Source organism: Ictidomys tridecemlineatus, chromosome 2, assembly GCF_052094955.1.
Source record: "Ictidomys tridecemlineatus isolate mIctTri1 chromosome 2, mIctTri1.hap1, whole genome shotgun sequence".
NCBI lineage: Eukaryota > Metazoa > Chordata > Mammalia > Rodentia > Sciuridae > Ictidomys > Ictidomys tridecemlineatus.
This window is the reverse complement of record NC_135478.1, coordinates 154,335,807-154,479,985: the sequence shown is the minus strand read 5'-3', so window position 1 is coordinate 154,479,985 and position 144,179 is coordinate 154,335,807. Positions and strand designations below refer to the sequence as shown.

Here is a 144,179-nt window from a genome sequence, read left to right as displayed (position 1 = left end):
GAAAAACTGTTCACTTTATGGTGAGGAATGGAAAAGAAAGAGGAAGAGACCAGGGTTGAAAAATCCACTAAAAGGGCATACCACCAATGAGCTAAGGTCTCCCACTAGGCTCCACCTTTTAAAATTTTCACTACCTCTAAATAGCACCAAGGTGGGAACCAAGCCTTTATTTAATTCATGGGGTTCTTGAAAACATTTAAGATCCAAACTATCGCAGATAGTTTTATAATAATTCATCTACTTAACTTCATCAATTACTGATATATATATATATATATATAAATTAAATCAACAAGGTGATTTTTCTACTTAACTTCCTTCACCAATTGATTTAAAGACAGAATAAAAAAGGGAAATCATAACCTAGAAAAATGTGAAACATTCATGACAAAGTTTTATTTTTACAGATAAGTAGCTCTTTCGAATTCAACCTGATAGAAAAGCTCACAATATAATGAATAGGCAATTTTCTTACCCTAATTAAATTTTACAAGGAGCTAGCTAACATGTTTTTAAAAAGTTAGACTCAGTAGTAAACAAAAAGTATAAATTAGGCACCAGAAATGCAATCAGTCACTACTTCTCCTATTGGAGCAGAAAATGTTTACTTGAAAATGATAATCAGCATCATTAGGAGGAAGTAAGATAGTTATTCTCACAAATGATGTTGGAAATGTAAATGCATAGGATACTTACAATGTGTATTTAGTAATAATTATCAATAATATAAAAATTCTTATTCCTTTTTAATCAGAAATTTAGCTTCTGTATTTTTACTGTAATAAAATGTTTATTAATAACCAAAAAATTTACATAAAGTAATCTTTATAAGGGAATTATTTTTAGAAAAAAAATTAAATCTGCCCAGTATTCTAGTTAAATGCTAATGGTGAAACGCAGAATGCTAAAACTAAAAATACAACAATTTATGGTCATTAAAATTATACTTCAAAATCCTGTATTATTTATGTATAAATACAATTTGAAATTCTACTTTAAAATCATGCAAATAACAAAAAACAGATTTTCTTTAAAAATATGAATGCAAAAAATACTGTAAAGTATTCATAGTCATTAGTGTTTAGGTAGTGATTATGGGTTATTTTTCTCTTTCATACTTTCTGTATTTTTCAATTTGTGACAAAAATGTATATTAACTTGTAATTAGAAAAGTCATACGAAAAAAAGTAACTAAAAACACAGCAGTATGGGATCATTTAATGTTGATGGAATAATGCCTATGAATCTCAATACCTCCAGAAGACATCATTAAGTCAAAATTTAATTTACAAATATAAGTTAGGAATAATAATGCTTGAAAATTTAAGTTATATTATCTTTAATACCCCTGTTTAAGAAGCCAGGGAAATAAATCACAAGTTTTAAAATGTAGTTTGTTAATCAACAATCTTGAAGATTTCTTTTAACATGTATTCTTCAGTTCTTAAGAAATGATAAGGGAATGTAGTAAATCCAGTAATGTGAAAGGTTCATTCTTATACTAATAGGCTACAATGGTATTATATCATGTGCTGTCATGATTGAATAAAGATAAAGTTTCTGTAGATTTCAAAGAAAGAATTTTGGGTCAGCCAGTTGTACATTCTCCTAGGAAATATACAAATTGCTATGTAAAAAGAAACACCAGAAGTTCTGTTAACTTTCTTTAGGCCATTGGGATATGAATAAAATTTGAATTTATTTCACTTCCTACATCTTCAAAAATATCAAACTAAAGTTTGATTAAAATCATTTTTCTTCTGAGCTATTCTAATTAGTTTGCCCCTACCCACACACTGATCTTAATGGGATGCTGTGTGTGAGCTCAGATCTTGAAAAGATATTCTGAGCAGGAGTACAAGGAAAGAATGAATCATGAGATAATATTGAACATGAATAATACTGAATATTTATGGAGTGCTTACATGTAGCAGACACTATTCTAGCCATGAAGGATAACATAAATAAGATGGAATATTTGCCCTAATGTAGTTTATCATGTGGGGGATGTTTATAGAAAACAAATAAAGAAAAAAATTTATAATATATTTTTAGATAGCATACTAGATTAAATCAAGATGTGAGAATAAAAAAATGATAGATGAATATTTTAGATAGAGCTTCAATAGGTGACACAATATCAGAAAAACCTAAATGAGTATGAGTGTATAAATCTCAGGAAGAACTGTGGAAAGAGGATATCCAGCAAAGGATAGAAAGGACCACACTGAGTATGTCCAAAATACTGACATTGCAATGAGCTAGGAGTTATTTGAAAATGAGATTGAATAAGTAGCTGTGGACTATATTATTTAAGGCTACTTGTTAATGCTAATGTTTTATGCTTAATTCTAAGTGGATAGATTAGAAGGTTTTGAGATGGGACATAGCACGATAGGATTTAATATTTTAATAAGATCAGCCTGTTAGTCTGCTGGTTTTAGTAATAATTGACTGAGAAATGGATTAGAGAGAAGCAATCTAAGAGTCTGCTACAATTGTTTTGAAGGCTTGGACTAGAGAAATGGTTTTAGAGGTAGTGAAAAGTGCATTTTGACAACATAGTGCAATGGAGAAATCTGAATTTTTTCTAAAAAATAAGAGCATTGAACTGCAATCTTATTATATTGTGCTTGTTTGAGAAACTGAAACCAGGCCAAGAAACCAAAGGGGAGAAAATTAGGAAGAGTGGTTCTTGTAAAATTGACTAAGGCAGAGATTGGTTCTAGTATGCAATGACTTTGCAGGATGCTAAAAGTCTTAAACATATGCTAGGAAATCTTTGTTTTATCAGTTTTTAGCGTGGGTTGTGGGGTGGGTGAGAGGGTGAATGAAGAGCTTCCACCATTTCCTCATCACTTTTTTCATGTCCATTGCTAGATACTTCTCACTGTTATATGCTAATCTGCTGTCATTACAGTTTCATCTAGGACTTGAAAGTATATTGTGTGATACTGAGTATCCTCCATCTTTTGGAAATCCACTATAGTAAGCACATGCATACATACTAAATTGAACTTCAATCTCAACTGCAGATCCCGAAGTATCTCTGTGATCTGGCTCCAGCTCCAATTTACTGTGATCTCTGACCTTTGACTCCTTACCCTGCCCCCCAGGAAATGATGACAGCTTATTAGGAATCCAATGAGAGGTGGGCCTATCTCTGTTCCTAGTAACAAGCCACAGAGAGACTGTGGATGAAGAAGTGGTCCCATGATCTTACTTCAGCTCCACCTGACTGTTATACTAGAGGCAGTATCATCAGTTTACAAAGTTGGCAGGAAAAAACCCTCACGTGCCAAAACCAGTCTGTAAAGACAAAGAGAGGTATGTGCTTTTTCAAAGACAGACATCAACATAATACTGCAAATATCATGAAGAATCAGATGATATAAGACAAAGCGTGAAAGAAAACTAATAAAATTGACTCCAAAGAATAGAGATTTATGAATTATCTGACAGATATTCAAAATGATTATTTTAAAGAAGCTCAGTGAGTTACAAGAGAACACAAATAATAAAATCAAGAAAACAATTCAAGAACAAAATATGAAGGCCAGCAAAGAGGTAAGAGTCATTAAAAAAATCTGCAAACATGAGACCTGAAGAATAAAATGAATGAAATGAAAATCGAAAAAGAGAGTTTCAATAGCTGATTCAATCAAGCAGCCAAAAGAATCTGAATTTAATGATAAGTCACTCAAAGTTATCTCATCAGTAAGTAAAACAAGAATAAATTCTCAAAACACCATCAAGTGAATCAATATATGCATTGTGTGAGTTAAAGAAGTAGAAGAGAAACAGAACAATGCTAAAATCTTACTTAACAATATGACAGAAAATTTTCCATATATTGGGAGGAATATGACTAAGTTCATAAAATCAAAATTTATAAAGTACTATTTATTCAAAGAAGATAACACTGAAACACATTATTATTAAGTTAACAAAGTTAAAGACAAAGATATTTTTAAAACCAGGAAGAGAAAAAGCAATTCATCATAAACAAGAAAACTCCACAAGGCTATCTGCAAATTTCTCAGCAGTAATTTTGCAGGCCAAGAAAGAGTGAGATGGTATATTCAGTGTTCTGAAAGACAAAAATAATTTCCCATCAACCAAAATAGTCTATTTGGTAAAACTGTCCTTGAGAAATGAGGAAGAGAAAAAGACAAAAGTTGAGGAAGCTCCTTACCATGAGATCTGCCTTGCAAGAAAAATTAAAGGATGTTTATCAAATTGAAATTAATGAATACTAATTAGAAACATGAAAACATATGAAAGTATAAAACTCACCAATAAAAGTGAATTTACAGTCAAATTTAGCATAGTCTAACATTGTAATGGTGGTACATAACTAACTTTCAAACTCTAGGATAGAAGTCAAAAGTATTAAAAGTTATTATGATAAAATAATTTGTTAATGGACAATCTATATAAAAATCCAGATGGCATCAATCAAATAAAATGTGGGGAAGAGGTACTGGGTAAAAGTGCTGAAATTTTATATGCAATTAGTTTTAAGCTCAACTATTCTAAATATGAGATATTTTACATAAGCCTCATGATAATCACAAAGAAAAAAACTTGTAGTAAATACACACACACACACACACACACACACACACACACACACACACACCAAAAGAGAATGGAATCAAAACTTATCACTACAAAAATTACATCACAAAATAAGGCAGCAAGGGAGGAGGAAAATAAAAAAGACCTATAAAATAGAGAAAAATTGACAAAATTACAGAGAAATTCTTATGTATCAACAATCCTCCTAAATACAAATAAATTCCCCAATTAAAAGACAGAGTAGCTGAATAAATTTTTAAAAAGAAAAATAAGTTCAATCATATACTCTCTATAAGAGACTCACTTTAGCTTTGGAAAGACACATAGAATGAAACTAAAGGTACAGGAAAAGTTATTCCAAGTAAATGACAATCAAGAGAGATCAAGGGTAGTCATGAGTATATGAGATATAATAGGATTGAGATAAAAACTGAAATAAAAGGCAAAGAAGGCCATTCCGTAATGATAAAAGGGTAATTTCAACAAGAAGATATAACAAATATAAATACATATGCACCCAATATCAAAGCATATAAATACATAAAGCAAGCATTGACCACTGAGCTGAAAGGAAAAATAGCAATATAATAAAAATAGGACACTTCAAAGGCCTGCTCTTTGTAATGGATAGAGAATGTATGCAGAAAATTGATAAGGAAACTGCAAAAATGAACACATTATATACTAATGAGACCTAACAGAAATGCACAGAACTTTCTATTCAACAGCAAATGAGGGAGCTCCATACCACTACATCTGCCTTGCAAGAAATATATTCTTCCCAAATAAACATATACCATTTTCCAAATAGATCCACAATTTACATTTTAAAAAAGATTTTTAAAAAATTCAGAAATTCTGAGTTATTCCAAATATATTTTCTGACCACAAAGGAAAAACCTAGAAATCAATAACAGTTAAGAAAATGGACAAATAAAAAGCAAGAACATTAAACATACACTTGAACAAATAATTGATGAAATAGGAAGTCAAAAGGAATTTAAAAATCATCTCAAGACCAATGAAAATGAAAATATATACCAAAACTTATTGAGGTACAGCAAAAGTAGTACTACAAGGACAGTTTAGTGCAATACATTATTGATGTTGAAAACAGAGATCTCAAATAAATGAGATAACTTTATTCCTCAAAGAAATAGTAAAAGAAGAAACTAAGATCAAAGTTACCAAGAGAAAGGAAATAGTATAGATTATTACATATAAATTGGAAAAATGTTAGAAAATATACAGATAATTAAGATTTTATATTTCAAAAAGATAAAAACAACAAACCCATAACTAGGCTAAGAAAATAAAGAAGTTTCAAATTTAAAAATGTTATAAGTGAAATACACATTACAATAGAAGACTTGGAAATTAGATCATAGGAGACTTCAATAAACCATGAAATACCAAGAAATTAAACATTATATAAGAAAAAAATTGAGAAACATACAGTCTGTCAAAATTGAATAGACTGGACTGGGGGGTAAGTGTAGGCAGGTAGGACACGGCTGGAGGAGATGGATCACTGAGGGTGTGCTCTGGGAAGGTGCATATGCCTTTAGTGCCCCACCCCCCACTGCTTCCTGACCTCACCATGAGCTAAGAAGTTTTCTTCCTCTGGTCTCTGCCCCCATGATGTGCTATCTCACTTTGGGTCCATAGCAATGGAGCTGGTTGTCTATGGATTGAGACCTCTAAAACCTTGAGCCCCAAATGAACTTTTTCTTCTTTGAATTGTTCTTGTTGGATATATTGGTCACAGTGACTCAAAAGCTGATATATCTTTTTGCAACTTTTCTACTGAAAAGTCCCTAGTTATATAACTACAAGACAGTTGGCTGATTCTGACTGAGCTTAAGTTTTCTTTATCTAATACAAGCATTTATAAGAGAGAGACCTATTTAAACTATATTTATGTTTGTGCTTTATAAAAGTTGAGGTTAATTAGAAATCAATAACAGTTATTGGCTTTGTCTGCCCTGAAGATTTTTCTAGGCCTGGTCTCCATTTTAATTTGCTCAAACATGCCATATTAACAATATGAATGGAAAAAATCAAAACAAAATGCATCGTCTCAATAGATGCAGAAAAAGTTTAACAAAGTTAAAAATTGATTTTTAAAACAATGTTTTGAAAATTAAAACATTCAATGAAATGGGTATAGAAAACTTTTACCTAGACACAATAAAGGCTACATGTGAAAATACCACAGCTAACAACATAGTCCATGAGTGAAACATAAAATTAAGCTTTCTCTCTTTTTGATGAGATAACAAAATATCAGACTGGGTAATATATAATCAATAAAAATTTATTTCTCAAAATACCACAGACTGGGTAATTTATTAACAATGGAAATTTACTTCTTATGCTTTTGAAGCCCAGGAAGTCCATAGTCAAGACAAAACCAGAGTTAGTATTTAGTAAGAGCTGCTCTAAGCTTCTTAAAGGGTTCCTCATTGCTGTGTTCTCCAAAGGGAAGAAACACTGTCCTTATATAGCAGAAGGTATAGAAAGGTAAGAAGATGCTCCCCTCAACCTTTGCATGTTCTAATCCCATTCATGAGGGCATAGCCATTATGACTTAATTACTTCCCAAAGTCCATACCTCTCAATATTCTTATTTTGGGGATTAAATTTCAACATGAATTTTAAAGGGAACATCATTATTCAATCTATGTAACTTCCATCTGTAATCCAATGCAAGGCAAGGATATACAGACTCAATATTGCTATTCAACACTATATTGGAAGTTCTAGCCAAAGCAATCAAACAAGAAAAAGAAATGCAAGCCATTATGTGTCTATGTATGTAACACACTCATATATATGTTATTCTGCCATAAAAGAAGGAAATCCTTCCATTTGTTACAACATGGAAGAACCTGAAGGTTATTATACTAAATATAATAAGACAGACACAGAAGGACAACTACTACATGATCTCACTTGTATGTGGAGACTAAAAAACTAATTCATAAAAATAGAGTAGAATGGCAATTCTCAGTGAGAGGAGGGAAGTCTGGAAAAAGAAACATTGGTTAAAATGTACAAAGTTTCATTTATGTAAGTTGAATAAGTTCTGGAGATCTAATGTAGAGCATGGTGCTCACAGTACTGTATATTATGCTTAGAATTTGCTAAGAGTTAACCTTAAGTGTTCTTACCAAATACAAAAACTATAGCCATGTACAATGACAGATATGATAAATATGTTGATTAACTTGACTATGGCAATCATTTCCCAGTATATATGTATACCAAAACATCACAGGATATACTTTAAAATATATGTGATTATTTTGGTCAAATATATCTTGATTAAGCTGGAAAATATAAAAAATAAAAGATAGGCATTTAAATTAGAGAAATAAGTAGCTGTTATAATTTTTAAACCTTCAACTGTTATAATTTATGATAATTTATAGAAATTATTTGAATTATTATCAATGATCTATCCAAATATAAATTCTTTCCAAAAATTTGATAAGATCATTTTAACAGGGGGTGGGGCTGGGGCTCAGTGGTAGAGTGCTTGCCTAGCACATGAAAAGTACTGGGTTTGATCCTCAGCACCACATAAAAATAAATGAATAAAATAAAGATATTGTGTCCAACTACAACTAAACAAATATTTTTAAAAATATCATTTTAACAAAATCTTGATTTGAAATTACATGTTCATTTCAAGAATATAAAATTGGATCCAATCCTATTCCTCATTAAATTTCTTTCTAGGTTGTATTTGAAAAATTTATACAAATTCAACAATGTAATATTTTGTTTTATACTTTGGATGGTAACCCTAATTATACCATTTCTATGAAATAGAACTTTTAAAAATCAAACTCCATATAGCACCCAAATTCCCACTATCTTTCACCAATGAGCCATGTTTGTCATTTCTTTATATTCCATGATTTTGGGGGGTGTGGGGAGGAGTACCAGGGATTGAATCCAGGGGTACTTAACCACTGAGCCACTTCCCTACCCCTTTTAATATTTTTATTTTGAGACAGGGTCTTGCTGAATTGTTTATGACCTAAGCTGAGGCTGGGTTTGAATTTGGGATCCTTTTGCCTCAATCTCCAGTATTTCTGGGATCACAGGCATATGCCACTGTGCCCATATCTATATACCATGATTTACAAAAACTTAGGAAAGTGAGAAAAAGTAGTACTTTAAAAAGTTAAGGGTTAAGGGCATAGGGCCAGGTCAGATGTTCATGTCTAAATAAATTAAGAAACTGTATTGTGCTATTGTGCTATTTTTCCTTAGGTTGTTTAAGAAAAAAAAAATTCTTCTCCCACCTTTCGATACTTTCAAAATCCTCCTGATATTTTTTACCTTTGCCAAAATAAATCTCTTGCTTCTCCATAAATTGCTTGCTTTTCCACTGAAGGAAGGAAATCTTCCCTGAGGATGAAGAAGTCTGGTTCCTAGGCCTGGTGAGGTGGAAAGACATCTAATGAAAAATGTTACATGTGATTGCTGACACGGAGGTTTTGGAAATGTTGAAATGTTTCTGTGGTGGCTGCCAGTAATGAATGGATACCAGGAGTAGTCAAAAGAATAGGCTTTAGACCACATGGGTTTAAACCACTTATTCTAACCATAATTGGGCAAGATAATTAAATTCCACAGGAGATGATTTTGTCCATTCACCTAGGGACGACGGTTTATAGGCAGTAGCACTATAGAAGATAAGCTAGTTGATTGTATACCTGGAATACCTTAGGACTTTAAATCTTCTGACTTCAATCTGGAATGTCCCCCTCAAATTCACATGTTGAAATGTGTGGTCCCTGGTGTAGCAGTGTTCAGAGGTGGATCTTTCAGGAAGACGACTGGCTCATGAGGGGTCTAACCTCATTCAGTGGATTAATCCATTGATGGATTCATAATTTGATGGCTTTATAAGGAGGTGGTGGAACTGTAGGAGGTCGGGTATCCTTGGAGGAAAAAGGTCACTGGGGGCTTTCTCTGGAAGGGTATATCCTGTCTTCAGCCCTTTCTTTTCTCTCTGCTGCCAGCTGTCCTGAGGTGAGCATTTTTGCTCCACAATGATGCACTCTATCACCACAGGCCAAAAATCAATGAAAGCCAACAACGGAGCCAGCTGACAATGGAGTGAAACTTCAGAATCTGTAAGCCAAAATATATCTTTCCTTCTTTAAGTTGTTTTACTCAGGTATTTTAAACAGTGACAAAAAGCTGACTGCCACAGACCTTAACTGTCCTGTAACCCATAGTGAAAAGGAATGATTTGGACTTTGACTTTCTCAAAGTAGACCATGATAAAACAAGGAAAAAGTCATTTTTTTTAACATTTTCATAATGTGAATTCTCTTGAACTCTTATACAATAATTCTTGGGGAAATAACGTCTCCCTCAGTCTCCATCCCCTCCTCATAATAACTTTTACTGAAAATTCTGGAAGTGGCGATTCAAGTCAAAGCATTCAAATGAAAAAACAATGTTGTTTTTTTCTTATTGAACACTGAGATTATCTTACATGATATTCCCCAGCTTGTAATGGTTGAATTTTCTATTTATTTGCTTTATGATGATATGAAAGTGATGTACATTTATTATAAACCATATCTGAATTTTGATCTAGTCCCAGGCTAGCCATGTGCAGTAGATAGGATAACCTCTCAAGATGCTTGGCAATAGCAGTGAGTTAGTCAGTCACATGATCATGAAAACAAACCAATATTCTACAAAGTATGTGTTGCTAGACAATGATTTTCAGTAGGTTAAGTGTATTAAGTGTATTTTCAACTGAACAATATATTCAATCAACAATGGAGTTTTTGGGGATGAAATCCTATCTTAAGTTGAGGAACACTGGTATATAAGTTTTAAGGAGAATGATTGTACCAATTGTAACAGACAATTTGTAATCTGAAAGACAGCAAAAGAGATGATTTTGAAGACAGAATTAACAGAGGCAGTCAGTATAGACAAGGTAAATCAGGTCAGATCAGATCAAAAAGGCCAATTTGCATCTGGGAAGTGGGAGGGGGATTGAAATATTAATGCCTTCAGAGCCCTTCCACCACCCTTATCAAGATAACCTGCTCCTGTCCCAAACTCTTGCTAGGGGAACCTGTCCCAGGGATTGCCCTCCCTACAGGGAGTTATAAAAGTTGTTAATTAATGCAGCTAGGGCCCCCTTCTTGTCTGGATCACTCCATTTGGCAGTACCCTGTCCATTGGCTTCTCACCTTGGCCATCCCACCAGAGCATCTCCTGGGCCTAGTCACACATGTATGTGGGAAGGAGAGAGATAAGGGGAAGAGAGCAGGAGGACAAAGGAAGCCTTGGAAATATTAAAAAGTCAGAATGCTCTCACTTCTTGGGATATCAGAATACCAGCTATGGGCCTCATCTCCCTCCCAGGAGAAGTCTATGTTACCCCTTTTTAAATAAACCCTGCTTTATATTCTTGCCTCAGAGTGCTTCACTAATGCTAAATGCTATGCTTTAACATTCGAGGAAGCAGAACTTGTCACCAGTAACTGCCAGTATCACTTTCATGAAAATTTAGTTCTTACCTAAGGTAAAATAGATCTTTAATGAAATATGCTTCATTCATAAATCATACTTTGTACTACATGTATAACATTCACTAACAAAAGAAAATTCAAGAAGAACCTGGCAAAATAGGTTTCCTCCTTGAGGAAAAGTAGTATCCCAGCAAAATGTCAACCTGTTCATTTTATCTAGCATAGTATTGCCCATTTTTCTATATAGTCAGTGATATTTACAAAAGATTTGGTAGTTAAAGATAAGCATAATCTAAAATTCTTAGTGTAATTTCATTTCTACATAGAAAAATTAATCTTATACTCTTCTTCAAAAGGATTTGATAAAAAAAAAAGATAAAAGAAACAAGAAAATAATTGATTTTCAGGCATTCAAGATTGAATTTACTTTAGCACTTAATACCTTAACAAAAGTTGGGACACAACATGGTGCTGAAAACTTGGCATGGCAGAATAAATTGTTCATTTTATACTTAACTAAACAGCATGATCCCTGTGCATGTTTTTAAAAGTTGATTCTTTTCATCATTTATGTACAAAGTATTTATTGCCCACCAATAAATACCATGCACTATTTTATAAACTGGAAATAGAATGGAAAATCCAGATTTAAAAACAAAAACAAAAAACCTTTAAAATACCACTAGCTCAAATGACACTATAGGAACACATTAAAATCTTCCACAGAACAGATCTTTTATCTTTTTTAACTCAGTCACTTAGAAACAAACAAGATAAAATAAAGTCTAAATAAATAATCCCAAATTACCTCAAATTAAGTATTTCTTGTACATATCTTAAATGAGATCATTTTAATATATTGGATGCTAAACCAAACCAACAATTTCTCAGCAGAGAATTCCTCCCTGCACCTCACTCTCTGTCCTGCTTCCTTTGCCCTGTCTTGAGAAATTGGACTTACATCATCTCCCCTAAACAAGCATTCCATAGTTGAGTGGTTGTTACTCTGGGGAACTTTTCTTCATGGTGTTTAGCCTAAACTGCTATTTAAAAAATTTATATTCTGGGTCAAATTGTGGCTCCATTCTCACCCCTAAATCTGTACCCAAAGGACTTAAAATCAGCATACTACAGTGATACAGCCACATTAATGTTTAGAGCAGCTCTATTCACAATAGCTAAACTGTGGAACAAACCTAGATGTCTCTCAATAGATGAATGGGTAAAGAAATTGTGGTATATATACACAATGGAATATTACTCAGCCTTAAAAAAAAGAATGTAATGGCATTTGCAGGTAAATGGAGTTGGAGAATATTATGCTAATTAAAGTAAGCCTATCCCCCAAATCCAAAGACCAAATATTTTCTCTGGTAAGTGAATGCTGATGCATAATGCAGTGGGGGATGGGAGGATGGAGGAACTTTGCATTGGGCAGAGGGGAGTGAGGGCAGAGGAGGGAGTACGTGGGGGTGAAGATAATGTAATGAGAAGGACATTATTACCCTGTGTACCTGTATGATTGCAGGAATGATATGAGTCTACATCATGTGCAACCAGAAGAATGAAAAGTTGTGCTCCATTTGTGTACAGTTAGTTAAAATGCATTCTGGTATCATGTATAACTAATTGGAACAGATAAAAAATAAAATTTAAAAAATCATTTTTTAGCATGTGGGAGACTCTAGGTTCAATCCTCAGCTCCACAAAAAAATCATATTCTACTTCTCATAGATATATCTTCTCCAATTGATATGATTGTTTATCTTTCTCTTATTTTAGAACATATACCTTACTGATGGTTATGGGCTGCTTATTTATTCTCCCTGATAAAGCAAAACCAAGTGCATTTTTAACCTATCATTCTTCCTTTTTATTCTTACAGGCATGGAACTTCAAAGAATATTTTTTTGTACTGCATCTTATGCCTCCTACCAGTTAATCTACTGCTGGAGGCTCCTGAGCTGCCAACAATTTTTTTTAAAAAAACACAAACTTTATCCAGGTGCAATCTTCACACAGTCATCTTGATGGTGATAATAATCCTCTCACCATGACACACTGCCCAAAATAGCACTGGCATTCTTTGACACTGTGAGGAAGCAACTTTTTCAAATCTTATTTCAGTTCATATCCACTTGGCAGTCATGCCATGTGGCACAAGTTCATAAATACAGGATCCCCTGGATGACTGAGCTTGAGAAATCATTCTTGATAAAGAATACAGAAAGTATTTGAAAATGAATAATACATCATTCCATTCATTTCTCTCTATTGATGATACTGACAGTTCAGCAATCTGAAACCTATTACATAGGTAGTCACAGTTAATATTGATTATTTTTTATGTTTTCACATATTTTGATTTTATTTAATTCTTATAAAAACCCTGAGGTATACTATCTATGTGGAAACTCAGTTTTAGTATTTAAACATTGCTTGATCTTACAGCTAATAACTGACATCTTCCATAACTGCAGTGTTCTTTACATGACAATGTAGTATCTCTACATATTTTTGCCTTATATATATATATATATATATATATATATATATATATATATATAAATGCACATAAAGGTACAGATTCATGGAGTTTTTTTCAAATAGCACACCAGCACCCAGAATAAGAGCTCCAGAAGCTCTACCTGTACACTTCTAATTCTACTCATCCCAACAGCTTCAAGAGTAACCAGAATTTTGAATTCAAGCAACACAAATTTCCTCCTGTGTTTGTACAATATGTTTGTATCAATGGATACTTCTTGAACTTGACATTATGTTTGTAAAATTCTTTCATATTTTTTCACGTAATTGGAAATCGTTATTCTCATTATTGTATGAATTGAGAATATATGACAATTTACCCACTCTATTTTTAAAGACATTTGGATGTTTATATTTTAGGTCTATTAGGAACAGTATTATTTTGAACATTCTAATTCATTTAATGAAATGCATATGTGTTTGAAGATTACCTATCTATATTTAGATATACCAGGGAATATATATGTGAAAATCAGATAGCTAAGGCATCTTATGCCTTATAGAAATATTCAGCTGTGATAGATATGGTCAGATTTCCAGAGTGCTTCTACCAGTGTCTATTTTATTCTAATTCTTAAATAATTAAAATAATGATTACATTTTCAATTGTGACTCCTAGCCTCACCCATAGAAGTTTTTGAGTAACTATTATGAGCAGACACACACACACATATATTCACAATATACACTTTACACCTCCTAGATACAATACAGTTATACCTTGAGGGTAGTATATCTGTATAAATTCTTTGGAATTCTCCACAGAAGCTTTATCTCTTCTCCTTATATACATTTCCTTGATTTTTATATGTAAGTATGATTTGGGAGTATTTTTTAATATTCTGAGTTATATTACAATATCAATTAATAATGCTGTTTGAATTGTTCTAGATTTTGTTATTGAGCACTCTTTTGGTGGCTCCTGCTCCAATCTTAGAATAAATCCTTTATCGAAGGAGCTTTAGTTTCCTTGATGGAATATGGTACTAGGAAGGAAATTCTGGGTGCTTGGTGTGCTAGTTGCCATGGGGTGTCATTATCTGCAGATTCTCTTAGCTAATACAGCATGTAAGTACATACATACCAACTTGTACAAAAATGTCTACAAATATATCTACGCATAACCTCCTCTATATTAACATAAACATGAATTTACAATGGCATATAATGCTAATTCATTACCATGTGGATTAGTCTGGCCTCCTTCCTGTATTTATTTGTAAATTACTGTATAATAGTGAAAATTATAACTCCATCATGAATGTACTTAGTTATTTAATTTATTATATATGTACAACAGTATCAGAATTGTTAACCAGGACTGCTGTGTAAAACACTTTTGTCACCTAAAGTGCTCAAATGATATTCTTTAGACTCAAGAAGATTTCAGATTTCAGAAGTTACTTAAGTCAGCACCTTGTTAAGTGAGGTTGTTTCCTACATTTGTAATATATTTAGATTCTCTGATTCCAATTTGCATTCCTTCCTGGTATCCGAAACCTCTTAAATGTTTTTTAATAAAAGTTACAAACATTAAGGTTAACACTATGCTATCAAGTTCTATGGATATTATACAGTATAGTTTCATTGTTCCCAATAAAGCACCATGCTTCATTGATTCAACTTTTATTTGGGATCCAGAGCTTCCGCTGACCTATTTACCATCTACATAATTTTGCCTTTGCTACAATGGCACCTAATTATAATTGTATAGTATGTAGCCTTTCAGAATAGCTTCTTTCATTTAGAAATATGCATATAAAATTCACCCATGTCTTTTCTCAGCTTGATAGCTCATTTTTAAAATTGCAGATATGTTCATATTCCTTCAAAATTCATATTTTGAAACCTAACCACCAATGCATTAGTATTAAATGGCTAAACATTTATAAGGTGATTAAGTCATGAGGTTTTTCTTCATGAATGGGATTAGTGCCCTTATGAAACAGGCAGAAGGGAACTGCTTCACCAAGTGAGAATGCAGCAGCAAAGCACTATTTATTCAGCAGAGCGTGAACCCTTACCAGACATAATTTGCTCTTGTCTTGATCTTGGACTTCCTAGCCTCAAGAACTGTGAGAAGTAAATTTCTATAATTTATAAATCATCCAGTACAAAGTATTTTTATAGTAACCAATGCACCTCAACAAACAATTATATTCCATTGTATGGAGGGACCACAATTTTTTTATCCATTCATGTATTGAATATTACTTTTATCTTTTGCAATTATAAACAAAGCTACTACAAACCTTCATGTGAAGATTTTTGTGTTGGTATGTTATTTCAAATCAGTTTCAATTTGGTTTGGTCTCTCAGTTCATGATAATAGAATATCTTTTTATTTATTTATATCTGTGAGTTTTTCTTCTTACAGTTGATATTTCTCTGCATATAGACCTACTATATATTTTATTAGATTTATACCAAAGTATTGCATTCTGGAGGTGCTATTTTAAAGGATACATATATTATGAAATTTCCAATTCCAACTGTTCACTGGTAGATGACATATAGGAAAGCAACAAACTTTTGAATACCTTGTTTCTTGTATCTTTGTCATACTACCTTCTTCACAAAGGAGATTTCTGTTGATTTTTAAAATTTTCTGCAAAGAAAACCAAATAATATGTGAACAAAACTATTTTGTTCTTTCCATTCCAATCTGTAAACCTTTTGTTTCTCTCTTCTCTCCTTTTCCTTCTTGTCTCATTCTAGCTAGAACTTTTGGTATGACATTGAGTAGGACTGGTGATTGAAGACATCTTTGCCTTGATCTGAACTTAAAGGAAAAGCATTCATTTGCTCGGAATTGTGTGTTAGATCAGCTGAAAGATGTTTACAGATGTTCTTTATCAAACTGAGGAAGTTCCATATTTTCCTAATTTGCTGAGAATTTTTCTCTTGAATGAGGGTTTGGATATTACTGCATGGTTTTTCTGCATTAATATATATGATCATATTTTTTCTTTGGCTGTTAATATGTTGGATAATACTGATTGATTTTTCTAACATTGAATCAGGTTTGTATTCATGTAATAAATTTTACCTGGTCATGCTGTGCATCTTGTATAACTTTTGAATTTGATTCGGTAGTATTTTGCTGAAGGTTTTTGTATTTAAGTCATGAGGGAAATTGTTCTTTGTTTTATTTTTTGTAAAATCTTTTTCTGGTTTTGGTAGTGGGGCAGTATTGACTTAATAAGTTAGTAAGCATTTCCTCTGCTTCTAATTTCTGAAATGGATTTTGTAGAACAAGTATCATTTTTCCCTCTTAAATGCTTGGTTGAATTCACATGGAAACTATCTGCATTTAGTGATTTATTTTTTGGTAGGTTACTAATCATTGATTTAATACATTTAATAGAAACAGGTCTATAAAGTGACTTGTTTTACCTTGTGGTGTGAGTTTGTAATGCTTTGTGTCTTCCAAGGAAGTGGTTCGTTAGTTATCTAACACATGGAATTTATGAGTAAGAGTTGTTTGTGGTAGAGGACCAATAGTGATGTTTCCTCTTTTATTTATGATATTGATATTTGTACCTTTTCTCTTCTATTTCTCGGTTAGTTTAGAGATTTATCAATTTTATTTATATTTCCAAAGAAGCAACTTTTGATCTCATTGATATTCTTTATTGTTTTCCTCTTTTTAATTTTATTGATACATGCTCTAATAGATACTATTTCAGTAAGTTGCTTTTCTTCTTACAACACCCATTAATGATGTGGAAAGTAGTTGAAAAGCCAGGAAGAGAGAAACTACTAGGATTTAGAAAAGACAAAAATTTTAAGCAATCTTACAGGACAAAGAAGTCAAAAACTGGAATTTAAGACTGCAAAAGCTTTCTATTTAAGAATGCACAATCCCTGAGAAAAGAGAGGAACAGGAAAGTCACAGTCATTCTCAACCTCAGTTTTCCCCTGGGTGTATATGTTGATTAATTTCTGTGGGATAAGTGAAGCTCTGCACAGAGAAGCCAGATAGCAGAGCCATGTTTTAGTTACCTTAAGGTTTTGGGGTCATGCCCCGATCTTCCATTTGGAAACTCAAAGTATTAATACTCAGTGATGTAGCAAGCTAAAGGTGGACTAAAACAGATTGTAAATCAGTTCTGAGCCATTAAGTCTGATATGAATTGAAATAATTTGTCTTTCTGTTTGCTGACAGAGAAAAGGGAAGAGCATCATAAAGAGAAAACATACAACACTTGATGTACGGTAAGGTAAAGTGGGTTAAGAAGGTTATTTTAAATAAAAGGCATTGGGTCTATTGGATATCTATAGAAAAGTTGATGCATCTTGACCCAAATGCAAAAGCCAATTTCAGTTGCATTATAAAAAGAAATTTTCAAGACAGCTCCTAGAATGGTAAAGTGACCATGGAGAGGAGTCTAGAATAGAACCAATGGACAGGGTACAGCCAGAAAATCATTGACCAAGTATGGTTACTCACAGGTAGAAATATGTAATAAAATTTCTAGAAAATTTGTAACAATCTGCCACCAGGAAAAGGTGAACATTTTCAGAATAATGCCAGAAGGCCCTAATAAACACATCACTGTACGTTTAAAACTATGTTAACAATCTGTTGCTGTGATTCACCTGCATATGAATTGCTGAGTCAGTATTAAACAACACAGTTCGGTCGGTTCTGCTGGGAATTCTAGTTATCTTTTAGAGTGGTTAAAAAACAAATATTGAAACTGGTAGTTCTGCAGTAAGAAAATGAATAGGATTTCTTTTGAGATTGTAAATGATGGAAACCAACCTAAACTAGCTTAATCAAAATAATTGATTAAGTTAGTTGTCTCTTTTAATTAAGGAAACAGGTATGCTGCAAATTTTAGTCACAGGTATACTAAGGAACTCAGCAATGATTTCAGGAAACATCTCTATGTTTGGGTCTTTTCTCAGATTGTCTCTCTCCATGTAATTGTTTTGTAAAATTCCAACTTATTTTCTGGAAATATAGCAGGAGAAAAAGATGCTATTTTTAAGGAGGGAAATTCTAGGGTAATATTCCTGGACCCATATTATATCTTGTGCTTAATCTTAACCAATGCAAGTTACTCTGATTGACCCATGAAGCTCAGAGATGGAGTTAGTCCCAAATAGAGAACATAAAATGAAAGTATAGAAGCCTGGTTCTACAAATTGCACTTGAAGTTCTCTTACTAGAAATGGGGTAGGAAATTATTACTGCTAGTTAGGTAAGAGTTTTTCTCAGTGGAGGAGTTTGACATCTGGCCTACTCTAAATCTTTTAAACAAGACTTCTTTAAGATATTCTTTATTTGGGAGAAATATGGATGAGTAGTAACTCACAGTCATAAATAGTTTCCTCAATGTAGTAGAAGACAGTCAATTAATATCAAAGTAGTAGTACTTCATATTAAAATAGTAGATAGAGATGAATCAGATATACTCTACCAAATGAGTGAGTTTACTTTAGAAATATCAATACAAACATTTTCTGTGTGTGGCAGACTCCCTTGGGCATAATCAAAGTCAACAGAGAAGGAAGTACACATTTAAAAATATTTCTCATAAAATATGAATTAGTGAAAAGAAGAAACAGAGCATTATTTGATGTGCTAAGATATGCATGGTAAACATTTCATTCCTCATTTTATTCCCTTCACTCTCATTGAGCTCCTCCAATGTCCTTAGGAAGGAGAACACACTGAACTTGCTATTTTTATAACAGTCCAGAAAGCAATAAGCAGGTTACAGAACACTTTACAAATCAGTACAGATTCAAAAAGGAACATTCACATTATATTTTCCCTTGGCATTATTTCAACTCTTTATCCATGCTGATATTTAATGTTTAGAAAAATAATAATAACATATTATGTCAGGTGCAAAGAATGGAGAGGTGGATCTTTTATTCCATGAAATATTCTTTCTTGGAGTCAGGTTTAAGCCATTATGCAAATCACCATTCTATCCTGTTTATTAACAAAGCAGCTTCTTTCCATTGCCTGGAGAGCCACATTTCTAGTAGGTCAGTATTTCCAAAGCTGTGTGTCATCTCCAGATCCTGCCAGGGTTTTGCTCTCAGCCTCTTGTTGATTATGGTGTCTTTTAATACTAAACCCAAGGCACTTTTTGGTGAGAGGATCAAATAAAAAATAGCCCAAATAGGGAAAGTACTTAGAGGGAGTGCTTAGGGAAGAGAGGAAGTATTTTACTTTTTACCAAATTATCCAAATCTTTGGTGATTTGAGACATCTCATCTCACTGATCCTGATTTTCAGTGAAATCCTGCATCATTAAATCCTTGCTTTACTCTTCACTCCATTAATGGATGCTTAATGATGCAACAGGAAGAATGATTAATATATTAATATATGAAAACCTGAAGTGAAAAGTTTGTATACATGTTTCCTCAAAGGAGATTGTTTACTGTATCCAATAATTTGTCATCTCAGCATTCATTTCTTCTCACTTGTTTAACTCAATGAACGTTTGTTAATCATGGAATAGGTGGAAGACACTGCAAACATGTGATCCCTTCAGTTATAATCTTCAGCAAGAAAGTTGATGTGCATAATATTAATTATAGCACATGATAGAAGAGTACTGCATAATTTACAAAATAGTTTCACATATTTGTCTAGGTAAAGCCTCACAAAATTATTATGTTAAAGAGAGAAAATATAAAGCTAGTCATTTTCATTGATTCCTTATTTTTCCTGTAGGAGGGTAGTGACCAAGTCTGTCTTTGCTTCCTATTTTCCTCAATGTTCCTGGGACATACTAGCTATTCAGGGAATACTCATTTAATAATTTAATGAATGAAGGTGTAAGTTAATTAACCCATAAAGGGTTAAGAGGCTTGATCTTATATGGAGATAGAAGTGGTGAGACATAGAGGAATCTCCACGTTTCTGGTTTAGATAATTAGCAAGGTGTTAATAGAAGGATTTGGAGATGATACACAGCTTTGAAAATGTGGAATGATTGAAGAAATAATTCTGATGAGACATTTAGGCTGAGATAATTAGTAAAGAGAAAAGTGTGGATCTCAGTAGGAGAACACATGATATAGATGTAGACTAGGGAGACATTGCTTGAAATCAGGGGTGTGAATAAGAGTATGAAGCAAAGGTAAGTCCTTTGGGAATGAACTTTTAAAGACTGAGCATTACAAGAAAAATGAAAAGGGCTTTCAATGGAATCCCACTGCAGGTTTGGTTTTATAGTCAAAGGGTCCTGGACTCTTTAAGAGACTTGGGTCAGACATTTTTCCTGCAGTTTTCTATGGAAATATGATTAAAATCTTCAATAAGTAGAAAGTTAAGACAAGGAGGGCAGAAAATAGTCATTAGAATAGGGTTACTAATTTAAAAAAGATTTGCTAAGAGAAAATATTACATATCTGTTTATTTGTCTTTGGAATGTTCCTTAGAGAAGGACCATCAAGTAGAGACTTAAGAAAGAGAAAGATGGGAAGCCTTGCAGGGGCCAGGAGGAGTGAACAATAGCAAATGGGATCCATCTTGCTCTGAGTAACTCACAGTGAGAACCTAGATGCACTGAACTAGTCCTTACAAGCATCTCAAGAGTTGGTATTATGATCCCTGTTTCCAGACTCTGAGAGAGAGGTGATTTCTGAGAATCTCAACTAATCTGAGAGCATCAAGCCTATGTGACGCAGAATTCCCAACTTCTCCCATTGCTCCTTGAATAAATACTTGAAGAGTCAAGATTTGTTATAATAATTTAGGACATACAAGATGAGAGATGCTGTCCATGAAGAATTGTTGCACAATGTTGTACATCAATTTCAATGGGGTATAGGCAAGAAATATATTTCAGGTGTATGTGTCAAGGCAGCCACTGTTTATGGCTAGACCTGATTGCTTTGTGGAGTGTTCTGATTTATTGTTGCCCTGCAACACCATTGTTGAATATTTTGAATATTTCCACTAGGAACCAAGAATATCACAAAAAGTATTGAGTCTGGAGCATTTCATCTTGATAAATGTAGAAAAGAGCTATATTACGTCTAAGGCATAAAGGGAAAAAGAAATTTTGTATAAGTCTCTATAAGGAAAACCAGATGACAGAATTAATGGGAAAATAAAATCCAGACTTATAGACTTAATGAGATTTTTATCCAAGAAAGGCACGAGGTTGAATTTATTAAATTTTTAGTATGATAGTGGATTGTTTTTATTTTGAAATCAAAGTAATGGGTTCAAATCACATCCTTCATTTCACAATGGGCGAAATTAGTACAATAATACTATATTTGTTAAGAAAATTATGAAAATTAAAAGATACATACATTGATGGATTCATCATAGTGTCTGGTATATTGCAGATATTCAATGTACTACATATTTATTATATTATTATTAAGAAATTGTTTAATCTTTGGCATGGAAATACATATATATATATATGTATATATATATAGATAGATAGATAGATATTTTGGTACTGGAGATTGAATTCAGGGGCACTGGACCACTTAGCCACATTCCTAGCCCTATTTTGTATTTTATTTAGAGATGGTCTCACTAAGTTGCTCAGCACCTCGCCCTTGCTGAGGCTTACTTTGAACTTGTGATCTTTTTGCCTCAGCCACTGGGGTTACAGGTGTATGCCACTATGCCCAGCATACATTTTTTTAATGGAATAATAAATGTCAAATAATTGAAAGTGATATATTCTTATTTTAGTAAACTAAGAGGAAATTAGAAGCATCATGTAAATATTCCAGGTCCTTTTCTAATTTGGTATAAGAAACATAATTTGGACCTCCTCTGGAGAGAACTGCTACATCATACTAGAGCACTTATTTAAGTAAGTTGTATGATCCACAATATTGTATTCATAGGCTCTCAATGGTGGCTCCCAGTTAAATTCCTTAGTTGAATTTTATCTACTGTTCCTGAATAAGGAACTACACACAATACACTCTTTTAAGTCCTCTGAAGGCTGGCCTGGATCTTTATTTCTACAGTGGATTTTCAGTCTTTTTTTTTTCCTCTAAATTAAACTGTTCCTTTGTGTTTACATTTATATCTTATACTTATCCTTCTCCTTTGCTAAAGTTGTTGCCATTTGCTAATGTAACATTCTCATACTCTACAGCTATCTCTATTTCCCCATACCTAAAAGCCCTGTTCAGGAACATAAAGAATCCCTAAAAGAGAAGTGACCCTCTCTAATTATTCCAATGCCTTCCCTTTACATCTCTGATGGTATTTGTCACACCTCATCAGATTTTTTTCAAGTATTCTTAGCTTCTTAAGACTGTTAGCACCATGAGAATAATTACACCTGATTCACTCCCCCCCCCAATACCTGGCACAGTAGCTATATGCCACTTAATAAACATTAAATGGAAGAAACAATTTATTTAGTTTTTATTATGTATACTGTTTTCGTTGCTAGTTTAATTTTATTTCGAGGACTTTGAGACTGCTGGTTTTCCTCAGAATATCCAACAGATGTAGATACTGTCCTTTGGGAGATAGTATAAAATTTCTATGTTCTAGAATCTTATAGAGACACCATGACTTCATAGTTGTCACCTGAAGTAAACAGAAGGCAAGGAATTTCCAAGTCAGATTACTTTGGTTATTATCTTTAGGTTCTCTGAAGTTTGGTTCCCTCTTTTGTAATATTGGGAGTAAGATCTTTTCTAGTACTAGAGGAGTTAACTCATAATTATGGAAACTACGTTTTTTTAAAATTTTTTCTTTCAAGTTTAAAAATTTTATGTGCTGCTTTCTTTGAATCACATACATTTTGTGTACTTGTAAAATAAAAATCAGATGTTTGAGTATGTCAGAGGTATTTAAAGATAATCCTTATGAGTTTCAAGTGAACTAGTGCTGCATTATCCTTCTGTTGCAATATAATTGTACTTTTACACTTGATGTGTCAACCAAAAAATTCTTTAAGAATATAAAATATAGTATTCAACATACCCCATACTTTGCACTGAATAGCATTTCATTTTTTTTCATTTATTTCTAATTTTAGTCTCATTTAAGACAGAATTGTATTTTTTTCTATTTATATGTTGTGTATAAAACCGAGCAGTATTATCAAATAAGAGACAACTTTTATAAACTGAAAAGTGATATTTAAAATGAACTATTGAGTTTAAAAAGTAGACTTTAAATACATATTATATGTGCATTACTGTGCCTGAATACATTATAATGAACATCACAAATATAGTTCTTTGCTCTCTTGAAAGTTGTAATCTATGATGAAATAATGAGAAAAGCCATAGCAATTTTTAAGTGCATGGGTTGCTGTTAAATCAAGAAAGTAGATGTCTAGAAGAAACAATGTCTAAACTCTGGATGATAAGCTAGTCAAAGGAAAGTTCTAGATGACAAGCTAGCTTCAATTGTGTCCCAGCAACAAGTAAAGTATATGCAAAGTGCTGAGGAAAAGAGAATGGGACCTTACTGAAAATATAAATGTGCTCTGCAGATAGACACTGAAGAGTGAAATAAGAAGTGAGGTTACTCAAGGTTGGAGAAATAGGTAAAAATGAGACCATAAAAGACCTTGCACCTGTAGACTCTATCCTAAGGTGGTTAAAGAGACTCAAGAACAAGAGCAACAGGATGTAATTTCCATTTTAGAGAGATTATAGTATAATTTTAAGAGGTAAAACTGGATGAAGGAGCTCATTTAAGAGGACACTGTGGCAATCTTGTGGAGAAGATGGTTGTCTGAAACGGGATCTTTGAGAATAAAAAGGGCAAAGGATGCTTATAACATTTCAGAGTAAGAATCAATGGACTTTGAAACTAATTGATGGGGTGGGTGAGGGAGGGAAATAATTGAGTACAATTCCTATGTCAGTGCTTTAATTACTGAACATAATTAAAAGGGCTGTTTTGGGACATGCTGAACTTGAGTTGATGTGAAACATTCAAGTAAATTTAAGAATAGACAGTGGTTGTCAGACCGACACTTGGGGTGGAAATTTTGATTGGGGAATCAGATTGATGGCAATTGAAGACTTCTAAAAAAACAGATGAAGTCAGGCACAGTGGTGCACTCCTATAATCCCAGTGGCTCCGGAGGCTGAGTCAGGAGAATCTAAGTTTAAAGCCAGCCTCAGGAAAAGTGAAGTACCAAGCAACTCAGTGAGATCCTGTTTCTAAATAAAACACAAAATAGGGCTGAGCATGTGGCTCAGTGGCCAAGGGCCCCTGAGTTTAATTGCCAGTAAAAAGAGAGAGAGAGAGAGAGAGAGAGAGAGAGAGAGAGAGAGAGAGAGAGAGAGAGAGAGAAAGAAAGAAAGAAAGAAAGAAAGAAAGAAAGAAAGAAAGAAAGAAAGAAAGAAAGAAAGAAAGAAAGAAAATGAATGAAATACCCATTGAGCATTGAGGGCTCTGGGCACAAAGATGACAACATGTCATCATTTGGCAGAGGAAGTAATGATTAGAATGAAGACTCCACAGTTGTAGCCAGGAAACTGAAAAGAAATTGGGGCAGGGTAGGAGGACAGATAAAAGGTTTTAGAAAACAAGATAAAAGGGAATTTTTAGTAGGATAAAGTGGACAAAAGTTAGATAAAATGTGTTCTTCAAAGTATACATTATGTTTTGTACCTTGTTTATTAAAATCTACCTTGAGCAAGAACACAGATGATTTTAGTAATGGTACATTATTATCGACCTTATTTTTGTTATCAATATCATTATGTTATTATTAAGTCTTTTCTAGAAATCATGCTATTTTTAACTACATTTTTATAATTTCAATTTTATAAATATATTTTTGTCCACTTATCTCTTTGAAATAGAATGAATGCTGTTTATAATTGAGCTAACACTGACAGTTATGCACACTGCAAAATCCAAGATATGATAACCAGGACACGTCTATGGTGATGCTTTAATTTTTAGATTTTAAATAGCTGTTGTTCTAGAATTTAATTAGCTGATGTTCTTGGAATATTTGTATTGTCTGTGCTGCAATTCATTTAAAAATGCTTTAGAATAACAGTGTGCTAGACGCATATGATTTACTTTATTCCAAACTGGAGAAGAGCTTTTTAGCATCTAAATTACCCTAATTGGGAACCAATGCTCTGAGAGTGGCTCAGAAATACTATAAATATAATTATCAAAATTGCTATCAGAAGTATGTTAATTAGAAGATAGGATGCTAGAAATAATTCAAGATGTGCAGCTAGGTGAAAAATTTTATGAATAGAGAAGTATTATTTTCAAAAATAGGAAATGGGAGGAGCTGTAATGTTTTCTTATAAAAGTTGATATTCTAAACATCTGAAAACCTAAAAAATGCTTATTTTCTAATAAAAAATACAAGTATTTTAAGGATCAGTTTTAGGAGGAAAGAATTAAACATTAGTTAAACATTAGTTTTAAACATCAGTTTTAGGAGGAAAGAATTAAACATCTAATTAAACATTTCTAATTTTGACTTGGTTGGATCCAGTGATAATGGAATTTAAGTGATAAATTACCCATTTAAAAAACTACAGTAAGTGTTTACCAGAGGATAAGGAGAATAGGGGAAAAGTTTGTCAACATTACCAAGTTATTGTTAGAAGAAATGAGTTTTGGTTGTCTATTGCACAGTAGGGTGATTACAGATAATGAAGATATGTATATATTTTAAAATAGCTAGAATAAAATAATCTGAATAATTTTTCCACAAAGAAATGATAAATGTTTGAGGCAGTGAATATACTTGTCCTGATTTGAGCATTACACAGTAAATATATGTGTAGTGCAAACCATCATGTGTACAGTATCCCCGTATATGTACAATTCTTATATGTCAATTGAAAAAATAATTTAAAGGAGCAATACATCAAAAAGAAGTGAGAGAAAGGCTGGGGTTGTGGCTCAGAGGTAGAGTGCTCGCCTAGGGTGTGTGAGGCCCTCAGCACCACATAAAAATAAATAAAATAAAGATATTATGTCCAACTACAATTATTTTTTAAAAAAGAAGTGAGAACTTTTTTTTCCAACTTGAACATAGCACTGTTTATACTTTATAATGTGTACCAAACTATTTTTAACCCTGAAGATCACTGGGAATGTCTGACACAAATTTGAAGTTGAGAAACCATAATCCTTCAGCCCCTGCCTCTTCCCATATCCTTTACTCTTCTAATAAGAAATCTAAAGACATTCAGCCTTTATGGATAAGCAAGAGAGATCCACATGGAAGGAATCATACCCAGTTGTTAAAGGAAAATGAGCAGAAGAAAACAAAACTGTCACAAACTCTAATTTATCTCCTTGACTTTCCAGAAAATTTCATGGTAAATATTCTAAAGACATTCAGAGAAAGCGATTACATTTTCAGTATATTATAATCATATCAAAAGTTTTTTCTTTACACATTTAATGCATATACTTAATGACAAAATCATTAGAATTATTTTCTCTTTCTCCAAATGCAGGCAATATGGTTATCCTCAGGAAGGTGGCATATGCTTGGGTACAATTATGTAGTTTCTCCCTACCTTCTTATTCAAGAGCTGGCAGATTTTTTTCATAATAGTCAAACTCTAATACAAGCTAGGAAACTCCAAGGCAGGAGAACAATCAATCACTCCTATGTAGCTGAAAAAGAAGGCAGTACAGAGGCTGGGTAGCAAAATCACATGAGGCAGCAGTCCAGGAAGGGAATGAGGGCATGTCAGGTCCAAGAGGTTTGCTGGCAGCAAGGAAAGAGGCAATGACCACACAAGACAGGGACAGAATAACTAAGAAGGTAACATAAGTGATAACACGGGGTTTCTTGGAAAGATAAATTGCTAACAATTTGTAAGTTCAAGAAAGTTTGTCTGGGAAGGTTATTAAGTGGGGACACTAGGTACTTATTGGTATATTGGTGTCATTGCCCCTAACTATTTTGGAATGCTTTTAAAATGACTTCAGAGACTGTTATGCTCATCAAGCTTTTTTTCAATGAAGCAAATTTTCATCACTCAGTGGAAGAACCCAGCAAGTCAAATCCTGATCTCATTGAAGCTCTCTCATGAAGGAATATTGGCTTCATATTTAGCTTGGTGTCTCTCCTTTCCCCACCCAAGTGTGGAACTAGCTGAAATCCTGATATTGATTTTGTTTTGTTTAGCAAGCTAGAAGCATGAAAATCTCCCAATCAGGAGCCAGGCCTTGCAGGACACCAAAAAGGAGCCTGAGAAGGAAGCCAGGTCACCATCCTGCAAACCACAAACACTCTCCTGCATACCTGACAGGTTTATTTGGAGGAATTCTGGCTAAAAATAAACAGGAAGAGACTGTGGAATAAAGAATACCTTCAGGTTTCTAACCAGCCAAACCCAGAGACCTGATGGGAGGAGGTTAGGTGGGATTAGCCATTCCATTTGCAGGCTTCAGACATAGCCTTTGCCTTAAACCCTGTAGACTTATGCAGAGAAGAGAACTCAAGAAATGTTTGCAGTTCTCAGTGGATTGAAGAGGAAGGAAGGAAAGAAGGAAGGAAGAAAGAAAGAAAGGAAGGACATGGTACTTCATAAATGATTTCAGAATCTTCTAAAATACCTAGATAAATCTGAATTCTTCAGGTTAAGTCCAAGTGTTCTGTCTCTCTCTCTCTCTCTCTCTCTCTCTCTCTCTCTGTGTGTGTGTGTGTGTGTGTGTGTGTGTGTGTGTGTGTATGTCTGTGTATGTAGTTTTCAGATTCAACAAACTGCTACATTAAAACATGATTTGGTAAATGTATAATACGCTATAGGACTAAGCCCAACGGCTTTGCAGAGTTATTACAGACTGCATTAGTAAGGTTTCCATCGCTGTAATAAAATACCTGAGATAACCAGTTTATTAATGGAAAAAGGTTTATTTTGGCTCACTTCAATGCGTGATTGCTTGGCCATGTAGCGTAGGGTCTGTGTTAGCACATTACATCATGACAGAGTGCATGGAAGAGAAAGCCTATTTAACTCAGGGCCACCAGGAAGTGAAAAAGTAAGTGAGGAAGGTGTCAGAGTCCCCATATCCCCTTCAAGGACGAGTCCCCAGAGATCTAACTTCCTTCTCTTAGACTTCACCTTCTCAAGATTCTACCACCTCCCAGTAGCACCAACCCAGGGACCAAACCTTCAACACAAGGGCCTTTGGGGAACATTTCAGATCTTAACTATACCATGGACCATAATTATGGATTACCTTTAAGGAAAGAGATGAAGTTTTTTTCCTGCTGGTCAATTGCATTAGACTTTTCTGTATTAAAATTACTAAATATTGTGACCAACATTTTAATGGTAATATATACATTATAGTGTTTTGAAAAACTTTGAAAGCCTAGAAAAAATACAAAATGTAATATGTCTATTTAAAAAAAGTAGTATTTAAGAATAGTCATATGTTGTAGTAAATAAATTTAAACCTTTGTCTGCACATTATTATAATATGAATATTATTCCCCAGGAGATTTTAATGTACTCTCCTATGAAGGGTGGCATGTTTTGTTGAACATTACTATCTGCTTTCATTCAAAAGAGCAATAGTTGCTTTTCTTTTCACAAAATTATAAAAGTTCAATTAGAATGTACTTTACCAAACAGTTTATTCCTGCTCTCCTTCAAGATTCTGATACCTCCCCAGTGGGAATAATTTTTTCCCACTGATTGAGAACTCTGTCAGACAGAGCTTGGGAGGAAAACTGGAAAATTTGCTAATTTATGTGAGTTCTATTTTTTCCAGGTAAGTATTAGTAGTAAACATCAATCAAGAAAAATGTTCCTGTGTTATTCAGCTAGAATTTTCCATGCCTATTTTAAACAGTTTCATAAGGTGATTATTTAATTTTCTTTTCAATTTTTTAAAGACTGTCAGTGGTTGAATCCTCCTCCTGCTGAATTTAAAGTACTGGCAGTAGAACAGTGACTATACACAATATTATTTGGTTTGGTTTGGTATGTTTCTTATGTGAAAAGATGGTGATGTATATTTAGAGAGAACCATTTCCAAAATTTACTCTTTCAGCAATGTTGTCCCAGGTGGCTCTTAAGTCTTTTGAGTGTCCAAGTTCAGCACTGGTTCCCTTTTGGTATAAATAATGATGTGAAACTTAATGACATCCAGGTGTGGAGATGCTTGCTACCCTCTTGAGAGTTGGAAATCTGCTTGGCAAATCTGAAAATTAGTTTTTGTGTTCCACATATTTGCTGTCCCTCCTTTATATTCAGCACAACACTTCTGCTGTACTAGAAACCTTTGCTAACATCTATTTTAGGAAGAGGTGGTGAATGGTATACACAGAATGGGTAAGATAAATTAAAACCTTTTAATAGGATAACAGCCAGAGCTCAGACAGAAGGTTTGATGAATACTTCAAGATCCCTAACTTAGATGCTTGGGCAAAAGTCATATACATGAACTTGGAAACCACAGAATCACATTTGCTTCATCAAGATCTGACTAACTTAGCTGCACTTTGAGCATATTAATGAAATTTTTTAGTTTTTCAATTCAGTCTTTGACATCCTAGCTATTTTGTACTGATTGTTTTCAATTCTCTCTACACACATTTTATAATAAATTCTTCTAGTCATTTCCAATTAAGGTGTCAATTTCTAAGTTACATTTAGTTTGTTTTTGTGGGCTTAAGAATTAAATTATATATTGGGATAGTAAGAATCAAAATAAGGCATAGTCTTTTTTTTCCAATAAAAAGTTATCCACAATCCCTCTTCCAAAAAGCAAACAACAAAACAAAAAACAAAGGAGAGAAACATAAGCCATAAATGAAAGTATTCTTGCTGTGCATGAGGTTTGTGATGATTGATTAATCTGTGTGTCAACTTGACTGAGTTAAGGAATGTCTAGATAGCTGATATGCATTATTTCCAGGTATGATTGTAAAGGTATTTCTAGAGATAAGTATTTGAATCAGTAGACTAAATAAAGAAGATCTGCCTTCCACCAATGTGAGTGGCCATCTTCCATTCTCTTGAGGGTCTGAATAGAACCAAAAGGTAGAGGAAAGGCAAATTATCTCTCTCTTCTTATGCTGAGGGTGTAACTCTTTCCTATTCCGGAATATCAGAACCTGTTTTCACACAGTTATACCATCCTGGTTTTCAGGTCTTCAGACTTGGACTGAATTTTGCTACTGGATCTCGTGTTCTCTATTTGTAGACTTCACACCAGAATTTCTCAGCCTCATAATCACCTGAGCCAATTACCAGAATCCATCTCTATCTATATTTCCTATTGTTTCAGTTTTTTAAGAGAACCTGATTAACACAAGTCTTCAATTGTAAGTTCAGAAAACATGCTTTTAAATAATGGCAGTGGCTAATGTCATGGAGTTTGTTTGCATTTGATAGGAGACAAGCAAGGAATAGGGAATAAAAGCTTCCAAGTCTCTAGCTGGGGTTTCAGGGTCCCTAATATCTTAATAGTTGTGTTCTTGTTTTCTCAGATGGTAAATGTTTGGGAATCATCACGTGACTTACCGGTTACAGGAATTCTGGTTGTATACTGTGAAAAAACACTTTGATCCTTTCTTGTTTCTGATAATCTAAATGGGAAATCTTTAAGGGCAAAAAAGGAGAATAATGACTTCTTTCATTCAGAAGGGAATAGGGTTTAAGTCTCCTTTAGGTATTACATAGCCTTATACCATGAGACTATCATCCACCTACCTGATTTGCCTATGCCATTGAGTGTGAGTGACACATGGCTTTGTTCTCTCGAAAAACAACTGGTAAATAATGCTCTCACTACCATTGGAGGTGCATTTCATTCTGTTTGGAGGCACAGTTATTATTGTGGCATTTATTTATTGAGAATAGAAAAGGTATAAAAATTATTAAATCTCTTAAAATAAAACACCAAGTTTGTATATTTTGCTCACTGAAGTTTTCCAGATAATGTATTTCTGACCTGATATCAGGATTTTCACTACTATGACATCCAAATATCTTCTCCAAATGTGTTTTCAGAAAGACCTAGCTAGACCACAACTCTGAATCATCAGGAAATGCCTTTTTCTCTTTTTTTAAGGCCAATGCATCCTCAGCTCTTTTTGTGTTATGATGTCTGATATAGGTGACCTGGAATTGCTCTTTCCCCAGGCATCTGGAAGAAGAATAACATTGTGAAAATGTTGAATAGACAACCAAGAGACTGAAGAGCTTCAACATTAGACCCTTGGCCCAGGTGCTCTCATTCTTTGAAAAAAAAAATTACCACCAGTATATTGTTTTTGTTAATGGGTTCATTAAGATTGCAGTGTTATTGATTTTTTATCTGCTGCAAAGTGTTGCAAATCTGGGATATTAAATATTGCAGGTGTGCATGTGTGTTCAATATGTTAGGAAAATGAAGTTTTGTATAGTGTGATATCAAAAATATTTGCAAATCATATATCTGATAAAGTAACTTTATCCAAAAATACACAAAGAACTCCCATAGTTAAACCATGGGAAAACAACACACTAAATAAATTGACAAAAGATATACACGGACAGCTCACCTAATAAGACAGACAGATGGCAAATAAACACATGCTCAAAATCACCTGCCTATAAGGAAAGTAAGTTAAAACAACAATGATATGTCTGAGAACAAAGAGAACTAATGAATCTACTCTGAAACCTGGCAGGTGCTAGAACAAAGAGCCAGTATTTCAGTTGGAATCTGAAGGCTTGAAAAAAGTGAACCCCAGTTCAAAGAAATCAGTAAGAATTCTCTCCCACTGAAGCAAGGGTTAGAATTTTAGTTCTAGTTATCCCTTCAACTCATTGGATAAGGGTCACCCACATTAAAAATACTCTGCTTTACTCAGTCTCCTGATTAAAATGTTAATGTCTGCTGAAAATACTCTCATAGGGGCACCCAATTTAATTTTGACCAAATATTTGGGCACCCCAAAGCCCATTCAAATTGACACATAAATCTAACCATCACAGCTCTCCAGTCGCAATGAAACTTGAATCCATATTCTAAGTGAAATAAGTCAGTTAGAAAAGTCTATATCTGACATGATTACATTTAGTGGTGTTTTGAAAAAGGTGAAACCATACAGACAGTAGAAAGAATAGTGAAGGGGTAAGGGTTTAAAAGACAAAAAATGGAGGGTGGTGAAAGAATTTGGAACATATTGTGGTGTTTGATACATGATAGTTTGAATCTTTCAAAGCTCATATAATTGCTAGCACCAAAAATATACCTTGATGTATACAATTTTTAAAAATTATTATTTTTTAGTTGTAGATGGACACAATGCCTTTATTTTATTTATTTATTTTTATGTGGTGCTGAGGATCAAACCCAGTGCCTCACATATGCCAGATGAGCGCACTATCTCTGAGCCACAACCCCAGCCCCTGATGTATACAATTTTAAAAACAAAAATCACTTAGGAGTTCAGGGAATTTAAGGACAGAAGACAAATTGCAATAGATGTCTAATCAGATTAAAATTATAGGACATCATCTCACTGAAGGATTGGTCTAATATATGCTGACTTAAGTAAGTTTGAAATAAATGAGGACTATATGACTATATTCTAGTTGATAAAATTTTTTTTCCCATGGAGAACAAATGCTAACAAATATGGAACAATTCAGAAACATCCAGTTCCCAAATATTCTCATCTCCCTGCCACCTGCATTTTCCCCAATGCATATACAATCTTCTAATTCACTGGATGACCTATTTATTTATTATGTTTATTATTTCATTACTTTTGTTATAATGTGATCTTTGTAGGATTAGACAATTTGAGCCAAGATCATGGTAGATTTTTCCATAATTTTTGTTAAATAATTTTGAATCTAGTTGAACATACTTTGTTAAAGATCAATCTAAAGTCCACTGTAGATAGTATAGGTAAAAAAATGTTTAATGTGGAGGCATCAGAGCCAGCCTCAACTAGTGTTGAGTCTACACATACCTGCTTTATAATCTTGGGAGAACTACTTAAATTAGCCTGGGAAACTGCCAAGGTATTGGTTAAAAAGTACATTCAAAGTATTCCCTAAGCTACCCCCATATCCTTAAATTTCTTCTGCAACTAAGAATGGAAGATTTTCTGTCTTCCATTAATTTTAGTGCTACTAAAGCCAAGAATGAGTCAGGGGAAAAACAGCTCTATCATGGACTTAACAAGATATATCTCTAGAGAAATAAAAATCCATTTTATTTACAAAAAAGTATGTGAACAGCCTGTAGTCTTTAAAGGTGAAGGAAACAATGTCTTAGACTTACCTACATCTGAGTTTAGTTATAGCAATAAATCTGCAAAAGTTGTGCAATTATCAGACCAGTCAGCAGAGCTATTTGTTGAATACACTTCCAAATTGAGATTTTTGGTTTTCTGAGTTAGCATACACAGTGCATACAAACAGTATTGTGGAAATAATGGGTTGATCTCTAAATTGGGCTCAGCTGGTCATGATTATCATAGATTAAAATAAAGGGAATCATATATTCAATTCTAATGAGTGAAGTATTAGCAGAAAATGATTGGCTCTCTACTAACCACCAAATACCAAAGATGAATGTCAAAGATCTTATCTAATGTATTTAAACTAACTCTTCCTCTTAAAATCATAAAAAATAAACCTGAAAAGAGAACCACAACTATTTCAAAACAGTAGAAAAACTTGTCTAAATATTTTCTAAACATTGAATACATTGAATCATATTAAACACTGAGTAGCTAAAAATGCTGAATTGAAAAAAGAAAAAAAGAAATATCTATTTCCAAGACGTGAATGGCACAATAACCACAACCAAGGCATCAGGAAACGAATTAAGCCTATAAACACAGGACTGAAAACAAATTCACTGAATCCAAGAATCCAAATGAAATGATACAAAGAGAATTGCAGCAAATTAATTCATAATTAGATTATTATATTTTCTTGCAAAAGTGGGTCAATTCAATGTTGCTGGCTATCATGAACAGAAACAAAGTGGTCTTGCCATCACCCATTTGTCTTTTTTTTTTATATAACTTTTTAAGACGCTGGCATTCTCTGACCAGCCCAATGGCAGTGTTAGTTTAGTTACAAGATAATTCTGAAGAAAATTGTAATTGTAGAAGATTTTAATCCTAATTGTTTTTGGTTTCAGTTGAATGACCCATAATGCCATCATCCCCTTAGAGTTTTGTTTACAACAGTGTCCACAGAGGTTCTACCTTACTATTCATATTTCTTAAGTACTTCCTGAGTATACTATGTAAGTATTCCATGGACACTGAAACAGAAATCAAAGATACAAAAATGATTAAGCTATCCTATCCACCTTTGGGTTTCCTGAGTCTGGGAGGGAAATAAACATGTTTATATTACCATGTGTTCATATCAAACCATATGTGTGTTATACAGCAATAGAATTGTGAATAATAACTGTTATAAATGGAAAAAATCATAAGTCTTATAGATAACAAAGTGAGATGATGCATTTCAGAGAATATTTATTCTGAGAAGGAATAGAAGATATATTCAAGGAATTACCAGTGTTTTGACATTTCTGCAACAAAAGGTTAATACTCTGTCACTCTGTCCTCTCCCCCAAAATGTCCACCTCATTGGAAATTATTCACTGAAAGTGACTGATCATGTGTGGAAGAGAAGATTTTGATTAGAGAAATATTTCAGAATGTTCTGGCAGCAGGGTGAATGATATACTCAGGGAAAGTAAGATGGGAAGCATGTGCTTTAGTGTTAGATGCAATGGGACAGTGACAGATGGCAAGAGAACTAAAGCAATGACAGTGGTCATAGACAGGAGATTTGAAATCAATTTAAGAAGTCAAACTGACAGGATTTGGTTATTAATTGGTTACTGGGGTGGTTGGAAAGCAGAGAGAAATTCTTGAGGGACTCTAGAAGCCTTGTTTGTATATCATATCAGTAAGGAATTGCCTTCTTCTAGAAAGAAGGATTAAACTTAATAGTAGTTGATTGCTCTTTGGTGATCCAAGTGTGAAGATGAGTATTTTAGAACTAGGTATTAGCAGTACACTGCCAAAGAAATCCAGCCTCCTTGGGTGACTTTGTCCCATTGTCTTGTTTTCTTCTTCAGAATTTCCATTGTCCAAGAAGGCTGCTTCAGCTTAACTGTTATTTCCATATAACAGGCAGGGAGCAGGAAGCAAAAAGACCCAGACTCTTCTATTTTTTTCTCTTCCTCACATTCCTTCTCTTCTTCCTTCTTCTTAATGTTGAAGAACAAACACAAGACCTAATGTACGCTAGACAAGCCCTCATCCACTGAGCTACTTCCCCAACTCCTCTCTGTTTTATAAGGTCCATCAAATTCCCACATGACACTTCCATATCACACAAGAGGCAAGGATGGTTGAGAAGTATTGTTATACTAAATTTAACAATATAGTACATAAATATAAAAATGTTGTCACTAAAAATATATTAACTGTTGGTTACTAAACAGGAAAAGAAAATATGAGGTGGATAATACATAATTACTAGAAGTATCTTGTGGGCTGTGGTTATAGGTTAGTGGTAGACTACATAAGCATGGGGCACTGTTTGATCCCTAGCATCTCAGGAAAATAAAAATTACAAGTATCTTGCAACCAGCAAGAAAATACATACTGATAGAATAGTACTTGCAAGGTAGAAGGTGGGAGGAATACATCTGATTACTTTTGGATATGTTATATGTGGTTCAATGCTGATCCTAAGAAATACAATTAATAGTGGCTAAGTGTACAAGTATCCAATGGATATTTCAACTCTTGGTTTAAGAGGAAAAGTACAGATATGTATGTTGATTTGGAAATCGTCTGATAGTCTGAAAATAAAGAAAATAAAGCCATACCTTAGGGATGTCATTGATAGTATTAAAATTGAAGAGAGACATGAATTGTGAAGAGAAATCACATGTAGTAACTATATTCATGCAAACTTCTATGCCTCATAAGCATAGAGGACTTGAAGTGTCAGAAGTAATATAAAGAGTATCATCAAACACAAGCCAGGCTAAAGTCAATAATACCTACTGCTTAGTAGGTACTGTACTTCTTGGTACAGTATTATTGCCATACTTTTGAATACAACAGGATGCTTCCAACTCATTTTTTAAGAAAATTGTGTAGTTCCTCCAGATTATAAGGAATAGATAATCCTTTTACATTACTTTTTGTGTACACAAATAAAATTTTTGGTATAGGCTGAAAAAAGCCAAAAAATCTATTATTCAATAAATATGATTCAATTCATGCTCTTTGATGATTAGCATGAAAATGAAAATAAGTAGCCTGCTCCTTTGACACCTAGAGTGTAGTTAGTCACGTCTCTAGCTGTAGGCATGTAACAGCAAAGTAGAGTTAGGTCTCTGGCATGTATGAAAATTCCCATTATTGCTTTGACTGTTCTATTTTATTCAGAGTCAAAATTCTTTATTTCTAAGTTACATATGAGAGACAGGTATATATTTAATATTTAATGTTTAATATTTTATATGTTAAGAATGACTAAGCCTATTATTATAGAGGTGATTATTCAATGGAGAAAACAAAAAAGTACACATTTTAGTTGAGTGAGTTCTCTATAGAATATTAAACTTTGTATTATTTGAAAATTTTACAACAAAAATGTTTTAATGTATTACATGGTAAGTTTTTGATAAGTTACTCCAATCGTCTAAATACAGTTTTGTTCTCTTTATAATCTCCTATTTTTAACTCATTTTCAATTTTTCTTATTTTCTATAAATAAGCCCATTGTAACTGGGCTCAGTAGCATACACCTGTCATCCCAGCTGTTGTGGGGGTGGGGGTGGGGATGGGGGGAGGGAGGGGCTTTGGGGGAGGTGCTGAGGCAAGAGGATAGCAAGTTCAAAGACAGCCTCAGCAAAATTGAGGCGCTTAGTAACTCAGTGAGACCCTGTTTCTAAATAAAATACAAAATAGGGCTGGGGTGTGACTCTATGGACCAGTGACCCTGAGTTAAATCCCCAGTATCTAATAATAATAATAAGAATAAGAATAAGAATAAGTACATTGTAATATCTCAGATATGAAGGTCAAAATGTTTAGGCTAGCTCCTATATTAAAATCATTTAGTGTTTAAAATTTTTTCAATTTATTTTCAATATTAATTACTGAAGCTTTCAAATGTCATTTTATTGGCATAACAACTTTTAGTACCAGGAAGAACTTGAATTAATTTAAATTTTATTTTCTCCGGGAAATGATTCTTCTCTTTGCTAGGATCAAACTTGACAAGTACAGAGTTATTGACACTAAGTACTAATGCTCATTTGTAGTCATGGTTTAAATAGTCTCCCTGAATAAGTTAATAAAAGAATAGATACATTTGTGTATATTTATGTGCATATGTGTATATAAATCAGAAACAGTATATTTCCAGTTTTGCAAAACAAATTTATTCATTTTACTTGTTTTCTGCTCCATATTCTGTTGGCTTTAAAAATCTTGAATAATCTGGCTGCCCTCTACACTATGTATTTAATCCTCTGTATTGGTAACTGTGTTTCATCAATCTTTCTAACAGTATAATCTCTTTGGGAACATTATACACTAAGCTTTAACTATGCAGTATTTAAGGAATTAAAATAGATTTCCTCTATAAAATCCTTGATATAATTTGTAACAGTACTATGCTTTAATCACTATATAATTCTCCCCCTAAGTAAATTCTCTGTAATCCTCAGGACTACATTTTTAAATCCTTAGGACTATGCTTTTTCAAAAAGTGGTACTTTCTCCTTATTAAAAAGCTTTTCAAGAGTGGTCTCATGAATTGATAATCCAGCTAGATATAAAAGAGAAGTTAAGAAAAATACATTAAGAAAAATGTTTTATTGTTCCCATAAGCAATAATTCAATGTGTTCATTTTTCACACAATTTTGGTTTGGAATTTATTGACAATCTCAAATACATAGTTATCTTCATGTAATTTAACAAAATAAACATAGATAATACTAAATGTCCCAAGGCCCAGAATCATTTTTAAACTTCAATAGGATGGAATGTTCATTTTCATTGCTGAATTCTATGCTTATACTTTAGTTTCTAAACTTGAGATTAAAATTATAATTACATATATAGTTCTCATATATATGTATATATATAATTGTCCGATGTTTTATTGCCTTATTGTTATAAAAAAAACTGAAATATTAAAGTTAATTTATTCTCTCTTAACTAATTATAAGTTTGGTACTGTCACTATGCTATAGCTTTATGTAACAACTCTCATCATGCAACATGTTGCATGTAGATGAAGAAGATGCAGCGAAGGGATAACAAGCCTTCATTTCACTTATATAAGCTCATGTTTCAAATTGTTTTATTTTTAATTGTCTCATTTTTGTACATATATATGGGATAGTGTGAGTTTTTTAAAATAAGTTCATTTGTGAATCAGTTTCTTTTATATTTGTCTCTTGGAGCTATATTTAAAGATAAAAATCATTTCAATGAATTCCTTGGTCATGTTTTCGAGTACATTAGCATATGCACATGCAAACACAATGATAAATAATGATGAGTATGCCTACAGTATAGTGTATTAGGTATTATTCCATACTTAGGTTAAAAGGATGTTTATTCATCTGCTGAGTTTTATCTTAATTATTGTTTTTGGTTTACTAGGATGGAATATTAATTTTAATGAGATTACTTGACCCATTTCTGCATTACTTTTATATTTATTAAGGATTCATCATCCTTGAGGTAGGTTTACCAGTAATTGCTATATATTAAGCATATTATGAAGTTGCTCTTGGAGATGTAACAGCAAGGCACTGATTTTAAATTCCCAGTGTTCTGCCTTGATATAGAAAAAAGAATCATGCAGAAATTTGATGATAACAGGTTATACAAAGATGAGGGAAAGTACATATGCCATAAATGCCAGAATTTTACACAATACATAGCTCCTTGGAAAGGCAATATGCTGAAAAAGAGGACAGAAGAAAAAACTGTCAGTTGAAGCAGCTTCTGTATTTCATTGTAGTATTTTTATACTGTATTTGCTACTATAATTGGAAGTGAGAATTATCAGGTTTCAGAATTTTTCTCCTGACACATGCCTCTTTGACATTCGTGTTCATTCTACCTGAACTACATGGCTTTACTTCTGTTGCCACAATCTTAGCAAATAGCTTTTAAACAATTCCTTCTGCATCAGGCCTCAAATATTATATTTTAAAGCATTCTGAACAATAAGTAGCATTACATCTTGTAATTCATTTAGAATATAAGATATTGTTTTGGGAGTCATTGAGGATAAATGTTTCAGGATTCTTTACATATTTCCAGAGACTTCAAGTTTTGTTCATTTTTTTTCTGTAATTATGCAGCTTCTTCATTACAAGATCAACACAAGGGAGAACAAATCCTATTAGAATCCACAGACTCAGAAATAAAGAACTCTTATTGAATAAATAAAAGGTTGTGTGTCAAGTTATTTTTCATGCCCAGGGACTAAACATTTTAAGGTTTTTAGAAATGAAATCATAGAGATGAGGAGATGAAATCAGTTTTCTTTATGAGTCACATCTTTTGGTAATCGTGTAATCAAGCTGTTCTCATATTGTTATCATGCATACATGAAAAAAAACAGGCCTCGAAAGAATGTGTGCTGGGTATATAATAAAACTGTGTGCCTGTTCTGTGACAGTTGATTAAAACAGCAAAAGGTGTCAAGAACACATAATGGTAAAGAGACTTCCTTTCTCTTCAATAAAGGGTATTGGGAAAACCAGATGTCCTCATGCAGAAGACTGAAATTGGACACTTACTTTGCACCATATACAAAAATAAACTCAAAGAAGATTAAATATGTAAATATAAGGGATGAAGCTGAAAATCTACTGGAAGAAAATGGGAACACCTACATACATTGAAACAAAACTTTCTTGAATTGGTCCCCCCAAACTCAAGCAATAGAAGCAAAAATAGACAAATAGAATTACATAAAACTAAAACCCTTTTTAAAACAAAGCAAACAATGAACAGAGCAAGAGGCAACACATGGATTTGGAGAATATATTTGAAAACCATACATCTGATAAGGCACTAACATCCAAAACATATAAGGAACTTGAACAACTCAGTAGGAAGAAAATAAATAACCTACTTTTAAAAAATGGGCAAATGAACTGAAAATATTTTTCTGAAAGGAGGATACAAAATGGGCCAAATATGTCTGAAAAAAATTCTCAACATCTGTAGTCATCATTTAAATGAAAATTAAAACCAGAATGAGATGCCATCTCCCACCTGTTAGAAAGGTTATTATCAAAAGGATGAAAAATAACAGTGTTGGTGAGGAAGTGGAGAAAAAGAAATCCAATGTTGGTGTGTAAAACCATTATGAAAAACAGTATGGAAGTGCTTCAAGAATCTAAAAATGGAATTGACTTATGATATATTAATTCCATTTTTAGATTGAACCCCAAATGATTAAGATCAGTGTGTTGAAGAGAGAGCTATGCACCTATGTTTACTGCAACATTATTCACAATAGCCAAGAAATGGAAGCATCTGTAATTGCATGAACGGATAGGAAAATGTAGTATACATACACAGTAGAATACAGATTTTAAAAAAGGAAATTCTGTTGTTTGTGACATCAATGAACCTAGAGGACTTATGCTAAGGGAGAGAAGCCAGTCACATAAACACAAATACACATGATTTCACTTACATGTGGAAAATAAATGAGTTTATCTCAGAGAAAACAGAGTAGAATATTTGATACTTGTGGCTGGGGTATAGGGGATAAGGAAAGAGGAAATGTTGGCCAAAGAGAACAGTTTTCAGTTTCATAGAAGAAATGTTTTTGAGATCTACTGCACAGACTGGTGACTACATTTAATAATAATGTAGTTTTCAAAATTGCTAAAATAATCTATTTTAAATGTTCTTATCACAAAAAATAATGAAGTGAGATCATAGATATATTAATTAGCTTGATTTAATCTTTCCATTTTATACATACATAAAAACATCACATTGTGCCCAATATATATAATTGTTATACATCAAATGTATTCATTAATTAAAATTAAAAAAAGGAGAGGCAAAAAGACTGACTCCATCATTTTAAACTGACCTAAGTCAGTTGGCATTTGAACAATTGGTAGCCTCTGCAGATTGGAGTTAAGTGTTTAGTACATGGCACCTAATAACCAGGTTTTCTATTAAACTGAAAGTTTGGACAAAATATCCCAAATGAACCAACATTAATTAATAGGAAAAAAAAACACAGTCATACAACACGATCTTACATCTTGAGGATTAATTTACCCTTAATAGGACTTTGACTAAGAAATTCACTCACAGGTGAGTGCAAACAGACTCAGCAGCAGAATCAGCATTGTTTGTAGCTGGTTTTGATTACAAGCCCTTCTTGAAACATAGACCCAAGACCATGTTCAGTTCTAGATGTCACTCCAAGGACACTCAGTTTCCAGGCATGGTGGATGCCCCTATATTGCTCATGCTGGAGATATTGCCCATACAATCATTTTGGCAAATCATACATCCTAAATGTACTATACTACACCAAATTAATCTCTGTTCTTTTTTTTTTTTTTTTTTTTGGTGGTGCTGGGGATCGAACCCAGGGCCTTGTGCATGCAAGGCAAGCACTCTACCAACTGAGCTATATCCCCAGCCCCTAATCTCTGTTCTTACCTTAATTTTCTTCTGGTTTACATTTGGATAATATTATTTGAAACCAATTTTTAGTTGAAGCCATCTGTTTCAAACTTGAGATTGTTTGCACCAAAATTTTGTCAAATGCTAATTACCTAAACCTGAGATATGAACTAAAATTAGCATATCACTTATTTGCCACAGTTTTTTTGAAGGAAAGCTTTTTCTGAGAAATAAAAAAATCCAAAGAAAGAAGAAAATTATTAATATATAATACATACTATCAGAGAAAAAATTATCAAATATAAATGTGTCATAGAGAACCTGAAGAACTGATGAAATACTATGGAAAATTGAAGCAAAGAATTAGAAGGATGTTTTGGAGAAGTCTCTCAGGACAGAGCAGAAAATAAATAGATAAGGAAAAACAAAATGAGAATAAATAAATAAAAGCGAAAAAAGTTAGGGGTAGGACAAGGGAAATTCAATATATAAAATAAGAAATCAGAAAACAGAAATCTTAAGGAATTTTTCAGGAATCCAGCATTATAAATTGAGTGTTTATTCAACAATTATTCAGAATTATAATTAACTGAATTATAATTAAAATTTAATTTTAACCCAGAATATGAGTAATAATTGTCACTTTAGATTTGTATTGTCTAACATGACTAATATTGGCAAACCACAATTGGCTATTGAGTGTTTGAAATGTATCTGGTCCAATTGGAGATGTGCAGTACATATAAAATTTATACTGGAATTTGAAGACTGAATATGAAAATAAGAAAATGAAATATTTAACAACATAATATTACAAGTTAAAATGATTGATATGTTGACTTAAATAAGATACATTATTAAAATTTACTCACCAATTTCTTTTTATTTTTTCAATATTTCTTTTAGGAAATATTCTTTTTAGACAATGTTGTTCTAGACGACACTAATTTACTTTGGAAATATTCCATTACTCTTAATTAGTTTGAAAGACTTGGGGCACATTCCTGGAAAAATTTGAGAAGAAAAATTTTGTGAATGTGAACTGGATCTTGGAAAAGAGTCAAAAAGTCATTTAGAACTAAGCTTATTAGGTGAGGTGGTGATAAAGTTGGATAACACCCTCAGGGTCAAAACAAGGTTAGAGAACTAAATATTTAGTCTTCTAATTATGGGTGACTCATAAACTGGATTGTAGCACATCTCTTCAGACCTCAATTTCCTTTTCCACAAAATGAGAGGTTTGTACTAACTTAGTTTGAAATCTTCTCGGCGATCTTAATGATTTTGTAAATAATTTCACATTACCCTTAATGGTACAAGATTGTGAAATTGGTTTTGGAATCCACTGGCCTAATGAATTATTTTAGCCATGGTCAGATCTCCTGATGACAGCTTCTCCACTGAGAATGGAGATTTTAATCAATACAAGCAAGAAGAGACAAGCCTTTCCTCTTCTTTCCTTTCTTCCTCTTGTGTTTTGATTTTACCAGTCCCTCTTTTTGTAAATAAAACAAATGGATGTATATAGGTGTTGCTTAAACACTATTCCATTCATTTCCTTTAGATTAAAACCCATTTCTTGATTTTTTAATTTATTTTTTAAACTATTCTCGTTAAGAAAATATTTTTCTTAGCGTTTTATTTATTGAGCCTATATAGATATACCTCATCTTTGCCTTATATTTTGATAATTGCTTCTTTGATGACTTTATAAACATTTCAATAAGACATGAAAGTAATAAAAATAATTTAAATTGGTGTTTAGAAAAAGACTTTCAAAGTTGGGTGAATGGATTTATAAAGGTAATAAATCCTTTGGTCTTTTCCCATTCAGTTATGGCAAAGTTTGCAAGGAAAATAAATAAAATTCTTTCACTGCAAATGTATCTGTTATGTCTGTGAAAAAGAATGTGCTTTTAATAAAATACTGAATGTGCATATGCTGTTCTAGTCAAATAACTTAAGGGCAAAAATACATATTCTAATAAAAACCTCAAATGCCCTTAAGTAAAAACTCCATTTTCAATGAAGGTCGCTGTGATCGCATGTTTTTCAAGGACTCATAAGAAAATGCTGAATTATTCAGATACTTAATTATAAAATAGTTTTGAGGGGTGAAATGATTGTTTAGCATAGCGCTTACCATGTTGTAAATACAGAAGTAGGAGTTTGTATGACATTTCAGAATTAATGACATAGGATAATGACAAAGCTGTACCATGATAACCATCTTATCATTTCCTTGGAAATATAAAGAGGAAATAGACTGTATTAGTTTTCTATTGCTCCTGTGACAAAAAGCACAGACTTGGTGTTTTAAACAACATAAATCTATTACTTTACAGTTTTGTAGATTCAAAATCCTAAAATCAAAGTGTTGGCAGAACTACTTTTTATTCTATTGAGTCCAGGGGAGAATTAATTTTCCTTATTGTCCAAACTCTAGAGAACTTGAATTCTAGCGAATTTCCTCACTGTGAGTTCCCTTTTTTCTACCTTTGAAGCCAGCAAGAGTGGGCTGAGTCCTCACATTGCATCCTTCAGACTTGATTTCCATTGTTACATATCTTTCTCTCCTTTCTCCACTTTTAAGGCCCCTGTGGATCCACCAAAATAAACCAGCACACCTTTCCCATTTTAAGATTCTTATCTTCATTTTATCTGCAAAATCTCTGTGAACATGTAAGGGAACATATATAAAAGTTTGTGAGATTAGGATGTGGATATTTTTGAGAAATCATCATTTTATTCAACATATGTATGCATATCTATTACTAATGAATGCATGATATATACATATATGTGTATATTTAACACTCATAAAGAAGACAAATATTTTTAATTACTAGTATATATGTTTATATACTATATTTTATATTCTAGTATATATACACACAAATATATTTACACATGCATATGCACAAGTACAAAGGAAGATCTGTATCATTCACTCTTTGTCTATATTTCAAGAATTTATAAATAATTATAAATTTGGTAACCTGAGAACTTGATTGGGATACTGAGATTTCTAGGAATGAGCATTTGTATGATCAACACCAGTCAGAGTGAAGGACACAGGAAGACAAAGGATAGAGCTGTTAAACTTTGAAGCATTTAAAATGAAGGCCAATGCAGTACTATGGGAGCTCTGGATTTATTCTTCTGAGTTGTTCCACCTTGAGGCAGGCCTTGATACATCCTTATCAACCACTTAAAGGATGCCTCCCCTTTCTCCTAAGGGCAAGTGGCCATGGACGAAGCAATTCTAACAGAGGAATTCAGTTGACAGCCCTCAGTGACTAACATTGCCAGCACCTGAGAAAATGAGTGTTTCCCAGAAGGATCCAGAACAGTACAACATGAACTAAGCCAACTCAATAGCAGCATGTGCCAGGTTTTATATCACTATTCTCCTTATTTAATTTTTTTTGTAGATGGACATAATAACTCTGCTTTATTTATTTATTTTTATGTGGTGCTGAGGATCAAACCCAGTGCCTCACATGTGCTAGGTGATTGCTTTACCACTGAGCCACAATCCCAGACCCCACTATTTTTCATTGTAAAAAAAAAAGAGCAAAATGCTTTGAGTTAATAATATTCATCAAAGAGAATTACCATCTAGAATCCATATATTAAATTGAGTTCCATTTCTTTTTGTCTCCTGATAAACCTATTGTTACAAGCACATCTTTTGTAACTTTCTGATTTTTTTGTAGCTACAAAGTGACCCTTAAAATGATGTCTATTGCCAGTGCTGATACATTTAATTAGATACAATAATTAATGGTAGGGAGACATTTTGCCAACACAACAATAACAATATTAAATATCACTTTAAATGCTACAATTTCTTGCCTGTGTCTAAGTTGTGAAAATGTGTACTTTTCTTCCCTTTAGGACAGTATTTTGGATTATAAAGAAAAAGTATTCTTAATGCTTAGATACTTTAATTATTCCAAATGCTCCTGTTCTCTAAAGAAGTACATAATAAATTTCTCTCCTGCAGTAGGTGGAGGTGAAATTATCTGATATGCTTAGGTAGTTATATCTCTTCAGAGGCCAGGAAAGAGTAGAAATGAAATAGAAATAAAGATGATCAAGGTATTGACATCCATTATGACTCACTACCAATGAAAGAAAAAAATGATATTTAATATTTTTATCATTTGGAAATCTGAGGAAAGTTAATTTGGAGACCCTGCTCTTTAAAAGCACAACATTTCTATAGCTGTGGGATGGGTCAGTTTTGAATCATGTTACCATCTTCAGTGTAGAGGTTATCAGGTAGAAAATCCATTAAGTAAACCAACTGTGAGAAGAAGCATCAAAGAGTGCTCATACTTAACTTTCATAAAGAAGTTTAATGATTTTGATATATTAGGTAAGCAATGATTGGTGAAAAAACTGTTTTGATGTTAGTGGTACTAAGGAGATAATAATTCTTTACTACTTGCAAAGAAATAAAAAAAGATACTGATTTATTTCTATTCCCTCAGACAACTGTTATATATGCTAGAATCAAAACATTCAACATTAAACATACAAAGGTGTATGTCTCCAAGGGATGTAGTCCCAAAGAATTATAGACTTGTTGACTTAAGCCATAGGAATACAGTGTGTCATAATTCTGGAGGCCAGAAGTTTAAAATCAGAGTCAGCAGAGTTGGCTCCTTCTGAGAACTCTGAGAGTGTCTATACCATTCCTCTTTCCTACCTTCTGTAGAAGCTGACAATCCCTGGCATTACTTGTTTTATAGATGCATCATTCCAATTGTTACCTGTTTTCACTGATACTGCTTCTCTAATCTCTGTGTCAAAATCCCCACTTCTTATAAGGACACTAATCAGATTACAGTGTACCCTAAAGACCTCATCTTAACTAGATTACATCTACAAAGACCCTCTTTCCAAATAAGGTCACATTCATGGGTACCAGAGTTAGGAGGTAACACTCCTTCAGGGATAAGAGTCAACCCATTAAGAAAAGGAAAGTCTTGACATGTAGAGAGAAGACTAGTTATCTATCTAAGTTAGTTCATGTTAATATTATCAAAATGGCCATACTACCAAAAGCATTATACAGATTTAATGCAATCCTATTAAAATACCATTTGGCATAATTAAAGTATCTAAGTTAAACTTGTAGAGAGAAGACTAGAGATTTTAGTGTCAGTAAGAGAAACAAAATGCTCTATTTAAAGTCTTCTTTAAAAAAAAATTAGTTATACACAGACACAATATTGTTTTTTTGCCATTTAATTGTTTTGTTTTAATTAATTATACATGACAGTAGAATACACTTATGCACTTTGATATATCATATACATAAATGGGATATAACTTCTCATTTTTCTGAGTGTACATGTTGTAGAATCATATTAGTCATGCAGTCACATATATGCATAAAGTAATAATGTCTGTTTCATTCTACTATCTTTCCTATTCCCAAATCCACACCCCTGCCCTCCCTTCATTTCTCTCTACCTAATCTAAGGTAACATTATTCTTCTCTAGTGCCTCCTCCCTTATTGTGAATTAACATCCACATATTAGAGAAAACATTTGGCCTTTTTTTTTTTGGATTGGCTTATTTCGCTTAGCATGATATTCTCCAACTCCATCCATTTACTGGCAAATGCCATAATTTCATTCTTTTTTAAAGCTGAGTAATATTCCACTGAATATATATACCACATTTTTCTTTATCCATTCATCTACTGAAGGACACCTAGGTTGGTTCCATAGTTTATCTATTGTGAGTTGAGCTGCTGTAAACACTGATGTGGCTGCATTACTGTAGTATGCTGATTTTAAGTCCTTTGGGTATAAACCAAGGAGTGGGATAGCTGGGTCAAATGGTGGTTCCATTCCAAGTTTTCTGAGGAATCTCCATACTGCTTTCCATAGTGGTGTAACCAATTTGCACTCTCACCAGCAATGTTTGAGTGTACCAACATTTTTTTGTTACCTGTATTCTTGATGATTGCCATTCTGACAAGAGTGAGATGAAATCTTAGTGTAGTTTTGATTTTCATTTCTCTAATTGCTGGAGGTGTTCAACACATTTTTATATATTTGTTGATTGATCGTATTTCTTCTTCTGTAAAATGTTTATTTAGTTCCTTATCCCATTTTTAAATTGGGTTATTTGTTTTTTCAGTGTTAAGATTTTTTGAGTTCTTTATATATTCTAGAGATTAATGCTTTATCAGAGGTTCATGTGGTAAAGATTTTCTCCCAATCTGTAGGCTCTCTCCTCACAGTATTGTTTCCTTTGCTGAGAAAAAGCTTTTTACTTTGAATCCATCCATTTATTGATCCTTGATTTTACTTCTTGCAGTTTAGAAATCTTGTTAAGGAAGGCCAATCCAAAGCCAACATGTTGAAGATTTGGGCCTACATTTTCTTCTATTAGGTGCAGGGTCTCTGTTCTAGTGCCTAAGTCTTTGATCCATTTTGAGTTGATTTTTATGCAGGGTAAGAAATAGATGCTTAATTTCATTTTAGTATATATGAATTTCCAGTTTTCCAACACCATTTGTTGAATAGGCTATCTTTTCTCCATTGAATGTTTTCCGCACCTTTGTCTAGAATGACACAACTGTAGTTATGTGGGTTTGTCTCTGTGTCCTTTATTCTGTACCATTGGAATACAAGTCTATTTTGGTGCCAATACCATGGTGTTTTTGTTTCTGTAGCTTGGTAGTATAGTTTCAGGTCTGGTATTATGAGCCTTCTGCTTCACTTTTCTTGCTAAAGATTGCTTTAGCTATTCTGGGTCTCTTATTTTTCCAAGTAAGTTTTATGATTGCTTTTTCTATTTCTATGAAGAATGACATTGGGATTTTAATAGGATTGCATTAAATCTGTATAATGCTTTTGGTAATATGGCCATTTTGATAATATTAATTCTGCCTATCCAGGAGCATGGGAAATATTTCCATCTTCTGAGGTTTTCTTCAATTTCTTTCTTTAGCGTTCTGTAGTTTTCACCTCTTTTGTTAGATTGATTACCAGGTATTTTATTTATTTTTTTTTTGAGGCTATTGTGAATGGGGTAGTTTTCCTAATTTCTCTTTCAGTGGATTAATTACTAATGTATAGGAATGTGTTTGATTTATGGGTGTTGATTTTATATCCTGCTACTTTGTTGAATTCATTTATGAGTTCTAGAAGTTTTCTGGTGAAATTTTTGGATCTCTAGATATAGAATCATGTCACCAGCAAATAGTGATAGTTTGAGTTCTTCTTTACCTATTTGTATCCATTTAATTTTTTCTTTTGCCTAATTGCTCTGGCTAGAGTTTCAAGGATTATGTTGAATAGAAGTGGTTAAAGAGGACATCTTTTTCTTGTTCCAGTTTTTAGAGGGAATGCCTTTCATTTTTTCTCCATTTGGAATGATGCTGGCCTTGGGTTTAGCATGTATAGCTTTTACAATGTTAAGCTATGATCATACTATCCCTAGATTTTCTAGTATTTTGAACATGAAGGTGTGCTGTATTTTGTCAAACACCTTTTCTGCTTCTATTGAGATGACATATGACTTTTGGCTTTAAGTCTATTAATATGATGAATTACTTTTATTGATTTTCATTATGTTGAACCAATCCTGCATCCCTAGGATGAATCCCACTTGATTGGGGTGCACCATCTTTTTAATATGTTTTTGTATGTGATTTGTTAGAATTTTATTGAAAAATTTTGCATCTATGTTCATCAGGGATATTGATGAAGTTCTCTTTCATTGATAAGTCTTTATTTTTCTTTAATATTTATTTTTAAGTTGTAGCTGGACACAATACCTTTATTTTATTTAATTATTTTTTATGGGGTGCTGAGGATCAAACCCAGGACTTCACATGTGCTAGGCAAGTTCTCTAACTCTGAGCCACAACCCCAGCCCTCCTTGATGTGTTTCTGTCTGGTATTGGAATCGGGGTGATATTAGCCTCATAAAATGAGTTTGGAAGGGTTCTCTCTTTTTCTATTTCATGAAATACTTTGAGGAGTATTGGTGTCAATTCTTCTTTGAAAGTCTATTTATAGAACGTGTGGAGAATCCATCTGGTCCTGGGCTTTTCTTGGTTGGTAAGCTTTTGATGGCCTGTTCTGTTTCATTACTTGAAATTGATCTGTTTACATCATGTAAGACCTCCTCATACAGTTTATGTAGGTCATATGTCTCTAGAAATTTGTCGATGTCTTCAATATTTTCTTGAAATATAAATTTTCAAAATAGTTTCTAATTATTTTCTGTATTTCAGACATGTCCATTGTGATATTTCTTCTTCATCTTATATTTAGTAATTTGAGTTTTTTTCTCTTCTCTTCATTAGCATGGCCAGGGGTTTATCTATTTATTTATTTTTTTCAAGGAACCAACTTTTTGTTTGGTCATTTTTTTTCAATTGTTCCAAATTCATTGATTTCAGCTCTGATTTTAATTATTTCTTGTCTTGTACTGCTTTTGATATTGATTTGTTTTTCTTTTTCTAGGGCTTTGAGATGTAGTGTTAGGTCATTTATTTGTTGACCTTTTTATTCTTTTAATGAATGTGCTCAAGGCAATAAACTTTACTCTTAGTACTGCCTTCATAGTGTCCCAGAGACTTTGATATGTTGCATCAGTGTTCTCATTTACCTCTAAGAATTTTTTAAATTTTATCCTTGACTTCTTCTACTATCTATTCAAATTTTGACAGTGTATTATTTAGTTTCCATTTGTTACAGTAGCTTGTATTTTATTTTAATTTTATTGTTGATTTATAGTTTCATTCCATTGTGGTCTGATAGAATGTAGGATATTATCTCTGTTTTTTTGTATTTACTAAGAGTTGCTTTGTGGCACAAGATATGGTCCATGTTGGAGAAGGAGCCATGTGCTGCTGAGAAATATATTCACTTCCTTATGGATGAAATATTCTATATATGTCTGTTAAATCTAAGTTATTGATTGTGTTATTTAGTTCTATAATTTCCTTATTTAGTTTTTGTTTGGAAGATCTGTCCAGTAGTGAGAGAGGTGTGTTAAACTCACCCAGCATTATTGTGTTGTGGTCAATTTGATGCTTGAAACTGAGAAGAGTTTGTTTGATATACATAGATGTTCCATTATTTGGGGAAAAATATTTATAATTGTTATAAAAAGTCTTTCTTTGTCTCTTCTGATTAACTTTGGTTTGAAGTCTACTTTATTTGAGATGAGGATGGAAACCCCTGCTTGTTTATGCAATCCACATGAGTGATAAGTTTTTTCCCATCCTTTCACCCTCAGCCTGTGGATGTCTTTGCCCATAAGGTGAGTCTCTTGAAGACAGACTATTGTTGGGTTTTGCTTTTTAATCTGATCTGCCAGTCTATGTCTTTTGATTGATGAGTTTAGTTAACATCCAAGGTTATTATTGAGATATGATTTGTATTCTCTATCATTTTGATTTATTTCTGGTTTTTAAATTTGACTTAGTCTTTCCTTTGGTTGAATATTCCTTTAGTGTAGATCATCTCTTTGTTGATTTCACTTTTTTTTTTCACTTCATCCTCACGGAATATTTTGTTGAAAATTTTACAATATCTTTATTTTGTTTATTTATTTTTATGTGGTGCTGCATATTGAACCCAGTGCCCACATATGTGAGGCAAGCGCTCTGCCACTGAGCCACAATCCCAGCCCTAGTTGGAGCCTTCTTTAGAGTGGTTTGCTGACTAGCAGCATGGTGTCATCTGAGAACTTATTAGAAAGGAGAATCTCAGTCCTTCTCTCCAGATTTACTGAATCAGAATATGATTTTAACAAAGTTTCCTAGTTAGTCATGAAGGAAATGGAAAACCACAACCCCCAGGGAGAAAGAAGATCAATGGGTCTCAGGGAGAGAAGGACAGCAGTGGGCTCCAAACTTTCATAATTTCCTGTTCTACAACTATTTTCTAGACTAGCCCACTGACACATTCTGCTATAATTAAGTCTCTAATAATTAAGTCACACTAAACTCTGCTATGATTAGTTCTCACTTTAACGCTATAAAAATCAGACCCCTCTGGTAACCAGTTGTCATTTTCTCCCCTGAAAATATGTCATTCGACTGCTTAATAAAGAAAGATTGCTGATCCATGAGGTCTACTCCCCATTTGGGTTATTTTTGTTTTCAAGTCAAGTGTTCACATTTGGTTTGCGAAGCACTGCTGTAGGAACCACATTTGGGAACTTTACTATAGAAAATCTATTATCTACTGCCAAGAACATACCATTTATGATTTTTTTCCTTTCTTTTTTTTCTAGCTGCAAAATGACACTTGAAATATTATGATATCTCTTACCTGTGACAGTAAGCTCACAGTTTTATAAAAAAATTATTTCCACTGCTAAATGAGCAATGTATAATGATTAATAGATGTTTACTTCTCATTAACACAAAGTTCAAAGATGCTACTTATCCTAAGCAATTTTCTTTAAGCTCCACTATCTTGAAAGCATGTTTCCATGTTCACCTGGTTCATCTGCTATGAGCTGAAGGACAGAGTAAGAATAAAGTTTACTCTGAGTAAGATTTGATGGGTACAGTGTTGCATATCATCTCATCTCCCATATACCATTGGCTAGAACCCTGTCATATGCCATGTCTTCCCTTGAAAGAGACCAGGAAATAGAGTTATGGGCTTAGGAAGAAATTAGTCTGTGATCCAACAACCAACTCTATTTCAGGTACTATGTATGATTCAGTATGATTCAGTAGATTATTTATAGAACTAATTTGTGATATCTTAAGCAACAAATGGTTAGTATTTAGTATTTTAACTGCCCATTCTTTCATGGAGGTGTAAGAAATTGCATAAGTTCTTGAAATCTAATCTACTATACACTCCAAATCACTATAGGATAGTATGTGAGAAATCATTAAAAGGATAGAAAAATGAAAATAGTTGTCAAATTTTGAGTTTTCATACTTATATTCCTCAGGTCAACTAAAATTTTTCAGTTGTCTACATTGTGTCAAGCAGTAAGAATAAAAATATAAATAGGACACAGATTCTGAACACAGGAATTCTCATAGTACAAAAAGTTTTTTTTTTCACCTTGGTCTTAAATTGGAATCCTCCAGGTAGCTTTGTTTTTTAATTTTTTTCAATGAGTAGATTCTACTCTAGTACAGTGAAATCAGAACCTCCAGGGGTAGAGAGCAGAAATGGGTATTTTAAAAAACTTTCCAGTTAAGGTTAAAGTCTAAACAATTCTAAGAACTCTTGAGCTCTATGGCTGTTATAGTCAACTATCTAACAAGTTTTATCCATAGCTCATAAATGTGACTGAGATAAATCATAACCAGTTTTACTTTAAATCCAGAAACACAGAACCTTAAGAGCATGATTTCTGTTGCCTAGCAACCATAGTCCATTCTTTTAGTGACACTGCTAAATAACTATTTTACCTTCTCTATTTCCTCTCTCACATTTACACTCAACTGGTAACCTTCCTTTCTCACATACTAAGAGAACATAAGCAATCAGCAAAAAGCTTCTGCAGATTCATACCACCAAATGCAACCATTTGCTAGCCTCTGCACCCACACATTATAGTGTACTATATAGAATTTGATCACAAAATCAAAATCCGAGTATTTTAAGAAGAAAGAATATAATTTATGGATTTCAAAAGACTGGCAGAGTGAAGGTTAGAAAAGTATCTGTTAGGGTTTAAGACATCAGAGAAGTAGGATTATAGGAAAGCACCTTAAAAAATCTCAGTCTCCTTTAGTGCTGAAGTGGGTAATTTGCAGGAAGATACTTGGAAGTTCATGGCAAAATTTATACATGGGAAGCCCACATGCCTGCCCAAGGTAGTCAGAGCCTCAGTGGAGTAAAGTCTTGTCTATACTTCCAAATGTTATACAAATGCTTCCTACTAGTAGAATATTAACCATGGATTTGAGAAACATAACAGTCAGGATTGCATATGTGCAAAATAGAAGAAGCATAGCAGAGAGTGGAAATACTGCTGAAAAGACAAAAGACTTTTACTGTATCTATTTTCTTCTTCATAATTGTAGAATCAATATTGCTATCTAATCCAATACCTCTACTTGTCCAGTTCAAAACCAAATTTTTGGTAATTATCACACCTCTCTGTTACTTTATCAATTATTATTATTTTTGTTTTATATTTAATAATGTTTTGTGCATATCAATACAGTTCTTCTGTCAACTTTATTGTGAATTTGATTCCCTTCCTTGCTTCTTATACTTTGAAATTTTTATCAGATACGTGATTTGTGTTTTGCTTTTTAATGAATTGATACTTTTATCAGTATGAAATGTCTCTCTTCATCCACAGCAATACTTCCTATCTTGTGTGCTACATTACCAGGAATTAATAAGGCCATATTTTTTTCTTATGTTCAATTCTTGTATGATGTTCTAGCTCCCCAATTTCAAACTATCTTTTAAGTTGAAAAATATTTCATGTAACCTGCATACATACAATTCTTTATTTTCACTTACATTAATTCTGCATTTTAGAAGGGCCTAGGATTACGTTAATTTATATTTAATGTACTATTGCTATTGTAAGATTTAAGTCTTCCATTTGATGTCTGAGTTTTACTCATCTCATTTTTCATATTCCCAGACTTTATCCCTTCTTTTGAGTAAATCAAATACTTTTAAACATTACATATGCTATGGTTTGAACGTTAAATATCCCCCAAAGGCAGATGTATTAAAGGCTTTGTGCCCATGACTGGAAGGTCATGGAAACTATAAGACATGAGACATATTGAGATTACTGGAGAGATGCCCTCAAAGGAGATAGTGGAAAGTTAGCCTCTTCCTCTTCCTCTCTTTGACCCAGTCATTGAAGTGAGTGACATTTCTCTACCACACACTCCCCCTTGCCTTACCATAGACCCAAAAGCAATGGGGCCAATTGATCATGAACTGAAACCTCCAAAATCTTGAGCTGAATAAAATTTTCACTTTGTAATTTGATTATTTCAGATATTTATTACAGTAATAAAAAATTACTACTGATTATTTTTTATTCATAAACCTTTGTGTTATTTTTAAAGGTTCTCTAAAGATGGAACATAATGTTTAAATCATTCTAGTTGTTTTAGTCAGCTATTATTGGTGTTGTGACCAAAGGATCCAACCAGCACAATTACAGAGGAGGAAGAGTTTATTTGAGGGCTCACAGTTTCAGAGGTCTTAGTTCAGACAAGCCGATTCCATTTCTCAGGGTTCAAGACAAGGCTGAACATCATGGGAGAGTGTGTGGCAAAGGAAAGCAGCTCACATCATGGTAATCAGAAAGCAGAGAGAGAGAGAGAGAGACTCCACTTGCCAGATACAAATATATACCCCAAACCATGTCCAAATTCCCATCTCCTCCAGCCACAACCTACCACTTGATTAATCCCATCAGGGATTAATGTGCTGATTAGGCTAGTGTTATAAACCAATCATTTTTCCTCCAAATCTTCTTACATTGTCTTACATGTGCGGTCTTGGGGAAATATCACATCGAAACTTTAATACTAATCTAATTTCAAATAATATTATATCACTTTATGAACATTATAAAATCTTACAACAGTTATTTTTATCAGTTGCTGTCCTTTATTCTTATTGTTTTAAATGTTACTTAATAAATGCCATAAGACCTACAATATATAGTTGTTTAATTTTTAGCAATGGTTTTTTAAAAGAAATTTAAACCTGTATGCATACAGGAATAATATCAAGTGTATTTTATGTTCATCTAAATATTTACCCTTATAAGGTTCCTCATTATTTTCCAAAAAATTTATGTTTTTTCTTTTGATACTATTTCCCTTCAGCTTGAAGATCATGTACTGCTTCTTTAATACTTGTGTTGAGAAAGTATTGCTAAACTGCTTGTCTGGAAATATCTTTGTTTCACTTTCTTTTAGGAAGGATTTGTTCATTAAATAAAAAAATCTTATTTGACTTTTTTCTTCTCAACACAATGAAGGTTAAAGAGGTCTCATTTTTTCCTTGTTTGCATTCTGTGAGAAGTCAGCTGTCATTCATACTCTTCTTTCATGTTTAATGGGGTCCCTCTCAATTTATTTCTATTTCATGAAATAGATTTTTATGAGCTATCCAGATTGCCAGAGGAATTCTGCTTTTTTGTGTGTGTGAACATTCAGAGACAGATTTCTTCTTAGTTTTTGGTCTGCTATACCCCAGGGCATAGATCTGCAAATGTTTTCTGTAAAGGGCAATAAAGTAAACATTTGGGCTATGCAGACTCCATGCCATATCTGTTGCATAGTCTGTTTGTTTATTTTGTGTTATAAATCCTATGAAATATGGAAATCATGCTTAAATTACAACCACTAAGAAGAGATACTTATACATTCTTGAGGAAAGTATTCTCCTAACCCTTGCAGTCTGGGCAGGATAGACATCACTGGAATCCTAGAAGCTGGATCAGTACCATGCTTGGTTTACGACAGGGAGTAAGAAGAGGTGAACCTAATGTATTAAATCCAAGAAGTCCACAATTGCTATTCATATTATGTTGATGAGATTCTCATCACACAGACACCCATAATATCAACAGAGGCACAGATATGTAGTCTAGTCAGGCAACCATGAAGGTTGTTATAGATAAGTCATATGGAAAAAGGTAAAAATGGATTTGGTGAATGATAACCACTTTCCTCAACTGTTTTGAAGAAGTTGCCAAATTATTACCTTCTCTCAGACAACTAGAGGCTCCATGACTGGATGGCTCAACATGTCATGAAACAAATACTCTTTTAAAGCACTTTATAAGCTATTTTCTCCATTCTAAAATGCTAAACCAAGAGTCTGATCATCAATTTATCTTTCCATCCATGCTTTTCTTGTTATCACATTAAACTGAGAAAGTCAAATAATACAAAATGTGGACTTCTAATTAAGAAAAAGCATGCTTGGGTAAAATAGATATATCCTTTAGTATCAAATGTGTGGAAAAAAATAAATTCATTCATGACATGCATGTAAAATTTTGTCCAACAAGCAAGAAGTTCTGAAAAAAAAATGTCTGCTTGGGAAAAGCTTGTTTTCAACCTCTCCATTGTGCAATGAGATGCCTTATGAAGTCCTAACATCCTTCCCATGTACATCAAGGGTTCAGCCCAAGGTAATCCACACATACATTCCAGCATAGATTTACATGCTTATAGGAAAGAACAAAACAGAGGCTTTTCAAGATGGCAGAATACAGCAGGTTGCTTTCCTAGCTGCTCCATGGCATAAAACCAAGAAAGCAGATAGGTTTCTTCTCAGCAAAGTGAGTGAATAAAAAAAAATAGGGGGAGTCTGCTGGAATCAAATACTAGACACTCAAAGCAGATTGGGGATCCAGGAGCTTGGATAAAAAAAAAAAAAGGAAGAAATCTCTAGTGCTACAGCTGCTGCTGTGGCTGGAGGCATCAGCCAGCCAGAGTCATAGTGGTCCCTCTGAGAGCACAGGGAAGGGATAAGGGAATTAAAGGAACCTGCAGTTTTAGGGGAGCTCAGTCCTTTGGTACAAAGAGTTTATAGATCAAAGACACTGCCTGACTAAACTGAAAGGTGCTTTGCACAGTAGCCTTGTATAGGAAAGAAACTGTAGCTTGCTGAAGATAGAGAATAGAACCATTTTGTAACCACAGAACAGGGCCTGCAGCTGAGGAACTTGAGTCATGACAAATCTGAGTCTGGCTTGAAATACAGACCTGGAAAACCCAAACTGCATGACAAAGAGTGTGCCTAAGTAACCCGGAGAAAATCAAACATGGAGAGAGATTTACATAGGGGACAACGTCATGAAAATCCACATGACTCTTCATCTCTCCCTTTCATCCAGTTGCTTACAGGACTGGTTGGAAGAGATGAAGGTGGGGGTGGAAGAGACTAAGTTTGGGCACAGAACCAGAGACTAGGAAACTTGGGGTTCGCGGGTGATATTGTGGACTAAGAATTGGTTCCTCAACCACTCCAGTGGAACCCAGGGGAGATCCTGGAGTGCAGTCTTCCAGCGTGGACTGGCAATTGCTGGAAGACTGCATTGAGCTCATTCAGTAAAAGAGTAGAAAGTCATCAAATAAATAACTTAGTATAACATCTCAAAGCCCTAGAAAAAGGAGAACAAGTTAATACCAAAAGAAGTAGAAGACAGAAAATAATTAAAATCAGAGCTGAAATCAATAAAATTGAAACAATGACAAAAAACAATACAAATAAGCAATAAAACAAAAAAGTTGTGAGCTTTTTTGAGAAAAATCAATAAAATTGATAAACCTTTAGCCAAGGTAATGAAAAGAAGGAGAAATAAAATTCAATTTTTACTAAAATTTGTGATGAAAAAGGAAATATCACAATAAACAGTGTTGAAATATTCCAACAAATGACAATCAAAAACTATTTGAAAATTTATACTCTAATAAAAAACTGTAAAGACATCGACAAATTTCTAGAGATATATAACCTACCAAAACTGAACTAGGAGCACATTGAAACTTTAAAAAAATAACGTCAGCTTTGAAATTGAACACACCATCAAAACCCTACCAAGAGGAGGGACGAGGCAGCACGAAGGCAGCAACCGCACCAGAGGCTGAGGCGCCGGCGGCGAACCAGCGACCCTAGCGCCGGGGTTAACCACGTCTCGTCCACGACCTCCCTAGGGGAGGATTATGAAGATGATGACCTAGTAAACTCTGATGAGGTTATGAAGAAACCATGTCCAGTACAGATTGTCCTTGCTCATGAAGATGACCATAACTTTGAGCTTGATGAAGAAGCTTTGGAGCAGATACTGCTACAGGAGCACATACGAGATCTTAACATAGTTGTGGTATCTGTGGCAGGAGCTTTTCGTAAAGGGAAATCATTTCTGCTGGACTTCATGCTTAGATATATGTATAACAAGGATTCTCAAAGTTGGATTGGTGGAAACAATGAACCATTGACCGGCTTTACATGGCGAGGTGGTTGTGAAAGAGAAACAACAGGCATACAAGTTTGGAATGAAGTATTTGTGATTGACAGACCTAATGGAACAAAAGTGGCTGTGCTGCTAATGGATACCCAGGGTGCCTTTGATAGCCAGTCAACTATTAAAGACTGTGCAACCGTATTTGCTCTGAGCATTATGACCAGCTCTGTGCAGGTATATAATTTATCTCAGAATATTCAAGAAGATGATCTTCAACACTTACAATTATTTACAGAGTATGGAAGACTTGCAATGGAAGAAATCTATCAGAAACCATTTCAGACATTAATGTTTTTGATTCGAGATTGGAGTTATCCTTATGAACATTCATATGGTTTGGAAGGTGGAATACAATTCCTTGAAAAGAGATTGCAGGTAAAACAAAATCAACATGAAGAGTTACAGAATGTAAGGAAGCACATTCACAATTGTTTCTCAAATCTGGGTTGCTTCCTTTTGCCACATCCTGGTCTTAAAGTTGCAACTAATCCTAGTTTTGATGGGAGATTGAAAGATATTGATGAAGACTTTAAACGAGAGCTTCAAAATCTGGTTCCATTGCTGCTTGCCCCTGAAAATTTCGTGGAAAAAGAGATAAGTGGATCTAAAGTCACTTGTAGAGATCTTGTAGAGTATTTTAAGGCTTACATTAAAATTTATCAAGGAGAGGAACTTCCACATCCAAAGTCCATGCTTCAGGCAACAGCTGAAGCTAATAATCTTGCTGCTGTAGCAGGAGCAAGAGATCTCTATTGCAAAAGCATGGAACAGGTATGTGGTGGTGACAAGCCTTACATTGCACCTTCAGATCTGGAGCGAAAACACTTGGATCTCAAGGAAGTAGCACTTAAACAATTTCGTTCTGTGAAAAAAATGGGTGGAGATGAGTTCTGCTGTCGTTATCAGGACCAGCTTGAAGCTGAAATTGAAGAAACCTATGCAAATTTTATAAAGCACAATGATGGCAAAAATATCTTCTATGCTGCTCGTACTCCTGCCACACTGTTTGTGGTCATGTTTGCTATGTATATAATCTCAGGACTGACTGGCTTCATTGGCCTGAACTCTATAGCTGTCTTGTGTAACCTTGTCATGGGGTTAGCACTGACATCCCTTTGTACTTGGGCATATGTTAAATACTCTGGGGAGTTCAGAGAAATTGGAACAATGATTGATCAGATTGCTGAAACACTATGGGAACAGGTTGGTATCTATCTTTTGGTTTTTCAGTGACTAATCTCATTTTCCCCATGACTCCCTTTATTCCCCACCCCTCCCCTGCAGTGTTTACATATCAACACAACTATTTTCCGTTACATGAAGAATGATAAAACTATATTTTATGTTTTGTTTAGATACAGAATGTACTAATTAAAAATTTCTTTTTCTTTAAAATCATAATGTATTTTGGTTAGCTTAAATCTGTAATATTCTCAGGATAGATTCTTAGTTATAGGCCTGACTTTGCCATCAGTGGGTAGGACCAGGATCTCTAATAATATTTTTTTTTGTTTGAGAAAATAAAATATAATCAATGAATAGTTTTAAAGGTGAGGAAAAGAAGTTTGGAAGTATAGTCATGCTTTTGGAAAGAAAAAGAAGTTTCTTACACCAGCAAGAAGCAGTGCAGGAAAAACATTGGATGACAGACTCCTGTCATTGCCTTCCATGAAGAAAGTGGTGATTTATTGATGTACTACAAGAAGCAATCCCACAGAGAGGTTTTTCCAAAGAAACTTTGACTTCTGTACCATGGAAATACTAAAGGACAAAGTAAAGCAACCATGAGCTGAGAAACCAACTTCAGTCATAATCTTTTACCTCAAATTACAATTCAAAGTCAGGCTGTGAACTCTTGTCCAGCAAGTATCTACTAAGGAGTGCGGTTTTATATATCTGCCACCTGTATGTTGGATTTGCCTGTGTAAAGATAATTCTCCTTAAGGATGTCATTAAAATGATCATCATGAGATACCTGAACATTATCTCAAGGACCAGAATAAAAGCTGAGGTTATTATCATGATGTGAAGGAGCATTTTCATGCTCCTTCTGAGCCAGTAAGGTGTTGAACCTATTTAAAGATTTAGGATTTGCAGGTGTATGTTTGTTTTTGGCTTTAAAGACTGAAGAAGCAGACCATTTTTTGAAGAAAGTTGATTAGATGTTGACTTTTCTTGTAATAGTGTGTTAATTTGGGTTTTGCCTTTTCTCTTTAGGAAAGTATTCTATTTGTGTTTGGATGTTTGTTAAATTTTAGAATTTTATTTCTTTATAAATCTTACTACTTTATGGTCCTTTGATAATTGCTAATAGAAGATGGATTAAAAGCTATCACTACCTAAAAAAAAAAAAAACCCTACCAAGAAAGAAAAGCCCAGGACCAGATAGATTCTCACCTGAGTTCTACCAGACCTTCAAAGAAGAGCCAACACCAATAATACTCAAATTATTCCATGAAATAGAAAAAGAGGAAACCTTTCAAACTCATTCTATGAAGCCAGTATCACCCTGAAACAAAACCAGACAAAGACATATCAAAGAGAAATTTCAGACCAATATCACTGATGAACATGGATTCAAAAATTCTTAATAACATCCTGGCAATTCACATACAAAAAGATATTTAAATGACAGTGATCAAGTAGGGTTAATCCAAGAGATGCAAGTTTGGTTTAACATATGGAAATCGATAAATGTGACTCATCACATTAATAGACTTACAGACAAGAATCACATGATTATCTCAATAGATTCAGGTAAAGCATTAGACAATATACAGCATCCATTCATGCTCAAAACAGTAGAAAAATTAGGGATAGTGGGAATATACCTCAACATTGTAATAGCTATATATGCTAAACTAAAGACCAATATCATGGAGAAAAATTGAAAGAATTTCCCTAAAAACTGGAATAAGTCAGGGATGCCCTCTTTCATGAATTCTATTCAACATAGTCCTGGAAACTCTAGCCAGAGAAATTAGACAGAAGAAAGAAATTAAATGGATATGAATAGGAAAAGAAAAACTCAAACCATCCCCATTTGCTAATGAGATGATTCTAAATTTAGAAGACAAAAAGCTTCACCAGAAAACTTCTGAACTCATAAATGAATTCAGCAAAGTAACAGGATATAAAACTAACATCCACAAATCAATTGAGTGATTCATAGGTGATGAATCAACGGGAAGAGAAATTAGGAAAACTATCCCATTTGCAATAGTTTAAAAAAAATATTTGGGAAACAATCTAAGAAAGGAGGTGAAAGACCTCTATGATGAAAACTACAGAACACTAAAGAAATAAATTGAAGAATATCTTAGAAGATAGAAAGATCTCAAAGATCTTGGATAGGCCAGAATTAATATTATCAAAATGGCCATAGTACCAAAAAGGCTATATAGATTTAATGCAATTCCTATTACAGTTCTGATTATATTCTTCATAGAAATAGAAAAATCAGTCATAAAATTCATTTGGAAAAATAAAAGACCAGAATAGTCAAAGCAATCCTCAATAAGAAAAGTATATCAGGAGGCATCACAATACCAAACTTTAAATTATACAACAGAGATATAGTAACAAAAAAGGCATGGTATTGGCACCAAAACAGACATTAGACCATTGGTACAGAATAAAAAACACAGAGACAAACCCACATAAATAAAATCATCTCATACTATACAACAGCACCATAACCATACATTGGAGAAAATATAGCCTCTTCAACAAATGGTGCTGGGAAAACTGCAATCCATATATAACAAAATTAGACCTGTATCTCTCACCCTGCACAAAACTCAACTCAAAGTGGATCAAGGACCTAGGCATTAGACCAGAGACCCTTCATCTACTAGAAGAAAAAAAAACCCTAATCTTCATCATGTCAGCTTAGGAACTGATTTCATCAACAAGACTTTGAAAGCATAAGGAGTAAAACCAATAATCAATAAAGGGGATGGATTCAAACTAAAAAGCTTCTTCACAATAATAATCAAGAACATGAAGAAAGAGCCAACAGCAGGGGATAAGACCTTTTTCACCTGTAACTCAGATACAGCATTAATTTCCAGTATATATAAAGAACTCAAAAAAACTTAACATCAAAAAGGCAAATAACCCAATCAATAAGTGGCCAAATGAACTGAACCAACACTTCACAGAAGAAGAAATATAATCAGTAAACAAATATATGAAAAAAAATTCAACATCACCAGTAATTGGAGAAAAGCAACTTAAAACTACACTGAATTTCATCTCTCCAGTCAGAATGGCAATTATCAAGAATACAAGTAACAATAAATGTTGGTTAGGATGTGGGGGGAAAGTACACTCATACATTGATGGTGGAACTGCAGATTGGTGCAATGACTCTGCAACAGCAGTATGGAGATTACTCAGAAAACTTGGATTGGAACCATCATTTGACCCAGGTATCCCGCTCCTTGGTCTATACCCACAGGTCTTAAAATCAGCATATTATAGTGATGCAACTACATCAGTGTTTATAGCAGCTCTATTTACAACAACTAAGATATGAAACCAGCCTAGGTGCCCAACAAATTAGAGGTTAAGGAAAATGTGGTACATATACACAATAGAATATTTCTCATCGGTAAAGAAGAATGAAATTATGGCATATGCTGGTAATTTGATGGAACTAGAGACTATCACACTAAGTGAAATAAGCCAATCCCCCAAATCAAAGGCCAAATGTGGATGCTGTCTTACAACTGGTGGGAGACAGGGAAGAGTGGAGGTTCACTGGATTGGACAGGGGAATGGGAAAGGGGATGGGAATGGAAAAGACAGTAGAATTAATGAAGGAATCAGACATAACTTTCCTATGTTCATATATGAATACATGACCAGTGTAACCCCACATCATGTACAACCACAAAATAGCAAAATGGGAAGTTATATTTTATGTATGTATGATACGTCAAAATACATTCTATTTTCATGTATTACTAAAAAGAACAAGGTGCACACCTGTAATCCCAGCAGCTCAGGAGGCTGAGTTGGGAGGATAGCTCGTTCAAAGCCATCTCAGCAAGGACAAGGTGCTAGGTAACTCAACCATGTCTCTAATAAAATACAAAAATTTTGGGCTGGGGATGTGGCTCAGTGATTGAATGCCATTGAGTTCAATCATTCCCCTGCCCTCCACCCCGCAAAAGAATAAAACAAGACTCTTCAAGCTGATTTATACTTCTTTTTCTTTTAATAGAGTGCTCTTCTCAGGCTAAAATTAGACTAATTTTGAGGAAATGTAATACACAAATTAATAGAGGAAATTTAAAGATTCAAGTCGCTGCAATCTCAAGACTCCAACTAGGCTGCATAATTGACTTTTTAAAACTCATCCAGAGGTTTTACATTTCTCCTGCAATTAGCACTAGCAATATATTAACTACCATACACTAGGTATTGTGCAAGGGGCCTTAATTTATCCCCATATTCACAAGACCTTGGAAGGAATCATTACCATACTTCACTTTTACAAATGAAGATGTCAAGTTCCTTCATCAAATATAGAACAATATTTGATGCCATCTATTTCTAATCATAAAGCCTACATTCCTTTCATTAACTTTGTTTCATGATACCTCTAAATATCACAAAAATCCCATTTGACACTTAGTATTACTGAGAACAAATTTTTATACTACATTGAATTTGATCAAAGCTGGTACATGGTGCCATTTAAAAATAGTTATTGCTACTGTGAACACTATACATAGTGTTGACTTAATTAATATTCTTAATGTCATCTTAAAGACTATATAAGATCATCTTTCATTGAAATAGAATTTTTGAATATGAAATAAGTAACAGGAACAGAAGAAAAACATGTCAATGAAACAAATATAAATTTGTATAAGCTTTGCAGGAGATATATATATAGATAGATAGATAGATATATAGATATATATATCATATATAGCAGCATACTTGGAAATTGTTGGAAAATAACTTGTTAATACTTTTTGGCAAGATAATGAAAGAGCTAGCATTGTAGAATATATTCCTTTTGGTCTAGAATAATTCATTATTTTTATTTTAATTTTTATATATGAGAGCAGAATGAATTACAACTCATATTGCACATATTGAGCACAATTTTTCATATCTCTGGTTGTATAAAAAGTATATTCACACCATTTGTGTCTTTATACATGTACTTAGGGTAATGATATTCATCTCATTCCACTGTCTTTGAGCAATTCATTATTTTAAAAAATGATACATAACCTGTGTTGAAAATCTGGCATTGATGACTCTGAGTCAAAAAATGATTCATAAGAATCAAATGCCAAGAAGAAATTTTAGGTATATTTAGAATTTTTATTTTGCTTACTTTATGTAGGCATATAGTGTTTATGATTAAAAATTCATGTCTAATTACATCTAAAATATCTCTTCCCTTTAGTATAATAAAAAATGTTAAGAGATAAATAATTGAATTATAAATAGTAATGTTTTGTCTTTTTAGTGGTACATAAAATAATAATTTATATTATAATCAATAATATTTAAGATTTAATAAAATAATAATTATAAAATGCTATAATTGAATGTTAAATACATCACTGGCAATGAAAATATTGCTTTGTATGAATAAAAATATGTAATTACAAATACAAATTGGACCAAATTTCATTATAAAAGTGGAAATCACATAGGAGATGAGTGAATAGTCCTCACAAAAGCAAATCATTAGGAAAATTTAGTGATTAGATTAGTGGCATCGCAGTCTTAACACTCTAGTAGGATGTTTTAGAAATCAAGGTAAAAAAAAATCTAGAAACCTTCTAATTAGTGAATAGAATATTTTTCTTTTCTTTCCAGCTGCTTGCCAGAGTCTTTGCTTTCATAACCATAGGGGTTCCTTCAGGTACCTAGGGATATAGGCTGGAAAAAATGTATCCTTTACTGATTCCTGTTAAAAATTGTGAACTCCAGGAACTAATGCCAAAGGAAGACAAACGTGTTAGTCTGTCCAAAGGACTATGATTACCTACAGTTTGCTTTGTGTATAAGATCTCCAGAGAATTTAATTTCACTTGTGGATTGTAGCTTTTGCATTCATATTTTATTCCTGAAAGTTAAAATCAGGGGCTTGATTTATTACATATATTACATTGCTATATTCAGGAGACATTTAGTTATTAATTGAATTTTTGCTGTTTTAGGGGAAAGAATGATGGGGATTGAACCTGCAGCCTCAAGCCTCAAGCACAGCAAGCACATGCTATAGCACTGAGCTACACCCTTAGCCCTCAACCCTTGCTTTTTAAGACATAATTTACAATTAAAATTTGAATTAGGTGTTATATATTTCTATCAATTGCATTTTATCTTTAAAATTTCATATCCAAACACAACCCTTCAACCATTTACTTCTTCCTCTTGCCTTCCCTTATATGTCAGTTAATAAGACTAAAATGTTCTTCTCTGACTATACCCAAAGGACCTAAAAATAGCATACTACAGGGACATAGCCCTATCAATGTTTATAGCAGCACAATTTACAATAGCTAAACTGTATAGCCAACCTAGTATCATTCAATGCATGAGTGGATAAAAAATTGTGGCATTTATATACAATAGAATATTACTCAGCACTAAAAAAGAATAAGATCATGGCATTTGCAGGGAAATGGATGGCATTAGAGAAGATTATGCTAAGTGAAGTTAGCCAATCCCCAAAAAACAAATGCCAGCTGTTTCCTCTAATATTAGGGAGGTGACTTAAAGTGGGGTAGGGAGGGAGAGCATGGGAGGAAAATTACCTCTAGATAGGGAATAGGGGTGGGAGGGAAAAGGAGGGAGAAGGGGAATAGCTAGGATGGTGGAAGGAGACAGTCATCATTATCCAAAATACATGTATGAAGATGTGAATTTGGTGTCAACATACCTTATATACAAACAGAGATATGATAAATTGTGGCATAAAGGTGTATTAACAATTGTATTAAAAAAAATAAGAGAGCTCATGTATAATGGCATAATTTGGCTTGAGCATACTTTATATAAGAGTTATGAAAAATTACGCTGTGAATGGATAATTATGTATGTAATGCTCTCCACTCTTGTCATGTATATAATAAATTTTTAAAAGGGCTAAAATGTCATTCTTATCAAGAATTTTTATTGGTGATTCTTACAGACAAAAAATCCCTTATACCCAGCAAGAATTCTGAAGTAGATCAACCTCAATTTTGGTCCTGGATCTAGTATTTAATTAATTGTCTGATCTTGAATATCTATCTTACTTGCCTTCTAAGTACCTCAATAACTTTGCAAGTAAATTAGAAAAAATAATAATGGTAAGGTTTATACATAAATTGCTTGATACAACCTTACACTCAATAAAGAGTAACTCTGTTTGATTGCAACATAATTGAGTGTACATATTTATGCTCTAAAATGTTCATACATATATTTTCAATTATTGATACAATGTAAAGTCTCTCTCTATAGAGAGACTATATTAATTCCCCCTCATATTTTTGTCCTCAACATCCAGTGTACTGCCTTGTACATGGCATATATATATATATATATATATATATATATATATATATATATATATATATATAATCAACCTTTTTATTACAAATGAACATTAACTCAATTGAGTATCCACCATAAGTTGAACAGAGAAATGAAATGATTTCTGACATTTAGCCAGCATATGGCTCATTATACCCCATCTTTTAAATTTGCCTCTAGTTTTCCTAATTAAAGGGAGATCTGTGCCCTGGAAGGTCTTGTGGTTTTGTCTCAATTCTGGGTGAGTGAACTTTTTTCAATGTTTGAAGGTACAGTTTGAACATTATATAGCAACTTGATTGAGGGAAAGGTCACATCCTCTGTGATTTTAAATATCCTTATCTATACAACAAAAGATATGAACTAAGTTGCTGGTGTTCAAATATTTTAAAACAAGTAACAATCATCATCTGTGCATCTTTACTATAGACAACTGATAAAACCAGCACTGAAACATGAAATGTGTCTGCATGGCTTTGTGTACAGGAGTAGGCACAAAATATAGCCCCTTGAACACAGTCTGTGCCATGCTGGTGACCTCCTGCCCCACTTGCTTGGATCACGTGCACAATATAACAGTCTCTGAGACAGCACCAAATGATCAGATTCTGCAAAGTTTGAAAATGGATAAGAGGAATGAATACTAGGGTTTTCTCCTGCTTTAACTTCGTAACAACGTGATTGTTAAGGTTCAGAAGACCCTTGTTTGGGTTACTTTGATTTAATCTTCCCATTTTCTTTATCTTCATCACTTTTTAAAATATAAGACAAATAAATAAAAAATAATTGGGTTAAGACTCCATGTTAGTTTTAAGATGTTGGGATAGCAGTAAACCAGGAAGGACTGCAATAAGGACAGGGAGCAAGCATCTGTAACTGAAGCCCTTGGGGAAACAGGACTGTGCTAACTGGCTCAAGCTCAGATGGGGTCAAACCCAGTTTGTTTCTATTCCAAGTTATCACACTGACAGCTTCATCTTTCTTAACCAGTCAATAGGATTAGAACAGACATCTTTTAAGTGCAAGGTATGACGAATTGACAAGCTGTTTAGCTGAATTGATTAAGCTGTTTCACCTATAATTTGGACACAGTCTTAAAAGTTAATGAAAGGTAGGTGGGTTTTTTGAATTTTCCAAGTCCAGACATAAAGAGAGCAAAAAAAGAGAATGAGGGGTAGAAGAACATCTAGTGCCTACTTAAAAGTACAAAGTACAATGCTTGATTTTATGAAAACTCCTCCCTATTCTAAAAGTTCTTTTAAAATAAAGAAATGCTGGATGGAGACAATGTGAGGAAAGCTGAGGAAAAGGCCAATTTAAGACTAAAATAAAAAACTGCAGCAATCAATATTAATTACTAAGAATAAGAGAATCTTAGTTGTTGCTATGTAAAACTATGTTTAATCCTTTTAAATTTCACACACACACACACACACATCATGAAGAAAAAGAAAGCTGTGTTGTTTGAAAATGTGTTAATAAATCACATGCACATGTAAACAGACACACACATACACACACACACACACACACACACACACACACACACACACACGCATGTTTCCTCTTGTGTCCTGCAACAGTTCTGCTAACTTTGGAAGAAGTTTTTCTGTTCATATAGAAATTCCATTTTCCTTTATCACAAGCATGAAATAAAGCAATCTTATTTGTTTTCTTAAAAATATAGACTTCTTTATTTCTCATTCTTAGCATGGTAATAATGTAGATAGGATAGGGGCAATTTAATTAAGAAATATTGATGCATATATTCATGCATGGATTAAAGAATATAAAATATGAAACACCAATATTCTTAAAAATTATGTAGTTAAAATTTCTATGGAAGACAACCATATTGCTATAAAATAATAATGAATGACACGCATACTCAATGTTATTGGCAAATTAGGATAGTCCAGATAAAGGAAAAATTAAAGAAAGAAATGGTATGCTAATGTGAAATATTATCAATTATGATGCATTTATAAAGTGTGACAACAGTTAAAAAAGAGAAATATGAAGACAGTATAATTACGTATCCTTCTAAACTTTATATTTTTACATAGCACTTATCTCTTTTTACTTTATTATTTCTAAAGTAATTGCTTTAAAAATATTTAATTTTCCTTTATTATAAAATAAGACTCTTATGGTAATTGAGTTTTGTTATTTTGTTCACTGTTATATTCACAAAAGTTTGTTTAACAGTGGTCACATAGTAGATGACAAATAGTTGCAGAATGAATGAATTGATATGTGGTAACATATGCCAAGAAATAGCCTAGTAAATTACCTTTCCTATAAAGAGAAAATCCTTTTAAAGTAAGGGCATAAAGATCAAATTAACTACGAAGGAGACAGCAAGTCAACCTGCATTTGGTGGACTTCAAAGGAACTTTTAGTGCTGGAGGGCACTAAAATAAAGAAATGCCTATAAATGTCACAAGGAAAAATGAGTTCAGATTGTGGTAAAGACAAAGTAGCTTGTCTAAGACTCACTGTCCTATAAATAATTATTATAACAAAATAATCAATAAACCATTTGGAGTCACTTTAAAATGAGAAGTGGACATATATTAGTAGATTCAACCCTTGAAAGAATTAAATGGCAATGGGTCAGAATCTCATTTACTTGGCTTTTTTCCTGAAGTCATTTCAGATTCCTATGGAATAGGTCAGGTATGAGTCAAGCATAAATTTGCTATTCCATAGTTTAAAGATTCTTGGTGCTACCAGACCAGCTGGCAACTGAAGTGGTGAAATCCTGAGAAGGATGAACCTCAGAGAAAGCATCCCCAAATCAGCACATAAATATTTCTCAAAATCTTGGCTGGCCTTTCAATGCACAAGGACAATTGAAAAAAGTCTGGTGAAAAAAATAGTAGTTGGAAATATGAAAAAGTTGTGCATATATTTTAATTCCTGTCAACTGTGATGAGATAGAATTTACAGTGTAGTCTTGTTTATAGACACCTTGGGCATTCCACTGAAATTGTAGAAGGGCCATACTGTCACACTAATATTATAAACAGTACTAAACAAATCTTTAGGCTGTGTGAAGACACAATCAAAATTGATCCATTTTTAAGAAATGTAAGATCTAAGAATTATATGTTCAAGGTAACTCACTGGTAATGTTTTCACTTTTTTGTTGTTGTTTTTTTGCCATTTAATATTAAGTTCAAGGTAAACAAACAAGAGAACAAAAACAATCACCCATCACAGTACTTGCAAAAAACAAGAACTTTAGAGATAGTCAAAAGAAAAAGCAATGTATAGAAATAGACATAGAGATAACACAGGTAAAATATTTGCAATTACTTTAAATAGTTAATACAAGTCATTTTAATAATATAAAGGGAAAAAATCACCATCAGGAGTGATCATAAAGAAAATCTTAGCAAAACTCAAAAACTATGAAAAAACATTAAAACATGCAATTTTTTTACTTGAAAAATTAAGGAAATGGCCTTAAGAACAGATTGAAGTTGGCAGATTATAAATTCAATGAATTTGAAGACAGATTAATGGAAACTATTAAAGATAAATAGCAAAGGCAAAATATTGAGCACAAATAAATAGAGCTTCAATAATTGCAGATAATTTATTCAAAACTTTAATATTTGCAGATTTGAAATGCTCAGAGGAGAGAAAGGACAATTCATACAAAAATATGAATGTGTAATTACTGAGAACATTAAGAAACGATGAAAGACAACAGTCTACAAATTTAGGAAGCTCAGCAAATCACAAATTATATTGATACTGAGATAACTACAAGTAGGCACACCATTATCAAGTTGCAGAAAGTCAATATAAACTGAAAATCTTGAAGGCAGTCAGAGAAAAATAGCACTCTATATACCAGAAACTATAAAATTTATTCTGCTTCTTTATGAAAAATAATGGGGACAAAGAGTAAGTAGAAAAAAAAAAGCAACTAATCAACTCAGAATCCCCTAATGAGCAACGTCTTTAAAAACAAGGACGTAGTCAGAAAACCGGAAAGTAGAAAATTTCTCAGGAAAAATGATCCATAAACAAAAAGGAAGTCCTGCTGGGTGAAGCCAACTAAAACTAAGTGGAAACACAGATTAATACATAATAATTAAGAACCATGAACAGTTAAAGCATTGGTACATATAATACAAATGCTTTTCCCCCATAAATTAAAAAAAAATTATAGCAATTTACACACACACACACACACACACACACACACACACACACACACATCTTCTTAAATGTCCCCCATATTTCTGTTTGGATCTGAAACGTCCCCTAGAGGCCATGTGTTCACAAATTATTTGAGGACCTGTGGTGCTACTGGGAGAAGGTAGAACCTTCAGGAGGTGGAGCCTAGTGAAAAGAAGTTATGTTGTCATGTTGTCGGAGTTGTGCCTTTCAAGGTGATATTCAGAACCCACCCTTCCTTTCTCTGCTTTCCAGGAGGCATGAGGTGAGCAGCTTGCCCTATGACATGTTCTCTACCATGTTATAAGGTCCTAAAGGACTACAGCCAGCTGCCATAAACTGAAACCTCCCAAACTGTAAGCAAAAATAAACCTTTATTCCTTATAAGTTGATTTATCTCAGGTATTTGTTACAGAAATGGAAAATAGACTAACACAAGCAAATTGTGAAGTATCCACAAAATATAAACTTCTATGTATCAAAAATATCATTCTGTGTGTTATGAAATCAAGTTGAAGTGGACTATGATAAATTAAAAACATATATTATTATCCTTTGAGAAATCATTAAAAACATTGGGATATGTTGTTAAAAATTTATGTGAAAATTAAGATAGAATTAATAAAAATTTGATAAAGTAAAAAAAGACAGGGAAGAAAGAACAGCAGAATAAAAACATTTAAGAAACAAAATGCTGAAAAATTGAATCCAGCAACATATTAAAAATACATTATAAAAATGAGTTTTATCTTAGTAATGCAAGTTAGATTTAACATTGAAAATCAATCACTGTCACTTACTATATTAATATACAAAAAGGAAAACCCTATCATTCTTTTGATGAAACAAAGAAACTATATGATGAATTTAAATACTTATTCATGATTAATATCTGTTCCCAAATTGGCAATAGGAAAGAACTTGCTTATTCCAATAAAGAGCCTCTATTAAAAAACTACCCCTAGCATCATATTTCATGGTGCAATATTGAATGCCTTTCTAATAAACTCAGGACCATGCCTAAGTTATCCACTTTGATTTCTTTTGTCCAACATTGTTCTGATGGTTCTATTTATTAAAATTAAGAGGAAAGAAAAGAAATTCACAAAAATTGAGTAGGAAGAAGTGAAACTATCTATTTATATATGACATGATCATTTAATTAGAAATCTTAAGAAATTTATTACTTTAGTTCTAAAAAGTAAATTTAAGGTTTAGGGATATAGCTTACTGCTAGAGCAATTGCCTAGCAAGAATGAGGCCCTGCATTTCATCCACAGCACCAAAGCAAGCAAACAAACAACAATGAAAAGATAAATTTAAGAAGGTCACTCAGTCCAAAGTCAAGATACAAAATTCAATTGTATTCCTCCATGTTAGCACTGAAAATTAGAAAATAAAATTTTTCATTTACAATAGCATCAAAATGCATAAAATATTATGGTCTTGAAAGCATGATTCTTGTACCAGAAGCATGAGCATCACCTGGGAAATTATTAGCAATTCAGATTCTTGGGCTGTGTCCCAGACACGATAAATCAGAGGTTCTATAGACGTGGCTCAATAACCTGTTTTAACAAGATCTGCAGATGATTAGGGTGCTTGCCAAAGTTTGAGCGCTCAGGCTTTGGGGGACCAATTAACTTAACTCTTCTTACTGAAGGATTTTTTAGAACCTCAAATACTAATGTATACTAAGAAAATTTTGGATTATAATATGAGATGCACTTTCATAAACACATTCAGCCACAGAAACTTCTTGTTTTTAACATAAGTATCTTTTAAGCTTTATGTTCTATGAAATACTATTGAGAGCATACCATCTGAATTGGGATGAGTTTCAAACTTACACCTACACCTAATGATATTTCCTTTCCTTTAATCCAGCAAAAGTCATATAATTAAGAAAGGATATGAAGAAACCAGGCTTTTTTGTTTCTTTAAAAAGTAGATACACTTATATTGAATGGATGAATTAATTCTTCGAGGTAATAATTGCTGAAATCTGTTTTTGAAAAAATATGTTGTAGTTAAATTATTTTAAAATCTTAAAATGTGCCAACACATGCTTACTTGTCCTCTTTGTTATATTGCTCATTTTGTTTAATACTTGGCAGATATGGTAATACTTGAGCTCAAATAGGATTTTTAATTTAAAAAAGCAGGAATAAAATAGTTAAGTCAGATTCCTAGTTAATTCAAAAGTTTATTTTAACCAATCATTTCCATTAAGTACATAACTGCACCATATTTATGATTATGTCATTGAGAATCTTGGTAACAAAAAGTAGATTTACAGCTCTGTGTTTGTTCCCACAGTTTCAATGCCTATGAGACCCAATCTGCTAGAGTTTGTCAGTGTTCCAGGTTTTAAACAAGAGAATGTCTGCATATTTGCTCTAAATGATATTCCAGGAAGCTCTTAAATGGACTTTTAACTGCTGTGTCACATAAAAGTCACTTAATTTTGGCTGGAAACTCAATGAACCTCAATTCAAAATTGCTTCTGAAATGACTATGTCTTCTTGTAAGTCATTGATGGCCATTTTTCCATATACCAGGGCTAAAAATTTAGTTCTAGTTTCATGTAAAACTGGGAGTACCAGCTGAACAGTTGGAGTCAAGTAGAGATGGTAATTCAATTGAGAAATGGGTAAAAATTATTAGTTATCTATCCAGGAGGAAAAAATAATGATCTTTGCACATTTCGAATAGATAAACTGGCATTGAGTCATCAGAAGCAGTAGAAGCAGCAGCAGCATCACAACCCAGTTATTTTGTTACTTAGAATATGCCAAAAATAAAGCCCAGCAGGTGAAATGTGTTATTTAGAGTAAGCTCCCTCTCTGGAAATTTACCTATCAATCTACTTTCACAAATATTAAACAATATATTTAACAGCAAAAGATTGGAGAAAACTAAATAATCATTAATAGGAAACTGGTTAATAAAAATCAGCACATGCTCTGCATTCTCCTCATTAGTGAAATTATGACTGGATTAGATAATCCCTAAGAATCTATTACCATAAAAGAATGCTATAACTTCTTTTATATCATTGCCACCTAAATTATTTCTGTGAACATCTTTGGGAGGTCATATCTTTAATAAGATGAAAAATCTGTGCAAAATAATTCTTTCAGAATAAAATACTACACAGTAGTCTTTTTCCAAGTCCTGTGAGGAATGGGGAGGGGCCATGCTTATTATGGAGATTTCCATTGCCTAAGCAATGACCCTGTAGTCAATGTTAGGGATAATTAAGTATCAAAATTCAGACATTTATATTTATAACAGGACAGATGAAGATATTAGAAGAACAGAGGAGTTGGGGAGAATAGTACCACCATATGAAGAGGCTGGATCAAGTTGCTTCTCATTTTTAAAAAATTTAACATGCTGTCTTGAAAATGTGATTATAACGTGGTTGAGTCAAGTTTGGCGAGTGATTGTGAAATGGTAGATATTAAGTATTATCTCAATAGATAACAACATTTTGAATGAAAATTTGCTAGAAAATTGATGATACTTATGCTAGTGCAAAAACTTACATGCAATATCTCACATAATTGTTAAGGTACCTGCCCTGTGACATCACATGGAGAAAGATTTCCTGGCAGAAAGCATTAGATGATGCTCACTGGTTTTTTAAACAGGATTGATTAGATTACATGAATGACGTATGAGTTATTATTTTCTGGAAATTTCCCTTCTATTGTGATCTCCATTTTAATTAGCTTTCTAGAGTTTAAATTTGAGTGGCACTTTGCAGTTAATTCTGTAATTATAATTTGCTACAAATAATTTCTAATAGAAGATTTTAACTTTTACCCCAAACACAAAGATGAAAGTTATCAGAGCAAAAAGTCATATATAGTACTTTTTTACATCACGAAAAGAAAAAAAAAAATCTCTATAGATTAAAAACAAGCAACAACTGTTTACATTGTAATAATAATGAACTATTTTTCAGATTAGCCTGAAAATCTATTTTTTTCTAAAACTACACTTAACTTAGATAGTCTCAATGATATAAGTTAAGATTCCATTTAAGATACATTAACAGAAAATTCAGATCTGTGAGAAGTGGCTTAACAATACGTCGTCTCATTTTATAATGCAAGGGGATGGGGATGCCTAGGAGGCGTCCTGTGCATATCCTCAAAGTGTTGCTTCTACTACCTGGCCTCTCACACAGTATACATGTGTTACCTCATGGTTGTTAATACTGTTGAGCTCATAGTATCCATATTCCAGGCAGAGGAAAGAAACAGAGAACATGTCCCTTTCCTTTTAGAAAGCTTCCTAGAATTTTCAAATAATCGTTTTCATGCCCTCTGTTGGCCAGAACTTAATCACATCTTCACATGGTTGGAAAAAGTAGCCTCCATTATGAGCCACTGGTATCCAGTTTAAATGGAAATGTCTTTCTCTAGAGAAGAAAAGAATCATTATTGGGGACAATCCACATTCTCTGTGGAATATGACTTATCCCATACTGATTGATATGTTAATTACTAACTTTTTACATATATTCTAAAATTATTTGCATGTGTGCACTTTCAACAAAAATTGCTAAGAAATTATTGGTAGGAAACAGTTAAGTGCTATGAGGGATATAAAGGTGTATCCACTAATTTTTAAAATCAAAGAACATATATCTATTAAGGAATCCTATAACATTTAACATGTGTTGCAAAGATTCTTAAACAATATCTGATTAATAGAAAAATGTTCCCCCCAAATTTTATCATATTATCAAGTAAGGAAACAATACAAAGTTATTAAACAAAATGCCAATGAGGAAACTCCCCCAAAATAGTGGGAGTATATGTGTGTACTGATCTTCCTTCCAACCTTTTATGTTATTGATTTGGATATCCTCATGCCTTTATAAAAACTAGCAAAAAGAAACAAAAGGATAATAACAAACTTATTTTAAACTGTTTACTCTTTCCTTCTCTTTGCCTTAATGGAGCCTGCGCATCCCTGAAATAGGGACCTCTCAGAGCCCCTTATTGTCCTGCAGAGTCCAGAGCTCATAGTAGTATTCTTCTAGCTTCTCCTCCTTCTTATCATGACTTCTAGATCAAGGCTTTTCCTTGTCCTTTCCTCTTTGAAAGGTTGATTTCCCCTAAGCAAAGCCTCTCTTTCTCTACCTTTGTTGTCAGTGCCATACACCAAATGGAAATGTCTATCCCTAAATTACCAAGGGCTTTGACATCTATCTTATAGACTTTTCTAGTTCTTATGTGGGTTATCTTAGGTGACCTCAACAATCATGTAGTTGACTCATCTGAAACCTTAGCCTCAAAGCTTCTTAATCTTCTGGATTCCAAATATTTTGACCTTTGCTAAAGTTCAGCCACCCTTCTAAATAGCAACACCTTTGACTCTGACATCATTCTTTACTGAGCTATTTCTTAAAACTTAACACAGGGATGTAGATGTAGCTCAGTGATAGAGTGCTTGTCTAGCATGTCTGAAGGCCTGAGTTCAATCTCCAGTACTAGAAAAAGAAAAAAGAAAAGAAAAGAAAAAAAAGCCAACTTTAATGTCTAACCTCTACTGGCTACATTACTTAATAGCATTTACACCCCTCCCTATTTCAACATTAACAAAGCCTCCAAATTTGTTTTCTGTTCTTTCATTCACTGCTATTTTCCATTTTGAGCCTTGAGCCTAGAGTCTGCAGAGTATTGAGACCATTGCAATCATAACTAGTAGTTTCAATCTTCTGTCCCCTAGCAATGTCAGCCTGGCATTTAGGGTGAATAGAAAGTCAAGCATCCAGATGAGCCAGAAACAAATTTTTCATTTATCATCCAAAATGGGCAGGGAACATAAATAACTCCTATACTCAATTTTTTCCCTCATTTAACATCTCGGGGGGAACTTCTTTCTTCCCTAAGATTCAATAAACTGTGTCTGAATTTTCTTAACTTCCTATATTCACAATGTAATTTAGGCATTGTGTTTGCATCCATCCTTATTCCTCCATTTCCCTCCTCTTCTTTCTCATGGAAAGGAATCTCCATTCAGCATTTTAAGCTTAGATCCTGCTATAGCTTCTCTATGCTGTGCCCAGGGTCCTGGGCACTGCTTATTCTCTTCTCTTTTCCAGACCTTTTTCTATGTTTTGAGATGCATCCACACCTATCCTCTTGTTTCTTCTGTATTAAAAAGCTGAGATTCTGGAAAGTATAGTTTATATTTGCTGCTTAGGCTTTGCTCAACTTTTTGAAATTGAGCTTCAACTTCTTCTGTGTGAACTTTTCCACTGGTGTTCTCCTCTTCCAAAACACCAAAAACTTTGTGGTTGTTAAATCCAGTGGACAGGGTTTAGTCTTTACCTTATTTGTCTTCACTGTAGTATTTTACTTAATTCACCACACTCAAACAAAGGAACTCTCTTCATTCTCATAACATATCTCTAGATAGATTCTCTTCTACCTCTCTGGCTGCTCCTTCCTGCTGTTTAGTCTTCTCTATCCTTCAATCTCTCTTGGTATCTGATTCACTACTCTTCCTTCAGTTGATACAATTATATTAAGAGATCTCAAGTTTATTTGTTGTCTTGGCATCAAGAATAGAAATAAAGAAGAATGTCATATTTGTTCTCTATCTATTCAAATATCCAGGGCAGGAACTGTTAGAGAGTGCCTGGAATAGTGTTTTACATACTGAAGTAGATTAGAAAATGATTAAGCATAGGAAAACATATGTGGAAAATTTTCTGTGCTTGGGTAAGTGTCAAAGAAGCAACAGCTGCACAGATCAGAAAGGTAGTATTTTTAAATTGAGATAATAAAATTTAAAACTTATTTCTTCTATAATCTATGAAATAATTCCCAAACTAGACTCTACTGTGTCCTCTAAACCATAGTTTTCCATTCAATATATGTTCTCAAAAGATAAAGTCAAATGAAAAATTCTACAGATACGTGGATCCATATTGACATATTTTTGTTTTTGACTGTCTTTATGACTTCAAAAGAAGTACTGAAATAGTCACATCTCTTATTTCCTCAACTCATTATGGAACTTATTCCATTTACTACCAGAATCTGCCTGAACATCATTCTGCTTAATGATCTTATCTTTCAGTGAGTGAAACTCATTCCTCAGCATTTGTAATTCTAGGCTATGCTGAATATGTGCTTTCTCCAATGCCATTATTGTGCTGATTTTGCCTCTCCCCCCTTCTTCTCTTTCCTCTTGTTCATCTCACACACACACACACACACACACACACACACACACACACACACACACACACACAACATAAAACCTCTTACAACCCAGACAGAATTTTTAATTTTCAATTCAAGTTTCATGAATGTTATAGCTTTCCCATCCCCCTGCTTCTAAGAAATGTTCCTGCTAATAATACAGTTAGAGTGTGTGTTATCCCATTTTCAAACCCTATATCTATGTCCCACTTTCAAACCCTGTATGAGGAATCAATGTACTTTTAAAAGAGATTACTTTTTAAAAAGATTCATTTGGGGGCATCTATCTGAAGTTAGGTGAATCAGATCCTTTCCCTAGTATTTTAGAACTTGTGATTATGTTGGCTGTGCTTTAGACCTCCCCTGGAAGAGAATATACTCTGGAGTTGTTGGTGGCCATTTCTACTACATGGGACAGTTAGAAAAAATAAAGACAATCTAAAGAGAGAGTCAGAAATAAAGGCTGAGAGAGAGGCCTAGTGGATTCTACACCCAAGTTTTTATTGATCATTAGAGCTTAGCTCTACAGAACAATTCCTACATTTTAGTTCCAAGAATCAATATATTTCCCTATCTGTCTGATTTAGTTTGAGTAAGCTTTTGTCATTTACAACCAGAATGTTGAGCAAATATATGTTCTGTGAGCTTAAAATTGGATTAGTCCATTTATTTCTATCTACTTTTGTGTTTCTCATAAAGGGAAACAAATAGTCTGTTTAATTAGCTAACAAGAGTATTGAAATTGTGGCATACAAATTGATTATTTTTATTCTGTGGTAGAGGAGACAATTATCCTCTTAGGAAACCCTTGCCTATCTCTGCTTCCTCATTGCTCCCTTATATTCAAAAATTAAAGTTTTCTTCAGCTTGTGTGAATCTGTAATGAGGAAGTAATTTAGGAATAAATAGTTTAGGAAAACATTTTTCTAATTGGTGTGCTTACCTCAGTTACCCATTCTGGATACCAGAATTTTGATGGATTACTAAACCAGGACATGCTGAACTGAAAAGCAATAACAAAACAGAAGGGTTAAAGGGTTTTACAACTTGAAATTTTGTAAAAGCAACAAAAGATTGCTTTCTCCTCCTCTCTTAAAATAGATTTAGTGCTAGATAATTTACTATGATATAAATATATATAACAACAACTGAAATTGACATTCAGAAGAGCTTTAATAAAAGTTTAATTCTTCTTATCCATGAACTGGTTTACAAAATTTAGGTAGGAAGTAAAAAGGGCATTTTTATGTGTGGCTCAGTAAAAATTTTTATCTCTTTCATCCCTGTCTGTTGTCCCTCACCTTCTGTCCTGTGCCAGTCTTCAGTGGAAGCTTTACCTCGTTAACTAATTGTAGTATATGATCCTTCTCTGCTAGTCCTGCAGTTCTACTTCAAATGCCCAGAAATTATTAAAGATGGCTGAGGAGGGTGTGCCCCTATAATAGCATCTTGATTCATTGATTGAGAAAGGATTCCTTGTTCTTTATGTTAATCTTGCATCCATATGAACCATATCCATTTTATCTTTTTTCCTGCCACACATTAAATAGCAAGTAAAGTTTCCCTGTTTTAAATATTGGCAATTTCTAAACATAGCCTCTGAGCTCAGTAGGAACAACCTCTGTCTACAATCATTATCAAGTCACATGTCTTATAAACTATTAAAATTCCGAAACAGAAATTTGTTCTTTTAACTTTGTCCCAATGATTTGATAGTAGGCTAAGAACTCAGACACTTAGTAACTATCAAATTAAAAATTCTTAAAGTAGAAATGAAGAAGAACTAACTTTATTAGTAATTTATATCTTAGTGTTCTAGGTCCTTTTTGTTTGGGGGGAGTAAATTTTATGAAAAGGAGACTGGAACAAGTATTAAGACATTATAGGGATATATAATAGGGATATGGCTCAAGCCGTAGAGCACTCACCTGGCAGGCATGCGGGCCGAGTTCGATCCTCATCACCACATACAAACAAAGATGTTGTGTCCACCTAAAACTAAAAAATAAACATTAAAATTCTCTCTTTCTCTCTCTCTCTCTCTCTCTCTCTCTCTCTCTCTCTCTCTCTCTCTCTCTCTCTCTCTCAAAAAAAAAAAAAAAGACATTATAGCTTTTGAAGGTAATGAAGGAAGAGTTCCTAAAAGGAATCACAGGGAGCGGAAAGTGGAATAATAAGCCATTATAATAATAAGCAGCACAGTTTCCCCTCCATGGCCCTCAATACACATTTCAAGACAAGTGGTCAGTGAGGTTGGTATATAATGCTCTGCATGTCTCTCTATTAAATCCACATAATTCTGCCACAGTGAACTCAGGGTTTGCTGATAAATCTAAAACTAAGTTGTTCGGTTTTTAATACCTGTAGGTGGGAAATATGGAAACATTGATGATACATATGCATTCTGTGAATGTATTTGTATACTTTTTCAAGAACAACTGAAAGCACTTGATTCTCTTATATTTTGATTATGTAGAATCAGAAAGTACTTCTAAAACTAGGTAGTTTAAAAATAAGTGGAGTACGGGCTGGGGTTGTGGCTCAGCAGTAGAGGTTCGGTGGTAGAGTGCTTGCCTAGCATGCATGAGGCATTGGGTTCAATCCTCAGCACCACATAAATGTAAAGTAAAGTATTCTGTTCACCTAAAACTTAAGAATAAACATTTTTTTAAAAAATCAGTGAAGTAGAAGAAGAAAAAAGAGGAGGAGGGTGGAAAGACAAGAAAAGTTATAAAGGATGGAATTAAATTGACCACACTATACTATGAAATATATTAATAAAACCATAATGAATTTTATCTTTATGGTATTTCCATAAAGCACTAATAAAGAAAAACTATAAATAAATAAAAGGAACACCACTAGAGAAAGGGGAATAAGGGAAGGGAGAAAAGGAAGGAGAGGTTAAACATTGGGGACTGAAGTAGAGCAAATTATATTCCATGCTTATATTATTCTTATAAAGGCCCCATTATTATGTATAACTTTAATGCACTAATAAAAATACAGTATGTAAATCCCTGAGAATCTAGCAGTAGAACTGAGGAATCAGTGTACTTTTAAAAGAGTATATTAATATCACTAAAGAAATTTAAGTAAAAAAGTAACCTAAACTGCATAATTAATTCAAATCTATGTTTTTATATGTTCTTATTATTTACTTCTTGTTTACACATACACTTTTAGTATAAATGCCACAATTTTCCACATTTGAACTTAATAATTGTTTTAGTCAATTGTTTTGCTGCTGTGACCAAAAGACTTAAGAAGAACAATTTTACAGGATGAAAAGTTTATCTGGTATTCATAGCTTCAGAGATCTTAGTCCATAGACGGCTTTCTCCATTCCTCAGGGCCTGAGGTGAGGCAGAACATCAGAGCTGAAGTGTGTGGTGGAAAAAAGCAGCTGAGAGATTCCCTTCACCTGGGATAAAATATATACCCCAAAGACACATTCTCAGTTATCCACCTCCTTCAGCCATACCCCACCTGCCTATAGTTACAACCAGTTAATCCCTATAAGGGGATTAATGCATTGATGAAGTTAAGGACATAGTTTTAACAGTTCTGGGATTACCCAAAAGTCCAAGTCCAAAGTCTCCTCTGAGACTCAAGGCAAACTTTCAGCATGAACTCCTATAAAAAAACAAAAGCAAGTTATACATATCCAATATATAAAGACACAAAATACATATTTATATTCCAAAAGGAGTAAATAGAGGCATGGAAAGAAAGAATGGGATCAAAACAAGACCAAATTTCAGCTGGGCAAACAAGTCCTGTAGTTTCATGTCTGCTACCTGGAGCACATGGCATTGTGGTGTTCTCTCCAAAAGGCTTGTGCAGCTTTGTTCTTATGGCTTTGCTTGTTCCAGTCAACAGCTTCTCTTTTGGCTTGTCTATGCTCAGTTCCTGTAGTTTTCCTCTGCACACTTTCCACAGTACTGGCTTATCTTAATCTTGGGGAATCTCCACTGCAGCTTGGACTTTCCTCTCACTTCTCCATACATTGCCCTCTCAGGGGCAGCCTGCAGGGACTGCCTGGACTCCAACATCTTCCTTTGAAATATCTGTGAAAGCTTCCGCAACCCCCTAACTCCAGCATCCTGCAGTTTTGCAAAACCAGCACCTTGTGGTTTCTGCCAAGGGCAGCTACCATCTTAAGCAGTAATCAAGACTCCAGGATAAAATGGATACAGCACCCTCTGCGTGCTTGGGTAGCTGAGCATGGTGAAACAACTTCCTAGGCCCTCCTGTGGAAGCAAGGTGCCCCACCAGTATTTTCTCAAAGGAATTTTTACTTTTATATCCTTGAGCCTGAGATGGGTGTGGTCTTGCCAATTCCAGAGATGCTAATAAGCCATCTTCCCTATTGTCTCTGGGCAAAGTCTTTAGCAATTTTTTGGTGGTTGTAATGTCTTTATCAACCACATTTCCCTTGGCCCTAGCTTTATTCACAGTTTTCTGGCTAAACTGAAAGTTTTTCAAATATTTCTGCTTAACTCTTTGCTCCTGGTTATCATAATAGACTTATCTAAAAGCTGCATCATCATCCATGCCACTGCCTAAAGGCTGTGCTGCCTTGAAAGTCCCTCCACGAGATTAATTAGTCCATCACCTTTAAATTAAGCTTCACACAAAATCTGAAGACATGGGCAACATGAAGACAACTTCTTAAATGAATGGACTATAGTTCAATTTCCTATAGGATTTTCCTTCTCCTCTGAAATCTTATGAGCCCATTATTCACTGTCCACAGTCCTTCAGCATTCTGGTCTTCTGAACTCCCATGAGTATTGCCCATTAAGCTCTTTTACAACACTATAAAACTTTGCAAGCTTGTGTCTCTAAACTTTTCAAAATACCTCTCACAAATTCCAAAAATCTCCAAAGGCTTCTGAACCACATGGTCAGGTTAGTCACAGCAATGACCCCACTTCTTGGAACCAATTTGTGTTTTAGTTATCTTTCTCATTGCTGTGAAAGACCTGATGAAAAGTTTAGTTTGGGGCTCACAATTTTAGAGGCTCAATCCTTAGATTGCCAACACCATTTCTCAGGGCCTGAGGTAAGGCAGGGCATCATATATCATGTTAGAAGAGTGTGACAGAGGAAAGTGATTTAGAAAATTACACTAGAAAGGAGAAATAGAGAAGCTGAGGGAATGAATTTCACTTACCTGGGATGAAATATATAGGCACTCCATCAATAACCCAGCTCCTCCAGCCACACACCATCTGTCTATGGGTATCATCCTGTTAATCCCTATCTGGAGATTAGTAAACTGATTAAGTTAATGCTCTCATAACCCAATTATTTCACCCCTAAACTTTCTTGCATTATCTCACATATGAGCTTTTGGGAGACATCTCATATTTAAACCATAACAATATGTCACATTATATCATATATTTTTCTCCAATGTAATCTTATTTTTTATTCCTCTAAGTCCTCTTGTTTCCTATTCTCACCCTTCTTCAAGAAGAAAATATTAATTATTTTAAGTGTACCATCCATACTTTTCCCCATACTTGTCCAAACATACATTACAATGTGTTTTTTTTCTTAACAATGTATAATGGACAATGTGCTAATTTAGCAGACACTAAACTCATTTATTTCAATGGCATAATGTTACATATTCAGTAATACTATATTGTTTCAAATATTTCTCTATTGAAAGATATTCAGGGCATTTTAGATTTTTCCCCCTGTAACCATAAATATAGCTACACAATAAACTCCTCTAGTTTTATGTAAACATACAGATGCTTATTTTCCATGTAAAAGAATTCCAGAAGTTGAGAATCTTTATGGCATGCTTGGACAGCTAATGGTCAACTAATGGTCTGAAGTTATTTCTAAATATTCTTATGAGTCTGTGAGTCACTTTCCCAGTATCTCTGCTTCCAAAGCTGAAAGCAATACCCTCAGGAGAAAGCTGTTTTGGCAGCCTAAGTGTCTGCTTTGGATGTAAAAAGTATCAAGCTTTATTGTGATCAATCCCTGGGTAGCACCTTATTTTTTTGTGGATTCTTTGTGGTCTATAACAAATATTGAAAACTGAAAAGTAATTTTCCCAGGAGTTAAATATAATCACTGTCAAAATGTTTGTTTCAGCACTTGCATTTTACTTATTCTTGTGTAGTATCTCTGTTTCAAGGAAGCAGAACCCCTGGAAGTTCTGAATCTTCTGCATCAGCTGACAGTGACTGGGCCTATACCCCTGGAATATTCAAATGGGAACATACAAATGTCACCACAGAAACTCTCAGCAATTGCTGTCTTTTAGAACTGAACTCTAGAAAGTGGTCTTACAGATATCTCAGAGAGAAATGGGCACTCTGTTCCATATAAGCTAAAGTTCAGCAGGTGAAAAAGAAAGAACACATGAACGAGTTTGCTTTATGGATCTGATTAGCACCGTCATTCTCTTGGATACACATTGTATATAGCTTTAATATTTAAAGCTACATACAGCTGTTGTGAACTGTCAGTCAATAGCTATTTTGCTGAATGTTCTATGTGACTTATAAGGACAGATTTGTCCTTATGGCAAATATATTTTGAAAAATACAATTTTATGTTCTCTGGATATATAACTTTGGATGCTGATATCTTAGCAACTCAATACTTTGTTTTTTTAGGGATCCATTTGATGTATTTATAAGATTTCATTTTTATATGAATACCTCCAACATATAATTCTCCCTCTCAATTTGTGTACATGATTCATTTAAAGTAAATACTAGATATTATGATCATTTTGTTTTCCTATATATAAATTTTGCATAATCACCTTTTTTTTTTTTTTTTTTTTTTTTTTTACTATTGCTCTGTAGTATGGTTTCATGTCTGGTACAGTGATGCCACCTGCTTCACTCTGCTTGCAAAGGATTGCTTTAACTATTCTGGGTCTCTTATTTTTCCAGATGAATTTCATAACTGTTTTTTCTATTTCTATGAGGAATATCATTGGATTTTGATTGGAATTGCATTAAATTTGTATAGTGCTCTTGATAGTATGGTAATTTTGACAATATTAATTTTGCCTATCCAGGAACAGAGTATATTTTTCCATCTTCTAAGGTTTTCTTTAATTTATTTCTTTAGTGTTTTTTAGTTTTCATTGTAGAGGTCTTTCACCTCTGTCATTGATTCCCAAGTATTTTATTTTATTTTTTGATGCTATTGTAAATGAGTAGTTTTCCTTGTTTCTATTTCAGAGAATTTTATCACTGATATACAGAAATGCCTTTGATTTACAGATGCTGATTTTGCATCCTGTTACTTTGCTGAATTCATTTTTTAGTTCTAGAAGTTTTCTGGTGGAATGTTTTGGGTCTTCTAGCTATAGAATCATATAGTTGGCAAATAGTGATAATTTGAGTTCTTCTTTTCCTATTTGTATCCCTTTAATTTCTTTCATCTGTCTAATTGCTCTGGTCAGTGGTTCAAGAATTATGTTAAATAGAAGTGGTGAAAGAGGACATCCATGTTTTGTCCCAGTTTTTAGAGGGAATGCTTTCATTTTTCTCCATTTAGAATGATGTTGACCTGAGGTTTAGCATTGATAGCTTTTGTGATATTGAGATATGTTCCTGTTATACCTAGTTTTTCTAGTGTTTTGAACATGAATGGGTACTATATTTTGTCAATTTTTTTTTCTGCATTGTTTGAGGTGATCATATGATTTTTATCTTTTAAGTCAATTGATGTGATGAATTACATTTATTGATTTATGTATGTTGACCTAATCTTTCATCCCTGGAATGAACCCCATTTGATTATGGTACACGATCATTTTGATATGCTTTTGTATTAGATTTGCCAGAATTTTATTGATAATTTTTTCATTTATGGTCATTAAGAGATATTGGTCTGAAGTTTTCTTTCTTTGATATGTCTTTGCCTGGTTTTGGAATCAGGGTGATATTGGCCTCATAGAATGAGTTTGGATGTGCTTCCTCTTTTTTCTATTTCATGAAATAACTTGAAAAATATTGGTATTATTTCTTCTTTAAAGGCTTGTACAACTCAGCTGTGTATCCATCCAGTCCTGGACTTTTCTTGGTTGGTAGGTTTCTGATGACATCTTTAATTTCATTGTTTGAAATTGATCTGTTTAAATTGTATACATCATCCTGATTCGATTTTGGCAAATCATATGAGTCTAGAAATTTGTTGATGCCTTCAATATCTTCAATTATATTTTAAATGGAAAAAAAGTGTAAAGAACTACTCTTATTGACTTACAATTCTAAAATTAATTTAATGCTGCTTTTCCACAATATTATATTTGAATTTGAGAAAAAGATAAATACTATAAAAACATAATTTGTTCATAAATACCAATGAGTTTTTGGTGCACATTTTCTACAGACATTTTCTTCTCCAGTGAGGATATTTTATGGAAAGCAAGAATACTCATTTCTATTTTATCATTTGTTTAGAATAGCTAGTATTTGTACATAATTTTATTAGGAATTTTGCTGTTTTTATTTCTGAAAATTTAGCTTCAGTAATTATTTAATTTCAAGTTTCACAATGAAATTAAAACCACTAAACAGAATTTGGCCCTGCAGAGAACAGTAATATTTTAGAACAGCTACTGAGAGTTATCAGATCAGAGTTGCATGTCCATATGACTTCTTAGTAATAATCTCTCTTCCTTATTCACTTTATGTAGAGCCTTCCCCCAGTCAACAAAGGCAGTGATAAATCATTCTGTGGAATGACAAAGTATTTAAAAATCTGGAAGTGTTCCAAATTCAAAACTTGCTATTTTCTATTTAAAAAAATTTTCACTATTTAAGTATACCATGGTTAATTGTGTATGTGTGTGAAATTTTATTTTTGTTTTTGCTAAGCATAAAGTAGGAATGATAAACAGTCTTCCTATCCATAATGTTTATATTCAAAATGTGTTTTTCCATCGTTAAAACCTTTTAGGCAATTAGGAATGGAGTTAACATATGTGCTAAAGCAATTAGGAAACTGCCTGCCAAACCTGAGCTCTCTATATATAACGATGAAAAATAAAGTAAGTTATAATTTCATGTCATAAAGTACTTGGAGAATTTTCTGAACAAATCATTCTTACATAGCCAATAAGAATTCCAATGATTAAAAAAAAATAAAACCACTTTACTTATTTATTTTAACAACTACTTTTTTTCACTAAAATATATACATGAGTCAATAGTATGTAAGTTTAGTCATTATCCCCAACCAATGTATGTAGAGATTCTAAAAGATAAAGTTGAAAATAGGGAGACTCAGAAGTCCTCTATTTTCCCAATGCCCTCTCCATCCTCATATTTCTTTATCTCTATCTTCCCATGTATTACCAACATGCTTATTGCACTTCACTAAATCATCACATATATCTGCATTTTTACATGCTGTTTCCCCTTCAGAATGCATTCATCATTTTTTTTTTTTCTGAAGAGGTTTCCTACTCAAATTTTTAAGATCCAATTTGAAAACAGAAAATAAGTAATTCTATGTCTGAGGTCCCTCCTAGCACTCTGCACACATTTCTTGTGCTTAAATTAAATCATTAAACATTATTGATCCTACTGTGTAGACATATTAAATGCTACAGGCAATACAGAAACATTGATGAGGGCCCCGATCTCAATGTCATATCAGATGATATTATACTCATTTTCTATCTCAGTGGATGGTAACACATTCCCATTCCTCACTCATTTGTATTTTCTCAGTTCCTAACACTGTGTTTGGCACAGAAGGTATTAGATAAAACTTCATGGATAGGCAGAACTAACATCATCAAAATGGCGATATTACCAAAAGTTCTCTATAGGGTCAATGCAATGTCAATCAAAATCCCAACGGCATTTCTTATAGAAATAGATAAAGCAATCATGAAATTCAGATGGAAAAATAAAAGACCCAGAATAGCAAAAGCAATTCTAAGCAGGAAATGTGAATCAGGAGGTGTGGCGATACCAGATTTCAAACTGTACTACAGAGCAATAGTAACAAAAACAGCATGGTACTGGTACCAAAACAGGCGGGTGGACCAATGGTACAGAATAGAGGACACAGAAACCAATCCACAAAATTACAACTATCTTATATCCGATAAAGGGGCTAAAAGCATGCAATGGAGGAAGGAGAGCATCTTCAACAAATGGTGCTGGGAAAACTGGAAATCCATATGCAACAAAATGAAACTGAATCCCCTTCTCTCGCCATGCACAAAAGTTAACTCAAAATGGATCAAGGACCTTGATATCAAATCAGAGACTATGCGTCTGATAGAAGAAAATGTTGGCTCCAATCTACATATTGTGGGGTCGGGCTCCAAATTCCTTAACAGGACACCCATAGCACAAGAGTTAATAACAAGAATCAACAAATGGGACTTACTTAAACTAAAAAGTTTTTTTCTCAGCAAGAGAAACAATAAGAGAGGTAAACAGGGAGCCTACATCATGGGAACAAATTTTTACTCTTCACACTTCAGATAGAGCCCTAATATCCAGAGTATACAAAGAACTCAAAAAATTAAACAGTAAGAAAACAAATAACCCAATCAACAAATGGGCCAAAGACCTGAACAGACACTTCTCAGAGGAGGACATACAATCAATCAACAAGTACATGAAAAAATGCGTACCATCTCTAGCAGTCAGAGAAATGCAAATCAAAACCATCCTAAGATACCATCTCACTTCAGTAAGATTGGCAGCCATTATGAAGTCAAACAACAACAAGTGCTGGCGAGGATGTGGGGAAAAGGGTACACTTGTACATTGTTGGTGGGACTGCAAATTGGTGTGGCCAATTTGGAAAGCAGTATGGAGATTCCTGGGAAAGCTGGAATGGAACTACCATAGCTCTTCTCGGACTATTCCCTGAAGACCTTAAAAGAGCATACTACAGGGATACTGTCACATCAATGTTCATAGCAGCACAATTCACAATAGCTAGACTGTGGAACCAACCCAGGTGCCCTTCAATAGATGAATGAATAAAAAAAATGTGGCATTTATACACAATGGAGTACTATGCAGCACTAAAAAATGACAAAATCATGGAATTTGTAGGGAAATAGATGGCACTAGAGCAGATTATGCTAAGTGAAGCTAGCCAATCACTAAAAACAAATGCCAAATGTCTTCTTTGATATAATGAGAGCAACTAAGAACAGAGCAGGGAGGAAGAGCAGGAGGAAAAGATTAACATTAAACAGAGATATGAGGTGGGAGGGAAAGGGAGAGAAAAGGGAAATTGCATGGAAATGGAAGGAGACCCTCAATGATATATAAAATTACATATAAGAGGTTGTGAGGGGAATGGGGAGAAAAAAACAAGGAGAGAAATGAATTATAGTAGATGGGGTAGAGAAAGAAGATGGGAGGGGAGGGGAGGGGGGATAGTAGAGGATAGGAAAGGTAGCAGAATACAACAGTTACCAATATGCCATTATGTAAAAATGTGAATGTGTAACTGATGTGATTCTGCAATCTTTGTAATGTTTTGAATAACAATAAAAAAAAAAAAACAACTTCAGACTGGTGCATCTCTCACACCATTTACATTTGTTATCTCCTGGTAAAGGAGGACAGAGAGCCCTGCCCCACCAGAGGACTTCTGCTTCTAGGCTCCTAAGCTGGCTTAGTATACCACCAGCAATAGTTGGGCTTTGGTTGAGCTTTGCCACCTCACCGTCTTGGCTAACCAATGTCAATTTCTCGGAACTGGACTAGCACTCCACAGTCTTATCTGCTGAAGAACCGCACCTCCATGGGGAGTAAAATTACCAGAGTAGATGACCTCATCCCTAGACCCCAAGACATAGCAGTGGCCTGCTATTTTTGCATGCCTACTGCTTCTGCACCCAGTCTTGTAGAGCCTGGGCCACTACTAAGTCCCACCACCTCTGTGTTCACAGTCGACATTATATACTACCTACTAACCTGATGCCCAGGTTACCACTCTGTTTTGTCTGCACTGGGATCTGAATTGGAGCTGCACCCTGCTCCATGGGGCCCAAACCTCTGGAACACCCCTATTCTCTGGACCTCTGCCAATATTGCTCTCTAATTCTAAAGATCAGAACTATAGCTACATCTCTGCCCCATTGGATTGAGTTACTGAAGTATGCCTTAGAGGCACATACTTTGACTTTTTTGGGGGCTGAATCTATCCATGCCTCAGAGAGTGAACTTGCTCCTATGCCACAGGTGGCATAGTAGTCTAGCAGTATACTGTTCTTACAATACCAGCTGCACAGACTCTCTGAACATCTATATTGTAGATACAGCACTGCTGTGGCTGCTTGTGGGCTATGTCAGTGAAACACTAGGTAGAGTATCCCAACCAAGTCTCTCTGCTGTGGGCAAAACAGGAAGACAAGGGCCATTAAAATCCTTGCTACTGAGAAATCTAACAATATACAGTGTCACCACCATTTCCATAAACTCTTACTGTCTAGATTATTGAGGTACATGTACTTGTTGCTGAAAAAGCTGCATAGAGACTACACTGCTGTCTCTCTAGAACCAAAGCCAATACACCCTTCCCTAACAATATCCTAGGGTGCATCTGCAGTTAGGTCTGTCTTTATTAAAGCCATTCTATAGATTTAGACGATGTGATTTTACCATTAGATATATGTGCAGGGACAGAAGAAACATTAGAAAGTAAGGAAACATTACACAAAGAAGAGTTTATAGCAGATTCAGAAACAAGAAAGACAATGGAATTCAAGCTTAGCATTATAGAAAAAAAAACAAGCCACAAAGGTAAACAAGAGGGGAAGAAAGAAACAAAGAATTCATAAAACAATCAGAGAAAAATTAACAAAATGGCAGGAATAAGTCTTTACTCTGAATAAAAACCTTGACTGTAAAGAGATTAAACTCTCAAATCCTGTTTTGGTTAAAAAAAATACAAGATAAAACAATGTATGACATATTCAACAATATGTATCATACCTAAATGTTACACATTTTAGCTCTAAGAATTTACATAAACTGGAAGAGAAGGGATGGAGAAAGATATTCCATGACAATAGCAACCAAAAGATATTTATATCAGATTAAAATAGGCCTCAAGAAAAACCGTTGCAAGAGATAATGAATATTAATTAATTTTAAATTAATAATTAATTATTAATAATGTTAATAATTATTGATGTGATTATTTAGTGGAAAAGGTGTCAAGTAATCAAAAGACATAACAATTTTAAATATATATGCATTAACCTAAATATATAAAGCAAATATTAATGGACATTTAATGCATAGCTTACTTTGTTTGCATGATATTTTCCAACTCCATCCATTTACCTTTAAATGCCATAATTTTATTCTTTTTTAATGCTGAGTAATATTACACTGTGTATATATACACCACAGTTTCTTTTTCCATTCATCTTTTGAAAAGCATCTAGGTTGCTTCCACAATTTAGCTATTGTGACTGTGCTGCTGTAAACATTGATGTGACTGTGTCACTGTAGTGTGCTGATTTTAAATCCTTTGGGCATAGACTGAGGAGTGAGATAACTGGATCAAATGGTGGTTCCATTCCAAATTTTCTGAGGAATCTCCATATTGCTTTCCAGAGTGGTTGCACCAATTTGCAGTCCCTCCAGCAATGTATGAGTGTGCCTTTTTCCCCACATCCTTGCCAACCTTTATTGTTGTCTGTATTTTTGATAACTGTCATTCTGACTGGGAAATTTGAGAGTAGTCTTGATTTGCTTTACTCTAATTATTAGAGATGTTGAACATTTTCTCATGTATTTGTTGATTGATTGTCAATACAACTATATTAACTTGCTACTTTTTTATTCTTTGTTCTTCAAATATTCTAAAAGCTAATTTTTAAATTATACTTGTTAATTTTTGTCATATTATTTTGTAATTATAGATATATTTAGTCATTTTCAATGTTATTATTTCAGCCTTCTTATACCATTAATATTGGTTAGTTTTCTCTCTATTCTTAACTTATTTTGAATTAATTTTATACCTTTCCTCATTCTACTTTATCATGATTAATATGGAACTATATATCATATATATTTAAATCTATGAATACTATAATTAAATTTTAGTGATCAGAAAAAGCATACTTAACTTCTCTAGATCTAAATTTCAGTATTATTTTTATCATCTTCTCCCAAATTCTATGGCTCTAACACCACTTTAACTATGCTTACTGATCTTCAGGTTAGATGCTATTGTTTTTATGAATTTTAATTTTAATTTGCTAATTCCCAACATCTTTTATTCTTGGCAAGATATTTGTTCATATTAGACTCTTTCATGTTTTCTAACTCTTTAATTCTTTGTTATAATTGTTATCTATTTGAACTTATTCTCCATTTATTGATTCTCTTTTTAGTTTGATTTTAAAGTTTTTAGCATTTATTCAATATTGTATTTTATTTATTTAAATAAATACATAAACAGTATGTACATGCTGCACCTGATAATTCCAATATTGTCTCTAATTTATCATTCTGGGATAATCTATTTTTAGGTGACTCTACCTTTGGTAAATCCTACTTTGCTTCTTCTTCTGTACTCTTAATTAGGGGTAAAATTCACAACTCCAGTTTACATGTTTCAGAAAATGTTTCAAGAGATATCTGAATACTTTGTTTTCTTATTCAGTTATTTTGGTCACTGTGCTTTGACTATGTATGATAAAAGTTCTTTCAAGCTTACTAATGCATCTAATAAGATTAAGATTTAATTTGAAATTTTAAATAATTTTTAATGTTATTATTATATAATATGTCTCAAATACCAAATTACAATAAGAAAAGCCTACTTTGACATTAAATAGAAAACATAAATGTACCTTCTGTTTGCCTTCATTTTTTCTCATCAGTTTTTAGTTTCTGGTTGTATGATTTTTTATGTGCTCATATTGAATCAAAATTTAGTTCATTCTTCTGAGGCAATATCCAACTTTTTTCAAACTCAATTTTATTAATGAGAATATAAATAAGTATCAACTTAATACTTCTAGATTTATAGGTGAATGATAGACTGCTGTATTTCCATGTAGAATTCAAGAGGTACAAATGGAAGGTGTTCAATATTTTCTGAAGCAAGTCATTTCATAAACTGATAGAGACAAACAACTTCATACTTTAGGAGGCCTAGCAGCTAAAGGGAGGAAGAATGGACATAAAATTAAAATAATTCTCAAATAAAAAACTTTTTGAGAGAAAGAAGACTGCTGGAACACTGCCTTCATCCATAAGAAAACTTAAGGAGGTCCAATCATAGGCTATACCAACATGTGTTATGATAGTCCAACATGTGTTCAGTAAGTGAATATAAGGGAAGAACAAATAATGTTAATATCTGACAGTTTCAAGTAGAAAAAAATAATCTTTAGTGCACAAATGAAAATCATAGAGAACCAGAAGACTTTGTGGACAGAGGCAAGAGTTCAAAACACCAACTAAAAATTACACAAAGATAAGCAGATATATAAAGTGAGTAGAAAAAGAAGGAAATTTCTCCAAGTTTCTCTATAAGTTGTCACAGTATTCCACCAGAATCAATGAAAACAAACATTAACATATATCTTCATTATATTTGCTCTGATTTGCACACACTGTTCTCTTTTCCTAAAATTCCTCTTTTCCTTCCTTATCTTCCTACTCTCTTTTGTTCTATCAAAATTATCCCCACCTTTCAAGTGATGGAATAGATATCCAAGCTTCCTTTTCTGACCATGTCCTTCATCATCCTAAGCCTCATATAACAGTTTGTCTCAGATGCTTTCATTGGACCAAGTCCATGTAACTATCATAGCTTTATCCTTCTGTAAGATCACCTCCTTACTATTATTTTTCATAGGTGATGACCTCCAAGGTAGCTACTGAGGTATGATGTCCTTGAGAGCTATTCATGGAACATATTCATTCAACAACGTGACATGATGGTCATTTAAGAGTGTTTATTAAGTGATACAAATGAGTGCTAACACATGTCAAAACAACTAAAGAAATTGTGAATGAATTTTAAAGAAAAAGTTGAACAGAATTAGTCATGTTAATTTAATAGCTCCTCTTCCCATAGATGCCCGTGATTGTGTTTCTTATATTGCACATAAATTATATAATTTTTATCTCCTAAAAAGCCTTCTGATAGTCTTACACATAGAATTCACAAGTTATAAAGAAAACAAGAAAAACACAGGCATTAGTAGTCTCACTTGACACATTCACAGCTAGAGAGTGGTGGAAGAGCATCTACAACTAAGAAAACAGGATTACAAAGTGAGGTTCCAATAACCAGCAAAATTATATTGTCCTTTTTAGAAGAAAGATATTCACAAACATATATGAATTTAGATAATTAATTCAGAGATAAAACATTTGATGAAAATGTCAGAAACAAATGCGTTTCATCAGAATCATCTGATATGGAAAACCAAAGAAAAGGAACCTAAGATATGTTGTGAGTTATGCAATATATGCAGGTACATCTAAATGTACAATGATTAGTCATCTGAGAAATCCAAACATAACATACACAGACAAGTGTACTATAGATTTGCCTTAAACAAAATTCTACTGCAAAATGGAACTGTATGTACTAACTAAATCAGCCTCATTTCTTAGCTAAATAATATGTATAATAGTGAATATAGTGTTGGAAGAATTAAATATGGTACTTGATATATGGATGGTGCCCCCCAAAAGATATTACTAACAGAAGTAATTAATGATAATAAGTATTAATTGTAGTATTCTATTTTATTATTACTTTTTTCAAGAATATCTCCATTAACATCTCAATTCAGTATTTACACATCATGCTTTCTCTATTTTGGCAGTTAGTAACCTAAAATATATTATTTTTCATACTTATAATTATTTTTGTAATGCATAAATTATGGAACAATTAATACAGTGTCAAATATAAAAAAACTAAAAAGATTTATTTAGTACTGAAAAAATAAAAAATTAACAAAGATTAATCCCTGATATCAAGTGTAGAGAGGTACATCAATTTCCTTTTCTTTAAAAACTCTCAATTTAATAAAAAATTCAGTGAAAGGAGCAAAGAAAAGAGCCAGTGAACAATGAATAACAACCCCTGCTGGGAATGCATCCTGGCCAGATGGTATTATCAGCAGAAGGCCTTGAAGAGACTTGTTGCCAAGCCTGGACAACAGGTCAGTCCCTTGTGAACAGCCATATGTACAAAAACTCCTGTCATGCAGTCTTGTACTGGAATGCCAGGATCAATTTGTAAGTTGTGTTAATACCTTAAACACATTCCTATACTAGAGCTCATGGTAAATCTCCACTTTTAAGCTTATCATCCTCCTATCTCTGTTCAAATATCATCTTGCTTTCCACCAATTTGGTCTGTATTTCTCTTTTCACTAGTGGCTTTTCTGGGGCTTTATTAAAATTATGGATACATTCCCATCATGAACTTGAAGGGATAAATATTATTTTGTAGAAAGCTTTGCTCATTTGCAATTAGAATAACTGCTTATTGGCAATAGCTAAAATATTATTTTAAATTTTTAAAGAGATGCAATCTCTAGTTTTTACTAGTGGGTTCTTAATTACCACTTCCACCCCCATTCTTTTGCCCAAACCTAGAATGAGCATAGAGAGTCAATATTTTCAGAAATAAGAGTAGATGGGCAGAATGCATATGTCATCCAAATGATTTTACATCCATTTGACTTTACAGTTAATGTTCTTCTTCACTATAATCAACATAGAAATTTAGACAGGCAACTAGTGTAACGTTGACACCTTTAAGTCAATCTCAAAACAGATTTTTTTAGAGTCATGACTATCACGCATTTGAAATTGCATATGCTTTTATTCTACATTGATCAGTAATCAACACTTAGTTACTTAAGTGTGAGGTGTTCTAAAAAATTGTGGAAGTACAAGAAGCCAAAACAGATCATGTGCTCTTGCTCAGAGGCATCTCAATAGTTAAAAAGAGATGTACGTATGACTTAAAAAAAAATTAAGGCTCATCTTAGGTATTTGATACATACATTTCTACTTCTACCAGGGACACTCTTTTATTCCGGAGCCTGTCTCTTCCCATCTGACTCCTTCCCTTCCATATTCTAACTTAAACCTGCATTTATTTCAGGAGGGCTTTCCTGATCCCAACAGAATACTTAGGAATCTGATAAACCATTCAGCAACATCTTGCACTTTTCCTTTTATTCCCCCGTATAAAGTAATTTGTTGCTTTTTCTTGACCTTCTCCACTAGACTGTAAGTAAGCCATGTGGGGACAGGGATTTTGTCTGTTTGATTCATCATATAGCTTCTGCATTAAGAAAAGAATCAACATATACAAATTGCATAACTGAATAAGAATATTCTAAATCTTTGAAGTCTTGTAAACAAATTTTAAAAAGCAAATGCCACTGGCATTTCAAAAATTTCAAAAAATACCTTGGAAAACTAAATTCTTTAGTCCAGTATCATATAGTTTTCTACCTTCCACTTGTCCAAAATAATTTATGATCACCAATGACCCCAAATCCAAAGATAATTTCTCATCCAGTGGCAATAAACTATTTCATGTATTTCTGTGACTTGAATTATCAATTATAGGAAATAAAGGATATTGGGTGGTCAGAAAATAAAATTCAGTAAGATTGTGCCTGGGCTTTTTATTAGTAACAAAAACTAATATGGAAAATGCAATGTCAGTTTATGATAAAAACTGTAGTTGAAAGAATTTTTACATTAAGGAAAAGTAAAAGTTTCCATTCATCTCTTGCCTATGATTCATTTCTAGAGTCATTTTCAACCTTATTGACATATTACATTCTGCATATAGCTAACAGCCCTGATTCGCTCTGTGTGCAGAGCATCAATAAGTTGGCATTACAAGATAAGAATGAAACAGTTTTATTCAAAGGTGAAGGGTGATAGGTGAGATAATTTTAGTTTTATTACTTTCAAATGGCTTAATTATGGAAGCAAGAAAGTATTAAAAATCAAAGGATTATAAAAAAACCCCATTTCTGCAGCTTTTTTTTTTTAAATACAAAGAAATATTCTCTGGTTCCTGAATCTTACATGGCCTCAGTGTGTTTGAACTTTCAAATACAGATGAATGTATCCTCTCTGTGGTATAATAGTCTAATGACAATTTGTATTATTTTCATTTACCAGAAAAATAAGGTAGAGCTTATTTGCTGAAAGGATAGCAGTGGTTATTACACAACAATCTAGGACCATAACACTTTCATGCAACTCCATATCTTTATGTCATGTACTGGCGAGGACTCAAGTGCCTTTTAAAAAGTGTTTTCTTTTATTCTGTAAGGTATTTACATTTCCTACTGTTTTTTTACTTGATACTTATCTGTGCATTGCTGTTGTATATTATTAGAGATAACCAAGAAATGATTGTTCTCTAATATAAGTATAGTTGCTCAAAATGACTAAACTTGAGAATATCACAAGACTTAACAAAAGCAAACAAAATAACAATTTCTCATAAAAATGAGATTTTTAAAAATAAGGATCTCCAACTAATAAACATTGACCCTCAAATTTATTTCCCTTATTGTTTAGTTTTAACATCTAATTTGGTGGAGCCAAGTAAAATGATTCTAGAGTCTACTAATGCATTACATTAACCCCCTTCCATGGTATTTCTTTCCTAAGCCAATATAGGGAGAGATACAAGAAACAACTGAAATTTTAAATTTCAGTTGTTTAGCTTTGTTTTTCCACTAGTTTCAACAGTTAATGAAGGGTCTTAATTAGACAAAAAATGAGATGCTGACACAGCAGTCTACTATCAGTTCATGTGTGTGTTTGAAATCTCTTTCACTAAACCCAGACTTTTTATTAAAACAGTATTGGGCTAGGTTAGAGTGCTTGTCTAGCACAGGTGAGGCACTGGGTTCAATCCTCAGTATCATATAAAAACAAATAAGTACAATAAAGTTTAAATTCTTAAAAAAACAGCATTAATCTAATTCTCTCCTTTTATTAATAAGTAAATACCTTGGAAAAGTTAATTCTTTAGTCCAGTATCATATAGTTTTGTACCTTCCACTTGTCTAAAATAACTTATGATCACTAATGACTCCAAATCCAAAGATAATTTCTCATCCTTCATATATGTATGTGACTTGAATTGTCAATTAAGACCAATAAGTCTGAAATTCTCTATCTTCATACCAAGTATTTCTCCTGAGGTTCTGATTCATATGTCCATAGGCCTCTTGAGCATCTCCACTGAATCTCTATAGATAAAGTTTCAGTCCCACAAATCTAAAGCTAAGTACATTTTACAGTTTAATTCCTTTAAGATTTAGATGATAAAAGTTCATAATTTCTATGAAGCAAAGTGAATTAAATAAGATGCACTATATTATACCTAGCATAGATAAGTCCGAGAGCAATATTAAATACATTATTTGATATCCATACTGTTATTCTTAGTTGCTTGATTCCATTCAACTTAAGCCTCATTTCTTGAACATCCCATTTTCTCAGCACAAACTCTCCATTCTCCTTACTCTCAATTCTTCAGCTTAAACAGTATCTTACCAAGTGAAGTTCTTAAGTCAGATTTAAGACAATATGAGATAATCAGACTTAAAACAGCAACTCTGATAAAGCAGTAATTTTCAAACTACTAATGGTTTCATGGATTATCCTGAGAAAAATGCTTTTATAAAATGAATCTATGACACAAAACTCATAAAACATGCAATATCTATACAAACTTTTCAAACTCTCTGAATAATTAGCTCCATCACATTCTATTTAAAAGTTGGCAATTTTTAAGTCCCTAGGTAGCTTAATCTTTATATTTTTAATCTGTTCTTGCATTTTTCAAATTTTGCTTACTATTTGGATAAAATGTTATTTTAAAAAATATTTTTAGTTGAGAATGGACACAATGTCTTTATTTTCTTTATTTTTTATTTTTATGCCATGTTGAGGATCAAACCCAGTGTCTCACACATGCAGAGGCAAGCCCTCTACCACTGAGTTATAAAAGCACACTACCATTGAGTTATGACCCCAGCCCCAAATGTTAATTTTTTTACATGTTACAAAACTACATCAAGTAAGATCATAAAGTAACTCAAACTCATTTTTAGGATGCTCAACAACAACTCAATAAGTCTAGATATACATTCCCAGAAAACATGAGAAATGACTGAGAAAATTGGACATAAGAAAAAAGTCATTAATTTCCAAAGGTGTAGTGACAAGAATCTTTGTTTATAAAAAACCAGAAATAAGAAAAATTGTGTTCTATATATGTAATAAGAAATGTAATGCATTCTGCAGTCATATATAAATAAAAAAGTCTGCTCTAACTGTGACATTCACATATTATCTCTGTCTCTTAAACATACAAATTCTATTCTTAATAAGATCTTTAAAGTACTCCTTTTTACAAAGAAAGATATTAGTAGATTAACATATTTCTTATCTCTTTATTTTGTTATTTGATTCACAATTTTATGATATCTCTTCTCAGATAATCCTCAACTTTACAAGATCATTAGGAGTTACTGCCTTTCTCAAAAGTCCCTTAGTAATTGCTTGTGACTGGGTCACAGCTCTTTATTCCATAGGATTCATTAATGTTTGAGTGACTGGGTAGGGGTCTTTAGCAACTTAAAATACAGATGCCATGAAACAGGTTTTCAAGAATATAGAATTATGGTTCAATGCTATCTTCAGAGAATCAGAAAGCCCTCAGAGACTGCTTAGCAATTTAAAACAATGGACACCCCATAGCTCTGTTTAGGACTGTCATAGCCTTTTGAAAAAATTCCATTATTCCCTCTGAAGTGCTTTTTACAAAGCCCCCAAATTCCTAATTCCAAATAAGCTCATCTCACTAGTAGATATATAATTCCCCTCTAACAGTGTTGTCTTTTCTGCAGATTCCATGAGTATACACTGATCTTTGGCTCTGTTACAAGCAAAACAAAATCCTTTATTCCTTGAGCTCAAATACTCCAATGTAAAAGTATTCTTTTAGAACAGTATGTTCACATCACGTACTTGTCTAGTCATAAATATATAGCTTCTTAGTTTTCTAAGTCATTGGCAAAATGTGCTGCTCTATAGCCATAATAAATTGTAAAATAATGCAAGAGGGACAAAACATTTATGAGAACATTCTTTTGAAAGAAAAAAAAATGAGTGTGATGGTTCATGCATTCTCTTAAGTAAATCATTAGAGGCTGGTTCATTTTCCTTCTTCCCTTTATAAAATTAGGAATGGAGATAACATTGAAATTCTGGCCAAATCAGCTGTTGCTGAAATTTATAGAACAGTTTTGAAGTTACCAATTTAAACTTCACAGTGGGCTAAGAATCCAGCTGTGATGGCTTAGTAAGAGAGTGTAATTGAAATTTAGATTTGTGATAGCATCCATCACCTTCCAAGAAAAGGTCCACACTGAGGAGGTAAGGGGAGGCAATAAATGAATTAAAAAACAAGGCACAAAACCAAGCCTCAAGAGAGAAGAAATTCTCTGCTAATGATGATGGTGATTTTTTTGTTGTTTTTGCATTGAAAAGAATCTCTTCATTGACATAAAAGGAAGATAATTATTGCTTTAATTCTAGAAATAACTGATTTACTCTTCAATTTGTGGGCTTGGGGCAGCCAGCAGAGTACCATAAACCCCCCATCCCAGAGGTGGGCAGGGAGTGAGCTAAGTGGCTAATTAGAGTAAATGTGAAAAGACACCATGCCAAATACATATTTTCAGTGGTGGCTATTTTTAACTGTGTGCAATATATTTTGACCTATTTCCCCTTGCTCAACTATCTTAAATATTCACATTTTTAAGGATGACACATCTGAATACTATGCAAATATTTTCCTCATATCTAAGTTCAATAAAAGAAGGCAAGTTTCAGACCCTGAAATGAATGCTGTCTTTTAGAAACCCAGGCACAGTTTGTCCAGTTCATTTTCTCTGCTTCACTAGTGGTGGCCCTTCAATTTCTTCAATTTCTTAACTAGTTCTACTTCCTATGTGCAGAGTTCTAGGTGATACGTTCCAAATCCCATTCATGGAAACAGAGACCTTTCAAGACAAGCCATCTTCTCTTCTTTCTTCATAATATCACAAATGAGTTCTAGGAATGCCCCATATTTTGGTTTCTGCAATCACCACAAGCCTAAGGGAATCTTTGTTCTGAGTGCAAGCATTTTCTCTCTCTCTCTCTCTCTCTCTCTCTCTCTCTCTCATACACACACACACACACACACACACACAAACACACACACACACACACACACACACACACACACCCCAATTCACAGTGTCTAATGAAAATGCTTTAAAGTTTAGGGATAAGCAATTTACTACTTTCCTCAATTTACTGGGAAATTATTGTGCCTTGCTGGAAATGACTGTGCCAGCATAACCCCATGCTGGAGTGCGCCCCCTACTGTGTCTATTGAGCATTTCCCTTTTTTATATTCTATGGCTAGAAAAGAATAGTAGTGTTTCTCCATGTTTAGGGGGTGTGGGAGTTAATAGGCCAAGACAGAGAGAGATGTGCAGTCACATGAAATCCAGCACCGGGCATGCAACTTACCAGTTCTTTTAGGGGTCTATACAAGCACTCCAAAATATTTTTTTTCTCCAAGGCAATGTGCAAGCCTTACTTGAAATTGGTACTTTTTAAATATATATATTTATAGATGGACACAATACCTTTATTTTGTTTGTATTTTTATGTGGTGCCAGAGATGGAACCCAGTGCCTCACATATGCTAGGCAATCACTCTACCACTGAGCCACAACCCTGGCCCTGGTACTTGGTTTTGAGTTGAATTTTGCAAGACCAGTTTGATGCTGTTAAGGCAATAAGAGACACATCAAATTCCCACTCTCCAAAGAACCATCACATTGTCACTGTGTGAGAAAATATGGGTGTAAGCTCATATTCACTTTAAAATGTATAGTGTTGGGATAATATGTTTGAAAATTACCAGCCTTTATCTGTCTATTACTTGCTTTCATGAAATAAGTCAATGACTACAGTCATTCTATTAGTGGGAAAAATTCTTATTTTTTTTCAAAGCACTTTAAAATGGTTATCTAACTTTGCAAACCTTTGAATCAATTAGTGCAGAAATCAGCATTTGTAGTTGAAGAAAAGTAAATTGAGGCCCAATGAATATATTTAACTGACACAGAACAATAAAGTAATAGTCAAGCTGAAACTAGAACTGAAGATAGGAAAAGCTTGATAATTTTATTTTTAGATGGTTATATAATACGTCTTTGATATTGCAAGCAGATCTGGTAGAGATAAGTGCTATGAAAATCAATCCTGGAGATAAATCCAACAATCTAAGAATTGGCTATATATTGAGGCAAAAATGTTTAGTCTGAGGTAGAGGTATTAGCAGCAAGTCCAAAACTTGGACTTGAAAATGCCAAGGTCAATCAATTACAGATGTTTTCAAGTCCAAGGGAATTGCACAGCAGTAAGAGAAGTGGAAGATTTAAAAGTATGCTCCAGGCAAATACAGGAGGAAGGTGGACTGTGACACACTATGCTCACTTCTGCTTTATTGGCTTTCAACTTGGGATGATTTTAACACACAAGTTGCATTTAGCAATTTTTTGGTCATCAGACATCAGACATCAGAACTTGATGGGTATGTGGCTGCTTCTGGCAATTATTATTTGAAAGATAGGGATGCAGCTAGACATACCACAATACACAAGACAGCCCCCAATAAGAAAGAATTATCTGGCCAAAATAGGAAATAGTACTGAGTTTGAAAAACACAGTCTACTTAGAGTAATCATCCAGTAAATGTTATGACAGCTTAATTCAATGGAAGGAAACTTGTAGCTTTAACGTTCATTCCACCATTCTAGAACACCCTTTGATTCATTTCCCCAGAAGGTATATCAGGTAGTAGTAGGTTGAATATAGCAGAGATCTTAAAAGAGAACCATGCATCATTTCTTTTCTCTATGCTGTACTCACCCAATAAGAAAAGAAGCCACATAGATAAGGGCTTCTTTCCTATTGTATGAGCTAAAGAATATTGTTCATTAAAATGTATTTACTTCTTATAAAGTGATAGAAGTGGAGTTATTTGCCAATTAATTATTAGTCTCTTTATTTGTAAGGATTGGGTATTTTAAATTATATTATGTCAAACTGCAGAAAACATGTACTATTGTAGATGTGATTTAAATAAATATTCATCTTTGTATTTCCTTCTAGGTTGCTCAATAAAAGCTTGCATATCCAGAGACTAAAATCAGAATTCTTATAGAGAAAGAAAGTAATATATAACTAAGTGGAAATCTACAAAAACCCAGAGCTTTGCTGACTGGCTTTATTAGAAGCAATTGTGTCTAGCATTTTCTTGTCTAACCCCCATTTACCACCTTCTGCCAGCAGCATCTTTTTCATGCTGGGGAATTAGCCTTCTGCTTTGAAAACATTAAAAAAGAAATGTTTTGTGTTTTATCTTTTTGTGTTGCTAGGAGGAACCGAGTACATATAAGTGTCACAAAAAATAACAATAAAATCATGAAATTTAGATTCACTTAATATTTACTATACAAACTACAGTCCAAAGTTGTTTAAAGTAAACAATCACTTTCCCCCTCTATATAGATTTGTGTTGTTCAATTTGGTGTCAGATGTGGCCATTTAAGTTTAAATTTTTACCACTTGTAATTGATACAGTCTTTGAAGTCTTAGCATGGGTAATTAAGCAAGAGAAAGAAATAAAGAGCCTCCAAATTGGAAAGGGAGGAATTGAATTATCTGTATTTCCAGAAGACATGATTGCATATCTAAGAAAACCTAAATTTTTCATCAAAAATGTTAGAAGTGAAAAACAAATTTAGTAAAGTTGCAGGATACAAAATTAATATGCCAAATAGTAATATTTTTACATATAAATAACGAATTGGCTGAAAAAGGAATCAAAACGGCAATCTTATTCACAATAACTATAAAATAGTTAAAATATTTACAAATAAATTTAATCATGAAGCTAAATATCTCTATACTAAAAATTAAAAACAAAACACTGAATGAAATCATACACACACACAAACACACAAATGTAAACAAATGGACAGATATTCCATGTTCCTGAATTAAAATAATTAATGTAATTAAAATAACTATATTACCCAAAACCATCATCCAAAAATACCAGTGAAATTCTTCACAGAAATAGAAAAAACCATCCTAAAATTCAGATAGAACTACAGAATATTCTGAACAATCAAAGCAATCCTGAGAAAAAGAAAAAGAATTAAAAAACAAAACAACAAAAAGCTGAGGCAATTATCAAATTATCTGACTTCAAAGCATACTACAAAGCTATAGAAACCAAACAGCATGGAATTAGAATAAAAACACATGAACCAACAGGATCCAGAAGTCAATCCATATTAATATACCAACTGATTTTTGACTAAGGCACCAAAAATATACATTGAAGAAAGGAAATTGTCTTTAATAACTAGTGCTGGGACAACTGAATATTCATATACAGAGGAATGAAACTAGATCCTTTCCCTCTGTTAGGGTCTATAAACAAGTCAAGATGGCACCTGGCATTTTGCCAGAGGGAGTGGTTTGTGAAGTAATGCCAGGGAGCCATTAAGTGTGGAGATTCCTTATTGGTTGACTGCTGTACCTAGTTTATGTTAATTAAGATAAGCTGTGTGGAATGTATATATACCTCTCCTGTCCTACAATAAACAGCTCCCACTCCTGCTGAATCAATGTATACAAGTTCCTCGTCACCCCCCGGTTATTTTGCTGCAGCCAGACTGTGGCATCCCTCATCATACATAAAAATCAATACAGGAGACATACATCTAGACATGGGTGGAGATAAAAGATTTTTTGACTAGAACCCAAAAGCATAGTCAAAAAAATAAAAATAGGCAAATGGAATTATATCAAACTAAAGACTTTGTTAGTCACTAGACAGAGACTTTTAAGGACAAGCTCCTGTGCTAATAGTGGGAAAACTTATTCCCCTTTAAGGGACTGTTAACATGGCTTCAAACGTATTTTTTGTTTGTTTGTTTGTTTTAGATAAGTCCTACCAGAGAAATTTATAAGACATTATCCAAAATTGATGAGTTACTCTGACTCACTATTTTTAGGTAACCCAGAATAAACTTTTTTCATTATAATACTGGATTCTCTGTCTAAAAGGAATGCCAATTTCCCATTTTTCAGCATGTGAAGCATGACTTGACTTACCATGCCCAGCAATGTGCCCACTTCTACATGTGATGATAGGTCTTTCCTTTATAAAATTGTGTGAGTTTTTCCAACAAAAGCCCCTTGCTTTTTGTCTTGAGAATTATTTCCAGTGCTCTCCTTACTTACTGTAAGTAATAAATGTTTCTTCACTCTTTTGTCTACATTTTGGCTTTGCACTCAAAAAATCAGTAGTATTCAGTTAGAGCTTCTCCCTACCAAAAAAAAAAAAATCAACAGAATTAAGATATAACATATGGAATGGGAGAATATATTCACAAACTATTCAATCAAGAAGAGATAAATATTCAGAATGCATAGGCAAATCAATAAACTTAACACTAAAACCCCCCCATAAATTCAATTAAAAAATGGGACAAAGATCTGAACAGACATTCTGAAAAAAAGATATAGAAATGGCTAAGAAGTACATAAAAATACTCAGTATCACTAGTCACCAGGAAAACACAAATCAAAACAACAATGAGATATCACCTCACCTTATTTGTATAGGCAAAGATATTTTTGATAACTATCCAAAAGTATAGGCAAGAAAAGTAAAATAGACAAATGAGATTATATCAAAGGAGCGTGGTTAGCCACTAGGCAGGCCTTTGTAGGGGCACATTATCAAACAGAATGGCTTTTATCAAAAAGGAAAAGTATAGACAAAGCATAGCAAAAAAACAAAAATAGCAAAATATGGCAAAGAAAAAGGAGCTTTTATACACTGTTGGGAAAAATCTGTTACTATAGTCATTATGAAAATCAGTATCAATATTCCTTTCAAAACTAAAAATAGAGCTTCCATATGATCTATCAATACCACTACTGGATACATATCCAGGGGAAACACAATCAGCATATCAAAGAGACAACTGCATGTTTATTGCAGCACTATTCACAAACCAACATATGGAATAAACCGAGTTGTACATAGATGGATAAATGTATAAACAAAATGTGATATGTAAACATAATAGAATATTATTCAGCCATAGAAAGAATGAAATTATATCATTTGAAACAGCACAGGTGAAACAGGAGTTCATTATGTTAAGTAAAATAAACCATATACAGAAAGAAAAATACCATATGATCTCACTCATTTGTGGAAACTAAAAAAGTTTATCTCATGGAAGAATGGAGTGAAATTGTGGGTAGTAGAGACGGGAAGAGCAAAGAGGGGATGATGGAAAGAAGTTAGGTAAGGGGCACTAAAATGCAGTTGGACAGGGAAATCAGGTTTTCCATAGCACAGTGGTATAATGATATTTTACAAGCATCTGTAATATATTTCAAAACAACAAAAAATAAAAACAGTATAAAAATTTCCACAACTTAAAAGTGATTATTATTTGAGAAGACAGAAGTACTTACATTACCCAGAGTTGGTAATTATACATTGTGTATATACATCAAATTATTGTATTCTAGTCTATAAAGATGTACAAATGTCTCATTGAAAAAGAAAAAATAAAAGATTTTGAAAGGGAAATCAATTAGAAATTCAATTCCTTAGTTACACTAACCACATTTCAAGTGCTAAAATAGTGGCTAGTGGCCACCAAATGGGCATATATACAATATTCCCTTGTCACAGAGAATTTCATTGTACAATACTCTTCTAGTACAGTGGTTTCATAGTGTATGAGGACACTGATGAGGGTCAGAGAAGACATTCCTGAGTACGCAAAGTGCCTCTTTGTGGTCACTTGCGGCTCTGCTCAGTTCTATTGCTGTAAAAACTCAGTATATTTTCATTTAATCCATCAAAGAATTACTTGTTCAATATCTGCTATAGGTTAAGCATAATAGGTCCTGTGGTCAGAAATGAACAAAAATGTCCTTGCCTTAATAGAGGTTAAATGTGAATGTAGAAGAAGATCAGTAATACATACACAAATAAGATAAACTCATACATGCATATATACATACATATACACATAAAATAAACAGCCATAAAATGACCACTGTTGGGTGCTATTTCAAATAGAGTTCTCAAGAAAAACCCTTCTGAAAGATGATATCTGAGTAGAGCATAAAAACAGGGAGGAGCAACTCATGCTACTAAGGCATTCCAGGCATGGGAAAAAACACGGTGGAGTTTGAATGTTAAAATGACACCGTTTAAATTTTCCTCTGGCTGCCTTGTGGGTAATAGACATACTACAAGTTTGCAAAAACAGAAGTGTGAACAGTTAAAAGAATAGCCATAAATGGGGTAGGATATAGTGATGACAGAGTGTTTTCAAAGACAGGGATGACAAATGGTTCAATTAAAATAATAGATTGAATTTGAATAACAGAATTTGGTAATTAATTGAATGTAGGATATAAAGTAAAGGGAGAGGTCAAGAGTGACTCTATAGTTTTGCTTGAACAACTGGGTAGATGTCAGTGTGACATTTGCTGAGACTACAAAAGCAGAGAGAACAACTAGTTTGGGGTGAGTGTGTAAGTCAAGTGATGTCTGTGGGGCATATTTAATGTGAGATACTCATTAAGTATCCAGAAGGAAATTTCCAATAAGTAATTGAACATATAAGCTTGAAGATCAGAAAAGTGCTTAGAACTAATGATATAATTTTGGCTGTTAGCAACATATATATTCAAAGCTTTGCAGCTTGGTGAATAACATAAAGGGGAAAAAGGATACATTGGAAAGAGATAAACAAGGAACAAATCCTGGGATGTTCCAACTGAAGGAAATTGAAAAGAAAAGAAAAGCAAGTAGAGGAGACTAAGAAGTAACCATTAATATAAGGGAAAATTGGAATTATGTAGTGTCCCAGAGAACGAGTGAAATTTTTATATTAAAAAACATCCAATTATGTCAATTTCATAAACTGAGTAAAATGAGAAGTAAAAAATTTCCCCAACATTTGACAGTGTGAGGGTTATTAATGAAATATTTCATTGGAGGATCGGAGAGTAAATCCTGCTTGGGATGGCTTCAAAAGTAACCACAGAGGTTAGAATATGCAGGCAGTTAAGTATAGATACCTCTTACGAGGATCTTTTAGAGACTAAGATTTGTGACAATAACTAAAATTTATGTGGACTTTCTCTTTTTAAGAAAGGAGATAGATATGAAAAATGGTATAATTATGATTATTCATATAAGTCATGAAAGGAGATACATATATATCCTAGTTGTATGATGCAGAAGAGAAGAAAAAGTAGATTATAATTCTGAGAAAAAAAGATGAAGAAGACTAATATCTTTCAGACTATAAGAAACCAGAAGGACTTCATCTAAGAGCAAGTTGACATACTAAAGTGGATAAACTTATTTCAAAACATAATACTAAGGGGTCATAAGAGAAAGATAAGATTAGTCTCCTTACCCCTCAAAGACACTATATTTAAACTGAGAGTTAATGTGATGTTTTTACCTTCTTTTACGACTTGACTTTTGTTACCATTTCTATTGAGGGAATTATCTTACTACAGAAATGCCTTAACATAGTGCTAGAAGGAGACTGATAAAAAAAAAAAAAACAGTTTGCTGGTGTGAATTTGCTATGTTGAGCTCTGCTTGAGACAACATGGTTCATCACCAGAACTCTGTAGACACACTGCTTCTTAATATTACCAAGGGGCTATCAGAATAAGTACTCTTCATAGAGACTACAGGATCTGTCATACCCTGAAGTCTTATAGCATGGATATTAGTGGATCAGGAGTGGCCAAAGATCTTAAAATATGAACTCATTACTTGATTGGTTTCAGAAAAAAATAACACTTAAGAGATATTAATTACTATTTTAAAAAATTTGCCTTGATGTTAACACAACATTGGCTTAGCTCATAGCTTCTGCACCAAATGTCACCCGTAATGACCAGCAATTTTCAGCTATATATACAAGTCAGCATTAGTTTGAAGAAAAAGGTCCCAGGAAAACTTAGCATATCTATTTATGGCTTTTATTTTTATTGACTTATATGAATGATCATAGTTGCACTATTTTTCAGTTTGATTTTCAAAATAATCTTCTCTTAGTAAAATCACTTCTTTAAAGAAGAAATTCATTATTATCTTCCTTATTTTCCTTACTAGAATGAAAATTACTTTACATAGTTCTTCAATTTAAGTATTAGATATGAATATCATACATGTTTATTGTTAATAAACACACAGCAAATCATTTAGTAACTTAGTGCTTAATAAGTATTTGTTAGTTTAAAGAGAATATGAATGATGCTTCCAAAATTAATCCTACACAAAGAGACATGCTAACTTGTGTACATTAAGCCAAATTTTCTGATCTGAACTATTTTCTAATTATGCCAACTTTTGCATATTATGTTGATTTCTTTCTCAGAAAATTCATCTGAATTAAATTAGAAGTGCATATTACAGTTTGGAAACTTACTTAAGGTCACACAAGTAATGTGTGGCAGTGATGAAATGTGTACTTGGATAGCCTGTCAGTATGTAGGGTTAGGAGAGCAGTGTAGCTATTATGAATACTGTTTTATAAAAGAAGCCAGTACTCTAGTATGTGACAACCTAAAAGGAAGCAAATAGGAGCATCTTATAAAGGGCTGTGAGAGGGCATCTAGAAAAAAGAAGTTGTTGATTTTTCCACTACAAATAATGCACTTTGACTCCAGCAATCCCCTGAAACCATTCTATCAGAATATATCCATGATTGCTTAATTTCCAATCTGATAGACATATTTCCATTCTTACTGAATTTGACCTTAAAGTAGCACTCAATATCAAGTACCAGAATCAGCGGCCACCATCTTGGAAAGCTGAAGTATCCACTGCCACTCTCCGACAGATTGCAACAACAAAACAGGTGTGTGGCACTCAGCCCATCCCCCATACATCGGGAATTCGTATAAAATCTCTCCTAGGCTTTCGGGGGGGGGGGAGGGAGTATCAGAGTGAGCCTGCATAAAGACTAGGGGAAAACTAGAGACACCTGACCTTCAACCCTCCTCCCCAGCTGTAGCCAAAACAAAACCTGTCTAGCTAGCGCTGGGGGAGGGGCAAGCAGGAAAAATCAAAGAATAGAGTGCCTGGGATCCCAATTGCCAACTGTGGGACCCCGGAGATCCAGGCAGACTGATTCGCGCCGCCTGCCCCGTGGCTACAGAAGGCATGGCGCCGCAGGGAAGCAATTAATTAGCAAGCAGGGAGAGACATGGCTGCGATTAGGTGGAATTCTGCCAGCCAAGCCCGCACTGACCTCCCGGGCTGAGTACGGGATTTTAGACCAGGAAGGAAGCGGTACAGTCCCATCCCCCACAGCGGACACTCCACCAAGGCAATCAGTGGCCACCATCGTGGAAAGCTGAAGTATCCACCGCCACTCTCCGACAGATTGCAACAACAAAACAGGTGTGTGGCACTCAGCCCATCCCCCATACATTGGGAATTCACATAAAATCTCTCCTAGGCTTTCCGGGGGAGGGAGTATCAGAGTGAGCCTGCATAAAGGAAGGAAGCGGTACAGTTCTATCCCCCACAACAGAAACAAAACAATAGAGTGCCGGGGTTCCCAATAGTCACCCTCCATACCCAACAAATGGCAGGCCCAGAGTACAGTTTGAACTGCCGAGAACCATCACTCAGGGGAAATCTGGTCTAGCAGGAGAAACCAAGACTAGCAGGAGAAACCAGGAGACTAGAGGCAAGGCCCTCGCGACTGGGTGCCTGGAAACCACAGGCCCGCCAGTGACAGTTCACCCACTGCCCGCATAACTGGGCGGTAGGAGAACATCCGCCCGCAGGCGACCAATCACCCTCCCGCGGCCTGTGATACTGGGCGGCTGGAGACCGCCCGCCTGCCGCGACAGGGAGCTGAAACCAAACAGAGACAGTCCAGTCACACCCCCTCATTAGGATACCCTGGCAAGGAACTGGGGCCCGTCATAGCAAAGTAGTGTCGTCACTGGAGCTCAGACGTTGGAATTCCTTCACAGCGGAATCCATGTTAGCAGGCATAGTTTAACAACACAAAGGAGAGACATCAGAGTAATACAGAACCAAAACAAATCTATAGAAGAGAGCAGAAACACGACAATCAAATAGAGCTAGAAAGTAACGGGGACAACATGAGAAAACAAGGGAAAAAAGGAGTACAAACAATGCAAGACAACTTAATTCTACAGGAGGACATAGAAACATCAGAAGCAGGGATAGGGAAAGAACTCAAGGCATACCTAACTCGAATGGAAAGGAATATTAGAGAAGACATGAGACAGCAAGTCCAAGCAATAAAAGTATATTTTGAAAATGAATTAAACAAACAAATTCAAATGGCAAAGAAGAGCTCTACCAGGAGATAGAGATCTTAAAAAAAATCAAACAATAATCCTAGAATTGCAGGAAACAATAAACCAAATTAAAAACTCAAACGAGAATATTACAAATAGACTTGATCAAGTAGAAGTCAGAACATCAGATAATGAAGACAAGGTCTATCAACTTGAAAAGAGTATAGTCAACACAGAAAAGATGCTTAAATCCCATGAGCAATCTATTCAAGAGATATGGGATGTCATAAAAAACCAAATTTGAGAGTCATCGGGATAGAAGAAGGCACAGAGATTCAAACCAAAGTAATGGACAGCATATTAAATGAAATAATTGTAGAAAACTTCCCAGAGATGAAAGATGGAATGAATTGCCAAATCCTGGAAGCCTACAGGACCTCAAACATTCAAAACCATAATAGACCAACTCCAAGACACATAACTATGAAGATAGCCAACATACAGGACAAGGAGAGAATATTAAAAGCTACAAGAGAAAAGAGGCAGATTACATTCAGGGGTAAACCAATTAGGTTAACGACTGATTTCTCATCACAGACTTTGAAAGCGAGAAGATCCTGGAACAATGTATTTCAAATGCTGAAAAATAATGGATTCCAACCAAGAATACTGTATCCAGCAAAATTGAGCTTCAGATTTGACAACGAAATTAAAATCTTTCACGATAAACAAAAGCTAAAAGAATTCACAGCAAGAAAACCAGCACTGCAAAGCATTCTGAGCAAAATACTACAAGAAGAGGAATTGAAAAATAGTGCCCAAAACTAACAGCAAGAGGTATCTCAGTAAAGGAAGAGGAAAATAACCAAAAAGTAAAACTGGCCAAACTAAAATAAATAAATAAAGAAGCATGACTGGAAGTACAAATCATATCTCAATTGTAACCTTAAATGTTAATGGCCTAAACTCACCAATCAAGAGACATAGGCTAGTAACCTGGATCAAAAAAACAAATCCAAAAATATGCTGCCTTCAGGAGACTCATATGATAGGAAAAGACATACACAGGCTGAAGGTAAAAGGTTGGGAAAAATCATACCACTCACATGGCCCTCGGAAGCAAGCAGGAGTGGGCATACTCATATCGAATAAGATCAACTTCAAACCTAAGTTAATCAAGAAGGATAAAGAAGGACACTATATACTGTTAAAAGGAACAATGCACCAACAAGACATAACAATTATCAATTTGTATGCACCAAACAACGGAGCCGCAACGTTCATAAAACAAACGCTCCTCAAGTTCAAGAGTCAAATAGACCATAACACAATAATTATGGGTGACTTCAACACACCATTAGACAGATCCTCTAGACAAAAACTGAATAAAGAAACTATAGAACTCAACAGCACAATCAATAACCTAGACTTAACCGACATATATAGAATATATCAACCATCATCAAGTGGATACACGTTCTTCTCAGCAGCACATGGATCCTACTCAAAGATAGACCATATATTATGCCATAAGGCAACTCTTAGTAAATATAAAGGCGTGGAGATAATACCATGCACCATATCTGACCATAATGGAATAAAATTGGAAATCAATGATAAAAAAAGGAAGAAAAAATCCTACACCACATGGAAAATCAACAATATGTTATTGAATGATCAATGGGTTACAGAAGACATAAAGGAAGAGATAAAAAAATTCTTAGAGTCAAATGATAGTACAGACACAACATACTGGAATCTATGGGACACAATGAAAGCAGTTTTAAGAGGGAAATTCATTTCCTGGAGTTCTTTCATCAAAAAAAGGAAAAACCAACAAATAAATGAACTCACACTACACCTCAAAAACCTAGAAAAGGAAGAGCAAAACAACAGAAAATGTAGTAGAAGACAAGAAATAATTAAAATTAGAGCAGAAATCAACGAAATTGAAACAAAAAAAACATTGAAAAAATTGATAAAACTAAAAGTTGGTTCTTTGAAAAAATAAATAAGATAGACAAGCCCTTAGCCATGCTAATGAAAAGAAGAAGAGAGAGAACTCAAATTACTAACATACGGGATGAAAAAGGCAATATCACAACAGACACTACAGAAATACAGAAGATAATTAGAAAGTATTTTGAAACCCTATATTCCAATAAAATAGAAGATAGTGAAGATATCGATAAATTTCTTAAGGCATATGATTTGCCCAGATTGAGACAGGAAGACACACACAATTTAAACAGACCAATAACAAAGGAAGAAATAGAAGAAGCCATCAAAAGGCTACCAACCAAGAAAAGCCCTGGACCGGATGGGTATACAGCGGAGTTCTACAAAACCTTCAAAGAAGAATTAATACCAATACTTTTCAAGCTATTTAAAGAAATAGAAAAAGAAGGAGCTCTTCCAAATTCATTCTATGAGGCCAACATCACTCTGATCCCAAAACCAGACAAAGACACTTCAAAGAAAGAAAACTACAGACCAATATCTCTAATGAACTTGGATGCAAAAATTCTCAATAAAATTCTGGCGAATCGAATACAAAAACATATCAGAAAACTTGTGCACCATGATCAAGTAGGATTCATCCCTGGGATGCAAGGCTGGTTCAATATACAGAAATCAATAAATGCTATTCACCACATCAATAGGCTTAAAGACAAGAACCATATGATCATCTCAATAGATGCAGAAAAAGCATTTGACAAAGTACAGCATCCCTTTATGTTCAAAACACTAGAAAAACTAGGGATAACAGGAACTTACCTCAACATTGTAAAAGCTATATATGCTAAACTTCAGGCTAGCATCATCCTAAACAGAGAAAAACTGAAGGCATTCCCTCTAAAATCTGGAACAAGACAGGGATGCCCTCTATCACCACTTCTATTCAATTTAGTTCTCTAAGTACTAGCCAGAGCAATTAGACAGACAAAAGAAATTAAAGGCATAAAAATAGGAAAAGAAGAAATTAAATTATCGCTATTTGCGGATGACATGATAATATACTTAACAGACCCAAAAGGGTCTACAAAGAAGCTGCTAGAGTTAATAAATAAATTCAGCAAAGTGGCAGGTTATAAAATCAACACGCATAAATCAAAGGCATTCCTGTATATCAGCAACAAAACCTCTGAAATGGAAATAAGGAAAACCACTCCATTCACAATATCCTCAAAGAAAATAAGATACTTGGGAATCAACCTAACAAAAGAGGCGAAAGATTTATACAATGAAAACTACACAACCCTAAAGAGAGAGATTGAAGAAGATCTCAGAAGATGGAAAAATGTACCCTGTTCATGGATAGGCAGAACTAACATCATCAAAATGGCGATATTACCCAAAGTTCTCTACAGGTTTAATGCGATGCCAATCAAAATCCCAAAGGCATTTCTTGTAGAAATAGATAAAGGAATCATGAAATTCATATGGAAAAACAAAAGACCCAGAATAGCAAAAGCAATTCTAAGCAGGAAGTGTGAATCTGGAGGTATAGCGATACCAGAGCTCAAACTGTACTACAGAGCAATAGTAACAAAAACAGCATGGTACTGCTACCAAAACAGATAGGTGGACCAATGGTACAGAATAGAGAACACAGAGACTAATCCACAAAGTTACAACTATCTTATATTTGATAAAGGGGCTAAAAACATGCAATGGAGGAAGGATAGCATCTTCAACAAATGGTGTTGAGAAAATTGGAAATCTATATGCAACAAAATGAAATTGAATCCCTTTCTCTCGCCAGCCACAAAAGTTAACTCAAAATGGATCAAGGAGCTAGATATCAAATCAGAGACACTGCGTCTGATAGAAGAAAAAGTTGGCTCCGATCTACATATTGTGGGGTTAGGCTCCAAATTCCTTAATAGGACGCCCATAGCCCAAGAGTTAATAACAAGAATAAACAAATGAGACCTACTTAAACTAAAAAGTTTTTTCTCAGCAAGAGAAACAGTAAAAGAGGTAAAGAGACAGCCTACATCCTGGGAACAAATTTTTACCCCTCACACCTCAGATAGAGCCCTAATATCCAGAATGTACAAAGAACTCGAAAAATTAAACAATAAGATAACAAATAATCCAATCAACAAATGGGCCAAGGACCTGAACAGACACTTCTCAGAGGAGGACATACAATCAATCCACAAGTACATGAGAAAATGTTCACCATCTCTAGCAATCAGAGAAATGCAAATCAAAACCACCCTAAGATACCATCTCACTCCAGTAAGATTGGCAGCCATTATGAAGTCAAACAACAACAAGTGCTGGCGAGGATGTGGGGAAAAGCGTACTCTTGTACATTGCTGGTGGGACTGCAAATTGGTGTGGCCAATTTGGAAAGCAGTATGGAGATTCCTGGGAAAGCTGGAATGGAACTACCATAGCCCTTCTCGGACTATTCCCTGAAGACCTTAAAAGAGTGTACTACAGGTATACTGCCACATCAATGTTCATAGCAGCACAATTCACAATAGCTAGACTGTGGAACCAACCTAGATGCCCTTCAATAGATGAGTGGATAAAAAAAATGTGACAGCTATACACAATGGAGTATTATGCAGCACTAAGAAATGACAAAATCATAGAATTTGCAGGAAAATGGATGGCATTAGAGCAGATTATGCTAAGTGAAGCTAGCCAAACCCTAAAAAACACATGCCAAATGTCTTCTTTGATATAAAGAGAGCCTCTAAGAACAGAACAGGAAGTAAGAGCATGAGGAAAAGACTAACAGTAAACTAAGACAAATGGGGGGAGAGAAAGGGAGAGAGAAGGGAAAGCATATGGAAATGATAGGAGACCTTCAATGATACACAAAATTATAAGAGGTTATGAGGGGCAAGGGGGAGGGGAAAAAAGGGAGAGAACTGAACAACAGCAGAGGAGGTAGAGAGGGAAGATGGGAGGGGAGGGGAGGAGAGGGGGGATAGTAGGGGATAGGAAAGGTAGCAGAATACAACAGTCACTAATATGCCATTATGTAAAAATGTGAGTATGTAACAGATGTGATTTTGCAATTTGTATTTGGGGTAAAAGTGGGAGTTCAAAACCCAATTGAGTCAAATGTATGAAAGATGATATATCATGAGCTCTGTCATGTTTTGAACAATCAATAAAAAATGAAAATATGAAAAAAATCAAGTACGACTTCTATTTTATACCTAATTTTGTTGATAAGTGAAGGCCACCATTCAAGTAGAATTTGGATTTTTTCTGAAAGGCTGGAGAGTTCAAAGCGTGTATCCATCCATCTTTCACTACATCTGAACATAAGATTTGGTATTAGATAATGTAAAGGTCTGTATCTATACCTGTGACTTTTTGTTTTTCCACAAATAATTCTAATATGTTTCTCTCATTTGTACTTCCCTCAATTACGACATATAATAATTATTTGTGACCTTGTAATTCCTTATGGGATACCAAATATTGGGAAAATTTGAGCCTGAAAAACACTTTATGCTTCTATCATGAAGAGCCAATATGGAGAAAGTATACACTGGTTAAAAAAATTAAGGATGCATCAGTTTCAATGATGACACAATGTAGGATGTCAGAAAGAGGACATAACTCCTGAAGAGAAACACCAGATGTTCTCTCTGTCTTTTTTATTAAAAATATTATGAAAAGCAGACAAGAAAAGATGAAATTAAGAAAACAGAGTTATCGTAACAGGAGAAAATGTATCAATACACATTTTTGAAAATGCCTTCTTTGAGTTCCAGTTTTCCCCATACTGTTCTAGGTAACATGAAACTCTGTGCTCAAATACAGTTCTCTGAATTAGAATTAAATAAGGGATATAGTCTATAGCTGCTTTAGTCAGGTTTTTGTTGCTATAATCAAAACACCTGATAAGAAAAAATTTAGAGGAGGAAATGTTTATTTGGGGCTCACATTTTCAGAGATCTCGGTCCTTAGAAGGCTGACTCCATTGCTCTGTGCTTGAGATGAAGCAGAACATCACAGTGGAAGGGTGTGGCAGAGAAAAGCAGCTGGGAACATGGCACCAGGAGAGAAGAGAGTGAGAGAGGGAGAGAAACAGCGAGGCAGCGGGGAGACTGACTCCTCTTAGCACAAACAAAATATACACCCCAAAATTATTACCCCAATGACCCACTTCCTCCAGACATACCCTGCCTTCCCAGAGTTACCACTTAGTTAATTCTTATTAGATTAATGCATTGATTATTTTGAAATTCTCATAACCCAATCATTTCACCTCTAAATTTCCTTGCATTAGCTCATATGTGTCCAAAACATAACAATAGCCATTCCCAAATTTAATCAGAAAATTCTTCTCTTTCCCCCATTCCATCCCTATACAGTCCCAGAAACTCCTATTAACACCTTACAGTATCTGAGGGTTTCCTGGTTTATCATTTGTAAAAGCCTGAGTCAGACTTTGAACAACCTCAAAATGCACATCTTGCTTCTAATGTCATCTATTTCAAACACATTCTCCACACTAAAGAGAGATTTCCAGAATATCCACTTTCTGGAAAAACATTTTTTGGCAAATTATTTTTGAACCCTTCAAATTATCCCCATAGTTTTAGTTAACTGCTCACTTTCTTTTGCCTGTTCTTTTCCCACATCTTAACCTCACTTTTCCTCTGGTTACCTGATTGCACACAAGTTTTTAACATATTAACTCCTTGCAGTTTCAAAAAAAACAAAACACTCTTTTTCTTTATACTTCATTGCCTTTCATCTGCTGGTCCCTTTATCTAGAGTGTCCTCTGTTATTATAATATAGGAGTTCATCTCAGCACTATTGATATATCCAACAATTTTCATAATTGTTCTTCTGTGAAGAGAGGCCCTGTGAATTGAAAGATTGTTTAGTAGCAACTCTATCCCAACTTCTATAAGACCATGATTTATTCCTATTGAAAAGCCATTTTTGTGGCTCAGTGGTAGAACTCTTGCCGGGCATGTATGAGGCCCTGGTTTCCAATCTCATTTCGGCATATAAATAAATAAAAGATCCACTGATGATGATATATATATACACCACTATCGCAGTGGAAACTTATGTGCCTTCTGTGGAACATCCATCTGTCTTCTGTCAGCAGATCTGGTCATTTCTTTATGCTCTCCCATACATTAAGTCAAATTCTTTTATAGTAGTTAGTATACTATTTGTATTCACAGAAAAATATTTGTTCAATGTTGGAGCTAGCCATCTCCAGTGAATCTATTAGCTTGATGTGTATTCCTTTCCAATCTCATTTTCAGTAACAAATGTCAGAATGAGAGTATTTCTACTATGAAAATTGGGAAATGCTACAAATCAGCTTTCTCCCCACCCCCACACATAAAGTTATTTATTAAAATTTTTCTACTGGTGCTTACTACATACCATGCTTTTTCTGCGTAGTAAGAGTACATGGGACAAGAGGGACACTGTGTAATCTAATAAGTTTTATTAACTAGATTGTGAACTCATAGATTGTTTTCTATTCATCTTCTATATCTGAGCACTTGATCCATAGTAGGCATTTTTAGAAAGTTAATAAAAGCACTTATTTGAACATATATACATTATGAATGTGCAATTTCTTAAGGTTCTTTCTTAAATAATGCTCTTGGACTTACTTTGATTCTAAAGTTTTCTTAGAACAATGAAATGTTTTAGTAGTTATTTCAGTACTTCTAAAATTTAGTGAGCCAGCAGGGAGGTACTCTCAAGCTGTAGCAAATTTCATAGTTTAATTAAAGCTATTATGAGTCTTTCAAATGTTTTTTATAATTTCTTACATTAATTTCAACATTCCTTTCAGCAGGGACTTTTGTAAACTTCCAGTCTTCCTCTTGCATTCTCTTGACAATTACTCTTTTGTCCATGGCTTTTGTCTCATTTATTCATTTCTTTTTCCTTACTCTTTTTTTTTTGTGATCCAGATGTTTCCATCCATGCTTTATGCTGATTTTAAAAATTCTTTTTATTTTAACATGAAATTAGGACATTGTTAGAAAAGTGACTATACTTGGAAAGGAGAAGAAAGAAAAATGCGATTTGGTTTTACGGCTGTAGCTACACCTGTGATTATTTTATTTTTTTCATTAAATTATTTATTTATCCTAATTCATTATGTATGATGGCAGATTGCAATTTATTTCATATTGCACATATAGAGCACAATTTTTCATATCACAAGTTGTACACAAAGTATTTTCACACCTTTTGAGTCTTCATACATGTACTAGTGTAATGATGTCCAACTCATTCCACTGTCTTTCCTACCCCTGTGCCCCTTCCCTTCCCCTCTTTCCCTTTTGTCTTATCTAAAGTTCCTCCATTCTTCCCATGCTCCCCGCTGCACCCACAACCCCATTGCCATTAGGAGTCAGCATCCTCAAATCAAAGAAAACATTTGGCCTTTAATTTTTTTGGAATTGGCTTACCTCACTTAGCATTACAATTTCTAACTCCATTCATTCACCTGCAAATCCCATGATTTTATTCTCTTTTAATGCTGAGTAATATTCCATTGTGTATATATACCAAAGTTTCCCTATCCATTTATCTACTGAAGGGCATTTGGGCTGGTTCCACAATTTAGTTATTGTGAATTGTGCTGCTATAAACACTGATGTGGCTGTGTCCTTGATAGTATGCTGTTTTTAAGTCCTTTGGGTATAGACCAAGGAGTGGGATAGCTGGGTCAAATGGTCATTCCATTCCCAGTTTTCCAAGGATTCTCCATACTGCTTTCCAGATTGGCTGCACCAATTTGCAGTCCCAACAGCAGTGTATGAGTGTGTCTTATTCCCACATCCTTGCCAACATTTATTGTTGTTTTTATTCTTAATAGCTGCCATTGTGACTGGAGTGAGATGAAATTATAGATTTTTTAAATTGCTTTTATTTATTTACTTTTATTTATATATATAACAGCAGAATGCATTACAATTCTTATTGCATATATAGAGCACAACTTTTCAAATCTCTGGTTGTATACATTAAATATTTACACCAATTTATGTCTTCATACATGTACTTTGAATATAATGATCATCACATTCCACCATCATTAAGTACCCCATGCCTCCTCCATTCCCCTCCAACCCCTCTGCTCTATCTAGAGTTCGTCTATTCCTCCAATGCTCCCTCTCCCTATCTCACTATGATTCAGCCTCCATATATATTTCTGGGATTGGCTAACATTTTTTATTCATTCATCTATTGAAGGGCATCTATGTTGGTTCCACAATTTAGCTATTGTGAATTGTGCTGCTATAAACATTGATGTGGCTGTGACCATGTAGCATGCTATTTTTAAGTCCTTTGGGTATAGACCAAGGAGAGGGATAGCTGGGTCACATGGTGGTTCCACTCCCAATTTTCCAAGAAATCTCCATACTGCTTTCCATATTGGCTGCACCAATTTGCAGTCCCACCAGCAGTGTATGAGTGTACCTATTCCCCCACATCCTTGCCAACACTTATTGTTGTTTGTATGCATAATACCTGTCATTCTGAGTGGAGTGAGATGAAATCTTAGAGTGGTTTTGATTTGCATTTCTTTAATTGCTAGTGATGATGAATATTTTTTCATGTGTTTGTTGATTGATTGTACTTCATCTTCTGATAAACGTCTGTTCAGTTCCTTGGCCCATTTATTGATTGGGTTATTTTTTTTTTTTTGGTGTCTAGCTTTTTGAGTTCTTTATATACTCTAGTGATTAGTGCTCTATCTGAAGTGTGTGGGGTAAAAATTTGCTCCTAGGATGTAGGCTCTCTGTACACCTCACAGATTGTTTCTTTTGCTGAGAAGAAACTTTTTAGTTTGATCCCATCCCGTTTATTGATTCTTTGTTTTAATTCTTGCACTATAGGAAGTTGGGTCCTAATCCCATATGATGAAGACTAGGGCCAACTTTTTCTTCTATTAGACGGAGAGTCTCTTATTTAATTCCTAGGTCTTTGATCAATTTTGAGTTGAGTTTTGTGCATGGTGAGAGATATGGGTTTAATTTCATTTTTTTGCAAATGGATTTCCAGTTTTGCCAGCACCATTTGTTAAAGAGGCTATCTTTTCTCCAATGTATGTTATTGGAAACTTTGTCTAATATAAAATAATTATAATTTTGTGGGTTAGTCTCTGTGTCCTCTATTCTATACCATTGGTCTACCAGTCTGTTTTGGTGCCAATACCATGCTGTTTTTGTTACTATTGCTTTGTAGTATAGTTTCAGTTCTGGTATAGTGATGCCACCTGCTTCACTCTTCCTGCTAAGGATTGCTTTAGGTATTCTGGGTCTCTCATTTTGATTTTTTTATATTCTGGGTCTCTGATCTTTGATTTCTTTCTTTAAGGTTCTGTACTTTTCATTGTATAGATCTTTCACTTGTTTTGGTAAGTTGACTCCCAAGTATAATTTTCTTTTAGGCCATTGTAACTGGGATAGTTTTCCTCATTTCTCTTTCAGAGTATTTGTCACTGATATACAAAAATGCCATTAATTTATGGGTGTTGATTTTATATCCTGCTACTTTGCTGAATTAATATACTAGTTCTAGAAGTTTTCTGGTGAAGCTTTTTGGGTATTCTAGGTATAGAATTGTATCTTCAGCAAATAGTGCTAAGTTAAGTTTTTCTTTTTCTATACGTGTCCCTTTAATTTCTTTTGTCTAATTGCTCTGGCCAATATTTCAGGGACTATGTTAAACAGAAGTGGTGAAAGAGGGCATCATGTATTGTTCCAGTTTTTAGAGGGAATGCGTTCAGTTTTTCTCTGTTTAGAATGATGTTGGCCTGGGGTTTAACATAGATAGCTTTTGTGATGTTGAGATATGTTCCTGTTATATCTAGTTTTTCTAGTGTTTTGAACATGAAGGTGTGCTATATTTTGTCAAATTCTTTTTCTGCATCTATTGACATGGTCATTTTATTCTTATCTTTGAGTCTATTGATGTGATGAATTACGTTTATTGATTTCCGTATGTTGAATCAACATTGCAACCCTGGGATGAATCCCACTTGATCATGGTGCACGATCTTTTTGATATGTCTTTGTATTTGATTTGCCAGAATTTTATTGAGAATTTTTGCATCTATGTTCATTAGAAATATTGGTCTGAAGCTTTCTTTTTTATGATGTGTCTTTGCCTGGTTTTGGAATCAGAGTGATATTGGTCTCATAGGATGAGTCTGGAAGTGTTCACTCTTTTTCTTTTTCCAGAAATAAATTGAAAGTATTGGTATTAGTTCTTCTCAAAAGGTCTTGTAGAACTTGGCTGTGTATTCATCCATTCCTGGTCTTCTTTTGGTTAGAAGGCTTCTGGTGGCATCTTCTATTTCCTTAATATTGGTCTGTTTAAATTGTGTATATCATCATAATTTAGTTTGGGCATATCATATACCTTTAGAAATTTGTTGATGCCTTTGATATTTTCTATTTTATTGGAGTACAAATTTTCAAAATAATTTCTAATTATCTTCTGTATTTCTGTAGTTTCTGTTGTGATATTTCCTTTTTCATCAAGGATGTTAGTAATTTGAGTTTTTCTCTGTCCTTTTCTTTATTAGCGTGGCTAATGGTTTATCAATTTTATTTATGTTTTCAAAGAACCAACTTTTTGTTCTGTCAATTTTTTCTATTTCGGGCTGGGGATGTGGCTCAAGTGGTAGCGCGCTCGCCTGGTATGTGTGCAACCCGGGTTCGATCCTCAGCACCACATACCAACAAAGATGTTGTGTCCGCCGAGAACTGAAAAATAAATATTAAAAAAATTCTCTCTCTCTCTCTCTCTCCCCTCTCTCACTCTCTCTTTAAAAAAATTTTCTATTTCATTGACTTCAGCTCTGATTTTAATTATTTCCTGTCTTTTACTGCTTTTAGTGTTGATTTGTTCTTTTCCTAGGGCTTTGAGATGTAATATTAGGTCACTTATTTGTTCACACTTTCTTCTTTCAAAAAAATGAAATCCATGCAATGAACTTTCCTCTTAGAACTGCCTTCATAGTGTCCCAGAGATTTTCATATGTTGTATCAGTGTTCTCATTTACTTCTAAGAATTTTTTTAATTTCCTCCTTGATATCTTTTGCAAATCATTGTTCATGTAATAGCATATTATTTAGTCTTCAGGTGTTGGAATAGCTTTTATTTTTTCTTTTATTATCGATTTCTAATTTTATTCCATTGTAGTCTGATAGAATACAGGGTAGTATCTCTACTTTTTTGTATTTACTAAGCGTTACTCTGTGGCATAATATGTGGTCTATTTTAGAGAAGGATCCATGTGCTGAGAAGAAAGTGTATTCACTTGTTGATGGATAATATATTCTTTATGTCAGTTAAATCTAAGTTATTGATTGTATTTTTGGGTTACATAGTTTGTTTGTTTAGCTTTTATTGGGAAGATCTATCAAGTAGTAAAAGAGGTATATTAAAGTGACCCAGAATAATTGTGTTGTATTTGACTCTTGAACTTGAGAAGAGTTTGATAAATATAAATGTTCCATTGTTTGGGACATATATATTTATATTTGCTATGTCTTGTTGATATATGGTTCCCTTAAGCAGTATGAAATGTCCATATTTATCCCTTTTGATAACTTTTTCTTGAAGTCCACTTTATTTGATATGAGGATGAAAACCCCTGCTTGTTTACACAGATCATGTGAATGGTATATTTTGTCCCAACCTTTCACCTTCAGTCTGTGGATGTCTTCTCCTATGAGATGAGTCTTTTGAAAGCAGCATATTATTGGGTCCTTTGTTTTTTAATCCAATCTATCAGCCTATGTCTCTTGAATGGTGAGTTTAGGCCATTAAAATTCAGGGTTATTACTGATACATGATTTGTATTTCTAGTCATTTTTGTTTATTTTGGGTATTTAACTTGATTTAGTTTCTCCTTTGGTTGACTTTTCCTTTATTATAGTTCTTCCCTTTGTAGATTTTTATGTTGTTTTTCATTTCCTTCTCATGGAATATTTTGCCAAGTATGTTCTGTAGTGCAGGCTTTCTTGCTGTAAATTATTTTAGCTTTTTTTTTATCATGGAAAGTTTTTATTTCATCATCAAATATGAACCCTAATTTTGCTGGATATAAATTTCTTGATTGGCATCCATTATCTTTCAGAGCTTGGTATATGTTGTTCCAGGACATCCTGGCTTTCAGGGTCTGGGTTAAAAAATCTGCTAAAAAAAAAAAAAACTGGTCTTACCTTATATGTAATCTAATTTTTCTCTCTTGCAGCCTTTAAAATTCTATCCTTATTCTGTATGCTAAGCATTTTCATTATAATGTGTCTTGGCATATATCTGTAGTAATTTTGTAGATTTGGTGTCCTATAGGCCTCTTGTATTTGATTTTTCAATTCATTCTTCATGCTTGGGAAACTTTCTGATATTATTTCATTGAAGAGATTGTTTATTCCTTTGGTTTGAATCTCTGAACCTTCCTCTATCCCAGTAAATCTTAAATTTGGTCTTTGGTGGTATCCCATAATTCTTGGATATTCTGTTCATGGTTTCTTATCATCTTCACTGTGAGGTCAACTTTATTTTCAAGACTGTATATTTTCTCTTTATTGTCTGAGGTACTGTCTTCCAAGTGATCTATTCTGTTGGTGATGCTTCTATTCAGTTTTTTATTTGGCTTATTGTTTGTTTCATGTCAAGTATTTCTGGGTTTTTTTTCAGAATCTTTATCTCTTTTTTGAAGTAATCTGTTGTTACCTATATTTGCTCTCTTGTCTTTTTGTTGGTGTGATCAATGGTCACTTGTATTTGTTCCCTTATCTCTTTGTTGGAGTGATTGGCTTTTTCCTGTATCTGCTCACTTAGGTCATGCTTTAATTCCCTGATCATTTTAGTTATGTATATTCTGAACTGGTTCTCTGACATGTCATCTACTTAACTATCTATGGATTCTATTGTTATAGTGTATTGGTTTGTTTGGGTCACTTTCCTCCCTTGTTTTTTTCATGATGTCTATGTGTCTTCCTCTCTTGAAGTATAGATCCAAGGCATTACAGCTTCTGCCCTATTATCTTATAGTATCCCTGCAGGTTACCAATACCTCACCTTTAAGAGGGAGATCAACATTATACCACTCAATGTACCTAATGTGCAGCCATAGATCAGTTAGCTTCTATTTTTACATTTACAGTTTTGTCACTATAATCAGAAATTATGAGTTCGGTTATCTTCTACCATGTAATCAATAGGTTTGTGTAATGGTTTATAGTTTCTAATGGTTTAGGTGGAACTGGGGGAATTGGCTGAGATGTTCATGAGGTAGGATGTGAGAATATAGAGGTGTTGTTTTATATGACTAGTGAAAGGGTAATCATAAGAAGTTGGCTGTTAATAGGAGAAATAAGAGAGAGGCAACTCCATGCAAGACTCCCTGTTACCTCAGCAACAGGATAACTGTTAGCACCCCATGAAGAGATACCTCTTGTGTAGCCAGGCCCACAGGGTCCATGGTGATATTTTACCAGGTCCTTATTATTGTCCCTTGATAGAAGTGGCAATATCGTAGATTCATGGTAGTCACAGCCTTAAGCTTATATGTACCCTGATGTTGGGCTGTGAGCCACACTTTGGTGAATAACGAAACCCTGGGTGCGGGGTACCTCTCTATGAGGGAGTGGTGCAGGGTAGTGGGGTGGGCCTCTCTCTAGGTTGCTAAGCTGAAGGGTGATTATTTCATTTTTTAAAAAATCTTAAAACAGAAATGGCAGTTTCTTAACATTTGTTAAAATTGTTTGTTGAGTAAATAAGTGAATGTTCTCTTTAATTTTGTATGTTTAAAATATGTGTAATTCACTATGAAATAACAAAGCAATCTGTTTAGAATTTAGACAATATAAAAAATGTAATAATGGAAAGAATATATTAGTAACCAGTGGTAGTATTCAAGACAGTTAATAGCCAATATGACACAGAACTGACTGATCACCTGGGACTTTGGACAGCTGCTGGCATGACTATATTTATGTATCTTCTGGATATCTGTTCTTCCAACAGCCCCTAAACTGCCACCAGAGTTTTGTGATACATTTATGGGTACTTTTAAATTTATGTACAGGCACACTTAAATTTTTCCAGAAATCACAGCATACTACAATTTTTTCTTTGATAACAATTTTCGTGAATTGTTTTCATGAACATTTGTAATCTGTTTACTTATCTGCTGCTGGTATCTTCCATTGGATTAAAGGTTAGTGGCAAGGCAGGACTTCAGACTCTCTGGTGCCATATGATATAGCCTACTGCTCAGTATACTCACAATGCATATCATTAACAGCTTTTTATTAAAGTAGTTACATATGTACATTATTATTTTCCCAAGTTATGTGTATTCCATTAAGTGTTGTCACAAATCATTGAATAATATGTTGTTGGACATTTAGGTGACTTTTATTTCTCCACCAAATTTCCAAGGAGAACCTTCTTGTACTCTCTTTATTATATAGGTGTTCAAGATAAGGAGAAATGACAGTGTTTAGAGGAGGCAGTTGAGAAAAAAATGAAGATAGTATTGCAACATTTTGAGATACAAAAGCACATTAATTGCTTTTCTTGAGGTGATGGATGTAATTTGAACAGTACAAACTTCTAAGACTAGGTTCAAGTCTAGCATTCTGTCACTAGCCAAATCTAAAGAATCTGAGAGGGGTATGACCACTGAGAAACTAGTCCTAGAACAAACAACAAACAGGAAAAATGGTTGAGTCTCAGAGTTTGATACTGTGAGAGGAAGTATTATAATGCACACTACTTTTAGATACTTGTGAATCTGTCCAGACAGCATGTGCCCAATCAAAATATCTTATAAGCAATTTTTTTTGGGGGGGGGGTAAATGAATTCTATTTTTTCCATTAACTTTTTCTTGTTACTGGGATAACAGTTCAAAATATTATATTCCAGGAAAAGAAAAAATAAACTTTGCAAAAGACTCTCTGAAACTTTGTGTGGAAGACCTAAGGAATGCTGAAATAGATGTTTCTTGAGGGTGTAAGGAGCTTTACTTTGGCACTTCCTGAACTTTTTCTGTATTCTTTCTGCTGTTGCCCTAGAAGACAATCTCTAAGAATGTAGATTTCTGAGAAACATTCAAAAACCACAAATTATGGAGTTGATTAATTTCAAACATGAACAGACTCTCCCTTATCATTATTTTTCATTTCTATCATTATAGAGAATAGATCAAATGTGACTGTGGATCAAGGTAAGCAACACACAATCTTAATTCATTTCAGTTAAGCATCAAATAACAAAATAAATCTCAAATAGAAATTTCATAGTTACCTTTGCTGGAGGCAGTTTGGATTGACAATAAACTCCATTAGTGTTTGTTATAATTAGATGAGGTTAAAAGATTTACATTGTACTTTTTTTTTTTGCTCATTAAGAATAGTGACTGTGCAAACACTCAGAATGTTAAGTTATACATTTATTATAGGACTATCCATACTCTCAATAATGGATTGTTGCACACAAAAACTGTCACTGTCTCTCAAGAGTGGTAAAATGAGATGGCCAGGACACAGATAAAAGTATAGATCTTAGGAGAGAAAGATCTAAAGTCCATGGCAGTTATTAGAGAGATAGTAAATATCCAACAGAGTACCACAATAAAAAAAAGTGGAGTGACTTTGGTGAATACAACCAGAGTAAAATCCTGTCACCCTAGCTGCAAAAGTATCAGGAACAACTGTAAGGAAAAGAGTCCGGGGGAACTCCTGATTAATAAAGTTTCAATTAAATGAGCTTTTTTTCCATCCATTTATGGTAGATAGCTTGGCTCTGATTTATATCAGGAACAGAACCATAAGTTCTTGGATTGCCATACTTTTTAATTTGATATCTTATACTACCTAGATGTACGCATCTAAGATAATAAATTATATGTTCCAGAAGGCCCTGGAATACAAGCAGTTACAATTCAACTTGTATGTATTGATAAATGTTTTCAGGGCCCTTCCATCCTACTGAGGTAAGAATTCGCCATCTGTTTTGAAACCATATTAGCAGACAAAACCACATGTAGCTGACTTACATAATTCTTTCAAGGAGAGAAAAGCCTTGGGCTGCTGAATGTCAAAACTGCTTATTTCTCAGCATAGTTGAGTGCAGAATCAGCAGTGGTGTAATAGAGGTTTGAAGGTGAATGACTGCACAGGACTGAAGCCAAAAGTCGGAGTAGCAGATAGTGATTAAAAAAATGTTCATATATACCATTTGTTAAAACCAACCCCTCAGGATAATAATGGTTTCTTTCCTAAATTATCTTTGCTTACAACTACAAGTTACAAAGGACAGGGCAATGGTTTGATGATTCTGAACCGCCACTTATATTTTGCTTGCAGAAAATGGAATGGTCAAAAAGTATCAAATGACTGCTGCCTCCAACTTAAGCAAAAAAATTAAGTCACAAGACACAATTTCCAAATACTTTTCATCTTTACAGTTTCATTTCACAGTTACTTATTTTGTTAAAAAATAGGTTATTCATGATAATTATCTGCTTATGTTTTAAATTCCCCTTCTGATTACTGATGTTCATTATAGCAGGCAGAGTTTGTTCATAGAATTAAATACATATTAAGAAAGCAATATTTGCCACACATTTTACTAAGCACTGAACACATAAACTAACTGTACACTTATTAATGTTTCATTCTACTCCATATTACAGCAACACACTTATTACCAAGATCAACTAATTCTGTATCTATTACAGAATTAGTTATATTATAACTATCAATGCTTCACTTCTGAATAAAGTTTTCTTCACTAAACATCACAAAAAGGGAAATTTTATGAAAATTAAGGACCCTCTGTTAAAAGCAATAGAAACAGAATCCAGCTAAATTAAATTAAAATGAAAAATAGTAGCAGAATGTGGCTGGTTGTGGAGATCTCTCTAGGAAAAAAAGAAAATAAGAACCAAATAGGCATCTCAGTAGCTCTACAATCTTATTCAGTCACAACCATTGTCCTTGTAATAGTTCATTGAAGGATCAATGTACTGGCAGTGAGTCTGAAGTATTATAATCAAGCTATGCATCATTGTGATAGGAGAAGTGATTAAGAAGAGCTTAATCTAACAAATCTAATCTGCAGTGTGAGGGAAGCTCATCAGTAGTTGTCTGGGGCTGGAAGTTGGGTGGTATGAGTTACTTTCAGAAGTGGAACAAGTAAGTCTTTGGAAGTAATATATTTTGATTAGGTTGATAGTTACACTGAGGCACACATTTGTCAAAAATCATTGAAAAGTACATTTTGGTGAATTTATTATATATACATTATGTACAAAAAAAGTTGGTTTAATAATATATCCAGAAATATTGCCACACCTAAATATATTAAAACATGCCTATAAGTACTTTGAGAATAACAATATATCAATTGTGCCTATCACATCTTTAGAATGGCAAAATTGAATCTGGCATGACAGAGTGAAGGAAATCCAGATTTAAAAACAACGACCATTTAAAGCCTCAGGAAATAATCCCAAGTAAAAAAAAAGGAAATGAAGAAATATTTGTTCGAGAAAACCTATGAAAACGAAGTAAGAAGAGCAACAGTATTTGATGTTTCAACCAGAACCACTCTTTTACCTCCCTGATCAACAAGGTGTAGAATTTCCACTTCAGAGTTACACAGCCAAGAACACAAAACTCCTGCCACATTTGTTCCAGGTTGGAGAGCTTTCTTCCTGGGAGGATTAGCTTCTTAGCATTTCTCATATTGACTAAACTATCTTTATCTATTTCAAAGCAAAGTCCCGGGTAAGTGTGTATAAGGAGGGGATCAGAATGGCAGCGATTATGCACACTAACAACAATAAGTGTTGATGAGGATGTGGGGAAAAAGTCACACTCATACATTGCTGGTGGAACTGCAAATTGGTACAGCCAATATAGAAAGCAGTATGGAGATTCCTTGGAAAACTAGGAATGGAACCACCATTTGACCTAGCTATCCCACCCAAAGGAGTTAAAAACAGCTTAATACAGGGACACAGCCACATCAATCTTTATAGCAGCACAATTCACAATAGCTAAGCTGTGGAACCAACCTAGATGCCCCTCAGTAGATGAATGGATAAAAAAAAATGTAGCATATATACACAATGGAATAACACTCAGCAATAATAAAACAATAAAATCATGGCATTGCAAGAAGAGAAGAGATATTTGACTTTGAATATGGTGTGATGAGACATAGACCCTGATTTATTTTCCCCTGACTTGTGAGGCATACATACATCAGTGCATAAAGAGGCAAGCCAAGAGGATCTTAGGATGATTTCCCCTACACCCTCTCCTCCCCAAATAATTAGCTTCTAAACTAGGAATGTCACTTGTAATTTTGTACAGTTGCTACTCACAGATCCAGAGCCCTAGCTTAGAAAATGTGCCTGGTGCCAGGGGAGGGGAGAAGCATGTTAGAAAAAAAAATGACAGCATTAATATCATACTCAAAGAGATAACTTTGTTTAAAACATATTTTGGAGAAGTATAAGTTTAAGGGTACTCTAGAGAATCATGGAGACTATTGTGAAAGGCAACCGAAAGGATATTGAAGGCATGGTCTAAATTATAGGTGGGCTAGTTTGTAAGAGAGAACTATATTATAAGAGCTGGAGGCACCACCCTGGAGTTAAAATACAATCAAACAAACAAACAAAAATCTGACCTCAACAACTCCCTACAAAGGAGACAGAATTTGGTTGGATTATTTTTTAACAACAATTTATGCTCTGGAGCATTATGAAAAATAGACCAATCGCCAAGCAATTAATGAATAGAGCAATTAGTAACGAGAGCTGTCAGGGAAAAAGAAAAATTAAAAGGAAAATTAAGAGAAGAAATCGAAAGGGAAACTAAAGAAGAAATTAAAAGGGAAATCAGAAAATACTTTAAGGCAAATGAAAATGATGGTATAACATCCCAAAATGTATAGGATATAGCTAAAGAAATTATTAGAGAGGAATTTGTAATGGTAAACAAGAAATAAGATCTCAAATCACCAATCTAACTTCTCACAAAAGGACACTGGGAAAAGAAAAGACAGCTTTTCTTTTATAACTCACAGAACTTGTCTCTTCCACATAGCAATTTTCAAACTTCCTAAATCAATATCAAAATATAAATTCAAAATAAATTTCTATTTTTCACAGGTTTTTCTTTGTTATGCATTTAACAATTAAGTCAGCTTTGATTATTCCCAACATTACACAGTAAATCCCTTAGATTGGTTGATGGTAATGTAAAAGAACATGATCCTACTTGTACCTGATTAGTTTTCATCTTGTGAATACTCAATTACAAAATTTGATGAACATGCAGAATGAAAGCTGCTAATTTTGAATATCGTCTTCCCACCAATGATTGTTCACCTAAATCTCAGCAGGCTTTTCCTACCTCTGCCCTCAAACCACTTCATCTCCACATAAGCCGATGAGTTTTCTCTACTGTATGCAAAAATGCTGAGCATGCATGCTTTCCAAAGAAATTAAATTAGGTGAGATGTTTTCAGAAAATATATGTTCTATGTTCAAACATGCTTGGAAAATGTCCAACTTAATATCTAAATCTTTAAATATTTAAAATGCATTTTTAAAGGTACTAAAAAAGATAGTGTTTAGTACTGATTTTCAAGTCTTCCTTAAGTTTATTTGAACCCAATAACATTATTCATATAACACTTTTTAAAAAACTGTGAAAAAAATCAGCATAAATTCATCCTTTCTGGTCAGGTAGCTCCTTATCTCTTAGAATTGGATCTGAATCCTTTTTTTTTTTTTTTTACTCTAAACCTGGTTTTATTTATTTATTTATTTATCTATCTATTTATTTATTTATTTAAATTTTAATTTGGTCTATATGACAACAGAATGCATTATAATTCATACTACACTTATAGAATACAATTTTTCATATCTCTGGTTGTACACAAACTAGAGTCACATTCTTCATGTCTTCATACATGTAATTAGGGTAATGATGACCATAACATTCTACCTTCTTTCCTACCTCTATGCTCCCTCTCTTCACCTCCCCCCCCTTTTCTTTTTTGCCCTATCTAGAGTTCATTCTATCCTCCCATCCCTGCCGACCCCCCAACAGCATATTATGAATCAGTATCCTTATATCAGAGAAATAATTCCACATTTGGTTATTGGGGATTGGCTAATTTCACTTAGCATTATCTTCTCTAACTCTATCCGTTTACCTGAAAAAGCCATGATTTTAATCTCTTTTATCGCTCAGTAATATTCCATTGTGTATATACCACATTTTCTTTATCCATTCATCTATTGAAGGTCATCTACGTTGGTTCCACTGTTTAGCTATTGTGAATTGTGCTGCTATAAACATTGATGTGGCTGTGTCCCTAGAGTATGCTGTTTTTAAACCCTTTGGGTATAGACCAAGGAGTGGGATAGCTAGGTCAAATGATGGTTCCATTCCTAGTTTTCCAAGGAATCTCCATACTGCTTTCCATATCGGCTATACTAATTTGCAGTCCCATCAGCAAGGTATGAGTGTGCCTTATTCCCCACATCCTCGCCAACACTTATTGTAATTTGTATTCTATTTTTAATTGATTTTTTAAAAAATAAATGACAACAGAATGCATCCAATTCTTATTACACATAGAGTACAATTTTCCACATCTTTGTATATAAAGTATGTTCACCCCAATTCATGTCTTTATACATGTACTTTGTTTTTGTTTTTGTTTTTGCATTACAAGTCTTATTACACATATATACCACAATTTTTCATATCTCTGTATATAAAGTATGTTGACACCCAATTCATGTCTTCAAACGTGCACTTTGGATAATGATGTCCATCACATTCCACCATCCTTGCTAATCCCCTGCCTCCTCTTTTTCTCTCCCACCTGTCTGCCCTATCTAGAGTTTTTCTCTTCCTCCCATGCTCCCCCTCCCTACCCCACTATGAATCAGCCTCCTTTTATCAGAGAAAACATTTCAGCATTTGCATTTTGGGGATTGGTTAACTTTGCTTAGCATTATCTTTTCCATTGCCATCCATGATTTTATACTCTTTTATTGCTGAGTGTTATTCCATTGTGTATATATGCTACATATTTTATCCATTCATCTACTGAGGGGCATCTAGGTTGGCTCCACATTTTAGCTATTGTGAGTTGTGCTACTATAAACATTGGCTGTGTCCCTGTAGTATGCTGTTTTTAAGTCCTTTGGGTATAGACCGAGGAGTGGGATAGCTGGATCAAATGGTGGTTCCATTCCCAGATTTTCAAGGAATCTCCATACTGCTTTCCATAATGGCTGCACCAATATGCAGTCCCACTAGCAATGTATGAGCGTACCTTTTTTCTCACATTCTTACCAACACTTATTGTTGTTTGTCTTCATAACAGCTGCCATTCTGACTGGAGTGAGATGATAAATTAGAATAGTTTTGGATTTGCATTTCTCTAATTCCTAGAGATGATGAACATTTTTTGATATATTTATTGATTGATTGTATATCATGTTCTGATAAGTGCTTTTTCAGTTCCTTGGCCAATTTATTGATTGGGTTGTTTGTTCGGTGTTGAGATTTTTTTAGTTCTTTTTATATTATATAAAGACGTTCGTGTAGTAAGAATTTGATCCCAATTAGTGGGCTCTCTATTCACATTACTAATTGTTCCTTTTGCTGAGAAGAAGCTTTTTAGTTTGAATCCATCCCATTTATTTATTCTCGATAATAATTTTCCCCCTATAGGAGTTTTATTAAGGAAGTTTGGGCCTACTCCTACATGAGAGAGATTTGGGCCTACTTTTTCTTTTAAAAGACACGATGTCTCTGGTTTAATACCTAGGTCTCTGATCCACTTTGAGTTGAGTTTTGTGCATGGTGAGAGATAGGGGTTTAATTTCATTTTGTTGTATATGGATTTCCAATTTTCCCAGCACCATTTGTAGAAGAGGTTATCTTTTCTCCAATGTATGTTTTTATGTTATGTCAAACATAAGATAACTGTAATTATGTTGGTTTGCCTCCATGTTCTCTATTCTGTATCATTGGTCTACAAGTCTATTTTGTTGTTAATACCATGTTTTTGTTTTTGTTTTTTACTATTGCTCTGGAGTATGGTTTCAGGCCTGGTATAGTGATGTCACCTGCTTCACTCTACTTGCTAAGGATTGCTTTAACTATTCTGGTCTCTTATTTTTCCAGATGAATTTCATCACTGCTTTTTCTATTTCTATGAGGAAAGTCATTGGGGTTTTGGTCAGAATTGCATTAAATCTGTATAGTGCTTTTGGTAGTATGGTCATTTTGACAATATTAATTCTGCCTATCCAATAACAAAGTAGATATTTACATCTTCTAACATCTTCTTTAATTAGCGTCCTGTAGTTTTCATTATAGAGGTATTTCACCTCTTTTGTTAAGTTGATTCCCAAGTATTTACATTTTTTTGATGCTATTGCAAATGGGGTAGTTTTCCTTGTTTCTCTTTCAGAGAATTTATCACTGATATACAGAAATGCCTTTGATTTATTGGTGTTGATTTGGTGTCCTGCTACTTTGCTGAATTCATTTACTATTTCTAGAAGTTTTCTGGTGGAATTTTGGGGGTCTTCTAGGTATAGAATCATATCATCAGAAAATAGTGCTAATTTGAGTTCTTCTTTACCTATTCATATTCCTTTAATTTCTTTTATCTGTCTAATTGCTCTGGCCAGTGCTTTAAGACCTATGTTAAATAGAAGTGGTGAAAGAAGGCATCCCTGTATCTGAATCTTAAGGCTGAATTCAAATTATTACATAACTAATTCAGTCTCCTTCTTCTGAAGTTATACCAATGCTTTTTGTTTCTGTTTTTGCCTTGACTCTAACATCTTTTTAAGGACAAGTTTTATTATATAATTTTAAACTTTCTATTTGTGAATAGTATCTGAACATATACAAAACCCCTATGTATTCATCTTCAACTATTAATTTTCTTAGAGCCAACTCATATAGCTAACATGAAAAGAAATGCAATGCAGATGAAATGAGTTGAGATGGGTATTTCTATTTTCACTTCTCAAAAAAACAGTCCAAAATATATTGATATTTTTCACAAGTCACATAACAAACCTGGGGTTGACCCATAGTCTACATGTCTTGTTTCATTTTTTTTTCTTACTAATCACATTCCAATTTGAGAGTGAATATGACATTTGCACTATTATCATTGATTCTTATAAGACGAGTGATAAATAATCACATATATGAGAAACTGCCTTAAGCAAATATATATATATATATATCATAATAATCTAAAATTCTATCATTAAAAATAGGCCCCACATGTTTTAATAGAATGTCTAAAAGAAACCATAAACCACCTTTTAGAGGGAACTGGGAACACTGACTTGATGACTGGACTAGTCATACTCTTTTCATTTCATGGTGCTATGTATTAAGCTTTGACTAGCAAAAAATACTGGGCTTAGGAGTCAGGTGCTCGGGTTTTTTGTGAATAAATTTATATGATACTAGAAAATCCTCTAGGACTCTATAAGCCTCATTTTCCTAGACTATAAAATAATGATACTGAATTTTCCTTATTTATATCACAGACTTTGTAAAAGCACTGTAAAAAAATTTTAAACATGAAAACAATGTTAAGGAATGAGTGTTGATATTCTTAATGCATTTCCCTCAAAACCTGGCTAATAAAATACCATGTACTTGGAGAATTATTGCTAAATATTCTTTGTTCCTACCTCCCTGTCCATTGTTAAAATTATTTACATTCACCTGTTGTCTTCACAGAAGCCCAGACAGTCTTCTATAACCACAAGTAGAGCATGTGAGAGCATTCACTGAATGGGGAGAAACAGGGCTCTGTGTGACCTGTTGCCTGAAAAATGCTGCATCCAAGCCCAGGACTGTATGGGCAAAGGCTTTTGTCTTCCCAGTTGGAGGAATACGACTTCCTAAACATCATTGGGACTCTCAACATTTGGGCAGTTGATCCTTCCTAGGCAAACTTCTAAATGTGCAGTATCTTCACCTCAGGCAGTTGGATGCCTGGCTCAGATATAAAAAAGGGCCACTGTCAAGCTCAGACTGTTCATTAAAAAAGGTGTGTTGAAAAGAGTAGGGCTTCCTCAAGAGCACACCAATGGTGTGTCTGTATGCCCAGGGCCAAGCATAGTTATTGGTAGCAAAATGAACACATATTCCCTCATAAACCCTTTTTTGCTTCTAAAGTTGACCCCTAAACTATCTTATCCCCACACAAGGTGATAGCTTCTCTAGCACCTACCTTTACATACTCCTTAAGAACAGAAACTATGTTTGTTTGTTTGTTTTGCCATTTTTGCTTTTCTTTTCCTAGTTTTTAAAAATGGCACTTTGCCTGCATTAAACATTTTAATTAAAAAACATGTATAAAACTATTTAGTTACCCAAGGAAACACTGGAAGCCTGGAGAATCTGACTCAGATTGTGTTTTACTCAGTTTTTACATTGCTGTGACGAAAGACCCGACAAGAACAACGTAGAAGAGGAAAGATTTATTTGGCTCATGGTTTCATTGTTCTAATCCATGGTCAACAGACCATAGCTCTGGCCTGAGATGAGGCAAAACATCATGCTAGAAATACATGGTGGAGGAAAGCAGCTCAGGATATGGCAACCAAGAAACACAGAGAGCTCTGCTCATCAAGGACAAAATATATACCCCCAAAGGCATTCCCAGTGACCTATTTAGTCCAGCTATACCCTGCCTGCTTGCAGTTATCACCCAGCTAATCCATATCAGTGGATTATTACCTTATAGCTCTTATAATCTTGCCATTTTATCTGTAAATGCTCTTGCATTTTTTCACACAGGAGCTTGTGAGGGACACTTTATATCTAAACCATAACAGGTTGCATTTTTTTATATGTATAGACTCTTTTCTATAAAGAAAATAGAATTTGAAGTTCTTAGAAGAAACATGGTTCAGGATGGAGGGGAAAACTGGATGAGAGATACAAAAGAGGAATCAGAACAAATACTGTTACCGTGTAAAGGGGACATAATTTAGCTATTTGGACACATGAACCAGAAATATGGAAGTGAAAACAAGTCTGGGACTGCCTTGTTGTTGGCACTTACTCTGTATTTCTATCTAACCAGGACCCCAGGTCTTCTCCTTCAGAAGGCTATGCTGATGGAACACCTTAAGAGGAGTGTCTCATGATATGTGCAGATCAGACTTTCCTATTACTACTTGCTGTTCACTTTTCATTTATTTGTAAAAATCAGCAAGAACAACATCTCCCAGCTGTTGCCTGGAGTGCTTTTTTGCTGAGATGAATGTTAAGATTTATTGGCTATATTCCCTACAACACTGCTTTTCTCATGAAAGCTCTCTCCCCTACTTGCTTTAAATGATGGAATAAATAAGGAGACATGAAGTCAAACTAAAGAAAAATCAACAATCATCTCTTTAGTCTTCTTTCTGTCCATATAGTCAATCGCTTTTGAACAACCTATTTCTGAATACACCAATATATACTGAACCTGATTTTTTTGGCTTATATTGGATAAAATAAACATTTCCCACATCACAGTTCAATATTTTTATTTTAGAACTGTCACAATGATGCCTATAAATAAATAATAAATGACATGTCATGATGTTAAAACAAATGACATTCTATATACACATAGGCTTCAGTACCATCTGCAGATGGCATAAATAGCAGAAGAAACACTAATATTTGTACAACACCAATGCTGGCAGTTTTGTCCCTTTGGCCAGAGATATTTCATCTTACACAAGTCTTCTGAGCAGAGCTGCCAATCCAGTGTTTGTCTAATACCATGCTATGTCCCCCACAAGTGTGTAGGAGAGTTGTTTTTGTTTTGTTTTGTTTTGATTTGTACTGGGGATTGAAGTCAGAGGTGCTTTACCACTAAGTCACACTCCCAGCCCTTTTTATTTTTTATTTTGATTCAGAGTCTCACTAAGTTGCTTAGGATCTCCCTAAATTGCTGAGGTTGCACTTGAACTTATGTTCCTCCTACCTCAGCCTCTCAAACTGCTGGGATTCCAGGTGTGCACCACCACACCCAGCCACAGCTTTGTTCTTAGTATCACACAAACAACTAATACCTTGGATGTATGGGAAGTGTGAGAAAGTACCAAGAAAGAACCAAGATAAAAATGCAGGTGGAAAATAATTAGAGCATTTATATACATTAGAGGAAAGTACATTTAAGAGTAAGTTTGCTTTCCAGTAGCTTGATCAATCCAGGGCCTGTAGGAACTTTGGCCATAGGAGAGTCAATGAAGGAAACTATAGCTTTGAATTTATTGGATAAATCATATGCAAAGACCATCTTGAAGTTTGTTAGTGACTATCATGTTAAGTAAGCTAATTTCTATACTACACAAAGGTTTGGAAATTGAACACTTCATTTGCTCTATTTCTCTAGAGGAGATTATAATATATATATATATATATATATATATATATATATGCATAAATATGTACTATATATGTATGTACTTGTCAATACACACACATGTCACACAGACATGTGTGTTATGGAAGGAGGGAGGGACACGGAGAGAGATGCCTAAACTAGAAGGATATAAGGATATGAGGGAATAGACACATAGAAAAACCAAGGACAAGCTGACTTGCCTGTGAAACTCTCCATCTGGTGAAACTTTTAGAACACTCTCTTTATAATGAATACAAATATCAATATATCACAGTATAGCCCATAAATATACATGATTATTATTTGACAACCAGAAATACTTTAAAATTTTTAATTTCGATATAAATAAATATTATCTTAAAATTGTAAATTGACAAGTGACTCTGAGTCTTCAGAGAGAAGACATTTTTCTGTTCTATTTTTACCAGTTACTCATGGGTTTTCGAGATTGAGATTATGAGGAGTCATTTAAATAAGTGTGTGCATGTGTGTATGTGTATTGTGTATGTGCATGCACATGTGCACAGACAAAGAAGAATACCTTTCAATTCTAGGGCTAACTTGGGTTGTCTACTATGGATCCCTTTTCCATCTCTATCAGTCAAACCAGAGAGTTTTACTAACGTACCTATAGTGGACTTGGGGAATCACTGGAAATATAATTCATATAAAATAATCTCAGTACTTAGATGAGATCAAAAATGCAGAGTAACACATATAAATCCACATGTCCAAGAATTGATTCAATGATTTCTTAAGCAAGACTAAAGATCCAGAGTAGTCCTCATTTTACTTGCTGTTTTTTTTTTCAGTAGTCCTAGACTTGTTCCTTATGATTATGACTGTGCTTTCTTGTGCCACTATTGTATCATCAAGGCCTATAACATAAGAAGTGTTTAGCACACATTTGTGGTAGTTATTTTGTTGTTTTTAATGTCATTTTCAGTAACCTTCTCATCCATCTGACCTACTGAAGAAATTGTGCAAAAGGAGATTACTTTGGCTGGCTCCATGAGATAAACAGATGTTTCTGCCAGACAATTTACTCCACATTGACATAAAACCAGTAGGGAAAGGAGAGCGATATGTTTCATTAAGTCATGGCAGCCTTCCCCCTGTAATCATTAATTTATGTTTTTCCAAAATTATCTCTGGACTAATGTGTAGAGATGGTCATAATAAATGTTAACAGCATCTAACAGTTTATCTTTCCCATCATAGTCATCCCCTTGTCTCATTGTAATTTCAATCCAATTTCAAAGACACACAGATGCAGAGTTTATTGAGATGAGACAAGCTAGAGATTTATAGTCAATATACCTTCCAGCTAAGAGGAATTACTCAAACAACTCTCATTTACATTGGATTGAAATGTAGGCCTGTTATTCCTGAAAGTAAATTTTTATGAAATAAAACAGAACTACACTTTTCTTTAAGATCATCCAAATTACTAGCTTGCATTTTTATTCAGAGAATATTGTAGTACTGGAGAAAGCATTGCTTTGCTTCTTCCCATTGACCAATGGTGCCTTAGGACTCAAACATTTCTATCACAACTTGGCAGAAAAAAAAACTTGAAAAATCACATAAGAAAAAAATAGGTGTATTTTTTAAGGTCTAGGAGAGTACAACCTTAATGCTAAACATCTATTTTCAGATAATTGGTAGAAATGTAAATAAATATATTTAGAAATGATTTAAAAGAAGTTGCAAGAGTTCAAAAAATGCATTAAGTTTTTGAACAAAGTTAAAAGAAAATAGATACTATGTCTATAGTTAAAACACTCTACTCTTCTTCTTGTGTCAGTACCCTGATTCTCCTCGGAAAGCCACGCTTCTGTCTTTATTCTTGTGGTACCAAAGGAACTGTTTCCTTTCATAACTCCAAAGATGAGAGCAGGTGACCTACCTAGCCAAGGAATATCACACCCCTCAGATTAGGGAGACCCTAATTACTCCCTGTCAAAGCTCATTGAGACTCAGTTGCAGAACGTGTTTGAACCTCTTAGTGGAGGGAAGCTCAGCTACTAATAGATAGTGATTTTGAAGTAACAATTCATATTGCAGTAAAGTAAAAACAATGTAAATGTGGGTTAAAACTAAGAAGAATAGAGCCAAGATGAAGGAAAAGTAATCAGGAATTTTCTTGAACTCCTAGATGCAGCCATGCTTTAAACTAATATCCTAAGATTTTTAAAAAGTATTTTATTTAAAAAAAATTTTAAGTTTATGCAAAATTTACATACATGCATTCAAAAAACAGACAACACACACACACACACACACACACACACGTACATCCCAATAATACAGAAAAAAATGGAGTCCACAGAGAAATTCTTACCGGTGTCACTCTCCAGATTCTAGGTTGCCAAATAGCCAATAAGATAGCAGAGAAGTCCAATAAGGTTATGACTGACCATTCCCTTTTAATTCAGACATTTATCAAACTTCATTGGTGACCTTGAGATAAGCAGTGTCAGATTAGTAGGGATCAAAGCTTGATTGGAATGGATTTAAATGGATTTAATAGCTATGGAGAGGAGGAAAATAAAGACAGATTAAGTGTTTTGTTTCTGTTTTTGAGGTATGTCATTGGAGGAGGAAACAAATTTGAGTAGTGGCTAGCAGAAGTGGGGGTCAAGGACAATGACTCTCAAAAGGATTCCTACCACATGTGACTGAAATTGTGTTCTCTACTTGGTTACAGATGATTACCCAAGAATGAGTTACTGATCCAAGGTTAGTTAATGCAGAGCCATGCATACACACAAATAGGCATGAGAGAACACAACCTGTAGGCAAATAATTGGATCAATTTTAGAAACTTTTCTATAAAAATCTGAATCACAAACATTGAGTCTGAAACCATTCACATGCTGGTAGGAAGAGAAGAAGCTTAAGAACATACCAAGAATTGGGAGTTATACTCCATGTACTTTAACATATTATACATATGTATGTATAATATGTTAAAATACATCTTACTCTCAAGGATAACTAAAAAGAACAAATAAAAATGATTAAAAAGGGAATATACCAAGTCAAACAGAACTACATAATCCAACTTATGACTCCAGTAGTAACTAAAAGGACCAACAAAATCCTGTTATGTTAAGTAGACTTTAAACTATTTTAGTCACCTTAGGAAAGGGGATTCTAAAGGAACATTCATGTTTTAAGAGACCCAATTTAAAGTTCTTTATTTTTTTCTGAAATTTTTTAAGAGAGAAAGAGAGAGAGAGAGAATTTTAATATTTATTTTTTAGTTTTCGACGGACACAACATCTTTGTTTGTATGTGGTGCCGAGGATGGAACCCAGGCCGCACGCATGCCAGGCGAGCACGCTACCGCTTGAGCCACATCCTCAGCCCAAAAACTCCTTTTTTTTTTGTGGTGCTGGGAATTGAATTCAGGGCCTTGAGCATGCAAGGCAAGCACTCTACCATCTGAGCTAAATCCCTAGCCCCCGAATTTATTTTTTAAAAGGCAATACATCAACATGTAATTTTAGAATTACAAAATTCTAAAATTTTGTAATTTCAGAATTACAAAAATTCTAAAGGTAAAAAATGATAGTAAAAAATCATCCTACTCTCTCAACCCCCAAGTACCCAGTTATTTATTCAGAGGTAGCTGTTGTAGTTGTTTATATAACCTTCTAAGGAATTTTATGTATATTATATAAGCCAACATAGGAGTAAATGCATGGGTGTGTGCATGTAAGTGCACAGGCAGATATACCAATAAGTCATGTAAATTATTTTGTGTTACTGTTTAAAGAACTTCTGTGTATGTTTTATATCTCAGCAGTATGAGGCTGATATATTTAACCTGCTCTATTCTGATGGACAATGGATTATCTCCTATTTTTGTCTTTTATAAACAAATATTCAGTGAGGAAACTTGTACTCAAATCTTTTTGCATATGAAATTCTGG

At 33.9% G+C, this 144,179-nt stretch overlaps 2 long non-coding RNA genes, 1 other non-coding gene and 1 pseudogene across 3 annotated transcripts; 1 reads left to right on the top strand and 3 right to left on the bottom strand.

Moving 5' to 3' along the window:
* Positions 1-42,207: 42,207 nt before the first annotated feature.
* On the bottom strand, positions 42,208-42,280 carry Trnaa-ugc (transfer RNA alanine (anticodon UGC)). The gene has a single exon. It is a non-coding gene; the product is annotated as a tRNA-Ala (tRNA).
* A 676-nt stretch (positions 42,281-42,956) lies between these two features.
* Positions 42,957-82,361, bottom strand: LOC144375379 (uncharacterized). Its single transcript, XR_013435114.1, has 4 exons — positions 81,170-82,361; positions 80,185-80,244; positions 44,763-44,938; positions 42,957-43,270 (listed from the first exon to the last, which is right to left on the bottom strand). It is a non-coding gene; the product is annotated as an uncharacterized LOC144375379 (long non-coding RNA).
* Positions 58,842-60,651, top strand: LOC144375378 (atlastin-2 pseudogene; annotated as a pseudogene).
* An 80-nt stretch (positions 82,362-82,441) lies between the features above and the next one.
* LOC144375380 (uncharacterized) lies at positions 82,442-142,756 on the bottom strand. The gene is made up of 3 exons (XR_013435115.1): positions 142,583-142,756; positions 106,514-106,728; positions 82,442-84,510 (listed from the first exon to the last, which is right to left on the bottom strand). It is a non-coding gene; the product is annotated as an uncharacterized LOC144375380 (long non-coding RNA).
* Positions 142,757-144,179: the final 1,423 nt, after the last annotated feature.